Here is a 121,896-nt window from a genome sequence, read left to right as displayed (position 1 = left end):
GATTTGCAGAGGTGGGCATCACACAAGGGTCCACACACTGTGGCCCAGTCACTGGGCCCCAAGCTGGAGAGAACTCTGCTCCTCTAGAGGACAAACATCTGATGAGGCCCAAACAAAATATACGACCAGAGAAGATTTAAGCCATGCACCACCAGCCAGGGTGGAATTGCACTGTGGATAATCTCACATTGTGCAGCATCTGAGCTTCTAAACTATGCTATTTTTAACACATAAAGTACATGCCAAGAGGAGCCACGAGGAAAGAAACCAGCTGAGACAGAAAAGTGGAAATGTAGAAAAGTGTAGCAAAGTAGAATTCAAGATCAAAGTCAATGAGGCACTTCTGCAAAACCTAAAGTGACCCACGACCTGAACTACTACTATTTTAATAAAATTGCTTCTAAGTGGCATCTATTCCATTCCAGGTAGGGGCTTACATATGTTGGAATACAGAGCCTCTGCTGCCAAATCTTCCTCTCCTGTGACAAATGCAGAATTACACATCTAAGTGTTAGCAACTAGGTCAACTAAAAATAAAACACCTAACACATGACTAGGTTACAGTTACACCTACAGGATATGCATGGCTCAGAGTTCCCAGCAGTTTGTGGCTGCTCTTCTAAAGGGACAATGCTTTCTCCATCCATGGTCCTCAACCTCCAACACTGTGATTAAAATACACCCCTCCCCCCTCCCCCCCCAAAAAAAAAACAAAACAAAACTAGGGACAGGCACTACAGGAGAGGGCCTTTCTGCCTCGAAGCACCACACGTGCCCATTTATGGAGGGCTCTCTTGCTTGATAAGGCATTGGCTATGATTAGCTCATGTGGTCTCTACTGAGCCAAGGCTCTCGAAGAAGGAAAAAAAGACATGGCAAAGGCAGATGATCATTGTTCTTGTTCAATTTTATTGGCATTGCGTTCATCTCTTTACAGAAGAACTCAGCCCACACCCTAGAATGTAGACCTTTGGAAAAAGGAGAAGTGCTCCGTTAAGCAAGCTACAATGCGGGGGCAGATCCTAGGAAGGGAGCAGAACTGCCAGGGTTCCAACCAAAGAAACAGGTTAATTAATAATGGGCAATATTGGGGAGATGGGTGGGGAAAAGAGGAAAAAGCTCCGCTAACCTAAGGATACCACAACCCTGAAAGGAGCGCCTTCTAGAACAAAGGTAAAATCACTAGGACAGATCTGTTAGGGTTTTCCTTTTACTCTCACAGTAGGATGCTGATCTAACAGGGGAGTTTTGAAGTGTGGAGCAGTGGGGAAAAAAAGAAAGAAAATGAGAATTTTAATTTTTGAAATAACGGCAATTTATCCATTGCACATACCACTGTATTATGCAAATCAACCTTTTGGAAAATTTAAACACAGAAGGGAACTAGACAGTTTTCCCCCTGGAGAGATGAAAAGCTTTTTGGCTCTTAAGTCTTTGATAAAAGGCGTACGTAATTCTTGTGTCTACTGTACAGAATACTGCCGCTAGCTGGGTTTCCCAATTCTGAGTAACACTCTGCAATCCAAACAGGGTTCAACCCTCCATCTTACATGCCTGCATTACAGGACTTAAACACATAATCCAAGAATTTCTTACACTAATTTATACATTTTAATTGGTTGCATATATTAACATGTACTATAAGATTCTTTTCTAAGAAGCATTACATAATAAATGGATACTGTAAAAAGATCTGATTAGTTAAAAGTAACAAGCATTAACAGATAGATACATACAAAACTCAGCCTGATCAGACTGGGTGTGAGCCTGTAATGGGGCATGGGGCACCAGCCTTCCCAAGGGGTAGCCTTCAAGGAGGGAGGGGAAAGGGCGGGGGTAAAAAGACCACAAGACTGTTAAAAAAAATCAGATAATTAGACACAGATTAACTGTAAACAGTTCTCTCTCTCTCCAGTGAACAAAAAGAATAAGCTTCCAATGCCAACTCCATATCAGAATGACTTCCACCGCTGGCTTGTCCTGCTGCCATTACTCGCGGGCTCATGTAGGTGGGCAGGCAGACCCCAAGGAGCCATCACAGGCAAGGGCTGGAGTTTGATTATGTCAGATTTGTGTGTGTGTGTGTGTGTGTGTGTGTGTGTGTGAGAGATATGTGGGGTGTAACTGTGTTTGATGTGGTTTTCTTTTGGCAGCTGGATGTGAGAGATCAATGTATGTTTTGTTTGGAAGAGGAGAGGGGAATTGTGTTGAAGGCCTACGTGTGTTCTTGGTTTGTGAAGGACTCTGTGCTCAACTCTCACTGCCCCCTCAGCAACTGCAGCTTTCTGCCGAGGCCTTGGCCCGGTCATTCTTGTCCAGTTTGATAGGTTCAGGAAATTCGTTGTACAGCTCCACCTCCGTTTCCTGGACAAGGAGACAGAGAAAGGTTGGTTACTCACGAAATAGAACATTTCAGCCCTCATTACGGGCCCTTTCTGCTCAGGAGGGGCTCACTTCGGCTTGAGCAGAGTGGGCAGGGAGCTGTGGAGCAGAGCCTGCCCACACAGTTAAGGGAGCGCTCTGGCAGAAGGTGCCACGCTCAGGAGAGTAGCAAGAGAAAAACAGATTTTGTGACAACTCCAGGTCAATGTGAAGAGAGGAGTCTTGCCAGGAGAAGCAGCAGTCTGCACTGAGCAATCAGGACAGAAGTTCATGGATGTTCTTGATCAGATCATGATCTGGGAGCTCTGGGACCACATCCAGTTCAGATGCTTTCTGTATGTTCCCTATAGTTGCCAATGGTTAACAATGGTCTGGATTTCTAGCTTTTCTCAAACATCTGGCAACCCTCAGCCAGTGTGTGCACGAGGTGAAGTGGCTGGAGCTGAGTGTGAGCTGCCCTCTCAGCCTGGAACACACTCCTTCTACCTCCCCATCTTCCATCCATTTTCGGGACCAATGGCCTCTGGTCTCTTTTTTCTTCCAAAGGTTTAGCAGAGTTTTGTCTCCCAAATGCTGCAGGCCTAGAAAGGCAGCTGTGAATGAATTTTATCACCATCTGTGACAATCAGAGCAGATGGACTATGGTCATTTTAGTGGGACTTTGCCAAAGTAACGTTTCCAATGAGGAGCAGCATTCTACTTTTGCATGCAGGAAAACAGTGTCGCTTAAACACTGAGCACTTGTGTGCCAGTGACTGTTCTAGAATTTGGAGATAAAGCAGGAACTGTTTCTATTCATTAAAAGTTATCTAGGAAAAAAATCATTCTATTCACAATAACTATAAAAGTATAAAACATCTAGGAATACATACTTAAAAAAATAACAGCTTTGGCTGAGCATGGTGGCTCACGCCTGTAATCCCAGCACTTTGGGAGGCCGAGGCAGGTGGATCACCTGAGGTCAGGAGTTCAAGATCAGTCTGGCCAACATGGTGAAACCCCGTCTCTACCAAAAATACAGAAATTAGCCAGGCATGGTGACACAAGCACCTATAATCCCAGCTACTCAGGAGGCTGAGGCAGGAGAATTGCTTGAACCCGGGAGGTCAAGGTTGCAGTGAGCCAAGATGATGCCATTGCACTCCTAATAGCTTTACTGGGTTTTAACTCACATGCCATAAAGTGTACAATTCAATGGTTTTTAGTATATTCAGAAAGTTGGGCAGCCATCAACATTAAGTTTAAAATACTCTCATAACTCCCCCCAAAAAACCCTATGCCCATTAGTAGTTCCTTCCCACTCCCATTCTACACCATCCTGGACCCAGCAACCACTCATCTACTTTCTGTCTCAATAGACTTGCCTATTATTCTAGACACTTAATTTTTTTTTTTTTTTTTTTTTTTTTGAGACAGAGTCTCGCTCTCTCACCCAGGCTGGAGTACAGTGGCGCGATCTCGGCTCACTGCAAGCTCCGCCTCCCGGGTTCACGCCATTCTCCTGCCTCAGCCTCTCCAAGTAGCTGGGACTACAGGCGCCCGCCACCACGCTCGGCTAATTTTTTGTATTTTTAGTAGAGACAGGGTTTCACCGTGGTCTCAATCTCCTGACCTCATGATCCGCCCGCCTCGGCCTCCCAAAGTGCTGGGATTACAAGCGTGAGCCACCGCGACCGGCCTGGACACTTAATTTTTAAACATTATTTATTTATTTTAATTTTCCCCATTTCTTCTAGTGGACTGTGATTTCTTTTTTTTTTTTTTTTTTTTTTGAGGCAGAGTCTTGCTCTGTCGCCCAGGCTGGAGTGCAATGGCATGATCACAGCTCACTGCAGCCTCTAACTCCTGGGCTCACACAATCCTCCAGTCTCAGCCTCCCAAGTAGCTGGAACTATAAGCTCGTGCCACCACACCTAGCTAATTTTTAATTTTTAGTAGAGATGAGGCCTTGCTATGTTGCCCAAGATGGTCTTAAACTCCTGGTTTCAAGTGATCCTCCGGCCTCAGCCTCCCAAAGTGCTGTGATTTCAGGCATAAGCCACTGCATCCGGGCCAGACATTTCACTGAAATGGAATTGTACAACATACAGTCTTTTTGCAACTGGCTTCCTTCACTTAGCACCCATATGACAGCATGTGTCACTACTTCATTCCTTCTTATAGCTGAATAATATTAGAATGCATGGATAAGCTGCCCTTTGTTTATTCACTTATCAGTTGATGGACATTTGAGTTGTTCTTACTTTTGGCTGTTAAAATAGCGACATTTTATATTCCCACCAGTACCTAGGAATATGTTTACTGTGAAAGGCAAAGGATGCTGTTATAAATGAATTATAGCCTGGGTGTGCCTCTAGTCCTACCTACTTAGGAGGCTATGGTGGGAAGATCACTGGAGCCCAGAAGTTGGAGGCTACAGTGAGTGATGATTGCACCACTGCATATCAGCCTGACAGAGCAAGACCCTGTCTCTAAAAAAAAAAAAAAAAAGAATCAATCAATCTTACTGAAGGAACAGAAACAAGACCTAAAATAGTATCATGGGTGGAATTTTTTTTTTTTTTGAGATGGAGTTTCACTCTTGTTGCCCAGGCTGGAGTCCAATGGTGCAATCTCGGCTCACTGCAACCTCCACCTTCCAGGTTCAAGCAATTCTCCTGCCTCAGCATCCTAAGTAGCTGGGATTACAGGTGCCCACCACCATGCCCAGCTAATTTTTTGTATTTTTAGTAGAGATGGGGTTTCACAATGTTGGCCAGGCTGGTCTTGAACTCCTGACCTCAGGTGATCCACCCACCTCAGCCTCCCAAAGTGCTGGGATTACAGGCATGAGCCACTGCACCTGGCTGGGCAGAATGTTTTGTGTTCCCCCAAAATTCCTGTGTTGAAGCACTAACCCTTCAGATGGCTGTATTTGGAGTAAGGAAGGAATGAAGGTTAAATGAGGTTGCAGGGTGGGGCCCTGATCTGAGAGAATTCGTGTCCTTATAAGAAGAGGTGACACCAGAGACACCTTGCTCATGTGTCCTCTCTCTGTGCACATAGCGGAAAGGGCATGGGAGGACACATTGAGAAGGTAGCAGTCTGTGAGCCCAGAAGAGCGCCCTCACCAGAAACATGTGCCAGCACCTTGCTCATGGACTTCCAGCCTCCAGAACTGTGAGAAAACAAAATGTCTGTTGTTGGACCCTCCCAAGCCATGGGGTTTTGTTAACGCAGCCTGAGCAGACTAATGCAACAGCCACAACAAAACTGCAATCAATGAGAAAAAAAGTTGGCTTGAAGAAAAAAATTCCAGTCAAAATCCCAACAGAGTTTTATTTGGGGTGTGGAAGGTAAGAGAGGAAAATGGTGGAACTGAAACAAAATTATTAAAACAGAATGTGGCAGGCCGGGCACGGTGGCTCACGCCTGTAACCCCAGCACTTTGGGAGGCTGAGGCGGGCGGATCACAATGTGAGTTCCAGACCAGCCTGGCCAATATGGTGAAACCCTATCTCTACTAAAAAATACCAAAATTAGCTGGGCATGGTGGCGGATGCCTGTAATCCCAACTACTCGGGAGGCTGAGGCAGGAGAACTGCTTGAACCTGAGATGCGGAGGCTGCAGTGAGCCGAGATCACGCCATTGCATTCCAGCCCCGGGAAGAGAGCAAGACTCCGTCTCAAAAAAAAAAAAAAAAGAATGTGGCAAGAGGAAACTTGCCTCATCAAGCAGTCAAATCAACACAGTCCAGATAAGGGAACATGGCACGGACATCACCAGAACAGACTGGAGAGACCAGAAACAGATCCCAGCACATATGAGCATTTAGAAAAGGCCACGGTCTATTCAGGGAGAGAAACGGCTTGTGTAACATAGCCGAATGATTTTAAACAACTGGCTGAGCTCTCGAGAGAAAAGGCGAGTCTCTCTTTCCTGCCATAAGCCACAACAAATTCCAGCTGAATTACAGAAAAATCTGATGTAGACACAGGAAACATAGAAACTTAAAATGACATAACCAAATAAAAAATTACTTTTTTCCTATGTTCAAAGGACTTAAAAAGACCACAGAGTTGGAAAAGTCACTTGAGATGCAAGTAGAGTTAACTTCAATTCACCAACAGCTCATGAGAACTGAGAGAGGCCCAACCATGTGCTGTGTGCCAGCTGTGTGCAGCAGAGAAAATCCAAATGGCTAAGCCCCAGGGAGGGGGACTCAGAGGGACCAGTAGTCACGATGGTGGCAATTTATACACCCAAAGATTGGCAATGTCAGCAGAGTGACAGGTGACACCTATTGCTTGCTGGCAAGGAGGTAGAAGAAAGCAAGCCCACACTGCTGAAATGTTATTCCCCTTGGGGAAAGCAACCTGGCACCCTAACTTATAATAAAATAGACCCTCCGATGTAACAATCTAACTTCTTAGGGGCTAGCTCTAAAAATAAAAGCATAAAGACAACAGGGACAGTAGTGATGGAAGAGAAAAACTCAAGACAGTGATGCCAGGCAACAGGGAACAGGTGGGAAACACTTTCCTACACATATTTGGATTTCCATTCCTTTATATGAACATTAAGAAAAACACAACAGTTTATTATTTGGGGGTGAGGGTGGCCAAGTCTACATCTTGGTCTGTTCCTTACCACTTGAGGGCTCTCCTGGCATTCTGGGTGGAACAATTTCCTCATTGAGTAGATCCGTCCCTTTCATTCTGGAACACTTAGTGCAGACCCCACCCATGCCAGAATTTCCCTGGTCCTTGGAGCAACCATTCTAAACAACTCTTCGTCCTGCTGAAAGCCATTACCTTCATTCAGCCAGCTTCCTGGAGTCAGCAGAATCTGCCTTGCCCTTCACAGCCACCATGTGCTTCAAGTGTTCTATGCATCCCCGCAAACCTGCCACACCTCTGACCACCCCCAGACACTGTCTGATGAGGCCTTGTGACCTGCCTTAATCACCACTGCCCCAACAGACTTTCAACTCGCATGAGTGGTTGTATCTAATCACAGAAACAGTAAATAAGAAATTCTAGGTATTGTATTCCTTGAATAGTTTTCCTACATCTTCTTGTGTTGTTTACTTAACTGTTCCTAAGGAAAAAAGTTACCTGTCAGTATGTGAGAGCTAAAAGAGTCTCATTTAATCTTCACAATCACCCTGCAAAAGCAGGTATTCCCATTTTTCAGGCGAGGGAGTAGAAGTTCGGGTATAATTTTTATTTTTTTATTATTTTTTAGACACAGTCACCCAGGCTGGAGTACAGTGGCACGATCTTGGCTCACTGCAACCTCTGCTGCCTGGGTTCAAGCAATTCTCCTGCCTCGGCCTCCCAAGTAGCTGGGATTACTGGCGACCGCCACCAGGCCTGGCTAATTTTTTTGTATTTTTTAGTGGAGGGGGGGTTTCACCATGTTGGCCAGGCTGGTCTCGAACTCCTGACCTCAAGTGATCAGCCCGCCTTGGCCTCCCAAAGTGCTAAGATTACAGGCATGAGCCACAGTGCCCAGCCATAATTTTTTTTTTTAAGCCCAAACTAGATATAATGCTTGGTAGGCAGCAGAGCTGGGATTCATATTCAAGTTTATTTCCTCCTTAAATAGAAGCAGCAATCTATTCGGGGTCTCCCAGTGACCTGATCTCCTAATTGCAGCAAAGAAAATAAGAACAAGCCTAGTAAAAGAAGGGCAGCCTCAGACTTCACAGCCTCTGCATCTTTTAGATTATTGCCCCCAAAGTGGGATTTCTGGAAGCGTAAGCAGAACGTGTCATAACCTTCCCAGATGAACACATAGGGTATTCTGGCTATATAGACAAGAGTGGGTTAGGGAAGAAGATTAAGGGCAGGAGGCCAGGCAGGGACTGGGTCAGTGGTCAGGCATCACCAGAGTGGGCTGGTCAGCTGTGGGAGACTCACCTGCTTAAGTGCATTCCGTGCAATTGTCTGGAACGCCTGCTCCACGTTGATGGCCTCCTTGGCACTGGTCTCAAAGTAGGGAATGTTGTTTTTGCTGTAGCACCAGGCCTGTGCCCGCTTTGTGGCCACCTGAAAGAAGAAGCAGGGTGCACACAGGCTCATGACAGAAGCAGCCAGCACTGACTCCATCCTCCCCAGGAAGTGTCATGGCCCCTCATCTACAGGTGGTACAGGTGAGGACACAGACATGGGGAAAGAGGGTGTTGGAGGAGACCTGCAGACCCGTCCAAACTCGCCCTGCTGGCTATGTTCAGGATAGCTAGGATTCAGCTAGAGAGCTCAAAGCCTGTCTTTGTCTACAGCTCATACCTTCTGACCCTCAGTTATACTTAAAAGCCATTTGTGAATGGAGTAAGAAGCCAGTCTGGGAAGAAATGAAGTGTTTACTGGGACCTCAGAGATTCCAGGACAGGAAATGGCCAGCAGCTTGGTCTTAAGGTTTATAGTCCCTTCACCATTACTGCTAGTGTGATTCACCCATGCCACTCACACATTCTCATTCCTTCCCCAACCCCAGCCCATTTTTAGCCAAGAGATAAGGACTAAGTCACTTAAGAAGAAAAGATCCATGGTCAGAAATAAACCTAGTTGTAATTAATCAAAGAGTCTATGTTTCCAACAGAAATGATATTTGAAACTATAGTACAGCAATTTCACTCAAAGCCCAAAGCAATATTCTGCACACATGGAGATCCAGGCATGGCCAGGAGGTACTGGGAGGGCACTACTGAGACTGACAAAACCGAATTACCTCCTTGAAAGTGCAGAAAGGGAACTGAAGCTGAGAGAGCCAAGACAGTGGCCCAAAGTCACAGCCAGCTGGGGGCAGGATGGGGACTTAACCCAGGTCACCTGGGTCCCGGTCCTTAAAGGCAGTTGGCCTGAAGGGCTGGCATATGGTAATGAAGACTCCCACCAGCACCTCCTAGAGCCATATGAGCTTAGCAGAGAACCCTCCAAATTCACAAGGCCCCTGGGGAGCAGATGTCTGTGACGATATCTATCATCGTTGGTACTTACTTGTCTGTTTTCGAGGTCAATCTTGTTTCCCAACACAACAAAGGGGAAGTTTTCAGGATCTCGGGGACTGGCCTGGATGAGAAACTCATCTCTCCAGCTATCTAGGGTTTTGAATGTGTTGGGGGCAGTCACATCAAATACCAGAACGCAGCAGTCTGCACCTCTGTAGAAGGCCACACCGAGAGACTGGAACCGTTCCTGTCCTGCTGTGTCCCATATCTGTGAGAGACAAAACATTTATTCCTTGGGAGAATGCTAGGCAGAGCATTCCTGTGCTCTGTGTATTACTATACTAATATCACTGTTTAAATTACTACGAACTCACAATATGTTCCCTGGAAATTTGTCATGCCTATTTGATTCCATCTAAGATACTAATCAATTTCCAGATTCTTTCTGAACAGTATAGAGAACTTTAAAAAACAAGAAACACAGCAGTCACTAATCTTTCCCTACACATTAGATTACACAGTTCTGATCTTTGTTTCCTCATATTACTTTGGAAGTTACATACTCATGATTCCAAAAATAGATACAAGTTTACTATTGACGTGTTCTTCCTTCAGACCTATCTACATGAAATCACTTGCTGCCTGGAGTTATCCTTTAGAACTTCTGCCACTGGCCCTTAAAGATGTACTCTTTCATTCAGGAGGGTTATTTCAGCAGAGACAGAACACTGTGCTGCCCCCGTCTCTTACCCAACATACCCCACTGCCTGCTGGGCTCTGCTGCTACTGCCAAGAGTCACCTGGCAGCCTCAGTGCTGTGCTTGTCAGGTTTTCCTCAGTCTATTTTTAAGTCTTTTTTTTTTTTTTTAATTTCATTATGACTTACACAGAATTCTTTTTATCCTTCCCAGAATTTGGGCTTCTCGAGTCAGTGGATTGGTGCCACACCAATTCTCGAAAATTCTCAGCAAATATCATCTTTGATCTATTATTCTCTCTTTACACCTTCTGAGACTGATTAAAAGTAGGTCCAACCTTCTCACTTTCACTTATCTCTTTCATATTTCCTGCCATTTTTCTTTCATTCTTCCAGCCCTTTTCTGGTGTGGCCAATCTGCTATACTTTAGCAGCATTCTCTGAATTTCCAAATTTCATTGATTGTGCTTCATTTTCTCCCCCCATCAGTGTTAACTGTTTCATTTCTTCCCTGCAGATAAAAGATTATCTTTAACCAAAGCCCCTTTAGTGAGGTATGGCTGACATACAAAGGCTGCACACATCTTATGATCTAATGCATACAACTCAATGAGGTTGGAGAGAAAACCATCACTATAATGTAGGCCACAAACCTACTCATCAAAAGGTTTCCTCCCATCCTCTTATGATTACTTTTTGTGATAAGAACACTTAAAATAAGATCCTCTTAGTAAATTCTTTCAAAAAATTTTCTTTTTTTTTTGAGACGGAGTCTCGCTTTTTCACCTAGGCTGGAGTGCAGTGGCTCAATCTCGGCTCACTGCAAGCTCTGCCTCCCGGGTTCACGCCATTCTCCTGCCTCAGCCTCTCCCAGTAGCTGGGACTACAGGTGCCCGCCACCACACCCGGCTAATTTTTTGTATTTTTAGTAGAGACGGGGTTTCACCGTGGTCTCGATCTCCTGACCTCGTGATCTACCCGCCTCGGCCTCCCAAAGTGCTGGGATTACAAGCGTGAGCCACCGCGCCCAGCTCAAAAAATTTTCTTGTAGAGATGAAATGTTGCTATTTTGCCCAGGCTAGTCTCGAACTCCTCTCTTGGCCTCCCAAAGCACTAGGATTACAGGCATGAGCCACCGCATCCAGCATGCAAATTTTTAAGTGTACAATATAGTATTGTTAACTACAGGCACTATGCTGTACAGATCTCTAGGATTTATTCATCTCATATAACTGAAACTCTGTATCCTCCTTATTTCTTTAAATATAAAAAACACTCTGGAATTACCAGGGAAGTTTCCACTGGTTCTTTCTTGTGGTGCCTTGTTTTATTTTGATTATGTTTTACTGCAAGCTGCTAAAAGCCCTCGAAAAACACATGAGGATTCCTCAAGATCAGGATAATGACGCCTTTGTCCAGAGACAACGCTTTTCATTTACTTCTAGTATCTGAAGCTGGCTGCAAGAGCACAAGGGCCATCATTTTGCTTCAATCTCTTGGGAACTTGTTATGTTTTTCCACACTTTCCTCACCTCACTCAGTGCCCTGTGGATCTCCTGATGCGGTTTATTTCAGGAGTGCAGCGCCCCAAGGCCCCAGCTTAGTAGTACAGACAGGACTGTTATGACAACCCCTAACCCAGCAGGGGCCGAACTCTGGTTTCTGAATTCGCTGGCCTACATGGCTATGTGGTTTACAGCTCAGCTGGAGAAGTTCTATTTTCCCTGAGCAAAAGGCAGTCTGAGCCTTGCTGCGACACATGGAGAATCTTCAGATGGGCCTTTACCCCAGCTCCTTAAAGTAATTCTACTCCCTTCTGCCTTCTGTTGAGAATTCGTCAGTCTGTTGTTCCTTTATAAGTCATGTCTTTTTTTTCTATAGTTGCTCTTAAGATTTTGCTTTTCGGTCTTCTACAATTTTAAGTCTTCTTTTAGAAAATTTGCTCAGCTCTTACAGCTTACTGCTTTTTTCAGCTGCATTTAATCTACAGTTTAACTGTTCATTTAGCTTATTTCAATACTATTTTTTCACTTCTTGAAGTTCTAAGTTTTCCATATCCTCATTTTTTTATAGTATCCCTTTCCATTATGGTTTCTATTTCTTTTTAGAACATCTCTAGTCATTGTGAACATCTCTTGTGGTACATTATTTCCTCATGTGGTTATGAACTCATCTTCTCTCCTGCGGTAGTAAATGTCCCTACAGAGTGGTCTTACCCTTGTTTTTGCCAGGAATGACAGGGATTTATGTTAAATCCTTTGAGACAAAGATTTCTGTACATGTGGAGTGGGACTGAGATTCTCCAACAACTGCAGACACAAGCTTTGCCAATTCCTTGGGCCAAGGTTTTCCAGTTCTACTCTCAAGCTTGACTTGCTTAAACTGTAGTTACATTTTGAAGATCTCTAGGTGTATGTGTGTAGGTGAGGTGAGGATGACAGATTCATACTAGCTCTGTCCTAGAAGTGTGAGTCAATTAAGAGTCCTGATCCTCTAGGAGCATGCCATGGCTCAAGGTCAACACGTGTACAAATTTCTACCTTTAACCTACATCATTCACACATTTCAGCAAGCCCCCACTATTTGCCAGGTACTTCCTAGGACTACAATGGGATTAGAATTGTATTTGCCTCTAGAAGTATATAGGAAAGAACAACTGCCATAGAGATAGAAGTTTCAAAAGATTTGAGCTAAAAGTTGGAGACTTCAGGTGGGAATACAAGCCCTGTTAGAAGTAGAGACATATCCACCAACACAAGTGTGTAAGAGCAGCACATGATTCGGAAGGACTGGAAGGAGACAAAAAAAAATTGAGTAACAGCTATTTCCACCATCTTTTCTTGCCTCCATAATGCACGAACGTCTTGGCTGATGCTCTCAAGGGCAAATACCAGGTTCCTATTAGGCTGTGCTCCCAAGTCATCGTCTGGTTCTAAGTGTGAAGATGAAACATGATCACACTGAAAATTTGAAATCATTGGTCATCACAGAGCTGGGAAAATTACTGTGAACCTCACAGGCAGGTTAAAACTGCCCCTGGAATGACTGGCCCCAGATTTGATGTGCGACTCAAAGATCTAGAAAAATGACAGAATAATCTACTCCTATCCCAATAGTTTGGTTTCAAAGTGAGGTTGTACTGACAATATCAGCTGGCATCACGGACCACGAAGAAAGAGATGAAAATACAGGAGGGAAAATCCTGGTATTCTTTTTTTTTAAATTTAGAGACAGGGTCTCACTCCGTCACCCAAGCTGGAGTATAATGGAGCAGTCACAGCTCACTGCGGGCTCGAACTCCTGGGCTCAAGGTATCCATCCTTCAGGGGTTTCTTTTCTAGGGATGTAATACATATATACAAACAAAATGACTCAATGGGGGAAAAAAGGGAATAATAGTTTATAGCCAGAATGTGAAGGCTTTTCAACAAGTCATATGAAAGAATCTGTATCTTATCCTAACTGTTGAAAGGGAAACCCTTGAAAGATTAATAAGCTGATACATAAAAAAAAAGATTGGCTCAACAGACACACAACTCTTGAAGTTACGTATGAAACAGGAAGTCAAAAAAATAAAGAAAGTTTATGTCTCGCTACTGAGGTGAGACACAGATGTTTACCTAAAGCACTGGGCAAGGATGTCAAGAGAGGCAGAAGACAGAGAGCTGCAGGTTGCCAAATTTAGCAAACAACAAAACCAAAAACAACAACAAAAAACAAGAAAGGATAAATCTGAGTTTTTTGAAGAAATTTTAGTGTGTCTTAGCAGGTCGTATCTGAGATACACTAGAAGTATACTAAAAAAGTATTCACTATTGATCTGAAATTCAAATTTAACTGAGTATCAGCCAATTATCTACAAATAGGATAATAAGATTTGAAGAACAGGGAAGGAAAATGTCTACGCATGAGGAAAGATTCAGACTAAATGAACTATCAAGGCCTGGTTAGCACAGCCAAGACATGTGCTTACCTGCATTGTGACTAGTCTGTCATCCACCATCACCTCCTTGGTCAGAAAGTCAGCTCCTATTGTGGCTTTGTACTGATTGCTGAATTTCTTATTCACATACTGGTTCATGAGTGATGTCTTCCCGACTCTGAAATTGGAGAAAAACCGTAAGTATAAGTCAAATAGGAGGGTCCTGAAACTGACACGTATTACTTGAAGCATTTAAAAGAATCTGCCTGATCTGAAGGACAAGAAACTGTCCTCACAGCAAAGGGCAATGCCAGTAGCCTTCCAAGCATTACACTTCTGAAGTTTTGTGCTTTCTCTCTGGGTAAAAATACAGGGTACAGATGTGGGGCAGATGTAGAAAAGCTGCTTACATGTTTTGGCACAGCCAGGTCAAATGGTAGAGCCTAGTATTATTTTTTCCATTCTAGAAGGATGCCAGCAAATATACTCCTTTCTAAAAGAAGCTTCACTATTAAGACTGCTCTGCTATTCCAACAGTATCCCTGATATCTTAGATGTTTCTCCATTTAGTGGTTGCTATTTAGCTTGATGAAGTAACACCAGGAGGAAAACCTTGGCTTTGAGCAGACATACACCACTCAGACAATTTGCTGCTTTAAAGTTTAAAATCTGAAGCAGAAAAAGCACCAATATATCACCAAAACAAATCTACCTCAAAGAATGCTCCTCCAAATATGTTTTCCAGTAAGAAAACTCAGCAAGAGACAACGTGTGATTTTTGTGTGATGAGGTTAAGGTAACCTAAAGATAATACAAAAACCTTCCCCCATAGCCAGTGATATCACCTTTCTTGGCCACAAAGGAACATGTTCATATTTGTGTTAAAGAACCTGGAGGTACCTAGACAGCCTAAGGCAGTGTTTTCCAACCCAGACCATCTGACCCAGAATCTACAAGAGGAGAGGTGGCAAAACCTGCAATCGAACAAGGGCTTGGTGAGACTTTTTGCACAAGTTTGGGGAAGGCAGGCCTAAAAGCACTATCTTTCCATCCCGATGGGGATGGAGTTGCGGGGTAGGAGAGACAGCACAAATCTAGGCCCTAGCCCATTGGTCTGGGACTGGGCAAATGCTAGTGAATAAAAGGTTCTTCAAAGGCTGGGCATGGTGGCTCAAGCCTGTAATCCCAGCACTTTGGGAGGTCGAGACGAATGGATTGCTTGAGCCCAGGAGTTTGAGACCAGCCTGGGCAACATGGTGAAACCCTGTCTCTACAAAAAATACAAAAATTTAACCAGGAGTGGTAGCACATACTTGTGGTCCCAGCTACTCTGGAGACTGAGGTGGGAGGATGGCTTAAGCCCAGGAGGTTGAGGCTGCAGTGAGCTGTGATTGCACCATTCACTCCAGTCTGGGCAACAGAGCAAGACCCTGTCTCTCACACACATACAAAAAAAGGTTCTTCAGGTGATTCAAATAAGCCAATCAAGACAGAAAAACCTCTGGCTTTTCAAAGGAAGGGCAGGGGACTTTGGAATAAAGAAGCATACCTGCATTTGCTATTGTTGTTATTTTAAAAAATACATAAGCTTCCAATGAGTCAAAGCTTTCATGGGTCCCTTCAGATGCCAAGTCTGAAAAGCCTACCACAGAATCTTTTTATTTTAAGAGTTGGGGTCTTGCTCTGTCACGCAGGCTTCAGTGCAACGGCATGATCATAGCTTGCTACAGTCTCAAACTCCTGGGCTCAAGCCATCCTCTCGCCTCTGCCTCCCCAGCAGCTGGAACTACAGGTACGGCACCTGGCTAAATTTTTTTGTAGAGACAGGTCTCAAACTCCTGGGCTCAAGCAATCCTCCCCTCAGCCTCCAAAGCACTGGGATTACGGGCATAAGCCACCTCACCCAACCTACCACAGAATCTTAAGAGCCATTAGAGTTAGCTACATGGTTAGTGGCACATCTAGAATCAGAACCCAGTTCTGCCGTCCCAGGCTCTTTTGCAGATAGATCTGAAGCAGGCACAGCAGTAGGAGGATACTGTATGGTGCACTTAGAATGCACATCTGCTAGGCCAGATGCCAATGGCAATACATCTACGTAAGGAAGACTCTCCAGGCTGGCCGGCCTGGAGAAAAGGGATTCCATGAAAATGCCTATGCTTAGTTGAGTTCAAATACCCACCCGTTCCCCATAAAAATCATGCTAAAAACCAGAGAACAAAAGGTTATATAACAAGGGATCATCTAAATTTCTGCCACCGAAGGAAACATGTAAAGCCCTAAGCCTCACTATGAAAGCAGGAAGTGGCAGCACGGACAGTGTGGGCTCTGCAGCAGAGAGGCTTAGCTCTGAGCCAATCTGTTAGCTCAAATTCATGAGAAACTTACCCAGAATCTCCCAGGATGATAACCTTCAGCAACACTTTCTTCCTAGAGGTCATCCTTCAAACTAAAGGGGGAAAAGGAGAAATCACTGTGAGTGTGATGGAAACACCAAGGCAAAACACCTCCCTTGCACAAATGTCTGAGCAGCCCCAACAGTGCAGGGCCCTGAACCTTCCTGCTAGTTATCTTCTTTCCACCCAGGGGGCCCTGACAAAGAACAGTATCACTCACCAGAACTCTGGACCCAATAGCTAGGCAGAACAGCACAGCAGGGCCATCCTGCCCCTGCAAGCTGTTGGAGAGAATGTATTCTCTCGCTTGGGTGGTGGATCAATTGAATGGATTGGCAATTTGAACTAATGCTCCAACTTACTCAACAGCTTGGTCCTTGCTTCATTCAGGTTGCTGCTTCAGTATCACTTTCTCAAAGACGTGACCGCTTTATCTAAAGCAGCATAACCCCTCATTTGCTCTCTAGCCCGTTACTCTGCTTGCTTTTTCTTCAGAGCACTTACCCCTAATTGACATTTTTATGTACTGTATTAATCTGTTCTGTCCCTTTTCTAATAATCTCCATGAAGACAGTTTTACTCCCCACTGTATGCTCAACGCCAAGTAGAAATTTATTAAATGTCGGGTACCGTCTGAATACTTGACTCTGCAGCTCTAGGGACTACTCTTTTCCAGAAGATCTTTCAGGCAGCCTTGTCTACTCATGACCAGAAGATGTGAAAAATGCCTGATCTCTGCTCAACTGTCTTCCAGGACTTGCCACAGCATGGTCTATCTACTCATCAAGACAGGGCTCCTGCCGTAATTGCCTCTCATTTGCCAGGGTATGACTCAGTGACTTCCAGAAAATGAATGGGACTCAGAAGAACTACTTGTTAGTTTCTTCTTTAACCACCTATCTTTTGAAGGCAAGGCTGACAGCAGTGCCTACAGTGGGAGTGACTTAAGCAGCAAATATGAACCCAGGCCACAGGGATTTCTATTCTGGTTTTGCCGCTTATTAATTCAGCTATATGACCTTGAGCCAGTCATTTAATTTCTCTGTTGGAATAGGGAATATAGCGATGATGGCTCTTATGTCTTAAGAATGCTGTGAAGACTGAATGAATAAAATGCTCAGGACAGTGACTAGAATACAGTAGATGATTAGTAAATGATTAGCTACCATCCTAAGGTATGCCAAATACAGAGATGAGTAACAGAACAGAGTCCAGAAGACAGTGAGAGAAGCAGCAGGTTATAGCTCCTAGGCAAGGTAATCCAGCTATCCCCCTCTTTCCAGATGCTTGGCTGTCAATTGTTCTCTTTCTCAACAGATGGTATTACACCCAAGACCACTAACTAAAAGGAAATACCAGACCTGACTACTGTCCTACAGGGCAGGATTTGCTAACAAGGCCTACGCTCTTGAAAGTGACCATCTTCGATGGCTTCAGAGTCTGTTTCTGGCTACAAGAACAGTATGGGAATAGGAGCCAGACCAGAGGATGATTTGCTAGGCACACACCCCAGGTCCCATGACCTATGCAGAGGGTCAAGCTGTTTCTCTGCCAAAAGCCTCATGCCCATGGCTGGACTGTGAAGACGGTGTATCCCAGCCCACCAGCATTCATCTAGGAAGTTCTTGACTAGTGCTAGTTAGGGGCAGTATAAGAGGACTTAGAGTTCTGTCTTCCATCATAATCAGCACTGAGAGGTATACCCCAAACTATCCATTATATGTGGAGCCCCACTATTCCCCTACCTTTCTCCCCAGGGACCACTTTGACTGGTCAAAGTTTAAATGTCACACTCTAAGGTCTGGTATCACATTTCAAGATAGAGATCAGATGATGATAGTGGGGGCAAGTTTCAAATCGAAAGAAGGGGAGGCCGAGGTGGGCAAATCATGAGGTCAGGAGTTTGAGACCAGCCTGGCCAACATGGTGAAACCCCGTCTCTACTAAAAATAGAAAAGGCTGGGCGTGGTGGCTCATGCCTGTAATAACAGCACTTTGGGAGGCCCGGGCGGGTGGATCACAAGGTCAGGAGTTCAAGACCAGCCTGACTAACATGATGAAACCCTGTCTCTACTACAAATACAAAAATTGCTGGGCACAGTGGCTCATGCCTATAATCCCAGCACTTTGGGAGGCCGAGGTGGGTGGATCATGAGATCAGGAGATCGAGACCAGCCTGGCTAACACGGTGAAATCCCGTCTCTACTAAAAATATGAAAAATTAGCTGGGCGTGGTGGCACACACCTGTAGTCCCAGCTACTCAGGAGGCTGAGGCAGGAGAATGGCTTGAACCCAGGAGGCGGAGGTTGCAGTGAGCCGAGATTGTGCCACTGCACTCCAGCCTAGGTGACAGAACGAGACTCCGTCTCAAAAAAACAAAAAACAAAACAAAATTAGCCAGGCATGGTGGCACGCGCCTGTAATCCCAGCTACTCAGGAGGCTGAGGAAGGAGAATCGTTTGAACCCGGGAGGCGGAGGTTGCAGTGAGCTGAGATCACGCCACTGCACTCCAGCCTGGGTGACAGTGTGAGGCACTGTCTCAATAAATAAGTAAATATTAGCTCAGAGGGTGCCTGTAATTCCAGCTACTTGGGAGACTGGGGCAGGAGAATCGCTTGAACCCACAGGAGGCAGAGGTTGCAGTGAGTGGTGGGGAAGGGAAAAAAAGGCTGGGTGTGGTGGCTCACACCTGTAATGCCACCACTTTGAGAGGCTGAGGCAGGTGGATCACTTGAGGTCAGCAGTTTAAGACCACCCTGGCCAACATAGTGAAACTCCGTCTCTACTAAATACACAAAAAAATAGCCAGGTGTGGTGGTGCGCACCTGTAGTCCCAGCTACTCGGGAGGCTGAGGCAGGAGAATCAGTTAAATCCAGGAGGCAGAGGTTGCAGTGAGCCGAGATCACGCCACTGCACTCCAGCCTGGGCGACAGAGCAAGACTCTTTTTCAAAAAGGGAAAAAAAGAAAAGAGATAAAAAGATGATAAAAGGATCTGCAAAGATATTTGGAGAATATTTATGAAAGTGACTGATTTTGAGAATGGGAAGAGGGATTTGCATAACTTGCTTTATTAATAGGTTTCACTGGTGTACCAATGTTGTTTAATAATATTAAAAAGAAAAAAAACAGGAAATATACTTCAACCTCCACACTCCCACATGACAGAATTCATGTTTGTTTCTTTCCCTTTGAGTCTCTCCACACGTGTCACAAAGCAGTGACTGTGAGGCCACCTTACGTCTTAATGTCTAATATTCCTCTGAGTGAATTAAGCATTTAAATAGCCATTCCTGCTCTTTATTTAATATAACAAAAATTTGGAAAAAATGCTGTAATCTATGGGATTACTTCCTTGAGATACAGCAACACCTGTGTGAGGGTTGAGGGGTGGGTACATCTTTCTAGATTCTGACTCATAAGACTATCACAGGCCACATTTGGCACAAGTCCACTGAGAAAGACTGGGACAGACAAAGCTGGCAGGCAGGGCAGTGGCAGGTCATCAGCAGCAGAAGTTCTTGCAAGAGTCCATACAGAAGATGGCTCAGGCACAGGGAGACTGTGCCGACTCAATACCTTGACTTAGAATGCTCAATCTTGGGTGTGCAAGTATCTCTTTCAACAGCTCCTTAGGCTCCCCATAAGGACATGCCCAGCAGAGTCACTGTGTTCCATGAAACAAAAGCCTGGGTGGCCCATCAGGTATCCATGGCTCTTTCCCATCCAAATGTAATTTACCAACCAGGGGACATTTTACCATAAGGACCATGCCCAGAAACAAATGTTATGTTCTGCCTTAACTAGCTCCCAGGGAAACAGAGCTAGAAGGTTAAACAAAGGTCAAATTCTCATGCAAGGAAAGGATTTTGTCAACTGTAACTCTCAGATTCTGTTTAGGGATGGGATTACTGAGCCCAAAGCAAAGTTTTGGCCAGGCACGGTGGCTCACGCCTATAATCCCAGCACTTTGGGAGGCCGAGGAGGGTGAATCACCTGAGGCCAGGAGTTCGAGACCAGCCTGGCCAACATGGTAAAACCTGTCTCTACAAAAAATACAAAAAATTAGCTGGTCGTGGTGGTGGGCAACTAATCCCAACTACCAGAAAGGCTGAAGCAGGAGAATCGCTTGAACTCAGGAGGCGGAGGTTTCAGTGAGCTGAGATCACACCACTGCACTCCAGCCTGGGCAACAAGAGCAAAATTGTCTTAAAAAAAAAAAAAAAAGTTTTCATGATTTTTGCTAATTCACTTTCCTGAAAGATTTTTCCAATTTATACAACAATCACTATTACAGTGGTTAGCAGGGGTATAGGACTTAAATGAGAAAAATAATTTTACAGAGAAAAAAAGAATCTGAATAGACTGTTTGTTTTTTGTTTTGAGGTGGGGAAGGGAGGCTGGGGAGAATTTAATTAAACAATTCCGTTTTTATTCATAAAAATAAATAAATACACAAGAAATGTCCCTTCCCCTAAAACATTAATGACAAGAGACTTGCCTTTACAGTCTTGAAAAGCATGTTATAAAAATACATTATTAACAGTGGGGTGCTGGAATAGGACTAAACCGATCAAGGAAAGAGACACCAGAAATGAACAATTTTGACAAATATGGCATTATAAAATTCAGTGGCAAAAAGATGAACAATTCACTAAATGGTAAGAGCCAGAAAAATTTTGGTGAGAATTAAGATCTCTACATCTCCTCTTCCAAGAGATTCCCAAAGGAGTAAAGATTTAAATGTAAAAATGGTTACACATGAAGCAGAAAGGAATACACACAAATATTAGCAAGTTGTTCCATGTGGTGGGATTACAGATGTTTTTGTTTCCTTATACTTAACTGTGACTCTTAGAGGAGCACATTACCTTTACACTCAAACAGCCACCTCCACTTTGGACAAAAATGTTCATCTGTTGATTTTTTAAAATCAATTTCCAATGACAAAAATCTGCATTCATCATGTAAGACAAATTATACTTAAGTGCAGATCTTCATCTTCACTCAGAGCTTGCTAAGCATGTCAGAGTTGCTGCAAATGGTACTAAACAGCCGATCCTAAGAATTCCACATCTTCTTTCACCAGGACATTGATGGCTTTAAACTGGCAAAAGTTAAAAGGTGTATTTTTGTACTTAATGTTCTCCCAGATCAAGAATGGGACACTTGTTTCTAGAAAAGAGCCAGGGGCCAGGCGCGGTTGCTCATGCCTGTAATCCCAGCATTTTGGGGGGCTGAGGTAGGTGGATCACGAGGTCAAGAGACTGAGAAATCCATCCTGACCAACATGGCTAAACCCCATCTATACTAAAAATACAAAAATTAAGCTGCGCGTGGTGGCATGTGCTTGTAATCTCAGCTACTTGGGAGGCTGAGGCAGGAGAATTGCTTGAACCTGGGAGGTGGAGGCTACAGTGAGCCGAGATCGCACCACTGCGCTCTAGCCTGGGCAACAAGAGTGAAACTCCATCTCAAAAAAAAATTAAGAAATACCCAGCCTGGACAACACAGGGAGACCCTGTCTCTACTACAAATAAAAATTTAAAAAACTAGCCAGGTTGGCCGGGCGCGGTGGCTCACGCTTGTAATCCCAGCACTTTGGGAGGCCGAGGCGGGCGGATCACGAGGTCAGGAGATCGAGACCACGGTGAAACCCCTTCTCTACTAAAAAAATACAAAAAAAATTAGCCGGGCGTGGTGGCGGGCGCCTGTAGTCCCAGCTACTCGGAGAGACTGAGGCAGGAGAATGGCGTGAACTCAGGAGGCGGAGCTTGCAGTGAGCCGAGATCGCGCCACTGCACTCCAGCCTGGGTGACAGAGCAAGACTCCGTCTCAAAAAAAAAAAAAAAAAAAAAAAAAGAATACTATTTCTATAACTTCCCATTTAATATTTTCAGACCACGACTGACTGCAGATAAAGAGGATTACTATATCTGCAAAGCCATCAAAACAACAGTGTAAAATGCAGGAGATGAAACTGAACCAGGTGTTTATCACATCCATGGTCAGACAGCAACTAAGTGGCAGAGCTGGAATTACCAGGAGTGTCAGCCCAGGTCCTACCATGCCATTTTGCAGTACCAGCTCTCACCCAAAGGAGGATTCTGGCTCGTGAGGGCTGGGACTTTTAACAAGTCTTTTATGGCAATTCAGGCACACACACCAAGTTTGGAAACCACTGATGTGAAGAGTCTACAACTACTGTTCTGATTTACATGTTGTGCCCCATCTAAAACCATAATGACAGCACTAGGTATTTGAACAAATGCTAAAGTTTCAACAAAGCCATGACAGTTAAACCAATGAATGTTCTACAGTTTGCTAACATTTTTAGTTGCTTGGTGTTTCCAAGTTGCCTGCCTGCAACAGCTGGGTCCTAATCACAGTTGGCTTTTCTGCTCCCCTGCACTGTTCCCACCCTAATTATGGTATCAAATTAAAGAAAACTCAGGAAAGTACGAAAGAATGAAGACAAAAAGCTACTGACAATTCCATCTCCCAGAAGCAATCACTATTAGTATTAGAGTATATGTCTTTCTAGTTTTCCTTCAAATGGTTGAGGTTATATACCATGTGTAACTTTGCATCTTGCTTTTTCTATATTAAATATCTTCCCATGTTATTAACATTAAGGTTGCATGATATTCAGCACATGGATAATCTCAAAATTTCCCTTGCTTCTAAGTATGCATTGTTTTCAATTATGATGAGATGAACCTACATACACACTCTGTCAGCATAATCTGATCAGACTCACAAATGTTTTAATCACTCAGCATTTCTTGGATTAGTAGAATACATTTCATCCATGTCCCTCTCAGTCTGCTGATGGTCTTTGCCTACCCTGCCTACTAGAATGTGACTTATTGCACATATGATCTAAATATAGCACTGGGAAGGAAGTATCATAGCGATACGGAGTTCGGAAGTAGCAGGCTTCTGAGTAGATTCCAAAGTAACATTCCACACTTTCACCAGCACGGAACATGGGTAAATGTCTCTCTCTCTATCTCATTTTCTTCCAAGACTTCATGCTCTGTATATGACCATGAGAGAAGACCCAGCAGTCATCCTGCCCTCAAAACTGATAGACTTCAAGGCTCAGAGTGAAGTAGGCAAACGGTATTTGCTCATAAAGTTTTGGAGAAGGTCATGAGGAGAGACTAGAAAGGCATCTAAAGTCACATAATACTACTGCACTGGGCATCAAGCAGAACAGCAGTATCTGTTGTAGGCAGACTCTTCTCAACTTCCCAAACTGAGGAATCTAATTAGCGCCTGAATAGTGAAGACCCCCTGAAACAGCAAGACATCACTACCACTTACTGAATGCGCTTTGTGCCGGGCACTGTACTACAGACTTTCCTGGGGCAATTTGTTTACTCCTGCAATAAACCAAGCCTATAGGGATACAATAATTCCCATTTAACAGATGAAGAAAAAGAAGCTCATCAGCAGTCACTTGGTTTCTAAAAATACTCATTCTGGGGAGGGGGCAGGAATAGAAAGACCAGTAGTCTGACAAGGAAGAAGGAAGGGGATGAGTGGATGGCTCTGGCCAAGCCATTTCTGTGAAATAATGAAGTCATTTGGGGGCACTCGGGAAGTAGGCTGTCAGTCTGTTGTTCCATTTAGAATTACCACCTCTAGGAGGAAGCTCAGTAGGAAAAGACAGAAGCCTTCAAAAAGAAACATTAAGGATCTAGGGGGGCAGGATAAACACTTTCATTACAATGAAAATATCTAGTGAGAGAAGCACATCAAGGAGCTGACCAAATATCTTAAAGAATTTTTTTTTTTTTTTTTGAGACAGTCTTGCTCTGTCGCCCAGGCTGGAGTACAGTGGCGCGATCTCTGTTCACTGCAACTTCCCCCTCCAGGGTTCAAGCAACTCTGCCTCAGCCTCCCAAAAAGCTAGGACTACAGGTGCCAGCCACCACGCCTTTTTGTATTTTTAGTAGAGATGGGGTTTCACCATTTTGGCCAGGCTGGTCTCAAACTCCTGAATTCAAGTGATCTGCCTGGCTCAGCCTCCCAAAGTGCTGGGATTACAGGCATAAGCCACTGTGCCCAGCCTAAAAAATTCTTTTAATCTTTTTATTTTCAAGAGACAGGTTTCACTATGTTGTCCAGGTTGGAGTGCAGTGGCTTTTTACAGGTGCAATCCCACTACTGATCAGCGTAGGAGAGGTGTTTGATCTGCTCTATTCGCAACCTGGGCCGGTTCACCCTCCTTGGGCAACCTGGTGATCTCCTGCTTCTGAGGGGTCCCTCTACTGATGCCGAAGTTAATGCAGACACCCAATTGGCATAATGCCCTAAAACCCAGAACTCCTGTGGCTCAAGTGATCCTCCTGCCTCAGCCTCCTGAGTGGCTGGGACTATAGGTATGCACCACTGTGCCCAGATGCCAAAATTTAATTCTGTTCTCTCTTCTACAGAGTTAAGAAGCTCTACTCCAATATTTGGTAATCCCAGCTACAAGGGAGGCTGAGGCAGGAGACTCACTAGAACCTGGGAGGTAGAAATTTCAGTGAGCTGGGATTGCATCACTGCACTCCAGCCAGGGCGACAGAGCGAGACTGTCTCAAAAAAAAAAAAAAAAAAAATCATGCCATGAATAGAACTCTTAAGCCCCAGGACTACTAATCATTGTGTTATTAATTTTACTATATTAATCAAACATATACCAAGGGCAAAAGTAGATACGAGACTATAAGGAGAAATCATACGAAATGCGAAAAGTAAAATACTACTGTGATCAAGACGTGTTAAGTTTACTTTAAGGGTAATTACCTTAGTTGGGAGAATTACGGAAGGATTCCTCTGGGAAGAACTGAACCTGGATGTGAAGGGGGAAAAGGGAGCAAACAGTTTTCCTTAAAGAACAGCACATGCAAGGCCTTACTTGGAGGGGGATATGAAAATGAGGTGCCTGGACCTGATCATGCAGGACACAAAGGGCCGTACTAAGGTCCCAAAACCACAAAGTAATGAGAAGCCTGACTTGTGGAGATTTCTAAGCAGCAGTGTTCATCCTGCAGAGCCAGCGCCCTGCCTGCCTGCAGTGGGGAGGGGAGGAGATCCTGAGGTGGACAGTGAGGATGCTGCGCCACCTTCAGGCAAGAGAGGACTGCACTAGACCAGTGTGAAAGCAGAAGGGAATGGGGACAAAGTAAAGGTGGATGGCATCTAGTGATGGATTGGATTGGGATGGGTATGGGAAATGAGGGAAAACGTCAAGGAAGTCACCTGTGTTTACGTCTCATGGGACCAAGAGGATTTCTTAGATCAGGGAAGTCTGGAAAACAGTGAGATGTTTCTTGGGGAGGAATTGTGTTTGATTTTAGACATGCTAAGTTTGAGGTGACTCTCAACCAAGTCTATTTTTAAAGATACAGTGGTATTTAGTTATATTTAAGCTTCACTGTTAACTGAGGGAATACTAGTTTGTGCTAGGATTTTATGGCTGAAGTCTATCTAGATGCCTGTGCTAAATTGGGAATGTTGTGTGCATTCACCAGACACGGAAAGCAGAAGAGAAGAGATGGCTGGACCCGCCATCTAGAGGTCTGCTGTCTGGTGGCCCAGATGACATAATCATGGCAAAGTACAGCAAAGGAGAGAGCACTACAAGCAGAAATAATGTTTTCTTTCTTTTTTTTTTTGAGACGGAGTCTTTCTCTGTCCCCCAGGCTGGAGTGCAGTGGCGCGATCTCGGCTCACTGCAAGCTCCGCCTCCCGGGTTCACGCCATTCTCCTGCCTCAGCCTCCCGAGTAGCTGGGACTACAGGCGCCCGCCAACACGCTCGGCTAATTTTTTTTTTGTATTTTTAGTAGAGACGGGGTTTCACCGTGTTAGCCAGGATGGTCTCGATCTCCTGACCTTGTGATCCGCCCGCCTCGGCCTCCCAAAGTGCTGGGATTACAGGCTTGAGCCACCGCGCCCGGCCCTAGAAATAATGTTTTCAAAGGCAAAACTAAACAGCTGAACGTGCAATGCCTAAAAAGAAGTGTTCAGCATGTTAAAAATAACTGGTCAAAACATTTTACTGGTTATCAATCCCTTAACAAGCTTCAGAGAAGTTCCCAGAAAGCATGCTGGAAAATGTTAAATGACTGGAATGAGAAAGAGCAAGATTGATGGGTCAGGTACAGAGAGCAGCTAAGCATCAGGGGGGTGGTGCAGTAAGTTATCTTGGCAGGCCAATGAGACAGTTGGGATGCAGGAACAAGGCCTGAAGGCATAGATCCACCAAGGCTAGAGGCCTGAGTGGGCACATAAAAGCAGCCAGGTGAGGGAGATATCTAGTCTACCCTTACAGTCCTTCTCCAGAATACACCTCGTTCCCAGCCACCACATGGCTTGTCTCAAGTGGGCTTGCCATTCTTCCCACAGGGTCCCACCTCACCCCCTAATGTAATGCCCTTTCTGCCCAGGAGCCTGCTCATCTGGAGGGGGCAGGTGAGGTCTAGGCAGTGTTGAGAGCCTGTCTTCCTGGACACCACTCCCTCAAATCCAAGAGCACCTGGGGCCCGGACGCCTTTTTAAAAAGCATACTTGAATCGTGACTACCTGGGTCTCTGCCTCTCATCCAAGTGGGGGTAGGGCAGGAGGAGGATAGGGCAGGTGGGAGGTGTGTGTTTGTGGGGGGCAGGGGGGGTGGGGGATAAATTCTCCTTGAAGGTATTCTCTCCTTCATCCCCAAATTCCTAATCCCAGTAGTGCCTGTGGTGCAAGGGCTTGGTAAACAATAGTGCAGGGACAGTGGACATGCCCAGAGGCCAAGGAAGAAATGATGGAGAATGCCAGTCTGTCTTTGTTTAGATATACATTTTCGGGTCACTGCCTCTGTGAGAGTGCTTTCTTTTAGGCTCCCCTGAGGGCTGCAGCTTCTTAGCACAAGACACTCTCTTACTCAAATGAAGACTTTGAGCCTCTTGCCCATTATGACACCTCATATGTACCACTAAGCAAGAAAAGGTGGGCTGACAATTCTGGCCAAGGAGAATTCTCTAAAGCAGCAACAACAGTGTTACCTGGACTCTTATACTTAAAACGTATAGACAGTACTTCCTCATGCTTGGTGACCTGTGATCCTTTGGTAATAAACAGTTGAAGAGAGTAAACAAAATCTAGAGAGATTATACGAGACATAAAGAATGCCTGGGCACTTCCTCCACCCCACCCCCACTTCCAGGTTTCAATAAATTCTGCTGACAGCCCTGCATCCTACTAGAGCCTACTATGGACAACAGAGGCATGCTGATGTGTGTCACAAGGAGGGGTGGCTAAGTATCAGAAGGTACAGTCACTTTTGCTGGTCACAGCAGGCCTTTGTGCCATGAACACAGTGCTGTCCCTTAGAGCCAGCCCATGGAGCTTATGTGGCACTATCAAAGGTGACCTTGCACGCTGCTTGTGAGGCTGGGAAAAGAGCACAGGGAGGAAGACAGCAAGCATCTCCACCCATGTGGGCAACAGCCTGGATGGATCATGAGGGAGAATGGTTCTGGCATGTGCAGTGTTTGTCCATTCAGCTAGAGCTCAAATGGCATTTTCTTCCTGAGAATTCAAGATTTACACAACTTGTCTAAGGCTCCATAGCTAGTCATGTGCAAGGTAGCAGGCCAGGTTCTATTTTGTCCCATTCAAAGATGCTTAAGGAACTTGAGATCACAGTCCCCATTGTAGGTAACCAGAAGGAAATGCTCCCAAATTCTCAGGAAGACTGCTAATTATACTGAACACTGGGGAAAGAAAGATGGTTAGAAATTGCCAAAACAAGACAATGGAAAGCCAACCTTCCGGTTTTAGGATCACAACCACGGGTTTTGTTTTTGAGATGGAGTCTCGCTCTGTCACCCAGGCTGGAGTGCAGTGGCGCGATCTTGGCTCACTGCAACCTCTGCCTCCCAAGTTCAAGGGATTCTCCTGTCTCAGCCACCTGAAGAGCTGGGATTACAGGCACGTGCCACCGCACCCAACTGATTTTTGTATTTTTGGTAGAGATCGGGTTTCACCATGTTGCCCAGGTTGGTCTCGAACTCCTGGCCTCAGGTAATTCAGTGCCTCGGCCTCCCAAAGTGCTGGGATTACAGTGAGCCACCGTGCCCGGCCACAACCATGGGTTTCAATCCCGCCTCAGATACATTCAGCTGTGTGAACTGTTTTTTGAGACAAGGTCTCTCCCTCCTTCCCAGACTGGAGTGCAGTAGAGTATGATCACTGCAGCCTCGACTGCCGGGGCTCAAGAGATCCTCCCACCCTTGGCCTCTTGAACAGCTGGGACTATAGGCACACGCCACCGTGCCCAGCTTTTCTTCTTTGAAAAAAATTATTGGTAGAGATGAGGTCTCTCTACATTGCCCAGGCTGGTCTCAAACTCCTGGGTTCACGCACTCTTTCCCACCTTGGCCTCCCAAAGTGCTGGGATTACAGGGATGAGCTACCCCATGTGGCAGCTGTGTGAACTTAAATGCCCCTCTGCTTCCATGTGAAAAATGAGAATCCTCAACAAATGAGATAATGAACAGATAGCTCCTAGCATTCCATTTGACACATGAAATATGGGTGGCTTTGTTATGAGGGCTTTTCTAACTTAAATGAAAAATATGCACTTAATCAACAAGTATTATTCTATCTTCCAAATCTCACTACTGTAATCTCTCACACTAACTTCATGATTTTTGCTATATCCATGTCAGTGCAGACACGTGTCTAATGTCCTTGTTATATTTCTAATACAAATTATGCATTCAGCTATATACTACCTAAAACTGCAGTGTGATCTGCATTGGTGTACTGTTAACAAACATGGCAGTGGAGACTCATATTTAGCATAAGACCCTTGTCATTTGAGGAAGATATGGAGACCTTTGTGAAGTCCTAATTGGCCAATTCCAATTTTTACAAAGGGCAAAAATGCCCTTTGTTAGAAGAAAAACAAAGCAGCACTGAAACACGGGCACTGGGTCACTAAGTGGCTCACTCCCATATACTAATTTGAATTCTTGCCTCCACTTTTATTGTTTTGCAGTGACCACTTAGGCCATGGCCCCGAAGAACATGGGTTACCACTCATGATCCTATCCACTTCATGCTAAAATATCCTATGCTCTAACAGCCTCTTTCTGGGCCCCACTTAAATCTGATCATGTGTTGCTATTTTTAATTCAGAAGCAGTAGTCACTGACCATGAACTAGGGGGTAAACACACCAAATCCAGTTCAAACACTTGCTGAGTGCCATGAAGTGTCCATTACTGAGCTAGGTGCTGGGGATGACCTACAGACAAAACTGCAAACACTTTCTTACTTCAAATAGGGGCCATCTCAGTTCTCTATAAGCTGGTAAGTACAAGATTGTGTCCCGTAGCTTTGTAAGTGTTAAACTGGAAACCTCAGTGGCTATATTCAACTAGCTACTTCACAACTCCTTCCTGGACAAGGGCATCTAATTCAGAATTCACAATTCTGAAACCACCTCCACAGAGTTGACAAAAATGGCCTGCTGGTTCTGGATAGAAATACAGTTACAACAAAGCATTAATTAGACTGCACTTTGGCCCCTTTCTTTGTTGCTACAAGTCTGACCTTTTGCATCCCCATTGTTCCTAGAGATAGGATTTCTAACATCAGGGTCATAAGATTGTGTAAAAATTGATTTGTGTCTGCACTGTTCCTATAGACAGCACCTCTGACATTAGAATCATAAGGCTTTTATTAAAGGATCGCTTAAAATGTATATCAGACCCCAATTCCAGCAACCAGTTTGAAGACCCCCATAGAGGAACATGATCAGCATTGAGAATACAGCTTCTCTCCCTGTCCCATGACTTCACTCTGCACTCTTTGACCAATCAACAATCTCCACACTTCAGCCCACTTAAAACCCTTAGAAACCCCAGCCCCAAACTCCCTAGGGAAATGGATGTGCAGTTCTCTCCTATCTCCTCATGTGGTAGCCCTTTCTCAGCTGGGCACGGTGGCACACCTGTAATCCCAACAATTTGGGAGACCAGGAGTTTTGAGACCAGCCTGGGCAACATAGCAAGACCCCCGTCTTTACAAAAAATAAAAAATTAGCCAAGCGTGGTATCGTGCCTAGTCCCAGCTACTCAGGAGGCTGAGGCAGGAGAATCTCCTGAGCCTAGGAGTTCAAGGCTGCAGTGAACTATGATCTTGCCACTGTACTCCAGTCTGGGTAACAGAGCAAGATCCTGTCTCCAACACCCCCCGCAACCCCAACACACACACAACTCTTTCTCTGCTACAACCCAGTGTCTCAGCATTGCTGCATACATCAGGTAATGGACCTCTTATGGTTACAATTCTATGAGGCCAGCTGTAGAACAAAACCAAAGCACCTGAAACTCAGCCACAATGAATCTCTCCTTTATTATTTTTTTTTTTTGAGACAGTCTTACTCTGTTACCCAGGCTGGAGTGCAGTGGCGTGATCTCGGCTCACTGCAACCTCTGCCTCCTGGGCTCAAGCGATTCTTCAGCCTCCTGAGTAGCTGGGATTACAGATGCCCACCACCACGCCCGGCAAATTTTTGTATTTTTAGTAGAGACGGGGTTTCACCATGTTGGCCAGGCTGGTCTCGAACTCCCGACCTCAGGTAATCTGCCCGCCTCAGCCTCCCAAAGTGCTGGGATTATAGGCATAAGCCACCGTGCCCAGCCCCACAATGAATCTTTAAGTCATTTTATTTCAGCTCCATATTAGTTGATATACTTGGTCCACAACACTGAAACATCACCTGGTTTCTGCCCAAACACTTTCAATAATGATTAACTTACTCCTATGTAGTGTTCCATCTTCAAACTATTCTAGCTGAAAAATCATGCAGTGAACTAGATTCTGTCTCTGCGTAGTTCTTCTCCCTGCCTTGTTCTGTGAGGCAGCAAAGTACCAATCTAATCCTTTTCCCATGCGATATCCCTCATTATTTGGAGACACCCAGTCTCTCGATCACCAAAACTGCACATCTCTGGTTCTCTCAACTCTTCTGCGAGCAACATGGCTTCTAGACGCCTTAACTTCTTGGTTGCCTACCTCTGGCTGGATTAGGCTCCTTTTATTTCTTTAAATGTCTGTATCTTTGTACACGTACTATGCATTACTAAAACAGGTTGATGCTTTAAGAATGTCACATATGAAGAAAAACAGGATGACTGAGCATTTTATAAACTTCCAAAACTCCAAAAACTTCCTCAGTTCTGAATAATACTCATCATAAGTATGATTAGCCTTTAGTGATTTTAACTGCCCAAGAAATATAACAACAGTTGGTTAGGCTTCACTATGATGCCAATCCCTGATTAGTCTAGACCACACATTCCTAACAGAGGTGATAACTAACATGGATCTGCAGTCCTCTAGGAGCCACAATGTATGCACAGTATATCCATGGTATTAAAATTTCATTGAAGCAGGGGAGACATTAGGAAAAAAAGGTCTAAAAAGGCTTGGGGGTAAAAGAGAGCTACAATAATGAAAAAAAATTGAGAAAACTAGTTTAAACCTGAACTGTCCAATATAACAATTACTAGCCACCGGTGGCTATTTAAAGGAAATTGCATGGTATCAAATACAGTCACTCAGCCATAGCTACTAGATTGGACAGTTCTACTATATGGTGTTGGTCTAAACAATTCTGAGGCATTTTACTAGGATTAATATATACTCTTCAAACATCTCAAGACTCAATTTATAGCCCTTACTCGTTTCACTACTTGATATCTACACCATCTTCTTTCCCTCCTGACACACAATAAAAATACTGGCTCTTTGGCCAGGCGCAGTGGTTCATGCCTGTAATCCCAGCACTCTGGGAGACTGAGGCGGGCAGATCACTTGAGGTCAGGAGTTCAAGACCAGCTGGCCAGCATGGTGAAACCCTGTCTCTACTAAAAATACAAAAATTAGCCAGGTGCACAACTGTAATCCCAGCTACTTGGGAGGATGCAGTGGGAGAATCGCTTGAACCCGGGAGGCAGAGGTTGCAATGAGCCAAGATCGCGCCACTGCACAGGAGACAGAGTGAGACTCCATCTCAAAAACTAAACAGAAATTGATCACACTGATTGACTGGAGCAGCTTTTATAGAGTCTTTGGCTGAGCAGGGTAAAGTTTTAAAACTTCAATGCAAATGTTTACAATTCTGTGTAACACCAAGTTTTCTCTGATTACGTGTGAAAATCTGCTAGTGATAGTTTAGTTTCATCAGATTGGAGACAGTCCTCTTGAGGAGTTCTAAGGAGTTTTGTAAGGCAGTCACGTGTTTTATTGTCAAGTATTATAAGAACCATAGAGGCTGGGTGCAGTGGCTCTTGCCTGTAATCCCAATACATTGAGAGGACTGCTTGAACCCAGGAGTTTAAGAACAGCCTGGGCCACATAGGGAGACGCCATCTCTACAGAAAACAAAACAAAACAAAGAAAACCTTAGCCAAGTGTGGTGGCATGTACCTGTAGTCCCAGCTACTCGGGAGGCTGAAGTGGGAAGATCACTTGAGCCCAGGACGTCAAGGCTGTAGTGAGCAGTGATCATACCACTGTACTCCAGAGGCTGGGTGACAGAGTGAGACCCTGTCTCAAAGAAAAAAAGAATCATACTGAGAAACAACAGAGTGCAGAGATAATCTACGAAATGGGAGAATATATTTGCAAAACATATATCTGATAAGGGCTTAATACCCTAAACATATAAGGAACTCAAGCAACTCAACTGCAAGAAAACAAATAATCTAATTTTTAAAATGGGCGAAGGACCTAAAAAGACATTTCTCAGAAGAAAATAGACAAATGGCTAATAGGGGTGTGTGTGTGTGTGTGTGTGTGTGTAGCTCAACTAATCATCAGGGAAATGCAAACTAAAACCACACTGAGATACCACCTCACACCCGTTAGAATGGCTACTATCAAAAAGACAACGATTGGTGTTAGGATGTGGAGCAATGGAACCCTTGCACACTGTTGGTGGGAATGTTAAATCAGTACAGCCATTATGGAAAACGGTATAGAGGCTGCTGAAAGTATTAAAAATAGAACTCCCATTTGATCCAATGATATAGCCAAAGGACATGGAATCAGTATGTGGAAGAGATCTGCACTCACATGTTCACTGCAGTATTATTCACAGTAACTGAAATATGGAATCAACTTAAGTATCCATCCATGGACGAATGGATCAAGAAAACGTAGTTGGTCAGGCACAGTGGCACACACCTGTAATCCTGCAACTTTGGGAGGCCAAGACGGAAGGATTGCTTGAGCCCAAGAGTTCGAGACCAGCCTAAGCAACATGGTGAAACCCCATCTCTAAAAAAATTAATACAGTAGCTGGGTGTGGTATTGTGCACCTGTGGTCCCAACTACTTGGGAGGATGAGGCAGCTGGGCCCTAACGGATCGGGATCACTTGAGCCTGGGAGACCCAGGCTGTAGTGAGCTGTGTTCGCACCACTGTACTCTTGCCTGGGCAACACAGTGAGACCCTGCCTGTAAAAAAAGAAAAAAAAAGAAAAAAAAAACGTGGCATATATGCACAATGGAATACTGGCCAGCCTTTTAAAAGAAAGAAATTATGTCATTTGCCACGATGAGGATGAACCTGGAGAACATTACATTAAGTGAAATAAGCCTGGCACAGGAAAGACAAAAAAGAGCATAACCTCACTTATCTGTGGAATCTAAAGAAAACAAACTCATAGAAACAGAGAGTAAAATGGTAGTTACCAGAACCTGAGGGTAGGGTGACTGGGGAGACAATGGCCAAAGGACACAAAATTTCAGTTAAACAAAAGAAACAGGAGATCTGTTGAACATCATGGTGACTATGATTAATAACAGTGTACTGTATACTTGAAAATTGCTGAGACTAGATTTTAAACATTCACACCACAAAAAAAAGTATGTGAGGTAACGCAAATGTTAAATAGCTTGATACAGCCATTCTACAATGTGTGTATATATATTTCAAAACATCATATTGTACACCACAAACATATACCATTTTTATTCATCAATTAAAAATTTTTACTTGTCAAGTTAAAAAAAAAAAGAATTCTAGTTAACAGGCATTTCACGGGGCTAGATTTATATTCCTCAACAATTTCCTTATGAACACTTCCAACAACATCCCAAAGTAAAATACATTCAGTCAGGTAAAGGATAATCTGTCTCCACACTTGGAATTTTTTAATGCTTCAAAACAAGTGTAGTAAATAATAAAAAGCATAACATTATGCCTGCTCAGGACAAATGGCAAAACTTAAACTTAACCTCTACCACCATCCATGGGATACAAGCCCCAGAGAATCAGGAAGCCCAGAGAATGTGGCACGGCACTGCTACTAAGAAAGGAGAGAAGGGGAAGAGGCGAGGGATGTTACACCAGGTGAAAGGCAAATGTGTCCTTTTCTCTGCTAGTGGAAGAAGGGTGGAGACTAACGGAAGACAGACTGAAATAGAGTTGACCAAGACAATGGGGCTCAACAGAAGGCAAGGTGAATGGTCTCACTAAAAGCCAGGTGGCCTACCAGTTCCCATCTGAACACAAGTTGTGGCCAAAGACCTACAAATGTCCAGGTTGCATTTCTACCTCTCCTCCCCAGTATTACTGCTATTCTCCAATCAAAGGACCCCAACCAGGGCTCTCCATGCTCAGTGGCCCACTCCTCATACATTTAAGAAAAGGACATTAAGAAGGGATGTTGGCCGGGCACAGTGGCTCACGCCTGTAATCTCAACACTTTGGGAGGCCAAGGTGGGTGGATCATCTGAGGTTGGGAGTTTGAGACCAACCTGGCCAATAATGGTGAAACCCCGTCTCTACTAAAAATACAAAAATTAGCCAGGTGTAGTGGCTCACACCTGTAATCCCAGCCATACGGGAGGCTGAGGCACAAGAATCACTTGAACCCAAGGCTGGGCACGGTGGCTCAAGCCTGTAATCCCAGCACTTTGGGAGGCCGAGGCGGGCAGATCACGAGGTCAGGAGATCCAGACCATCCTGGCTAACACGGTGAAACCCTGTCTCTACTAAAAATACAAAAAATTAGCCGGGCGTGGTGGCGGGCGCCTGTGGTCCCAGCTACTTGGGAGGCTGAGGCAGGAAAATGGCGTGAACCCAGGAGCGGAGCTTGCAGTGAGCCGAGACCGCGCCACTGCACTCCAGTCTGGGCAACAGAGCGAGACTCTGTCTCAAAATAAATAAATAAAAGAATCACTTGAACCCAGGAGGCAGAGGTTGCAGTGAGCCGAGATTGTGCCATTGCGCTCCAGCCTGGGCAACAGAGCGAGACTGTTTCCGGAAAAAAAAAAAAAAAAAGATTCAAGAGCCTTTCAGTTCAAAAGATGATCCAACTGACTGGAAGACTGGTTGAAAGGTGAACTATTTTGCTACCCTCTCCCAACCACTCTCCACCCAACACCACAAAGAGTTAATATCAAAGGAATCAAAAATTCTGGCCACATAGCATTTATCTCTTGCTGACATTAGAAACGGGGAAAGGGGAAGTCACTCCTAGGGGAGTCAGACTGCCAACTCTTACCTAACAGCATAAGTTTCTGCAGGCTTTTAAACCCTTAATTGAGTCTTCCAAATCAGATACTAGGGACACAAGACAACCACCACAAGTCCAATGATTTGCGAAAGGGCACAAGTCCATTTTGTGGCTACCATCCTCAGAACAGATATCCAAAGTAGAACATGCTTCTAAGTGCATCAGGCTTAAAATAAGTGTCATATCACCCAAGTACACTAACAGATTAGGCTTAACATGTAACTATTAGGACATGTTAGGAATTTAATTCACAACCCCCTATCCCCATCAAAAACATGTTTAAGCAAGAGTTTTAAACATGTGTTATGGAAGAAAAAAAAACAGAGACAATAGTAGTATAAACTCTCACATTCTGTAAACAAATTTTAAATAAAAAAGACCACGGGATGTTTCCAATGGGAAAGTGCAATATTTAGATTTATACTCTAAGCTTTGGAACACATCCTTCTGGGTTATATGATTCTAGCCTTTCATTACCCTTCAGCAACTCTTAAGTTGTGCAGAACTGATGGAAATGCAAATCACTCTTGTCTATGGATATGTAAATGAACTGTCTTGATAATCTTTCCCTGTGGAAAAGCCAGTTGTGTTCATTTCGACATTACTGACATTACTACATGTATGTCTGCTCTTTGTTGTCCCCCTCTCCCTGAACTGGTTGTAACTGGTTGTCTTATGAGTTAAAATTTTTAACATGTGTTCATTTTATACTTAAAATGAGTCATGATCTTACCCTTTTTGAAAACTATCTTCTAACAATATCTCCACCTGAGTTTTGAGGGTGTTTGGATCATCTTCAGAAGCAAAATATGTTTAGGAGAGAATTTAAGGAGTGACAAGAGTCCTCATAGTCTACAAAATGGTTACACAAAGGTTGGTCAGAATGCAGTGGCTTCCAGGGGTGAAGCCAAGGCATTTAGATCTGCTCCTTATTCATATACAAGAACAACTCTGGTGTAACAGACCAAAGAGACTCTCAGACGCTCTGGTTCAAATCAGGGCTCTGAAACTTTAAAAGTAATTGCAAAAACCGCAATTACTTTTGCACCAACTTAATATTAGCTGTACAAGTAAAAGTTCAGTTATCTGGCCTCCTTCAGCCTTCTACTAAATCCCTAAATCTGTAAAAGGTGGATGGTTTAATTTTCTTGTGCTCCTGTGAAGATATGAGTACAAAGATGGTAAGATGCCAGAGACCAACGCCTGGTACATTACCAATAAGTGGTATCTTATTACCATTAAGCATAATATCTCACCACCTCTTGAATTTCTGGAACCAATGCTGGTTACTGACAAAATGGTGTAAGCCCCTTATTAACCTGCTACAACATTCTCCAGCTCACAGTGTTATAGAATTCTTTGTTCTTTAGCCAGAGCAACTACAGAACCTATTTTAGTCTCCACTCTTGAAGATGAGCCCCCCAAACTGAGGAAATTTTCTACCAATTATAGAACTTAAAATTGTAGGCTGGGTGCAGTGGCCCACACCTGTAATCCCAGCACTTTGGGAGGCCGAGGTGGCCGGATCACTTGAGGTCAGAAGTTTGAGACCCACGTGGCCAACATGTTGAAAACCCCATCTCTACCAGCTAAATACATAAATTAGCTAGGCATGGTGGTGCACGCCTGTAGTGCCAGCTACTCAGGAGGCTGAGGTGGGAAAATCGCTTGAACCCGGGAAGTGGGGGTTACAGTGAGCTGAGACTGCACCACTGCACTCCAGCCTGGGTGACAGAGTAAGACCCTGACTCAAAAAAAAAAAAAGTCACATTCCCTTTCTTAACATTTAAATATTAGGGGAAATAGCGGCAGAGCTTTCAGGTTACCCTAACAAGCAGTCAGTTCCCAAATGCTTATGGAAAAGAGAAGTATAACGATTTGCTTTATGTCAAAAAAAAAAAAAATCATTTACACTTGGATTTTTTCAGGAAGAGAAAGATGGGAGATTTGCCTTCTTAATTACAATTTATTAAGTTTTTGGATTTTTTTCTTTATACCCCCTTCATTTGATAGCAGAAAGAACGAAACTATAAATCACAGAGACAATGCAGGAGATGGGGACTGCACACTGGATTACAGAGCTGGCTCATGAGGGGCATTCACACATAAACTGACAGATGACTGAGCAACTGATGATCTACTTTTGTAACTGGCTTTCTTCCCCTCCCCAGTGACTCTCCAGTGTATCCGGTGAGACAGGTTATAAACTTAAATGCCTTCTGGATACCTGAGATCCCAGCTTAGTTTAAAATCCAGTCCCATTTCAAAAGACTGTCAGATCTTGGGTTAGGCAAGGATTTCTTAGATATGTTAAACAAAAATGACAGGAGGCCACTGATTTGGAATGAGCTCCTGCACTAGGCCTCAAGAGACTAGATCAAACAAAACAGAGTCACTCGAGCTAAAGTTCCACGTCACCAAACGAAAAGTAAGTTGTGGGCTGGGTGTGGTGGCTCACGCCAGTGCTGTAATCCCAGCACTTTGGGAGGCCAAGGTGGGCAGATCACAAGGTCAGAAGTTTGAAACCAGCCTGGCCAATGTGGTGAAAACCCATCTCTACTAAAAATACAAAAATTAGCTGGGCGTGGTGGCAGGCGCCCGTAGTCCCAGCTACTCAGGAGGCTGAGGCAGGACAACAGCTTGAACCCAGAAGGCAAAGGTTGCAGTAAGCCGAGATCACGCCACTGCACTCCAGCCTGGGCGACAGAGCGAGACTCCGTCTCAAAAAAAAAAAAGAAAAAAGGAAAAAAGAAAAGTAAGTTGTTTATCTGATCTTCTAAAAAATCAAGAGAGACAGAATACCCAAACAAGCCAGTTTTAGCAGGCATGATAAGGAACTACCCTCTGCTTTAATCCTTACAAAAAAGTAACCTGATATTAACCAATCAGTTATCTTTCAATTACTGTTTCATTGCTCCCACCTTGCAAAGCCCATTCTTCTACTACTGCCCATTGGGAGTTTTCATCCTATTTTGTAGAATGGAGGCTGCCCTCATTCACGAATTGCAAATAAAAGCCAACTAAGATCTTTAAATGTGTTGTAATTTTGTCTTTTAACAGATATCACATCAAAAGCACAATCCCTAGAAGGATTGACAAATTGGACTTCATCAATAGTAAGAGCTTCTGCTCTTCCAAAAACACTATTAATAGAATGGAAAGACACAGACTGAGAGAAAATATTTGGAAATCACATATCTGACAAAAAGACTTGTAATCAGAATATACAAAGAACTCTCAAACACAGTAAGAAAAAAACCAACCCAATAAAATAAGTGGGCAAAAGATCTAACAGATACTTCACCAAAGAATAAGTAGGTGAAAAGATGTCTGTTCAACATTGCTATTCTTTAGGAAAATACAAATTAAAAACATAATGAGACACCATCACATACCTATTAGAAAGGCTAAAAATTTTTTAAATGACCATGCTGTGTTGGCAAGGATATGGAGCAGATGGAACTCCTGTACACTGCTGGTGAGAATGTGAAATGGAAAAACCATTTTAAAAATTAGATATATATTTTGGGGTGATGAAAATGTTCTGGGCCGGGTGTGGTGCCTCATGCCTGTAATCCCAGCACTCTGGGAAGCTGAGACAGGCAAATCACTTGAGCCCAGAAGTTTGAAGAAATCCTGGGCAACATGGCAAGACCCTGTCTCTACAAAAAAATACAAAAATCAGCTGGGTGTGGTGGTGTACACCTGTAGTCCCAGCTCCATGAGAGTGAGACCCTGTTTCCTTAAAAACAAACAAAACAAAAAAACAAAAAAAAAAAAAAAGAAAGAAAAAAGGAAAGGAAAGGAAAAGAGAAAAGAAAAGGTTCTGTAATTAGATGGTGACAGTTGTATAACCTTGTGAATATTTGAACTGCACACTTTAGGCTGGGCACAGTGTCTCACACCTGTAATCCCAGTACTTTGGGAAGCTAAGGCGGAAAGGCTGAAGCTGGGAGTTTGAGAGCAGCCTAGACAACAAAGTGAGACATTGTCTCTACAAAAAAAAGAAAAAAAAAAATTAGCCAGGTGTGGTGGCGTGTGCCCTTAGTTCCAGCTACTCGTGGGGCTGAGGTGGAAGGATCACCTGAGCCTGGGAGGATGAAGGTGCAGTGAGCTGTGATCACACTATTACACTCTAGCCTGGGCAACAGAATGAGACCCTGTCTCCAAAAACAAAACAAAACAAAACATGCACACTTTATATAGGCAAATTTTATGATGCATTAAGTATTTCAACTTTTTAAAAAAAGTTAAAACACGCCTACCATATGCCCCAACCATTCCCCTCCGAAACAGCTACCTACCCAAGGGAAATGAAAACACAGATCTAGACAGACTTGTGCACCAGTGTTCACAGCAGCTTTTGTTGTAATAGCCAGAAACGTGAATCAACCCAAATGTCCATCAACAGAAAAGCTAATCAAACTGTAATATAGCTATACAATGAAATACCACTGAGCTACAAAAAGGAATGAACTATAGATACATACAGCACAAATAAAATAATAATGTCCAATGAGGCCAGATACTCCCCCCCAAATACACAGTATACTTAAAGTATATATACAGATCCCATATACACAAAATACCAGAAAATGCAAACTAGAAAGCTGATCAGTGGTTACCTGGAGAGGGGTAAGGAAGGGCAGCAGGCAGGAGGGTGAATTACAAAGAAATACTGGGATACTTCAGGGTAATGGATTTGTTCATTCTCTTGACTATGGTGATGGTTTCACACAATACAAACCATCTGTGAATGGTATGTATTCATAGATACATACATATGTCAAAACTCAAAGTGTATAGTTTCAACATGTATGGCAATTATATTCCAATGAAGCTGTTCTTTAAAAAAAAAAAAAAAAAAGGTATAGTCAGAGGCCAGGAGGCTGCAGATATCTGAGGGGATGACATGGAAGAAGCAGCCAATGCATTGCCTCAGTTCTCACTGCATTCACAATTGCTGAATCTGGATTCCAGCTTCAGCTTTTCTTAATTCTCTGCTGCAAATGTCTGCCTTGTGTTGTGTTAGCACCTAAAGTCACATTAGACAGAAACTTTCCACTCACCCCATCTGTCCTTCCCAAGAGGAATATTTTCTCTTGTTCTCATACCCAAAACCACTTCCTATGTCCCTTTACCCCAACCATCACATCTGGTTTAGCCCCAGCCAATACAAATCTTTCCCTAACCTCTTTACATTTCCACAATCCTAGTTGCATCATTACTTCTTGACTCTTGATTTATTTCCTTACCCCAGGCTCCCTTCACTCTACTCCAGCTTGCTTTGCTACACACAGGAGCAGCTACTGAAAGCCAAAGCTCCTTGGGCTAATTCCTCAGGCACTCCAAGAACTTGGCTCCACATCCCTTCCGAGGGTCCCACAGCCCAGGTCTATGTGTTTGCCTGCTACAACTGACTTCCTCTTCTATCTTAAACCTGCCTTGCCACACTTTCCCGACCCCCAGATCCTAGAAGGGGCATCCCTCTTGTATTCTGTGACTCACACCCAGCAACTCCTCAGGAGACTAGTTGCAAACACCTGACTGAAGGGACAATTCAGAGCAGAGGCTGAGCCCCTCGGATTTTAAGTCAAATCTGAATGCCAACGTGCAGCAGGGTGAGGCAGCATCAGGCACTAGGCATGAAGGCTGCAGCAAGAGATGGTATCAGGGCAAATCAGTCCCCAGTGATGGTCAAAAGAAAGGAGAATCCACTTCATACCAACTAGGACCACTAGAATAAAAAAAAAAAACCAGACGAGTTTTGACGAGCATGTGGAGAAATTAGAACTCTTCTACACCACTGGAGGGAATGTAAAGTGGTGCAGCCATTTTGGAAAACAGTCTGGCAGTTCCTCAAAGAGTTAAACATATGACCCAGGCCAAGCACGATGGCTCATGCCTGTAATCCCAGCACTTTAGGAGGCTGAGGTGGGTGGATTGCTTGAGTCCAGGAGTTCAAAACCAGCCTGGGTAACATGGTGAAACCCCATCTCTATAAAGAAAAAAAACAAACACACACTCGACCATTCCTATGGGATCTGCTCTGACATCTCTACAATCTTGAGTACATTTAGCATATATATATAGAGAGAGAGAGCCTTTAGACCCAACTTCCACTTCACAAGAAAGAGTGGGGATAGAGAAATACATTAAACATCAAAAGATGCACCCAGACAAACCTAGAATGTGGAACACTCTGTTAGGACAACTGGCTTGATCTTTCCAAAACTAAAGATAATGACAGAAAAAGGGAAGGAGGGACCACATTCTAGATTAAAGGACTCGAGAGCATTTACAGGTGAAGTATCATGAGGTCTAATTTACTTTGTAGTAACTCAACTGAAAGAACAGATAAAGCAAATACAGAAAATGCTAACTGTTGAAAGTAGGTAGGACAGTGTATCTCTTTTTTTTTTTTTTTTGAGACGGAGTCTCTGTCGCCCAGGCTGGAGTGCAGTGGCGCAATCTCGGCTCACTGCAAGCTCCGCCTCCCGGGTTCACGCCATTCTCCTGCCTCAGCCTCTCCGAGTAGCTGGGACTACAGGCATCCGCCACCACGCCCGGCTAATTTTTTTGTATTTTTAGTAGAGACGGGGTTTCACCGTGGTCTCGATCTCCTGACCTCGTGATCCGCCCGCCTCGGCCTCCCAAAGTGCTGGGATTACAAGCGTGAGCCACCGCGCCCGGCAGACAGTGTATCTCTTACACTGAGTCTCTTTGCTTTGTATATGTTTGATATTTTTTCATAATAAACTGTGACAGCTATTTCACATTAGAGGAGGAGTGGCTATCTGAACAGGACAGTTGGGGCAGAAGCTCTCATTGGATCCTAATCTAGCTAAACAGATTCTGCTTCTAATCTCCACCCTCAGGCTCTCCCACTGGAGTGGGGTCCAGGTAACTTCAACGATGAGAAATGCCGCAAACCAAACCTTCCAGAGTACTTCAGGTTTGTTTGACCAGTAACTCTCACCCCATCTCACTCCCCACTCCCAGAAGGCACTCAATACTCATTGAGATTTAAGTAATCCTTCAGGTCTTCATATAATCACTTCCATTTTGGGGGTCATGGTGGGAAGTAGGGGGGTGATAAGACTTGAGGAGGTTAAGCAAAACTGTGACGGGGAGGAATTTTATTATAAAGAATAAATAACAGTTTGCTTGGTTAACTGTGTTGGGAGAAGAGAGCTTAAAAGGGAATGGAACATTTAGTAAATATTCCTTCCAATTCCTTGGGAAGTTAGCAGGAACCCTTAAAGTTTCCACTTTTATTTTCCCTTGTCCCTCCTCCTTAGCCTTTTTCATCTATAATCTTCACACAGGAAAGTCTATCTGTAGCCTAGAACAAACTGACCCACAGTTCAACACTGCCAGCAGAATTTCCCCTCCGGGTTTTCAAATTTATTAGCATAAAGTTATAGAAAGTATTCCTATATAAATTACTGTGGTAAAATATTATAACAATTACCATTTTCACCATTTTTAAGTGTATATTTCAGTGGCATTAAGTACCATGAAGTTTATTTTTATTTTACAATAGATTTAAAATCCCACTTTAAGATAACTGGCAAAACATGCAAACATGGCGCCAAGTCCAGGGAGAGGAAATGTAAAGGCTCCACACCTTCTGCACAGTTAAGTGCACCACAGACATCTTGATGGGGCTGGTGCCACAGTTTGGCAGGCATAAATATAAATGAAAACATTAAATAATCGGTTGCTTTTCAATAATGCCTAAAGTAGTCTTATTCACATCCCTACCTCAATATGTTAATCAAGTTGTATACAATCACACTCTGTCCCTGTAATTTAACTAAAATTCCAATTTTCAAAACAGGATTTATAGGCTGACAGCTGCTGCTCTACAGGAGAGGTGCCTTTTTCCAGAGGGCAAATCTGTGGCAGAGAACTCAATCCTGAAGATCTAAATAAAGGACCGTTAACTCAGAGGTCATGCCAATCTGGACACAGACCTTGGTACATAAGGCCTGTTCAGAGGCTGGTGATCTAAACACAGATTCATTTCCCAAGCACCTGCACCGGCCCAACTGCTAGAGATGCAAAGATGACCAAGATAGTCTCCCTACCTCAAGCCTGGTTTAAGGAGACCCTGGATAAGCAGACAGGAAAATGGCAATATATGTGTGATGTCATAGGAATAGTCAAGACTTCTTCCTCTGAGTGGGATGGGGGGTATAGAGGACTTTGACTATGGTTTGCCATATTTTAAGTTTTAAAACAATGACTATGTATGACTTCGTAATCAAAAGAAACTCTCAACACAAAATAAGGGGCTGGAGGTGATCAGGAATCTAACCCATTATATGAGGGCTTCAGGAACGCTTCCCAAAAAGGATACCTAGATGTTGAATCCTCAACCGGGTACAGAGATTATCTTCGAAGAATAAAGGCCAGAATTTTAACATGGGGAGGAGGCAACAGACTAAGAAACCCCAAGAACAGCTGTGCTTGCTTTTTATACACTTAAGCCAAGGATTTGGGGGCTGGAAAAATCTGACCTCTTGGTACTCTTGTTTCTACTTAGCTTTAGAAACAAATTCGTGCATCTGTACAATTTCCATCCTTATCTGTAAGAAAGGCTTCCTCTCCACCTCTTAGGGTTGTAGGAGGATTCCACAGGCAAATGGGAGATGAAGCTTTTTAAGGGATAAAACACTTTATATAGGTCCATACCTTAACTGAAGTCGCTATGGGACCGGCAGTTGAAATGACATGATTTTGCCTAGGTCCCCCTACAAAGATGACTCCACCAGAAAAGATTTCAAGGTCTACACTAGTTCTGTATGTTTATAACTCAGTTTAAGCTAGAAGCTGAGTGTTTTTCTGTAGCACTTGCTAGCCAAAAACCTATCCACCTTATACTTCCAGGCTTTGCCTTTGTTATGGTTGCTAGATGAATTTCCTTGCTTCAACACAAAGGCTTGGCAATCAACAGACGGTTAGGTGACAGCATTGACCTTATTGCTCATCCCAGTATATCTAAGGGGTACTCACAAACCAGCTATTAGCACTCTACATTGTAGGAAGCGTTTCTGAAACAGATATGGGAAGGATCAATGTAAGAATCCTCCAAGATAAAACCTATCTCTGGGAAAAAGTGACTGTATTATTGGTGGAGTATTTGGGCTCTCCAGAGATAAACTGAACCAACAGATTACACATAAAGAGAGTTATTACAAGGAATTGGCTCACAGGATTATGTAGGCTGAGAAGTCCCATGACCCACAGTCGGGAGGTCTGAGAATCGGGAGAGCTGACAGAGTTAAGCTCTAGTCAGAGCCTGGAGACCAGAGGGCAAAGAACAACTGTGTCCCATCTCAGGCACGGTCAGGCGGAGAAAGAACACTTTCCTGCTCAGCCTCCTTCTCTATTCAGCCTCCCGTGGATGAGGCTCACCCACGCTGGGGAGGGTGGTCACCTTCACTCAGTCTACCAAATCTCATCCAGAAACATCCTCACAGGCACACCCAGAATAATGTTTAGCGAAATATCTGGGCACCTGAGGACCAGTCAAATTGACTCATAAGTCGTCATCAAGGCTGGGCACGGTGGTTCACGCCTGTAATCCCAGCACTTTGGGAGGCCGAGGCAGGCAGATCACCTGAGGTCTGGAGTTAGAGACCAGCCTGACCAACATGGAGAAACCCCGTCTCTACTAAAAATACAAAATTAGCCGGGTGTGGTGGTGCATGCCTGTAATTCCAGCTACTCGGGAGGCTGAGACAGGAGAAATTGCTTGAACCTGGGAGGCGGAGGTTGCGGAAGCCAAGATTGTGCCACTGCACTCTAGCCTGGGTAACAAGAGCGAAACTCCATCTCAGAAAAAAAAAAAAAAGTCACCATCATCACGGGCAGATATGAAAACCTAACAGAGCTTACTTGATGTTCAGGTACCATGGGGTGTTGTAATGCCCAAGCGAAAGCTGAGATCTTCAGGCTGAGGAGGAAGTGTTAAAGAACAGAATGTCAAAGGTTTCACAACACTTTGCTTCTATTTCAAAAGCTACACTCCTGCAAAGGAGGTGTAAAGGGACTAAAACTTAAAACCCATTCTCAAACTGGGCCCACAAGATCTTGGCAGAATAGACGTCCACCTGCCTCACAAGATCACCCAGTGCGCAGCCTCCCTCAGAAAACTTTTAGGTAGTCATGGCTAGAAACTGACCAGAGATGGCAATGCACAGCAACTGGGATAATCGGGGAAAGGAGCTAACATAAACCTTCCTTACCTACCACATTAAGCTCCTGTGGCTTTTCCACCACTAACACCGAATTCCTGCCACATTATGAGGAGCTAATACACAGTTTACTTAATTTTATTCCTCTTAGGTTAACACATTTGCCTCAGAATGTAAATTCTCAGTTTCCCTGTAGCTACTCAACAATCTCAATGTAACTATGAAACCATATTTCATGTCGAGACCTATCAGCTTATGGCACATTTGGATTTCTTTGGAAAAAGAATTTGAACAGAAGATACTCATATTAATTTACTCATTTGTAAAACACAGGGGCTGTAGGTTGAAGATCACTGAACTTAAAAAGAAGCTGTAGTTTGTTTACTACTCAACCAAAGCCTGAGTAGCATTAGAACCGTAAGTCCCCTTAAAACTCTGAGCCAGGGATTTTGTTTCTTTGTGGCAACAGAAACATTTCAAATGAACTCATATGTTAAATCTTAGGCCGGGCGCGGTGGCTCACGCTTGTAATCCCAGCACTTTGGGAGGCCGAGGCGGGCGGATCACGAGGTCAGGAGATCGAGACCACGGTGAAACCCCGTCTCTACTAAAAATACAAAAAATTAGCCAGGCGTGGTGGCGGGCGCCTGTAGTCCCAGCTACTCGGAGAGGCTGAGGCAGGAGAATGGCGTGAACCCGGGAGGCGGAGCTTGCAGTGAGCTGAGATCGTGCCACTGCACTCCAGCCTGGGCGACAGAGCGAGACTCTGTCTCAAAAAAAAAAAAAAAAAAAAAAAAAAAAAAAAAAAAATCTTAAGCAAAAAACAGATAAAACACAGCTATTCGTGGGATGGCCAAGAGCAATCCAATGCTACCAAAGGATCATGTTCAGGGAACGCTCAAGAGTTCTATCCACAACCAGAACATCATTGATTTACTCCAAACCCTTTTATCTGATGAGAAAACTAATGCTCAGAGACAGAAGCATGCTTGCCCAAGAGCAAAAATCCCTAAAGATTTTTCGTTGTTGTTTTAAAGTCATTCATTCTTGATGAATGTCACTACAAACAAGCAGAATTAAAAAATCAAACGCAGGAGGCCGGGTGCGGTGGCTCACACCTGTAATTCCCAGCACTTTGGGAGGCCGAGGTGGGCGGATCACGAGGTCAGGAGACCGAGACCATCCTGGCTAACACGGTGAAACCCCGTCTCTACTAAAAATACAAAAAAAAAAAAAAAAAATTAGCCGGGCGTGGTGGCGGGTGCCTGTAGTCCCACCTACTAGGGAGGCTGAGGCAGGAGAATGGCGGGAACCCGGGAGGCGGAGCTTGCAGTGAGCCGAGATAGCACCACGGCACTTCAGCCTAGGCGACAGAGCGAGACTCTGTCTCAAAAAAAAAAAAAAAAAAAAAAAAAAAAACAAACAAACACTGGGGTGGTGGCTCACACCTGTAACCCCAGGGATTTGACAGGCTAGGGCAGGAAGATTATTTGAGGCCGGGAATTCAAATCCAGCCTGAGCAATATAGTGAGACTCTGCCTCTACAAAAAAATTTAAAAATTAGCCAGGTGTGGTGGCTCACACCTGTAATCCCAGTGATTTGCGAAGCCAAGGACAGAAGACTGCTTGAGCCCAGAACTTTGAAGTTAGAGTGAGCTACAATCGCACCACTGTACTCCAGCCTGGGTGACAGAGCAAGACTCTGACTCTAAAAATATAAAAAATAAAATAAGCTGGGCGCAGTGGCTCACAAGTGTAATTCCAGCACTTTCGGAGGCTGAGGCAGGAAGACTGCTTAAGCCCAGGAGTTGGAGACCAGCCTGGGCAATGCAGCAAGACCTTGTCTCTATTTTCTTAAAAATATTGTTTTTAGGCCAGGCATAGTGGCTCATGCCTGTAATCCCAGCACTCTGGGAGGCTGAGGCAGGTGGATCACTTGAGGTCAGGAGTTCAAGACCAGCCTGGCCAGCATGGTAAAACCCCATCTCTACTAAAAATACAAAAATTACCTGGGCGTGGTGGTGGGCACCTGTAGTCCCAGTTACTCAGGAGAATGAGGCAGGAGAAATCACTTGTAACCCAGGAGGCAGAGGTTGCAGTGAGCTGAGATTATGCCACCATACTCTAGCCTGGGCAACACAGCAAAAGTTGGTCTCCAAAAAAAAAAAAAAAAATTATTTTTTAAATAAATAAAAATATTTTATTTTAAAAATAAAATATAAAACATTCATCTCGTGTCTCTGCCTCTCCTGTACTTCTAGCTTTGCTTTCAAATTGCTAAGCACACCTGGCCTCAATATCACACTTGTTCCCTCTCCTGCACCATCAGTGGCTCAAATGCCATCATTCCCCGACCATCCTATGTAAAATGGCACGCTTTCACTTCACCCTGTGTTACTGTTCTGCATAGCACTTATCTGATATTCATGTTCTATCAAGTATGGCTGGGGGAGAAGAAAATGGAGAATAACTGCTTAATTTGTATAGTCTCTGGTTGGCATGAGGAAAGGCTCTGGAAATAGGTGGTGGTGATGGATGTATAAGAGTGGGATTGGGCCAGGTGTGGTGGCTCACACCTGCAATCCCAGCACTTTGGGAGGTGGAGGTGAGCGGATCACCTGAGGCCAGGGATTCAAGCCCAACCTGGGCAATATGGCAAAACCCCATCTCTACTAAAAAATACAAAAACGAGCCGGGCGTGGTGGTGCACACCTGTAGTCCCAGCTACCTGGGAAGCTGAAGCAGGAGAATCACTTGAACCCAGGAGGTGGAGGTTGCAGTGAGCTGAGATCATGCCACTGCATTCCAGCGTGGGTGACAGACCGCAACTCCATCTCAAAAAAAAAAAAAAAAAAAAGATAGCGAATACTAAGGTGAAAAACCCCAACGGTCCAAATACAAACCTCGGCCATTACCACACTGTTTTCATTGGTGTAGCTTTGCAGTACATTTTGAAATCAGGAAGTGTGAGACCTCCAACTTGGTTGTGTGTTTTCAAGATTATTTTGGCTACTGGGGATCCCATGATTTTCCGTATCCATGTTAGGATGGATTTTTCTATTTTCTGCAAAACCATCATTGAGATTTTAATAAGAACTGCACTGAATTTCTTTGGGGAGTATTGTGATTCTAACAATAGTAAGTTTTTAAATCCATGAACATGAGTTACCTTTCCATTTATTAAAGTCTTCAATTTCTTTTTGCAATGTTTTGTAGCTTTCTATACACGTCTTTCTCCTACCTAATTTACTATTTTATTCTTTTCCATGATATTGTAAATATAACTGCTTTCTTAATTTCCTTTTGAGATTGTTCGTTGTTAATGTTATAGAAACAGAACTTTTGTTGATTCTGCATCCTGCAACTTTGCTGAATGAGTTTATCAGATCCAAAAAGGTTTTATGTGTGAGAAATTTTTACAGTTCCCTACATATAAAATCGTATCTCTTTCAGGGTTGAGGAGATGGCATCGTCCAAAGCGGAAAGAGTACAGTCCCAGGAACTGAGCAAAGAAAGGTGGTTATGAATTTGAGATTCTCATCTCCGGCCTAGTCAATCTAGGTAAGGGATTGCCAATTTTGTTAGTCTTTTCCAAGAACTAACTTTTGGATTTGCTGAATTTTTCTATTTTATTTATCTCTACTGTATTAGTTCCTTCTTTCTGCTAGCTTTGAGTTTGTTGTTTTCTACTTTGTTAAGGTGTAAAAAGTTAGATTGGTGATTTGAGGTCTTCCTTCTTTTTTATAATGAAGGCATTTATAGCTATAAATTTCCTCCTTTAATACTACTTTTGTGGCATATCATAGGTTTTGCAATGTTTTATTTTCTTTCTGTTAAATTGTTTCTAATCCTTTTTTTTCTTTTCTAATTGCCCTTGTGATTTCTCCTTTGACCACTGGTTCCTGAAGAGGGTGTTATTTAATTTACACAGTTTTCCTTCTGTTACTGATTTCTCACTTCATCCCATTTTGTCAAAGAAAATACTTGGTATAATGTTTTTAAAAATCTATTGAATCTTAATTTCTGGCCTAATGTATGGTCTATCCTAAAGAAGGTCCTGAGTCCACTTAAGAAGAAGATTCATTCTGTTGTTGTTGAGTAGAATGTCCCGTGTATGTCTGTGAGATCTACTTAGTTTCTTATATTGTTCAAGTACTATATTCTATTTCCCTATTTATCTTCTGCCTGGTTCTTCTATCCATTAAAGTCCCCAATTACTACTGTAGAACTATTTCTCCCTTCCATTGTCAGTCATGCTTCACATATTTGAGTGGTCTGTTATTAGGTGTTTAAATGTGTGTCTTTTTGCCGTATTAAACCTTTTATTAATATATAATGTCCTGCTTTGTCTCGTAAACTTTTTTGATTTAAAGTATATTTTGTCTGATATTAGTGTAGCAATCCCGATCTCTTTTGGTTACTATATGAAGAGAGTATCTTTTTCCATCCTTTCACATTAAATTTTTTTGTCTTTGATCTAAAGTGAGTCTCTCACGGCAACAAGCTGGATGTTTTTCTATCCATTCTGCCAATCTGTCTTTCGACTGCAGGGTTTAAGCTATTTACATTTAAACACTGATAAGGCAGAACTTCTGTCATTTTGCTGTTTGTTTTCTATATATGCCTCACAGTTGTTTTGTCCCCTATTTCCTGCATTATTATCTTCCTTTGTGTTTAGTTGATCTTTGTAGAAAAACATTTTAATCCCCCTTTTATTTCCTTTTGTGTATATCCTACAGTTATTTTCTTTTTGGTTACCATGGGAGTGATATTTAACACCCTAAAGTTATACTACTCTGATGTGAATATATACCAAGTTAACTTCAATAACATATAAAAATTGCTCCTATACAGCTCCAACCCCATCACCTTTCAGCCATTAATGCCACAAAATTACATCTCTATGTGTTGTGTGTCCAAAACAGACTAATAACTTCTTGATACATAAGTCTCTTAAATCATGTAGAAAACAGAAACACTACTAGCTTTTATAATTTTTCATGTATTTACCTTTATCAGACATGATAATATCTTTGTACAGATTTGATTTCCTGTCTAATGTCCTTTTATTTCAACCTTTATGACTTCCTTCATGAAGGAAGATCTAGTGGTAACAAACTCCTTAAGCTTTTGATCATCTGGTGCTGTAGTTTTAGTGTTTGTGTTCCTCCAAAATTCATTTTGAAACTTAATCCCCAATACAACAGGATTAAGAGGTGTGGCTCACACCTGTAACCACAGCACTTTTGAGAGGCCCAGGCAGAAGGATCACTTGAGCCTAGAAATTTGACACCAGCCTGGGCAACACAGTGATACTCCATCTCTACCAAAAATAAAAAATAAAGAGGTGGGGCTTTCAAGAGATGATTAGGCCACACTAGCTCCACCCTTATGGATAGGATTAATGACTTTATATAAAGACCCAAGGGAGCAAGTTCATTCCTTCTGCCAAGTGAGGACACAGAAACAAGAGACCATCTTGAAAGCAGAAAGCGAGCACTTACCAAACACCGTATCTGCTGGAGCCTTGATTTTGGACTTCCCAACCTTCAGAACTGTGGGAAACAAATTTCTGTTCTTCATAAATTATCCAGTCTTAAGGTATTTCGTTATAGCAGCACAAAAAGACTAAGACATCTGAGAATGTTTTAATTCCGCCCCCATTTTTTAAAATATTTGTTATTGAGGTTAAACACACACACACAAAACTTACTATCTTTATCATTTTTAAGTATACAGTTCAGGGTAATAAATATATTTACATTCTTTTTCCCCCCTTCATCCTCTATCTGCTTCCCCACCAATATATGCTCTATCTTCATAAAATCTACTTTTCTAGCTCTGACATATGAGTGAGAACATGCAATATTTGTTTTTCTGTGCTTGGCTAATTTCACTTAACATAATGGCCTCCAGTTTCATCCATATTGCTGCATATGACAATATTTCAGTTTTGCTGGATATAGAATTCATAACTGACAGTTTTCTTCCATCAATAACTGAATACATCCACCCACTAACTTGTGTTCTTAAAGGTTCTGATGAGAAATCCAATGATGATCTTCTGGGGAAATGATGATAATGGATATCCTCCTCTCCATTCTACAGATGTTAATAATGTACCCAATTGTGTCTTATGCAACAGAACATTTCCTTAGGGTAACATGACGTCAGTTAATTTGTAGCATCATTTTGAGACCAAACATTCAGAGTTTAATTCAGAAAAAGGTACTGAATATTTTGAGTGTACACATTATGACATGTTTAAAAGCCAAAAGGTATTACAGATTTTGAACCTGGAAATAAAAAAGGCTGTTGTAGCATACTTCAGGTTTCAAAAAAAAAATAAATATCAACCTCTATAACTCATCTAAAGAATAAGCACTTTTTTTTTTTTAAAAGAGGAAAAGCTTCTTGAGACCAAAAGTGAGAAAACCACTATGGATTATTCCCAGCTATGACTGGCCCATTTCTTGCTCTGGATATTATAAGGAGCCATTGTTCTGGAATTACAAACACCTAAATAAGCACTTGGCTGGACCTAGGTTTTTGGTCTGCACAGCGCAGTAAGCTGATTTTTGGTGACCTGACAGAGACCATAATTATATTGTTTCCTCATGTGTGTGTTTTTTTCTATTTTATTTATCTTTTTTCTCTACTTTGTCCTCATTTTTCTTTTTGCCATTTTTTATTTCCTTTTTCTTATTATTCTTTTTTCTTTTTATTTTCTCATCCTCCTTTACTCTCTTGTCTCACTTTTTAAATTCTTATATCTTCTTCTCATTTTTCTTCCATTTCCTTTGTTGTTTTTCTCATTTTTTCGTTTTTTATTTAGTTAATGTTGTTGGTTAGTATTACTAGTATTGTTGGTTATCACTGTTAGTGTGGTCAGTATACAGCTGGTATTGTAAGTATTATGTTCATTAGTTAGTTAGCATAGTTTGTAGCACCAGTATTATTGGTTAGCGTTCTTAGTTAGGATTTGTAGTTAGTGTAGCTAGGAGGTCACTGTATTAGTCTGTTTTCATGCTGATGATAAAGACATACCCAAGACTGGGCAATTTACAAAAGAAAGAGGTTTAACTGGACTTACAATTCCACATGGCTGGAGAAGCCTCACAATCATGGCAGAGGACAAGGAGGAACAAGTCACATGTTATGTATGGTGGCAGGCAAAGAGAGGAATGCTTGTGCAGGGAAGCTCCCCTTTTTGTAACCATCAGATCTCATAAGACTTATTCCCTAACTCGAGAACAGCATGGAAAAGACCTGCACCCATGATTCAATTACCTCCCACTGGGTCCTTCTCATAACCCATGGGAATTCAAGATGAGATATGGATGGGGACATAGACAAATCATATCATTCTGCCCCTGGCCACTCCCAAATCTAATGTCCTCACATTTCAAAACCAATCTTGCCTTCCCAACAGTCCCCCAAAGTCTTAACTCATTTCAGCATTAACACAAAGGTCCACAGTCCAATGTCTCATCTGAGACAAGGCAAGTCCCTTCTGTTTATGAGCCTGTAAAACCAAAAGCAAGTTAGTTACTTCCCAGCTACAATGGAGGTAAAGGCATTGGGTAAATACAGCTGTTCCGAATGGTAGAAATTGGTCAAAACAAAGAGGCTACAGGCCCCATGCTAGTCCAAAATCCAGCAGGGCATTTAAATCTTAAATCTCCAAAATGATCTCCTTTGACTCCATGTCTCACATCCACGTCACACTGAAGCAAGAGGTGGGTTCCCATGGTCTTGGGCAGCTCCACCCCTGTGGCTTTGCAGGGTACAGCCTCCCTTCTGGCTGCTTTCACAGGCTGGTGTTGAGTGTCTGCAGCTTTTCCAGGTGGATGGTGCAAACTGTTGGTGCATCTACTATTCTGGGGTCTGAAGGATGGTGGCCCTCTTCTCACAGCTCCACCAGGTAGTCTCCCTGTGGAGAGCTCTGTGTGGGGGCTCTGTCCCCACATTTCCCTTCCACACTGCCCTAGCAGAGGTTCTCCATGAGAGCCCCGCCCCTGCAGTAAACTTCTGCCTGGACATCCAGGCATTTCCATGCATCCTCTGAAATCTAGGCAGAGGTTCCCAAACCTCAATTCTTGACGTCTGTGCACTCGCAGACTCAACACCATGTGGAAGCTGCCACAGCTTGGGGCTTGCACCCGCTGAAGCCGCAGCCTGAGCTCTACATTGGCTCATTTCAGCCATGGTTGGAGCGGCTGAGATGCAGAGCACCAAGTCCCTAGGTTGCACAAAGCACAGGGACCCTAGGCCTGGCCCATGAAACCATCTTCTCCTAGGCCTCCAGGCCTGTGATGGGAAAGGCTGCCATGAAGACCTCTGACATGCCCTGGAGACATTTTCCCCATTGTCTTGGGGGTTAACATTCAGCTCCTCGTACTTTCTGCAAGGGTTTGAATTTCTCCTCAGAAAATAAGTTTTTACTTTCTATTTCATTGTCAGGCTGCAAATTTTCTTAAGTTTTATGCTCTGCTTCCCTTATAAAACTGAATGCCTTTAATAGTACCCAAATCACCTCTTGAATACTTTGCTGCTTAGAAATTTTGGCTGGCCAGGCACGGTGGCTCACACCTGTAACCCCAGCACTTTGGGAAGCTGAGGCAGGTGAATCATCTGAAGTCAGGAGTTCGAGACCAGCCTGGCCAACATGGTGAAACCCCGTCTCTACTAAAAACACAAAAATTAGCTGGGCGTGGTGGCGGGTGCCTGTAATCCCAGCTACTCAGGAGGCTGAAGCAGGAGGATCACTTGAACCCAGGAGGCAGAGGTTGCAGTGAGCTGACATCACGTCATTGCACTCCAGTCTGGGCAACAACAGTGAGACTCTGTCTCAAAAAAAGAAAAAGAAATTTCTTCCTCCGGATACCCTAAATCATCTCTCTCAAGTTAAAAGTTCTACAGATTTCCAGGTCAGGGGCAAAATGCCACCAGTCTTTTTGCTAAAACATAACAAGAGCCACCTTTGCTTTAGTTCCCAACAAGTTCTTCATCTCCATCTGAGACCACTTCAGCCTGGTTGTCCATATCGCTATGAGGCTTTTGGTCAAAGCCATTCAACAAGTCTCTAGGAAGTTCCATATTTTCCCACATTTTCGTGTCCTCTTCTGAACCCTCCAAACCCTTCTAATCTCTGCCTGTTACCCAGTTCCAAAGTGGCTTCCACATTTTCGGTTATCTTTTCAGCAGCACCCCACTCTACTGGTACCCATTTACTGTATTAGTCCGTTTTCATGCTGCTGATAAAGACATACCCATGACTGGGCAATTTACAAAACAAAGAGGTTTAATTGGACTTACAGTTTCACATGGCTGGGGACGCCTCACAATCACTGCAGAAGGCAAGGAGGAGCAAGTCACATCTCACATGGATGGCGGCGGGCAAAGAGAGGAGCACTTGTGCAGGGAAACTCTCAATAGCCATCAGAGCTCATGAAATTTATCCACTATCATGAGAACAGCACAGGAAAGACCTGCCCCCATGATTCAATTACCTCCCAACGGGTCCCTCCCACAACAAATGGGAATTCAAGATGAGATCTGGGTGGGGACACAGCCAAACCGTATCAGTCACCATCTAGCAGGGTCTCACCTTGTCTGGTGAGGAGACACTTATTTACAATTACAGGGTCTTCAAGATCATCGGCCAGGGTAGCTTCGCTAAGGTGAAGCTGGCCTGGCATATTCTGACTGAGACCCAGGTAGCCATGAAGGTCATCCACAAAGCTCAGCAGAGCTCCTCCAGGCTCCAGAGACTATACCAAAGTGTGTATATGTGTGTATATATATATATATATATATATATATATTCAGTATAATGAAGGTCCTGAATCACTCCAATACCAGCAAATTCTCTCAAGCAACCAACACAACAGAAACATTATATTTAGTCCTGGAATGTGCCAGCAGAGCAGAGCTATTTGACTACATCCTAGAGTATGGCCACAGAAGGGAGAAAGAGACCTGAGGCCAGTTCCTGCAAACAGTATCTACTGTGCAGTATTGCCACCAGAAGAAACTGTCCACAGGGACCTGAAGCCAGAGAACTTCCTTCTGGATACCAATTACAACATAAAAACAGCAGACTCTGGCTTTGGCAGCAGGTTCACTGTTGGCCGGAATCTGGGCACATTTTGTGGGAGTCCCCTTATGCTGCCTCAGAACTCTTCCAGGGACAAAATTATGACCGCCCTTCTCCCTACCCCAGTGGATTTGTGGAGCCTGGGAGGCCTTCTCTACACCATGGTGACAAGGGTCTTGCCATTTGTCAGACAGACCTTTGTGGTACTGCAAGATGAGATACGTTACGGGAATTACAAAATCCCATTCTTCATTTCCTCAGAACTAGAAAGCCTCACGAACAAATTGCTTACCCTCAACACCAGGAAGAGGAACACAATAGGTTAGATTATGGGGCATCCATGAGTCAATAACGACCAGGGGATACTAAGGCCACACCAGGAGCCACTCCCTGATTACCAAGTCCATGGAAAGACACAGTTCACGGTGTCCATGGGGTTCAAGACAGACCACATCCAGAAGTCCTTGTTACGTTGGGAAAACATATATGACTACACCATGGCCACATACCTAGTCCTGTGTATAGGAAACTGGAGGAAGGCTCCATCACGAGAGTGCAGCCCCTGCCTTCTGGGGGTCCCACCAATTCTTCCCCATTCCCCAAAGTATAGTCCACCTTCCCTGTCTACTCAAAGAGGAGGAGTCTAAGCTAGGCTGCCTTTCCCACCTTTACCTTGGTTACTTCTAAAAAGTCAGCTGGCTGAGAAGACAAAGTGTTAGGGCAGAAGATCACCGGAAAAGCCACTATGCCTGCCAGTCCCTTACTCGACCTGAAAATGAGACCAATATTAACACAACCCCCTCCACTCAATGTACCAGCAGCAGTGGAGGAAACCCAGAAGGAGTCACCTGTCCCCAACGATAATCTTAGGAACCAAATCCCTCCATGCTGAGCGACCAGATGATGTGTTCTGAGCCTCATACCTATGGCAAGTGCCAGGGCCAGCAGGGGGCCACTAGAACGTTTGTCAACTTCATCTTAAGAATGCTTTGCTGGCTGGGCACAGTGGCTCATGCCTGTAATCCCAGCACTTTGGGAGGCAGAGGTGGGTGGATCATTTGAGGTCAGGAGTTCAAAACCAGCCTGGCCAACAAGGTGAAACCTCGTCTCTACTAAAAATACAAAAATTAGCTGGGCGTGGTGGCACGTGCCTGCAATCCCAACTACTTGGGAGGCTGAGACAGGAGAATTGCTTGAGCCCAGGAGGCGGAGGTTGCAGTGAGCCAAGATCGCACCACTGCACTCTAGCCTGGGAGACAGAGCGAGACTCGTCTCACAAAACAAAACAAAACAAAACAGAATCCTTTGCTTCCTGCAGGCCCAAAGACCCACCACACAGCTAGAAATAAAGTGGCACCAATGGACAGTTGAGGCCAAGAAATAAACCAAGTATCTGGGGTGGCTGAGATTCATTTTCTTTTCATTTCTTTATTTCATTTCATTATTTCATGGAGTTTTGCTCTTCTTGCCCAGGCTGGAGTGCAATGGCGTGATCTCAGCTCACTGCAACCTCCGCCTCCCAGGTTCAAGCAATTCTCTTGCCTCAGCCTCCCAAGTAGCTGGGATTACAGGCATGCACCACCATGCCCAGCTAATTTTGTATTTTTAGTAGAGACGGGGTTTCTCCATGTTGGTCAGGCTGGTCTTGAACTCCCGACCTCAGGTGATCTGCCCGCCTCGGCCTCCCAAAGTGCTGGGATTACAGGCGTGAGTCACCGCGCCCAGCCCATTATTTTTTAAGAGACAGGGTCTTGCTCTGTCACCCAGGCTGGAGTACAGTGGCAGGATCATAGCTCACTGTAATCTCAAACTTCTGAGCTCAAGCGATCCTCTCGCCTGATCCTCCCAAGTAGCTAGGGCTACAGATATACAACAACAAGCCTTTTTTTTTTGTAGAGATAGAGTATTGCTATGTTGCTCAGGCTGATTAAACTCCTGGACTCAAGTGATCTTTGCCCTTCGGCCTCCCAAAGTGCTGGAATTACAGGCATGTGAACCACTGCACCCAGCCTATTATGTTTCAGTTAATATGATTTTTAATTACCAAATCATAATTTTATACATTTATGGGTACCATGTGATGTTTAGATATATGTATACAATATGGAATGATTAAGTCAAGCTAACTAACATATATCTATCACCTCAGAAAAACAATTACCACGTGATATCACCAATGTGTTCAATCTTAAAAAGTTGAATCCCAACCCGGTCAATACAGTGAGACTGCATCTCTACAAAAAATAAAAGTAACCAGGTGTGACAGTGTAGGCCTATTGTCCCAGCTCATCGAGAGGCTGAGGCAGAAGGATCACTTGAACCCAGGAGTCCAAGGCTGCAGTGAGCTATGATTGAGCCACTGCGCTCTCGCCTGGGTAACAAAGCAAGACCCTGTCTCTAAAAATTAAAGAAAAATGTAAAAGCTAAAAACAAACAGTTGAACCCACAGATGTAGAGAGTAGACTGATGGTAAGGCCGGGCGCGGTGGCTCACGCTCGTAATCCCAGCACTTTGGGAGGCCGAGGCGGGCGGATCACGAGGTCAGGAGATCGAGACCACGGTGAAACCCCGTCTCTACTAAAAAAAAAAAATACAAAAAATTAGCCGGGCGCGGTGGCGGGTGCCTGTAGTCCCAGCTACTCGGAGAGGCTGAGGCGGGAGAATGGCGTGAACCCGGGAGGCGGAGCCTGCAGTGAGCCGAGATTGCGCCACTGCACTCCAGCCTGGGCGACAGAGCAAGACTCCGTCTCAAAAAAAAAAAAAAAAAAAAAAAAAAAAAAAAAAAGAGAGTAGACTGATGGTGAACAGAGGCTGGGGTGGTGGGAGAGAGAAATAATGGAGAGTTGTTTATCAAAGGGTACAATGTTTCGGATAGGAGGAATAACTTTCTAATCTACTGCACAGCAGGGTGACTACAGTCAGTAATATATATTTGGACATTTCAGAATATCTGAGTCTATTTCAAATGTCTCCTTGCATTTAGAATAGAAAGCAACAAGATCGCGAGCTCCATGGATCCTGACAATACGGCATGGCAGGTCAGCCAGGCATGGACTTAAATAGGTGCCAGGGGGCGCTGGTCAAGAAGCCCACGTTGCTGTGCGACCAGCACACCCAGCTCAGAGGACTCAACCAGCAGAGGATGGATGTGTGCAAACTGCCAACGAAGTCTCTGCATGGGATTCAAGTCAAGAGGACAACTGGCACCCTTGTGGCCTTCAAAAGTATCCTATTCAAAGTAAGGGGTGAGCCCCTCCATCCCACCGGGGGCAATGTCAGAGCCTGGACTGTGTTTCCTGGAACATTTCTCCCCTTCCCTGCTCTTCTGTGTCCTTTCTTAATAAAATGGTTCTCACCCGGGCCTGGTGGCTCAGGCTGGTAATCCCAGCACTTTGGGAGGCTGAGGCAGGTGGATCACTTGAGGTCAGGAGTTCGAGACCAGCCTGGCCAACATGGCGAAAGCCCGTCTCTACTAAAAATACAAAAATTAGTTGGGCATGGTGGCGCGCGCACCTGTAATCCCAGCTACTTGGGAGGCTGAGGTGGGAGAACGGCTTGAACCAGGGAGGCAGAGGTTGCAGTGAGCTGAGATCATGCCACTGCACTCCAGCCTGGGCAACAGAGCAAAACTCTGTCTCAAAAAAAAAAAAAAAAAAAAAAAAAAAAAAAAAAAAAAGATGGTTCTTAACAAATTACCATTTCTTCCAAATTTTACAGTACAGCTCAAACTCCAGAAAGACGGGTCGCAACTAATTTTGCTGTTTTGCACCCTCCCTGCACAGAACTGGGGCAGTGCATACCCTAGTTTAGGCAACAGGTAGACACGTAGTACTTGAAGTCAACCAGAAAAATTTAATGAAAAAGTGACTTCAGAGAAGTATCAAGGAAACCCCAACAGCAAAAAATTATTACAAGTGGCTCTGAGCCAAATGCAAGGCAGAAACACACACATTGTATGTGACCTCACACTGACATTACCTGGTTAGCTTTTCACAAGGACCAATGGCAACTTTAAATCCTGTGGGCCTATGTTAATTGGGCCAAAAGGTCCACAACAGGATGAGGAAATCTTGGGAACCAGGCTGTGTTGGGAGCTATACAAGTGGCATGGGTGTGGTCCCCAAAGCAGCTTAGCAGATCACTTGGCTGAGCTGCTGAGGTTCCCAACTGGATAATGAAGGAGTGTGGCCTTTCCACTGTGATGTTTTCTTTTTATTACAGTGGAATGTAGTCAATAATAATGCATATTTCAAATAATAATGTATCATATTTCAAAATAGCTAAGAGAATAAATTTCAAATGTCTTCCAAATGGATCAGTCCCTCTAAGAGGCCTGACCCAGGTATGGGCCCTTTTGTCTGCTCAAATCTATTGGTGAACCCTTCTAATAAAGTTTTCATCTCAGTTGTTGTACTTTTATGCTCCAGAATTTCTGTATAGTTCCTTTTTATAATTTCTATCTTTTTGAGACTGGGTCTCACTCTGTCACCCAGTGGAGTGCAGTGATGTGACCATAACTCAATGCAGCCTCCATGCCCAGGGCTCAAGTGATCCTCCCACTCTAGCCTCCCGAGTAGCTGGACTACAGGCATGTGCCATCAAACCCGGCCAATTTTTTTTTTTTTTTAAAGAGAAAGAATTTGGCCGGGTGCGATGGCTCACACCGCACTTTGGGAGGCCAAAGCAGGTGGATCATCTGAGGTCAGGAATTCAATACCAGCCTGGCCAACACGGTGAAACCCCGTCTCTACTAAAAATACACAAGTTAGCTGGGTGTGGTGGTGGGCGCTTATAAACCCAGCTACTGGGGAGGCTGAGGAGGAGAATCACTTGAACCCAGGAGGTGGAGGTTGCAGTGAGCTGAAATCGTGCCACTACACTCCAGCCTGGGAGACAGAGCAAGACTGTCTCAGGAAAAAAAAAAAAAAAAAAAAAAAAAGAGAGAGAAAGAATTTTGTCATGTTGAATAGGCTGATCTTGAACGTCTAGGCTCAAGCAATCCTCCCATCTTGGCCTCCCAAAGTGCTGGCATTACAGGCGTGAGCCACTGCACCCAGCCTCTTTCTTGATTTTGTTCAGAGACTGTATTTCTGCTCTCCTTTAGTTCTTCGTCTGTGGTTCCTTTAGTCCACTGAGCATATTGCTGACAGTTGCTTTAATGTCTTTGGCTAGCAATTCCAATGTCTGGGTTTCCTCAGGGATGGTGTCTGTCAATTTTTTTTTCCTGTGAATGGGCCACACTTCCGTGTTTCCTTGTTATGTTTTATAATTTTCTGTTGAGACTGTTTTGTTCAATTCAGACTGCTAACATTCCTGCAAAATCCCTGAAAATAAAGACTGGCCCAATGGTCCACTCTTAATCGTGAAAATTAATTAACCCCCTCTTTATCTGTTAAAATTAATAAGGCAGAAAAGAAACATGTGTGGCAAAAGAAACATTTTTAATGTATGCAAAACCTGGGACATTCCTATGGAACTGGGAATAACATTCCACCAGGAATGATAAATCTAATTTGCCAAAGTTAGACAACAGTTAACATAAAAATCCATCTAAATTGCAGATTATGAAGTGACTGTATGTTCAAATACTGCAAAAAAAAAAAAAAAAAAACAACAGAGAAGGCAAAACACGAAATGCTTAGAGCCTTCATGAGCCTAATTAAAAATCTAATACTTGCAGCCCGACATGGTGACTCACGCCTGTAATTCCAGTACTTTGGGAGGCCGAGGCAGGCAGATCACCTGAGGTCAGGAGTTCAAGACCAGCCTGGCCAACATGGCAAAACCCTATCTCTACTAAAAATACAAAAATTAGAAGGCAGGGAGCAGGGCTGAGGCATGAGAATCGCTTGAACCTGGGAGGTACAGGCTGCACTGAGCTGAGATTGCATCGCTGCACTCCAGCCTGGGTGACGGAGTGAGACTGTCTCCAAAAACAAACAAACAAAAAATCTAATGCTTGCTTTCCAAGGTCTTCTTTTAATCCATTACATAAGCCAATAGGTATACAAAGATTAAGAGATATGTACTAATGGCCAATGCTATACCAAACCCAGGGCTCCTTGGGGGCCAGGAACCAGATTTTTTACCATTTGTATAGATACTGTCTTGCACAGGGCCTGGGACATGGTAAATACTCAAAAACCTCCTGAGTAAACATTCATTTACACAGTATTTCTCCCAGATACATTGGGAGGGGAAAAAATTAGCTCCTTCACTCTGCTGAGGCACCTTAGGAAAGGCTCCCTCTAAATTTCTTTTTTTCCTTCTTTTTTGAGACAGAGTTGCTCTGTTGCCCAGGCTGAAGTGCAGTGGCGCCATCTCAGCTCGCTGCAACCTCCCCTTCCTGGGTTCAAGCGATTCTCCTGCCTAAGCCTCCTGAGTAGCTGGGACTACAGACATAAGCCACCACATCTGGCTAATTTTTGTATTTTTAATAGAGACATGGTTTCGCCATGTTGGCCAGGCTGGTCTCAAACTCAGGTGATCCACCTGCCTTGGCCTCCCAAAGTGCTAGGATTACAGGCGTGAGCCACCGCGCCCAGGCTCCCTCTAAATTTCTTGATGAGTGAGTCTGCTAGACACAAGATGACTAAGGGACAAAGGCTAGAAAGAGCACCAATTTAATCAGAAGTAAACATGTATTTGAGCCCAACTTCAGCAGAGTTCTAAGAAAGATGGAAAACTGCCTAGCTTATCACAATAAATCATGAAGTAGGCCAGGCACACTGGCTCATGCCTGTAATCCCAATACTTTGGGAGGCCGAGGTGGAAGGATCACTTGGTCCCAGGAGTTTCAGGCCAGCTTGGACAACACAGCGAGACCCCATGTCTACAAAAAAAATTAGTCAGGCATGGTGGTACACACCGGTGGTCCCAGTGAGAGGTGACAACGTGCTGGCAGCCCTTGCTCACTCTCAGCACCTTCTCGGCCTCGGTCTGCTCTGGCCATGCTTGAGGAGCCCTTCAGCCCACCGCTATACTGTGGGAGCCCCTCTCTGGGCTGGCCGAGGCTGGAGCTGGCTCTCTCTGCTTGCGGCGAGGTGTGGAGGGAGAGGCGTGGGTGGGAACTGGGGCCAGCGCGAATTCCGGGTGGGCGTGGTATCAGAGGGCCCCACACTCAGAGCAGCCAGCTGGCACTGCCGGCCCTGGGCAGTGAGGGGCTTAGCACCCAGGGCCCCAGGCAGTGAGGGGCTTAGCACCTGGGGCCCCGGGCAGTGAGGGGCTTAGCACCTGGGCCAGCAGCTGTGGAGGGGGTGCCGGGTCCCCCAGCACTGCCGGCCCACCCATGCCAGTGCTCGAATTCTTGCCAGGCCTCAGCCTCCTCGCCGTGGGGCAGGGCTCCGGAACTGCAGCCTGCCATGCCCGAGCCCCCCTGCGGTGGGCTCCCATGAGGCCCGAGCCTCCCCAATGGTCGCCGCCCCCTGCTCCGCGGCGCCTGGTCCCATCGACAGCCCAAGGGCTGAGGAGTGCAGGTGTGCAGCACGGGACTGGTGTGCAGCTCCACCCGCGGCCCTGGCACAGGATCCACTAGGCAAAGCCAGCTGGGCTCCTGAGTCGAGCAGGGACTTGAAGAACTTTCATGTCTAGCTAGAGGATTGTAAATGCACCAATCAGCACTCTGTGTCTAGCTAATCTAGTGGGGACTTGGAGAACCTTTATGTCTAACTAAAGGATTGTAAATACACCAATCAGCACTCTGTATCTAGCTCAAGGTTTGTAAACGCACCAATCAGCACCCTGTGTCTAGCTCAAAGTTTCTAAATGCACCAATCAGTGCTCTGTGTCTAGCTAATCTAGTGGGGACTTCGAAAACTTTTACGTCTAGCTAGAGGATTGTAAATACACCAATCAGCACTCTGTCTCTAGCTCAGGGATTATAAACACACCAATCAGCACCCTGTCAAAACAGACCAATCAGCTCTCTGTAAAATGGGCCAATCAGCAGGATGTGGCTGGGGTCAGATAAGGGCATAAAAGCATGCTGCCTGAGCCAGCATGGGCAACCCACTCGGGTCCCTTCCACACTGTGGAAGCTTTGTTCTTTCGCTCTTTGCAATAAATCTTGCTGCTGCTCACTCTTTGGGTCTGCACTGCCTTTATGAGCTGTAACACTCACTGCGAAGGTCTGCAGCTTCACTCCTGAGGCCAGCGAGATCACAAACCCACTGGGAGGAATAAACAACTCTGGACAGGAGGAACGAACAACTCCAGACATGCCGCCTTAAGAGCTGTAACTCACCGCGAAGGTCTGCAGCTTCACTCCTGAAGCCAGTGAGACCACGAACCTACCAGAAGGAACTCCGAACACGTCCGAACATCAGAAGGAACAAACTCCGGACACACTATCTTTAAGAACTGTAACACTCACCGCTAGGGTCCGCGGCTTCATTCTTGAAGTCATTGAGACCAAGAACCCACCAATTCCAGACACACTAGCTACTCAGAAGGCTGAGGTGGGAGATCACCTGAGCCTGGGAGGCCAAGGCTGCAATGAGTCGATGAGTCGTGATTGCACTACTGTACTCCAGCCTGGGTGACAGAGCAATGCCCTGTCTCCAAGGAAAAAGAAAATGTGTGTGTGTGTGTGTATGTATGTGTGTGTGTGTGTGTGTGTATGTATCTGTGTATATATATATATATATAAAACAGAACAGATGCAAGTAAGACAGTAGTACTGTCCCACAAAGAACGAAACAGAAGGGTTAAAAAAAAAAAAAGACACAGCCAGGCATGGTGGCTCACGCCTGTAATCCGAGCACTTTGGGAAGTGGAGGTGGGAGGATTGCTTGAGAGTAGGAGTTCAAGACCAGCCTAGGCAACATAGTGAGACACCATCTCTATTTCATAAAACTATTTAAAATAAAAAAAAAAAGACATGGAAGTAGGAAAGATACTGTGTGATAAAAAAATTTCTAGTCAATGAGAAAAGGCAATACAATAAAATACTGGGAAAACCATGCATTTGGGAAAAGATTCTGACATATTATACCTGGCTAAGTACTAGAATTACTAGAAGAAAATATTGTTATTATTGTCCCGGGGGTGGGAAAGGCCTAAGCATAATATGAAACACAGAAAATGAATTGACAGATGTGACTACAGAAAAGTTTCTATGTTACAAAAACATGCCATCAGCCAAACAAGACCAAGTGATACAAGCCAGGAACAAAGTTTGCAACATGAAAAGGATCAAAATTCTTGCCATATAAAGTTTATAAACTGGGAGAAAGGTGAGGTACAAGAACCTCACATGGGCTTTAGAGAACAAAAGCCAATTCACAAAAGACTATAAATGTACAAAAGCAGAAAGTGAAAGTTAAAAAAATTTAAGTATATATAAAAAAATGTAGTTAACATTTTTTCAAAAGTTTAATCTATCAAAGAAACACGAGCTTTTTTTTTTTTTTTTTGAGACATCTCCCTCTGTCACCTAGGCTGGAGTACAGTGGAATTATCATGGCTTCCTGTAGCCTCAACCTCCTGGGATCAAGATCCTCCCCTGAACCTCCCAAGTAGGTGTGACTACAAGTATGTGCCACCACACCCAGCTATTTTTTTTTTTTTTTTAACTTTTCTTAAGACAGGGTCTTACCATGTTGCCTAGGCTGGTCTTGAACTCCTGGGCTCAAGAGATCCTCCCACCTTGGCCTCCTAAAATGCTGGCATTAGAGGCGTGAGTGACTCACCAGGCCTGGCCAAAACACAAGCCCTCAACAATGAGACATCATTTAAATTTTTCCCATTCATTAAACTGGCAAAGATTAAGAAAACTGACAATTGACAACTATATAAATGAAATTCTCAAACTACAAAATGTAAAGTATACAACCTTCCTGAAGGCTATATGGCAATGAAAACCAAATTTTAAGTATGTATACTCACTACATCTTAAGGAAATTATTAGATAAGTAGGAAAATATAAATATTAAATACTTTTCTTTCTCTGTTGCCAGGCTGCAGTGCAGTGGCACGATCTCAGCTCACTGCAATCTCCGCCTCCCAGGTTCAAGCGATTCTCCTGCCTCAGCCTCCGGAGTAGCTGGGATTACAAGCGCATGCCACCACACCCAGCTAATTTTTGTATTTGTTTTAGTAGAGATGGGATTTCACCACGTTGGCCAGGATGGTCTTGATCTCCTGACCTCGTGATCCATCCATCTCGGCCTCCCAAAGTGCTGGGATTGATTGCAGGTGGGAGCCACTGTGCCCAGCCCTTTTTTTTGTTTTTGTTTTTTTTGAGATGGAGTTTCGCTCTTGTTGCCCAGGCTGGAGTGCACTGGCACAATCTCAGCTCACTGCAACCTCCGCCTCCCAGGTTCAAGCAATTCTCCTGCCTCAGCCTCCCAAGTAGCTGGGATTTACAGGCGTGTGCCACCACGCCCGGCTAATTTTGTATTTTTAGTAGAGACAGGGTTTTACCATGTTGGTCACGCTGGTCTTCAATTGACCTCAAGTGATCCACTCGCCTTGGCCTCCCAAAGTGCTGGGATTACAGGCGTGAGCCACTGTGCCCGAACCTTTTAAATACTTTTCTTAAAGAGCTGGAAATAACTGAAATGTTCATTTAGAGGATTGTTAAATTATGATCAATATTATACAGTCATTAAAAATTGTTATGTACTTACAAGAAAAGCTGACTATATGGTTAAATTTTTAAAAAGCTAATTGCAGAAGAGTATTTTATAATCTCACTTAAATTTTATAAAAAATAAACATTTTGAATTATAGTCACCAAATTATCCAGAATGATAGAAAAAAACTGTTCACTTTAAGACTTTTTTTTTTTTTTTGAGACGAAGTCTGCTCTGTTGCCAAGGCTGGAGTGCAGTGGCGCGATCTTGGGTCACTGCAACCTCTGCCTCTCAGGTTCAAGCGATTCTCCTGCCTTACCCTCCTGGGCAGCTGGGATTACAGGAGCACACCACCACGCCCAGCTACTTCTTGTATTTTTGGTGGAGACGGGGTTTCACCATGTTTGTCAGGCTGGTCTCGAACTCCTGACCTCAGGTGATCCGCCCGCCTCAGCCTTCCAAACTGCTGAGATCATAGGCGTGAGCCACCACTCCCGGCCCACTTTAAGACTTTTATACTGCTTCTGTAATTTAGAAACGAATACACGTTCTAAAAAAAAATCTAACTGCCTACCAGTGCCTCTTGCCTCTCAGAAATGAATGGGCAAAGCTCCATATACTCAATGGCTAACAGGGTCCTTAAAGTTTCTGATGGTGTCATCTAACCATTTAGGATGTTGCAAAAGCCACAGCAGTATGTCCAAGAGTCAGAGAATGTCAAAATACGAAAGGATCTTAAGGATTACCCATTACCCTCGTTTTTCAGAAATGGAGACTAAAGCTTAGTAACAGACTTGACAGCCATACTATGGCCTTGCTTAAGAAAGCTTCTACAATCCTACAGCTTCTGACACACTGATTTCAAACAATGTGAAGAATTTACAGGCATTTTTTTTTCCAACCAGGTATGACAACAGATGTATTGCACATGTATCTATCAAAGGCCATTTGAGAAACATCCATTTGGTTCTTTCTTTCAAATGGTTAACATTTGGGGAAAAACAGGTAAATCAGTCTAGGACTTACCCTTCAGGCCCCCTCCTAAGGTAGGAAAGATACATATTCAAAATCCACAACTATAAGATAATCTGTGGCAAGCCCCAGGGATTTAGTAAAAAGAGAACAGTATGGATGGAAGTGGTCAAGAAAAGCTTTAAAAGTGGACTGGTACCTGAGTCAGGCAGGATGCCAACAGAGTACTGGAGCTAGAAAACAGAGATGAAGGGGAATTGGCAGGAATCAAGATAAAGGAAGTAGCGAACAAAGTGTGGTAAGGAAAAGGTGAGTAAAGCAACTCAGAGGAACATGTGTCTTTATCAAAAAAACAAAGCCAGGAAGGCAAGCTGGAGACCATTTGTGGAGAGCCTCAAACAAGAATAATGGAAAAACAGGGTTCTTGATGAGTAGTGGCTCACATCTGTAATCCTAGCACCTTGGGAAGCCAGGGTGGGCAAACTACTTGAGCCCAGGAGTTTGGGACCAACCTGGGCAATATGGGCAAGACCCTGTCTCTATCAAAAAAACAAAATTACCTGGGCATAGTGGCACAAAACTGTGAGCCCAGCTACTCAGGAGGCTGAGGTAGGAGGATGAGTTGAGCTCAAGAGGTCGAGGCTGCAGTGAGCTGTGTTCAGGCCACTATACTCCAGCCTGGACAACAGTGAGACCTTGTCTCAAAACATTAAAATATAAAATAAAAACAAGAACAAATCCTTAAAAAAAAGGGGGGGGGTTCTAAAGACAGGGGAGACCTGGGCATGGTGGTTCATTCCTGTAATCCTAGCACTTTGGGAGGCCAAAATAAGGAGGATCACTTGAGGCCTGGAGTTTGAGACGAGCCTGGGCAACATGGTGAAACTCCATCTCTTTTTTTTTTTTTTTTTTTTTTTTTTTGAGACGGAGTCTCGCTCTGTCGCCCAGGCTGGAGTGCAGTGGCGCGATCTAGGCTCACTGCAAGCTCCGCCTCCCGGGTTCACGCCATTCTCCTGCCTCAGCCTCTCCGAGTAGCTGGGACTACAGGCGCCCGCCACCATGCCCGGCTAATTTTTTTGTATTTTTAGTAGAGACGGGGTTTCACCGTGGTCTCGATCTCCTGACCTCGTGATCCACCCGCCTCGGCCTCCCAAAGTGCTGGGATTACAAGCGTGAGCCACCACGCCCGGCCGAAACTCCATCTCTTAAAAAAAAAAATAAAAAAATAAAAAAAATGCAAAAAATTAGCCAGATGTGGTGGCATGTGCCTGCAGTCCCAGCTACTGGGGAGGTTGAGATGAAAGGATCACCTAAGCCTGGTGAGGGCATGGCTGCAGTGAGCCATGATGGCGCCACTGCACTGTAGCCTGGGTGACAGAGTGAGACTCTGTCTCCAAAAAAAAAAGAGAGAGAAAGATAGGTGGCTCACACATGTAATCCCAGCACTTTGGGAGGCTGAGGCAAGCGGATTGCTTGAGCTCAGGAGTTCCAGACCAGCTTGGGCAACATGGTGAAATCCCATCTCTATCAAAAATATAAAAAATTAGCTGGGGCACGGTGATGCACACCTGTAGTCCCAGCTACTTGGGAGGCTGAGGTGGAAGGATCACTTGAGCCTGGGAGGCAGAGGCTGCAGTGAGCTGGGGTTGCATCGTCACTGTACTCCAGCCTGGGTGACAGAGCATGACTCCATCACAAAAAAAAAAAAAAAAAAAAGGCCGGGCGTGGTGGCTCACACCTGTAATCACAGCACTTTGGGAGGCTGAGGCAGGCAGATCACAAGGTCAGGAGATCGAGACCATCCTGGCTAACATGGTGAAACCCCGTCTCTACTAAATATACAGAAAATTAGCCAGATGCATGGTGGCGGGTGCCTGTAGTCCCAGCTACTCGGGAAGCTGAGGCAGGAGAATGGTGTGAACCCAGAAGGCGGAGCTTGCAGTGTGCCGAGATCGTGCCACTGCACTCCAGCCTGGGTGACAGAGGGAGACTTCATCTCAAAAAACAAAAAAACAAAAAAATGTGATTAGTGAGTAAAGATGGGCAACACAGTATCTATAACTAAGCTCTTTTTAGCATTTAAATTACCAGCTGGTTTGTAGAACGAGAGCCTGCAAATGAGAGTTATTTCCCCCAATAGCTATTACATATTATAAGCCAAGTATGATACTAGTGCTATTTCCCAAATATTTCCAACTCTGTGCTTTCCAAGTCCACACATGTAGGATCACACTTGATTCCTTGTGTGGTGTGACTCATTTTGGCCAATGAACCATAAGCAGAAGTGACATGAAATAATGTGTCATTCCTGTGCTGGAATTTAACTGTAGGAACATGAGCCTCCAACAGTTCTTTTTCCCTTTACCAAGACAGCCAGCAATACTCCTATCACGGCTGCTCCTTTTGGAATAAGAATGATGCAGAGCCTCTAGAAAACCCATGCTCTTTTTGACCATTTTGAGGTTATTGGTTACTACAGCATAACCTAGCTTATTCTGTCTGATAGTGCTTGAAGATTCACCACCTGAAAATTTAAATTTCAAAAGAAACAGACAAGTCTGAAATCTCTCTTTTAAAAACATTTAAATAAAACTGAATGATAAAATTTACAAAGGCTGCTCTTCCACAGAAGATGCTATTATTCTTTTGCCATTATTAAAGAATTATCTGTCCACTTGGAATACTGGATGCTAGTCCCAGTCTCACTAACACACAGTGGCTCCAAGATACTGAGCATGACCTTTTAGTCCATTTCCTCATCTGAAAAAAAAAAAAATGACAAATCAAATGCTGCTTAAATTGTGAAGCTTAAACAAGGTAACAACCTCTATGAAATGTAAAGACATTGTTTATGTACTTTGCTCTGGGTGTTGCATTCCTGCTGTGAGGGAAAAAGCAAAGGCAACTTACACAAAGAAGAGTCTCTTGGAAGGCAATTCTTGTGAAGAGGACTTCACTCCTGGATCAACAGATTATTCAATACGATGCACCACTGTTATCAAGCTTTCTAAACCCAGGTACTAAGCCAAAAGTTTAGTCTCTAACGAGAGACCAGGATGATTCCTGCCTTTTTTTCTTTTTGGTAAAGCAAACTGGAAAGCAGATAGCTAGTAAAACAGTTACATAAGAACTATTTTCGATAGCTGGAAGCTTTTGATATCAACCCTAGATTATCTCAGGCGTTTAACCAGTAAAACAGACTGCCCATAAATTGCTAAGAGGAGCCCACAATGGGCTAGCTAAAAAGGAAAACCAAACTAACTGCTCTCTTCCTCTATCCCACCTCCCCCAACCAGCTCCCATGTTTAACTTTTCATTAAAGCCACTTCTGAAGAAGCAACTCTCTGAAAGTTTAAGCACAACACTTGTAGTATTTCAGTCCTAGCCCACTAAGCTCTTAATGTATGGTTTCTTTAGACAAATTACAACATCAAAGCCATTCCTCACCCATAACTGGGGTACTATCTGACTTAATTGTGAGGTTCAAGTGACAGGATTATGCCGTGTCTATTCCAGCATTACAGAGTGAAGTGCCATTGGTTGAACTTAAATCCTCCAACAAGGGATTGCAATGCCTGCCCTTCCCACCAGGATCTGGTTTCCATACATACAATCATTCCCAAATAAGAGCTACTGCAATCCCTACATCCATTCATTGACTTATGCCATTCCTTTCGACTATAATGGTTTCCCAACTCTCACCTGCCTACCAATTTATTTAAAAATCCACTCAACATGTCCCTCACCACCCCAGGCATTGAACAACTAACTCTAATAAACTAAATGACTCTCATCTGCCCTGTATTTACAATTATTCCTGAATAATTCCCCACAGGGGCCAACAGTGTTTTCTTATAGTAGAGAAGAAAAATCTGTTAAATGAACACAGAACACATAGTTCATCATTCAGGAAACCCACACATATTAACCACTGACCCAGAAGCATAACTTACATGCTATAAACGAACTGGAAAAAATTTAAACAAAAGTTTAGTAATATTTCAAGATCCATTCTAGAATAGTGATTCATCCCTGTCCTCAAGTGGCTTAGAGTTGAAAGACAGGCAAAGTCATGTAATATTATTTCAATCAAACTAAGGTCTATAATGGATACACAGAGCTGAAGACCACGCAGCCAAAAAGCTGGTGGTCAAAGGCCCACTAATATCTGAAGGGTTGGTCAGAATATGCAAAACAGACCTATTTCTAGCATATGTACGATAGAATGTGATATTTTAAGGGCTCAAGTGTCTGACCAAAAAAGAGAGTTGGAACGAAAGCACCATCTACTATGGCTAGATTTACACCCCACAGATTACTCTTTCATAGGCCAATCCCACCACCAGGAATGGAGTCCAGACTATAAAAGTAAGCTATGGGCAACTATGGAAGACTAACTGCTCATTCACTGGACTACTGGACTGAAGCGGTGCTTTCCTTTTTTTTTTTTTTTTTTGAGGCAGGGTCTCATTCTGTCGCCCAGGCTAGAGTGCAGTGGTGAGAGCTCAGCTCCACCTCCCAGGTTCAAGCGATTCTCATTCAACATCCACCTCCCAGGTTCAAGCGATTGTCACGTCTCAGCCTCCCAAGTAGCTGGGATTACAAGTGCCTGCCACCACACCTGGCCAACTTTTTTGTATTTTTAGTAGACATGGGGTTTCGCCATGTTGGCCAGGCTGGTCTTGAACTCCTGGCCTCAGGTGATCTGCCCACCTCGGCCTCCCAAAGTGCTGGGATTACAGGCGTGAGCCACTGTGCCTGGCCGAACCTCTGCTTTTAACCCCAATGCATTTAAGTAGCATTTACAAGAGGTAATCTCAAACATTTTACTCCAGGATAACCTTCCCCAGCCCCCTGAGGTTCCCCTACACTGGTGAGTAAACAAGCTGTACCATGGTGCCATAAAGAAATGGGTTTCTACCAGAGGGAACTAAAATTAAAGAGAAAAAGTTACAAGTGCTAGCAAGGATGTGGAATATTTGGACTTATATACTGCTGGTGGAAGAGTACGATGGTACAACTTTTGAAAACTGGCCATATCTACTAGAGCAGAATAGATACTCTTATGAAGTGAACTGTGTCCACCTAAAATTTTAAAGTTGAAATCCTAATCCCCAATACATCAGAATGTGACTTATTTGCAGACAGGGCCTTTAAAGAGGTAATTGAGGTTAAGTGAGGTCATAAGGGTGGGCCTCAATCCAGTACACTGGTGTCCTAAAAGAAAAGGAGAATAGGACACAGACAATACAGAGGAAAGATCATGTGAAGATACAGGGAAGAGAAGACAGTCATTTACAAACCAAGGAGAGGCTTGAAAAGAAATTAATCCTGCCAACAGCTTGACCTCAGATTTCTAACCTTCAGAATTGAGAAAATAAATTTCCGTTTAAGCCACTCTGTGATACTTGTTACGGCAGCCCTAGCAAATGAATACAGACACATACCCTAAAACTCAGTCTTTTTACTTAAATACATTATGATATATCACATAATACTACTGAGCAATGGAAACTCCAGTTACAACTGTACACAACAACACAAAGTCTCACAAACAACACTGAGTCAAAGAAACCAGATACGGAAGAATACACAGTGTATGATTCCATTTACACAAAATCCAAATCAGGCAAAATTACTCTACAGTTCTAGAAATCAGAAGACTCACTACCCAAGCATCAGGGCATCGACGATAATGACTTAAAGGAGACTAAGAGGGCCTCTGGGTTTATAAAAATTCTCTAAGCCGTCCACTTATTTGTGCACTTTTCTGTATATATGTATGTTTACTAAAATACAGAAATGATAAATTACTTGGAAATACAGGCAACAATGTACTTACCCAGTGTTACCATGGCAAATAAACCTTGCTCTGGAGCTGGACGCATCAGGTTCCTCACTCGTTACCATCAAACATTTGAAAAATACAGCCATTCCCATGATCCCCAGCTTCTCATCATTCAGTGTCTACTAGGAGAAGTATCACAGGTCACATGACCCAAGAGTATCCCGTCTCCTCCACAGTTAAATTCTCACATCATTTTTGGGGAGAGTTCAATTTCTTTTTTCTTGAGACAGGGTCTTGCTCTGCCACCCAGGCTGGAGTGCAGTGGCACGAACACAAACCACTGCAGCCTTAAACTCCTGGAATCAAGTGATCCTCCCGTCTCAGCCTCCCACGCATCTGGAACCACAGGTGTACCACCACACCCACCTAATTTTTTCTTTTCTTTGTAGAGGTGGAGTCTCACTTTGTTGCTCAAGGTGGTCTTGAACTCCTGGGCTCAAGCAATCCTCCTGCCTTACCCTCCCAAAGTGCTGGGATTACTCCTCCCAAAGTACTGGCCAAGAGTTCAATTTCATTAAAGGAAGGTATTAAAGTATACATTCAAAGCAAGAAAATAACCAGTTAACACTTTGGTCTTCCTGGGGGTAGTGAATCACAAATTGTCCTTTATATTTCTGAATTTTCCTAGCTTTTTTTTTTAACTGAATAGTTTAATAATCATCAAAAAAGACGTAACATTTTAAATAAAAGGTAGTGGGCCAGGCGTGGTGGCTCACGCCTGTAATCCCAGAACTTTGGGAGGCCAAGGTGGGCGGATCACGGGGTCAAGGGATTGAGACCATCCTGGCCAACATAGTGAAACCCCATCTATACTAAAAATACAAAAATTAGCTGGGCATGGTGATGCGCACCTGTAGTCCCAGCTACTCAGGAGGCGGAGGCAGGAGAATTGCTTGAACCCGGGAGGCAGAGGTTGCAGTGAGCTGAGATCACGCCACTGCACTCCAGCCTGGCGACAGAGCTTGACTCCGTCTCAGAGAGAAAAAAAAAAAAAAAAAAAAAAGGTAGTGAAAGAAAGAGACACTTTTTTTTTTGAGATGGAATCTCGCTCTGTCGCCAGGCTGGAGTGCAGCAGCACGATCTCGGCTCACTGCAAGCTCCGCCTCCCCAGTTCAAGCGATTCTACTACCTCAGCCTCCTGAGTAGCTGGGACTACATACAGCTCATGGCACCATGCCCAGCTAATTTTTATATTTTTAGTATAGACGGGGTTTCACCATGTTAGCCAGGATGGTCTCTATCTCTTGACCCCATGATCCACCCGCCTTGGCCTCCCAAAGTGCTGGGATTACAGGCGTAAGCCATCGCCCCCGGCTGAAAGATACACTTTTACGAGGGGCGAAATGTCGTGGTCTTTAGGGCGCTAGTGTATAATGGAAAGGCAGGATGGTACATCAGAAAGAGAACTGAGCTGAGTTAGCAGACCTAGACTAACATTCCAGCTGAGCCACCTGAGCATACAGCCTCAGCTATCTCAGGCAGATACACATAACAGTTGTGAGCACCAAATGAAATCATAGGTAAACTACAAACACCACAGAAATATTAAGAAGCATTTAAAGGCAAATGTGTAGGAAGGTTTCTACAAAATGTTATCACTCTTTTAACAACCATCAACATGGTGCAGGTCAGATGATTTAAGAGTGGGTTTTAGACGACCCACAGTTATCTCAGGGATCCCCATACCTGTAAGTGCACGGGAGAACTGTTGGTAGGCTGACTGAATACCACATATAAGGGACACTATTTTTCATAAAGTCTATGCTTGGTTATTTAAGGTTAATTCATAGCAGCTTTGTAATTATGCACTCTCAAATAACTCAAACTACAAAGCTTATTAAATGGAAACCAACTTTTTATCACACTTACATACCAATATTGGAAATCAATGATGTAACTATTTACTAAGTAATTTTTAAAGGACTCCTGATCTGAGATGGTTAATGCCCAGCAGTACGAAGCAAAGCTGGAAAGGAAAGGCTGAGGGAGAAGAGAAAACCTTTTCTTTATCTAGCAGCAGCCACACAAGAAGGACCAACTAAGACACAAGCAAGGCTGGAGAATTCCTAAACTGCCCTGGTCCCAGGCTCCCCTTAATAGGCTCCCTCGGATTTGCTTGGTCCCAACTGCAGACAGTCCCAGGAGACCAGAAGTGGACAACAGAATCAGGCAAACTTAAATTTCTCAGCAGTGATGCCATCACCAAAACAGAGACTCCAGGCCCCATGAGTTAAGTACTGCATCTTCAAGCAAATGAACAAGGCCAATACTGTAGGTCAGCATTGGAACCAACTTCCAAGCTTTCTTCTTCCCCCAAGGAGATATTTTTCAAGTAGCTATTCTTAAATATGTTTTTGTAATCACAGCCTGGGATACTAAAATTGAAACTGGTAACAGACACTGCTAAAAAACCTGTTTTGATTTCACTCGCCACATCACTTTTACCTCTGATTCACAAATCGCAGTGACCACAACCACCATTAAGGAATGTTTTTAAAAAATAAGCTTTAGGCCGGGCACGGTGGCTCATGCCTGTAATTCTAGCACTTTGGGAGGCCAAGACAGGCGGATCCCGAGGTCAGGAGATCGAGACCAATCCGGCTAACACGGTGAAACCCCGTCTCTACTAAAAACACAAAAAAATTAGCCAGGTGTGGTGGTGGGTGCCTGTAGTCCCAGCTTCTCGGGAGGCTGAGGCAGGAGAATGGCATGAATCTGGAAGGTGGAGCTTGCATTGAGCAGAGATGGCACCACTGCACTCCAGCCTGGGCTACAGAGCAAGACTCCATCTAAAAAAAAAAAAGTTTTAAAACACAAACGCAAACTATTTTTCTGCCTTTAATGCCATATGGAGTGTGGGGAAAAACAGAATAGAGGGAAGGTGTAAGAGCAAATAACTGAAAAGATCAGCACATTGCAAAATGTTTCTGCAGCAAACTGCAGACAGAGAAGCACAGAGAACTATTAGATATTAACAGATAAGCATGTGGTAACACAAAGGAATGGATGCCTGAGAATACAATGGCAGCCTTCCTTATATGAGAGGTAACAGTCAACAGCAAGCCAATAGCCAAAAAATAAGGGGGGAGGTGGGGAGTTCATTTCTCGAGTTTCAGTTGCCTTCAGAAGAAGACATTTAGTACCAAGAGGAACCTCTGTTTAGCCTTATTCAGGAGGACTTCTAATCCTTACCTCCCCAGGAAAAGCCTGCCTACAGCTCCAAGTCCAACATCTGGTCAAATCTATCTCAGCTGCATTTGTTGAATTAAATGAACGGGGAGTTAAATACTTTATCATAGGAAAAACTAAAATATTTGTATCAAATGCCAGAGAGGAATGTGCATAAGACAACTGTCATATTTGTGTGGTCTGTGTTTGCTACATCTTTGTATACAAAGGCTAATGCCAAAGAGCAAAAACGTTATTAGTGAAGATCCCTTTGAAGACGTACTTTTTTTTTTTTTTTTGAGACGGAGTCTCGCTCTGTTGCCCAGGCTGGAGTGCAGTGGCCCAATCTTGAATCACTGCAAGCTCTGCCTCCCGGGTTCACGCCATTCTCCTGCCTCAGCCTCCCGAGTAGCTGGGACTACAGGGGCCTACCACCGTGCCCGGCTAATTTTTTGTATTTTTAGTAGAGACGGGGTTTCACCGTGTTAGCCAGGATGGTCTCGATCTCCTGACCTCGTGATCCACCTACCTCGGCCTCCCAAAGTGCTGGGATTACAGGCCTGAGCCACTGCGCCCAGCTGAAGACATATTAAAAGCTAATCAAATAACCAAAATTTTTTGGCTTCACTTGGCAGTGGGGTCAGAAAACTGATTCAAAGCCACACTTTACTATAAAGAGTTGTTCTCTGATTACAGGGTTTGCGAGCTTAGACACAGTTGGCACCAAAAAAAAAAAATGAAAAAAAAAATTGCCCCAAGTGGTTGCTAACTACCTAGAAGGATATACTAATAAAACTATTTTTAGAGTATCTTCTACATTCCACCCTCTGTTTACTCATGCAGTTCTACCACAAATGTAAAATCCAAATCTTCTCTTAAAGAAGGGAATCTAGAAAGTTGTGGGAGATAGGGTAACACAGCTTTTCTATGTAGAATGGTACTGAAACTATGGCTGGTACAGTATCAGTGCTACATTAAACTTTCTTACGAGCTGAAGAAAAAAATCCAGCATGCCAAATATACCTTTGCTCAAAGACACTGCTGTGCAAGGTAATTACAGTAGTGACATGGGCTACCTCTTGAGTGAACAAAAAAATGCCACCAGAGTCGGCCGGGCACAGTGGCTCATGCCTGTAAACCCAGCACTTTTTGGAGGCCGAGGCAGGCAGATCACCTGAGGTAGGGAGTTCGAGACCAGCCTGACCAACATGGAGAAACCCTGTCTCTACTAAAAATACAAAATTAGCTGGGCATGGTGGCGCATGCCTGTAATCCCAGCCACTCAGGAGGCTGAGGCAGGAGAATGGCTTGAATCCGGGAGGCAGAGGTTGCAGTGAGCCGAAATTGCGCTATTGCACTCCAGCCTGGGCAACAAGAGTGAAACTCCGTCTCAAAAAATAAATAAAATAAAATAAATGCCACTAGAGCAAAAGGAGAAACAAGTTGAGTGTTGAAGGTTACTCTTTAAAAGATGTGATTAATTAGAAACTGTAATATTATCTTCTACACTCTCTGAAGAGCAAACCATACAAATGCTGTTGTTAAAATTAACAAAGCCTTAAAGTTAGCCAGAACACCATCCTTTGGGTTACTACTGATTCACCAGCAGAGATGAGAAATAACTCTTTCCAAAAATCCTCAAGTTCTACCACCAAATTATTCCACAACAGAATTTCTGGCCAAGATCATTCACCTTTTAAAAATTCCTTGAGGACAGGAACCATGCCTATCTCCAAGTCAATATCCCACAATGCCTGATACATTGCTGATACTCAATGGATACTCAAAATACTTCATGAATGAATAAAAAGGTGCCTATCATTACTATAAACTCAAACATTATATAAAGCTACAGTACTTATTACCCACTTAAATATTTTAGGCTAGGTAGCAAAGTTAAAAAAAAAAAAAAGACAAATTTGAATACAACAGGATTGTGAACGCTAAGCTTTAACTTAGCCAGTACCTTCTTCAGAAGTACTCCTAACTCACCTTTCAGTTCTTAAACTCAAATCTGAACAAACCTTCCCAAGTTTGAAGAGAGAAACACACTAAGAGGAGACTTTATTAATCCATGGATGAGAAATCATGTGCTTCATCAGCTGCTTAAGTCACAAGAAAGAGACAAGAGCCTGTTCTTTAGGAAACCAAAGATGCAGTATTTTGAATAGGGAAGAACCAACTGGCTGGACAGCCATCAACTAAGGTTGTAAGAAAGGTTCACTAGGCAGGTTTACCAGGCCTACTTGCAAAATTTTTCAAACCTCAGTTAAGTACCCTGCCAGTATTCAAGAGCTCCTAATTCGATGATACTACACCACAATACGTGTGATAAGTCGCAAACGGCATTTCTTAGGGCTTTAAGGGAGAACTGATGCTACCAGAAAGACTTTCAAATGACATCAATAGAAAGAAAGGAGGTGGTGGGAGGCAGTGAGGTACAGATACCAGGTGGCGAAGGATAAACCACAAGCTTCAGGGGTATGTGAAAGCAGTATAACCTAGAAATTGAATACAGTGCTCTGGAGTCTGACTGCCTGGGCTTGCATCTCTGCTTCGTAACTTATTAGCTGTGCGACCTTGGCCAAATGGCTTAGCCTCTCTGTTCAACTTTCCACTGTGTTAAGTGGGAACAACAGTGGTACTTCAGAGGGTTGTTCAAAGAACTAAACATAATGATCTGTTAAAAGGTCTTGCCACGCTGCCTAGCATACAATAAACGCTCAAATATTTGTTATCAGTATTCTCAATATTCCCCTTATTACCCATTAGGTATCAAGCCTAAAATGAATGCAGAAAAAGGCCCCCAACACGGTCGGAATGGAAACACAACTCTACATCCAACTACTATCTTTCCTCGATTAAGCTGAAAAACTTCTCTCAGGATTTACCGTAACATGCCTAGGACAAAAAGCTCCCTGTCTCCCAGCGCCAGAGACGCCTCAATGTACACAAGCGTCGAGGCGAGCCCAGCGCACGTGACCTGACTCACTGCCTTGACTCAGTTGCCGTCAGGGAACCTCTCCCACTAACAGGGTCAGGCTGTTCAACTGAAGAGCCGGATGGGAACGCGGCTCGGCCCCCAGCGCCCGTGACCCATGCCCGCCGGGTGGGCACGGCGGCGGGCGGCGTGGGCTCTGACACCCTCCTGCTCGCCGCGCTAAGAACTCCACCGGCTAGCGCGTCCTGCCGCGGCGCAGGGCCGTCCAAGTCAAGGAACCCCCTCGGGTCTCTGAGATTGACACCAACAGTAAACAGAGCGTCCGAGACGGGTGGCCGGGGCCGGCAACCCGGCCAGAGGTCACGCCCGACGACCTCCGACCTCTCCAAACCGGGTGGGGTCCTGGCCTGCTCCGCGAGCCTGAGCGATGCCGAGTGTGCCCGCGAGGCCAGGGCTGGGCCTGGAGCCTGCCCAGGAGGACAGGGGAGGACTCGAGGCCCTGACGACCGAGGGGCTGAGGAGGGGGATGGGGCCAGGCCGCCGGCCGGCCTGGGCCGGCTGCTTACCGCGGCCGCTGCGCTGGGGGCTCCGGGCCGGGCGCGTCGCGAGGGCTCCCGCCGAGGAGGAAACTAAACGGAGGACAGAAGCGAGGAGGTCCAAGTTCTGGTTCCAGGGAACTCTCCTGAGCTCTCCCAGCCGCCAACTCTGCCACCGCCGCCGCCTCAGGCTTTATGGCCAAGACTCCAGGCCCGCTCCCACTTCCGCCACCGCCGCCGCCCCGAGCGGAAGTACCTGTCACGAGACACTCGACGCCAGAGTGCGGGGGAGGAGCCCGGCCTCAAGCTTGCGTCACGTTCCGGCTGCTTCGGGACTGAGCCTGGATCACGTGCTACAAACATGTCTGCCCCCAAATGGTTGTCCCCATCTTTGAGGCTCGTACAAGGAGCAGGACGGCGCCATGTTGGACCCACAGACAGATTTCCCTCAGCCATCCTTCCTTACTCCAGAATAAATAATGCCACCGAAGAGGGAACAAGGGGTAAACTATCCATTCCAGTTGTGTCCTTCTTCGGAAGGCATCATTTATCCTTACTTTAACTACTTAAACAAAAATTATTATCACCATTTTACAAATAAGGAACTGAGACTCAGTGTATCAGGTCACTTTGTCTAGCTCAACACAGAAACTGGTGGAGCGGGGTTTTGAACCAAGATCTGTCTGATGCCAATGTGTGTTATCGTTCTAGTAGATTGCAAATGACTACAGCAATTGTGTGGCTCGGTGATAGAGACAGGAGAAATAGACACTTTGTCTGGCAGAGGAGACAGCCCAAGAAAATGGAAAATGAGCTAAAGCCTCTCTGAACTTAGTATTAGAGAAGACGTGATAAAGATGGACCTGGTAGAACTCTTCTTGCAAGCACAGAGAGCCTCCCAAGCACCCGCCCCATCTGAGCACATCAGGATCCACTCAGAACTTTTGTCTCCATCTTCAACAATGCCCTCTCATAGTCTTTTCTTATTTTGGTTCATGCAAACTCCATTCTTTCAATTGTTCCATCCAAAAACCTTGCAATTGTTACAGTAGGTAAGTAGGCAGACCTGAGCAGGGCAGGAGAGGGGCCACTCCCCCACCAGCAATGTGAGGCAACCATGATGTGGTGGTCAGGTTAAGCTGTCTCTCTAAAATAATAATTGGTTGCAGCCAGACCAGAGAAAGGCAGTCTCCCAATAGATAAAAACACCTAAAACTGGTGATCAGCAGTTTCCCGATAAGATCCCAAGAGTTGAGGGGTCTGGGGAAAAAAAACAAAAAAGTCTCAAAAGCTAGGCAAGCAGTCTCAACCCTGAGATGGTACAATGTCTGGGGTTTCCTCTACTTTTTCAACCAAAATTGGCTCTTTCCCCAAAACCCTCACCACCTATTCTCCTGTTTTCTCTATGTGTCTTCTGAAATGGCCTTGCACACTGCAGAACCATCCGCCTCTGGGGTAAGTCTACTCTTTCTCTGCTTTCACTTTGCATGTGCCCAGGAGTTCAAGACCAGCTTGGGCAACATAACAAGACTGTCTCTTCCAAAAGATAAACAAAAAAGGAAAGAGAAGGCACACATCTGCATCAGACCTCTGCAGTTGTACTTCTCTCTACCTGGAAAGCTCTTCCTCCAGGTATCTGCTTGGCCACTCCCTCACTTTCCTCTGGTCTTGACTTTAAAGTAACCTTTTCAGTGAAATAGCCTTCCCTATTTAAAACTGAAGTCCTTCTCTTTGTCACCACAATACAAACACAAAAATTGACATCTCCCTACTGCTTTTCTCCTCTTTTTTTTCTTTTTTCTTTTTTTTTTTTTTTTTTTTTTTTTTGAGACAAGGTCTTGCTCTGTTGCCCATACTGGAGTGCAGTGGCATAATCAGGGCTTACTGCAGCTTCAAACTTCTGGGCTCAAGTGATCCTCCTGTCTCAGCCTCCTGAGTAGCTGAGACCACAGGCATGCACCACTATGGCTGGCTAACTTTTTTTTTTTTTTTTTTTGTAAAGAGAAGTTTTCACTGTGTTACCCAGGCGGTCTTGAATTCCTGGTGTCAAGTAATCCTCCCGACTCAGCCTCCCAAAATTTTTCCTCTTATACTGCTCACTTATTTGCATATTGTCTGTCTTCCCCACTAGAATGGCAGCTCCATAAGGCAGCTATTTTTGTCTGTCTCATTCACTGCGATATCCCTGATTCTTGAAACAGTGTTGGGGTACAGTAGGTGCTCAATGTGTACAATTTACAGAGTATTCAGGGGAATGAAAACTGAAAATAGTTTCAAAGGCCAAGAGTTATGATAATTCCACCCCATTCTGCAGCCAATCAAAATGCTAGGTTTGAAGATAAAGTAGCAACTGAGAATGCAGTAGTCCTCATCCCCAGGTTTGGCAGGGCTGACTGCAGGATTTGAGCATCTGAGTCCTAGAACCAATCCACCACAAATAGCAAGGGACAATTACACCAGAAAAGGCAGAGCACAAAAATAAAATGGGACATGTGGGCCCCAGCCTTCTAAGAAGCCTTCCGAGAAGGCTATTCAGATGCAAACATGGACTATTTCCTATGGGAAAGAAAGGACAACTTAGAAGAAACCCATGAGCCAAGAGGATGGAGCCAGGAGCTGCAGATAATCATTCCCAAGGAGCAGGAGGGGACTCGAATCAAGGAACTGGCATCACGTGCCTCGCTGGATTTCAGAATTACTATGACCCAGTGGCAGCTGTCGCTCCTGTTTTTTCCCCCTTTGAACAAAAGTGTCTACTATGCTTATCTTCTGCTTGCCAACTCTGTATGCTGGGTCCGTGGACAGCAGATAACGTCTCTAGCTCACAGGCCTTCAGAGGAACAGTGCTCAGAGTTGTTCTTAAGGAATTATATCTGAGGAACCTCATCCACATCTGCACCTGATTTACATGGCAAGATCCATTATGAGCCAGTGATGTATTGGGATTGAGACTTTTAGGGTTCTTGGGGGAGTTAAGTAGAGCAGGCCCTCCAGCAACATCATTTCAATTATAACATTGATGAGAAAAAATTGATTCCTGGATGGGGCCCCTGTCTGTGTAGCTTGCACTCTCTCCCCATGTCTGAGTTTTCCTTGGTTCCTCTGGTTTCCTCCCACATCCCAAAGATGTGCCCTTTAGGTGAATTGGCTTGTCTGAATTGTCCCAGTCTGTGTGTGTGTGTGCACGCATGCACATGCGCACACGAGTGCACAATGGGATGGCATCCTGTACAGGATTGGTTCCTGTCCTGTGCTGCCAGGATAGACTCTGGCCACCTGTGACCCTGAGATGGAATAATTGGATAAATAATTATCTTGCTCATTTTCATTAATCTGTCTTAAATATATATATAGTTCACATTTACTTTAATATTTAATATTAGAAGTGTTTTGGTCTTTACCAGCCTGACCAACATGGTGAAACCCCGTCTCTACTAAAAATACAAAAATTAGCTGGGTGCTGTGGCACGTGCCTGTAATCCCAGCCCGAATCCGTGGGACATCTTGGCTTTAGCACAAGCTACTCTCTTGGGAGCTAATCCATTCCTGTGAGAACTCATCCGGCCTCACCAGAGCCAGAACTCACTCACTCACTCACTACCTAGAATGGCACCAAACTATTCACGAGGGAACCCCTCACAACTCAAATACCCCCAACTAGGCCCCATCTCCCAAATCTCCACACTGGGGAATCACACTTCTTTCTTTCTTTTTTTTTTTTTTTTTTCGAGACAGAGTTTTGCTCTGTTGCCTAGGCTGGAGTGCAGAGGCGCTATCAGCTCATTGCAGCCTCCACCCCCTGGGTTCAAGCAATTCTCGTGCCTCAGCCACCCGAGCAGCTGGAAGTACAGGCGTGCACCACCATGCCCAAATGATTTTTGTATTTTTAGTAGAGATGGGTTTCACCACGTTGGCCAGGCCCATATCGAACTTCTGGCCTCAAGTGATCTGCCCCCCTCAGCCTCCCAAAGTGCTGGGATTACAGGCGTGAGAGCCACCACTCTCAGCCTGCCTGGATCACATTTCTTTTTTTTTTTCTTGAGACGGAGTCTCGCTCTGTTGCCCAGGCTGGAGTGCAGTGGTGCAATCTTGGCTCACTGCAACCTCCATCTATGAGGTTCAAGTGATTATTGTGCCTCAGCCTCCCGAGTGACTGGGATTACAGGCACCTGCCACTATGCCCAGCTAATTTTTGAATTTTTAGTAGAGACGGGATTTCGCCGTGTTGGACAGGCTGGGCTCAAACTCCTGAGTTCAAGTAATCTGCCCTCCTCAGCCTCGTAAAGTGCTGGGATTACAGGTGTGAGCCATTGCACCTGGCCTGGGATCACATTTCAACCTAAGATTTTGGGGGCACAAACACATCATATCCAAAGCACAGCAGGTAGGTTGGAGGAGATTAGGAGTGAGAAGTTCAGTTTTGGAAATGCTGAGACAGAGGACTTCTGTGAAACATCCAAGTGGAGATGGGTAGGAGGCAGTTAGACATTTTGGGCTGAGGCAGAGATGGGAGTTGGTTTTCTGGGTCCTTCAGGGTAGCCTTGGCTGAAAATAGAATATTAAGAGTCGATGGAAATGAAAGTAATGGGTGTTAACGGGATTGCCCATGGAGAAAGTGGAGAAGTACATCCTTCTTTCAACAAACGATCTACTGAGAATCTCCTATATGCTAGGCTTTGTTAGGTTCTAAGGACACAAGGAAAACAAGGCCCTTGATGTCAAGACCCTTACTACATAGTGTGGTACACAATGTACAAACATGTACACACACACACACACACATCCCTGCACAATTTTCATTCAAATTTCTATCAATAGAGAACTGGTAAAAAAGGTATGGTACATCTCGACAATGGAATACTATGCAACTATAAAAAAGCAATGAGAGAATTATCTATATATTGGTATGGAAGGATCTCCAAGAGATACTGTTACATGATAAAACCAGATGCAGAAGAGTATCGGGGAACCTGCCGCTGATTGTCATGTAGGTTCTTTTCTATTTTCCCTAAGCATTAGCCAGGTTGAGAAATAAAGGGACAGAGTACAAAAGAGAGAAATTTTAAAGCTGGGTGTCCGGGGGAGACACCATATGTTGATAGGGTCCGTGATGCCCCACAAGCCGCAAAACCAGCAAGTTTTTATTAGGGACTTTCAAAAGGGGAGGGAGTGTATGAATAGGGTGTGGGTCACAGATATCACGTACTTCACAAGGTAATAGAATATCACAAGGCAAATGGAGGCAGAGCGAGATCACAGGACCACAGGACAGGGGTGAAATTAAAATTGCTAATGAAGTTTCAGGCACCATAGTCATTGATAACATCTTATCAGGAGACAGGGTTTGAGAGCAACCGGTCTGACCAAAATTTATCAGGTGGGAATTTCCTCGTCCTAATAAGCCTGGGAGCACTATGGGAGACTGGGGTTTATTTCATCCCTATAGTTTCCACCATAGAAGATGGCCACACCCAAGGGGGCCATTTTAGAGACCCACCCTCAGGGGCACATTCTCTTTCTCAGGGATGTTCCTTGCTGAGAAAAAGAATGCAGTGATATTTCTCCCATTTGCTTTTGAAAGAAGAGAAATATGGCTCTGTTCTGCCTGGCTCACTGGTGGTCAGAGTTTAAGGTTATCTCTCTTATTCCCTGAACATTGCCTTTATCCTGTTCTTTTTTCAAGGAGCCCAGATTTCATATTGTTCAAACACACATGCTCTACAATTTGTGCAGTTAACGCAATTATCACAGGGTCCTGAGGTAACATACATCCTCCTCAGCTTACGAGATGACAGGATTAAGAGATTAAAGTAAAGACAGGCATAGGAAATCACAAGGTTATTGATTGGGGAAGTGATAAGTGTCCATGAAATCTTCACAATTTATGTTTAGAGATTGCAGTAAAGACAGGCATAAGAAATTATAAAAGTATTAATTTGGGGAACTAATAAATGTCCGTCCATGAAATCTTCACAATCCACGTTCTTCTGCCGTGGCTTCAGCTGGTCCGTCTGTTTGGGGTCCCTGACTTCCCACAACAGAAGAATATATATCATATACTTTAAAAGATAAAGAATAAGAACATCCTTCAGCAACTAATAAAAGTGGTTACCTGGTATATCAATTAAAATCAGAGAAGTAGAAGCACTGTGAGTGATTAGAATGAGGAATTAATGGAAGAGGTTAGACCTTATCGATTTGTGGGAGTTGGTAGAAAGTCTACACAGGCCGTTCCTTCTGTGTCTGGTGTTGAGCCCAACATCAGTCACTATGAGAGGTGACAGCGTGCTGGCAGTCCTCACAGCCCTCGCTCACTCTCGGCGCCTCCTCTACCTGGGCTCCCACTTTGGCGGCACTTGAGGAGCCCTTCAGCCCACCGCTGCACTGTGGGAGCCCCTTTCTGGGCTGGCCAAGGCCGGAGCTCACTCCCTCAGCATGCAGGGAGGTGTGGAGGGAGAGGCGCGAGTGGGAACCGGGGCTGTGCGCGGCGCTGGAGTTCCAGGTGGGCATGGGCTTGGCGGGCCCCGCACTCGGAGCAGCCGGCCGGCCCTGCTAGCCCTGGGCAATGAGGGACTTAGCACCCTGGCCAGCAGCTGCGGACGGTGTACTGGGTCCCCCAGCAGTGCCAGCCCACCGGCGCTGCGCTCGATTTCTCGCCAGGCTTTAGCTGCCTTCCTGCGGGGCAGGCCTCGGGACTGCAGCCCACCATGCCTGAGCCTTCCCCCGCCTCCGTGGGCTCCTGTGCAGCCCCAGTCTCCCCGACAAGCGCCGCCCCCTGCTCCACGGCGCCCAGTCCCATTGACCACCCAAGGGCTGAGGAGCGCAAGCGCATGGTGCGGGACTGGCAGACAGCTCCACCTGCAGCCCCAATGCGGGATCCACTGGGTGAAGCCACCTGGGCTCCTGAGTCTGGTGGCGATGTGGAGAACCTTTATGTCTAGCTCAAGGATTGTAAATACACCAATCGGCACTCTGTATCTAGCTCAAGGTTTGTACACACACCAATCAGCACCCTGTGTCTAGTTTGAGGTTTGTGAGTGCACCAATCGACACTCTGTATCGAGCTGCTCTGGCGGGGCCTTGGAGAACCTTTATGTCGATACTCTGTATCTAACTGATCTGATGGGGATGTGGAGAACCTTTATGTCTAGCTCAGGGATTGTAAACGCACCAATCAGGGCCCCGTCAAAACAGACCACTCAGCTCTACCAATCAGCAGGACGTGGGTGGGGCCAGATAAGAGAATAAAAGCAGGCTGCCGAGCCAGCAGTGGCAACCCGCTTGGGTCCCCTTCCACACTGTGGAAGCTTTGTTCTTTCTCTCTTTGCAATAAATCTTGCTACTGCTCACTCTTTGGGTCCACACTGCTTTTATGAGCTGTAACACTCACTGCAAAGTCTGCAGTTTCACTCCTGAAGCCAGCGAGACCATGAGCACACCGGGAGGAATGAACAACTCCAGACGCGCCGCCTTAAGAGCTGTAACACTCACCGCAAGGGTCCGTGGCTTCATTCTTGAAGTCAGTGAGACCAAGAACCCACCAATTCCAGACACAACTACAGGTCAGTTAGACCAGCATTCAGGAATAAAAGCTGGATGTGGATAAGAACAATGACACACTGGGGCCAAGGAGGATAAAAAGAGCCACCCATGAGGACCAACTGGGAGCCATATCTATCTCTCGTCACCTCTAAGTTCAGTGCCATGAATGGGTGAGCAGCAGCAAAACCCAACACCTTTCATCCAGAGCTACACACATACTTGGGTCAGGATTCAGAGAAGCCAAAGGAGGAGATCTGGTGGGGGCTGTAGGAGATACACTTCTGGGTTGGCACCCTTTGCCAAGAAGTCTAGTGACACAATGAATGAGCTGCCCCAGTGCTTGGCATGCTGCATGACCTTCAGAGTATAAAAAATATTGGCCGGGCACAGTGGCTCACGCCTGTAATCCCAGCACTTTGGGAGGCCGAAGCAGGCGGATCACAAGGTCAGGAGATCGAGACCATCCTGGCTAACATGGTGAAACTCTGTCTCTACTAAAAATACAAAAAATTAGCCAGGTGTGGTGGCGGGCGCCTGTAGTCCCAGCTACTTGGGAGGCTGAGACAGGGGAATCACTTGAACACAGGAGGCAGAGGTTGCAGTGAGCCAAGATCACACCACTGCACTCCAGCCTGGGCAACAGAGCAAGACTCCGTCTCAAAAAAACAACAATAACAACAACAAATTGGCCAGGCATGGTGGCTCACGCCTGTAATCCCAGCACTTTGGGAGGCTAAGGCAGGTGGATCACCTGAGGTCAGAAGTTCAAGACCAGCCTGGCCAACATGGCGAAACCCCATCTCTATTAAAAAAATACAAAAAATTGCCAGGCACGGTGGCTCACGCTTGTAATCCCAACACTTTGGGAGGCTGAAGCAGATGGATCACGAAGTCAGGAGATCGAGACCATCCTGGCCAACACGGTGAAACCCCGTCTCTACTAAAAATACAAAAAATTAGCCAGGCGTGGTGGCAGGCGCCTGTAATCCCAGCTACTCAGGAGGCTGAGGCAGGAGAATGGCATGAACCTGGGAGGCAGAGCTTGCAGTGAGCCAAGATCGTGCCACTGCACTCCAGCCTGGGCGACAGAGCAAGACTCTATCTCAAAATAAAAAAAATAAATAAAAATAAAAATACAAAAAATTAGCCAGGTGTGGTGGCGGGCACCTGCAATCCAAGCTACTTGGGAGGCTGAGACAGGAGAATTGCCTGAACCCAGGAGGTGGAGGTTGCAGTGAGCTGAGATTGTGCCATTGCACTCCAGCCTGGGCCACAGAGCAAGACGCTGTCTCAAGATTTAAAAAAAAAAAAAAAAAAAGGTCGGGCGCCGTGGCTCATGCCTGTAATCCCAGCACTTTGAGAGGCCGAGGCAGGCAGATCACAAGGTCAGGAAATCGAGACTATCCTGGTCTAAGTCGGTGAAACCACGTGTCTACTAAAAATACAAAACAATTAGCGGGGCGTGGTGGCAGGCGCCTGTGGTCCCAGCTACTCGGGAGGCTGAGGCAGGAGAATGGCGTGAACCCGAGAGGTGGAGCTTGTAGTGAGCTGAGATTGCGCCACTGCACTCCAGCCTGGGCGACAGAGAGAGACTCCGTCTCAAAAAAAAAAAAAAAAAAGGAAAAAAAAATATATATATATATATATAGCCAGAAAGTCAGAGTAGTCAAGGAGGGCTTTCCTGAGGAGGCAGTGCTGAGGTGGCTCATGAAGGGTAAGAATCTGTTGGGCAAAGGAAGAGGAAGGTTGTTTTTTTTTTTTTTTTTTTTTTTGAGAAGGAGTCTCGCTCTTTCACCCAGGCTGGAGTGCAGTGGCGCGATCTCGGCTCACTGCAGGCTCCGTTCCCCGGGGTTCACGCCATTCTCCTGCCTCAGCCTCCCGCGTAGCTGGGACTACAGGCGCCCGCCACCTCGCCCGGCTAATTTTTTTGTATTTTTTAGTAGAGACGGGGTTTCACCATGTTAGCCAGGATGGTCTCGATCTCCTGACCTCGTGATCCGCCCGCCTCGGCCTCCCAAAGTGCAGGTATTACAGGCGTGAGCCACCGCGCCCGGCCAGGTTGTTGCCAGCAAAGGGAACACCATGTGCAGAGGTTTGGTGAAAAGACAGCATGTCATAAATCGTCCCAGAAAGTGCTGATATATTCATTGCCAAAGGGACAGAGTTAGAGTGAAGGAAGCAGGAACTGCAAAGAAATCCAAGCAGAAAGATCAGGTCATGCCAGGTGGTGAAAGCCTGGACTCGAATGTTTAAGGGGGACTTTTCCTGTTTTCCTGGTATTGACAATGGAGATCCAAAATTGACGACAAATAGTGCTGTGGATCTCACGCTTAAGGATGATTCAAAGACTCTGTTGAGATTGGGGCAAGAACATGCCCCAGGTATGTACAAAGAGGCGGCAGAACCGGCCCTACTACAATCACTCATCCCTCCCCACCCCCAGTATGAGCACAAGTGTGAGAAGAAGTGACAGAGGGAATCCATGCTAGTCACTGCCCATGGGGGAATGCTGGGGTTTTCTTTCCTTCCTCACTATTCCCAAAGTGAGGGGATTCTAGAAAACTTATTCTGAAAGCCTCGGGGGCAGTGCTATCAGCAGGGGAGATGAGCATCTCATTTCCCAGTGGAACCTCCAATGAGGCAGCAGATGGGTCGATCCTGCCCTCTGCCTCCCTGGAGAGGGAAGGAAGAGTGAGGTAGCCAGAGGGCGGTGGGGGGGGGGGGTGCTAGAAGGGATAGGGGGGTGGGCGCAGGGGTTGGGGTGTGGCGGGTCGGGAGGAGATTGCAGGGGAGCTGCCTGCAAAGCCTCAAGCTTCAGGGAAGTGAACAAGGAGGACTTTCCCAGAGTGTAGCACTGGGCTTGAGCCATTGTATCAGTTATCTATTGCTGCAACACAAAACATCTCAAAACTTAGTACCTTAAAACAATAGTCATTTATTATGTTGTAATTTCTGTGGGCTAGGAGTTCCGACAGGGCAAGGTGTGAATGACTTATCTCTACTACATCATGCTTGGGGCCTCAGCTGAAAATCTGAAGGCCTGGGGCCTAGAGCCATCTGAAGCCTTGTCTGGGGCTGGAGGGCCTGCTTCCAAGCTGGTTCGCTGGCGTGGCTGGCAAACTGGTGCTGACAACTGGGCTTCTCTCCACAGGGTTGCTTGAGTGTCCTCAAGGCAGGGCAGCTGATCTCACTCCAAGAGAACAAGCCAAAGGCCCAAGGTAGCACCACAGGGTCTCATATGACCAAGCCTCAGAAGTCATGCACTGTCCGTCTGACAGAATGCTGCTTGTCACCCAGGCCAGCTTTGATTCAGTGTGAGAGGAGACTACAAATGGACATGAACAACAGCGGGTATGCACCACTGGGGCCAACCCAGAGGCCAAAGATCACATGCATCTTGCTGGCTTCTCACCCAAGAGGACTGGCCTGGGAAGGGGGAGCCCTGGAGAGGAGCTGAGGGGGCAAGAAGACATCAAACCCGAGGCAGATCTCTCTCCTTATGGCCCTGAGCTGGGGGAAGGCCCCGCAGTGTTCTGTGGATAACGTGCAGGTGTCCTATGTGAGACTCCTGGGCACACAGAGGGCACTGATGGCCAGTGAGCATAGCCGGAGAAGCAGAAGTGACTCCGTATCATCTATGAAGAAGACCTCTGGCCAGGCATGGTGGCTTAGACCCGTAATCCCAGCATTTTGGGAGGCCAAGGTGGGCAGATGGCTTGAGCCCAGGAGTTTGAGACCAGCCTGGGCAACATGGTGAAACCTCATCTCTACAAGAAGTACAAAAATTAGCTGGATGTGGTGGCATGTGCCTGTGGTCCCAGCTACTCAGTAGACTGAGGCAGGAGGATCACTTGATCCCAGGAGGTTGAGGGTGCAGTGAGCTGTGATCATGCCACTCTACTCCAGCCTGGGTGGCAGTGCAAGACTCTAACAAAATAAAAATAAAAAATTAGCTGACCATGCTGCCATGTGCCTGTGATCCCAGCTACTCAGGAAGCTATGGCGAGAGGATCGCTTGAGCCCAGGAGTTTGAGGCTACAGTGAGCTATGATTGCACCACTGCACTTCAGTCTGGGCAACAGTGAGACCTTGTCTAAAAAAACACAAAAACAAAAACACTCCTTTCCCAACTACTGTCACCTTTGTCATAAATCAGATGACAGTACGTTAATGCGTCTATTTCTAGACTCTGTCCTGTCCTATTGATCTGTTTGCCTGTCCTTATGCCAATACCATAGTGTACTATATTACATAATATGTGTATTATATTTACATAATGGGTCCTACTATCTGGTGGTGTAAGTCCTCCAACTTTTTCTTCCTCTGACAGATTGCCTTGGCAATCTGAGGTCATCCCCAGACCTGACTGGGGAGGGATCCACTTTGAAGCTCAGCAGTTCATCCCCTGCCTGCCGGTTGGTGTCTGGAGACATCAGTTCCTTGCCACATGGACCTCTCCACAGGGCTGCTCATGCTCATGACATAGCAACCGGCTTCCCCAGGGGGAGGATGCAAGTGACAGAGAAGGAGGGACCCAGAGTCTCCATCATGGGAGCCATCATGCCTTTTCACAGCTTAATATCAGAAGTGACATTCTATCATTTCTTCTGTATTCTGTTTGTTAGAAGTGAGGAATCAAATCTGGCCCACACCAGAGGGGAGAGGTTTACACAAGAACGTGACTATCAGGGCCAGGCGAGGTGGCTCACGCCTGTAATCCCAGTACTTTGGGAGGCCGAGGCGGGTGGATCACGAGGTCAGGAGATCGAGACCATCCTGGCTAACACGGTGAAACCCCGTCTCTACTAAAAATACAAAAAAATTAGCCGGACGTGTTGGCGGGCGCCTGTAGTCCCAGCTACTCGGGAGGCTGAGGCAGGAGAATGGGGTGAACACGGGAGGCGGAGCTTGCAGTGAGCCGAGATCGCGCCACTGCACTCTAGCCTGGGGAACAGAGCAAGACTCCGTCTCAAAAAAAAAAAAAAAAAAAAAAAAGAACGTGACTATCAGAAGGTGAGAATCACTAGGGGTCATCTTACAGGCTGCTGACCTACCACATGTACAAAACCGATTGCTTTGTAACCTACTTTTTTTTTTTATTATTAAGATACAATTCAGCCAGGAGCGGTGGCTCACACCTGTAATCCCAGCACTTTGGGAGACCGAGGCGGGCAGATCACCTGAGGTCAGGAGTTCAAGACCAGCCTGGCCAACATGATGAAATCCCATCTCTACTAAAAATATAGAAATTAGCCAGGTGTGGTGGTGGCTCCTGTAATCCCAGCTACTCAGGAGGCTAAGGCAGGAAAATCACTTGAACTAGGGAGGCATAGATTGCAGTGAGCTGAGATCACACCATTGCACTCCAGCCTGGGTGACAGACCAAGACTCTGTCTCAAAAAAAAAGAAGATATAATTCATACTTTAAAGCGTGCAATTCAGTGGTTCTTGCTATATTCATAGGGCTGTGGAAATACCACCACGATGTTATTCCAGAATATTTCCTTTATCCTATAAAGAAACTGTGTCTGGGGCCAGGTGTGGTGGCTCGCGCCCGCAATCCCACCACTTTGGGAGGCCGAGGCAGGCAGATCACTTGGCAGGCAGATCACTTGAGGTCAGCTTGCCCGACATGATGAAACTTGGTGTCTATTAAAAATAGAAAAATCAGCTAGACGCTGTGGCACACGCCTATAATCCCAGCTACTGGGGAGGCTGAGGCATGAGAATTGCTTGAACCCAGGAGGCAGAGGTTACAATGAGCCGAGATCGCACTACGGGACTCCAGCCTGGGCATAGAGTGAGACTCTGTATAAAAACACAACAAAACAACAAAACTGTGCCGCCTTAGCAATCACTGCCCCACTCCCTTCTTCCTCTGCTCCTGGCAATCACTAATCTACTTTTGTTCTGTATGGATTTGCCTATTCTGGACATGGAATATAAATAGAATCATACAATATGTGGCCTTTTGTTTCTAGCGTCTTAGCAGAATGTTTTCAAGGTTCATCCGTGTTGTATGATGTATCTGTGTTAAATGATGTATCAATACATCATTCTTTTTAATGGCCAAAAAAAATTATATTGTATGGATATGCCACATTTTATCTATCCATATATCAGTAGATGGACATTTGAACTGTTTCTCCTTTTTGACTGTCATAAATCATGCTGCTAGGAACATCCATGTACAGGTATTTAGTGAATATATGTTTTCAGTTCTCTTGGGTTTAAACCTGAATGCTCATATGGAAACTCCATGTTTAACTTTCTGAGGAACTGCCAAATTATTTTCCAAAGCTACTGCACCATTTTACATTCCCACTAGCAATGTATAACAATTCTGATTTATCTGGCCGGGCGCAGTGGCTCACACCTGTAATCCCAGCACTTTGGGAGTCCGAGGTGGGTGGATCACCTGAGGTCAGGAGTTCGAGACCAGCCTAGCCAGTATGGAGAAACCTCGTCTCTACTAAAAATACAAAAATTAGCCAGACATGATGGTGCACGCGCCAGTAACCCCAGCTACTCAGGAGGCTGAGGCAGGAGACTCACTTGAACCTGAGAGGTGGCAGTTGCAGTGAGCCAAGATCATGCCATTGCACTCCAGCCTGGGCAACAGAGAGAGACTCCATCTCAAAAAAATAAATAAATAAATAAATAAGAAAAGAATTCTGATTTTTCAGCATTCTAGCCAACACTTGTTATTGTCTGTCCATTTTTTAACTGTAGTCATCCTAGTGGGTGTGAAGTAGTACCTGACTGTAGTTTTGATCTGTGTTTCCCTAATGACTAATGAAGTAGAATAATGTGCTTATTGGCCTTTTGTATACCTTCTTATGAGAGATACCTATTCAAATCCTTTGTCCATTTTTTAAAATTTATTTTATTTATTTATTTTTTGAGACCAGGTCTTCCTCTATCACCCAGGCTTGGGTACAGTAGTGCAATCATAGCTCACTGCAGCCTCAAACTCCTGGGCTCAAGTGATCCTCCCACCTCATTCTCCTTAAGTGGTGGGATTATAGGTGTGAGTCACCTTGTGGGCCAGTCTATTTCTAAATTGGGTTGTTTATCTTTCAATTGTTGAATTGTAAGTGTTCTTTGTATATTCTGGTTAACAGACTTCTATCAAATAAAGAATTTGCACTGGGCGTGGTGGCTCACACCTGTAATCCTAGCACTTTGGGAGGCTGAGGTGGGTGGATCACAAGGTCAGGAGATCGAGACCATCCTGGCCAACATGGTGAAACAGCTGGGTGTGGTAACCCGTGGCTGTAATCCCAGCTACTTGAGAGGCTGAGCAGGAGAATCGCTTGAAGCCGGGAGGCGGAGGTTGCAGTGAGCTGAGATCGCACGACTGCACTCCAGCCTGGCAACAGAGAGAGACTCTGTCTAAAAAAAAAAAAAAAAAAAAAGAATTTGCAAATATTTTCTTCCATACTATGGATTGTCTTTTCACTATTTATTTATTTATTTATTTATTTTTGAGACAGAGTCTCACTCTGTTGCTAGGCTGGACTGCAGTGGCACAATCTCGGCTCACTGCAACCTCCACCTCCTGGGTTCAAGCGGTTCTCCTGCTTCAGCCTCCTGAGTACTTAGGGCTACAGGCATGCGCCACCACGTCTAGCCAATTTTTGTATTTTTCGTAGAGATGGGGTTTCACCATGTTGGCCAGGATGGTCTCGATCTCTTGACCTCATGTTCTGCCCGCCTTGGCTTCCCAAAGTTCTGGGATTACAGGTGTGAGCCACCGCGCCCGGCCACTTCTAATTTTTTTGAGACAAGGTCTCCCTCTGTTGCCCAGGCTGGAGCGCAGTGATGGGATCATGGCTCACTGCAGCCTCCTCCTCCTGGGCTCAAGTGATCCCCCCACCTCAGTGCCCTCCCCTCCGCCCCCAACCCCTGCCCGAATAAGTGGGACCACAGGCATGCGCCACCACATCCACCTAATTTTCGTATTTTTTGTAGAGAAGGGGTTTCACCATGTTGCCCAGGCTAGTCTTGAACTCCTGAGTTCAAGCGATTTGCCCACCTTGGCCTCCGAAAGTGCAAAGTGCTGGGATTATAGGTGTGAGCCACTGTTCCTGGCCTCTTTTCACTTTCTTGACAGTGTTCTTTTTCATACAAATATGTTACATTTTTATGAAGTCCAATTTATCTGTTTTTTTCCTTGGTTGCTGTGTTTTCAGTGTCATAGCTAAGAAACCATTGGCTAATCCAGGGTCACAAAGATGTATATCTACGTTTTCTTCTATAAGACTTTTATAGTTTTAGCTGTTACGTTTAGGGTATTGGATCCATTTTGAATTATTATTATTTTTTTTCTCTTTGAGACAGAGTCTCAGTCTGTCACCCAAAGTGGAGTGCAGTGGCACCATCTCGGCTCACTGCAACCTTCGCCGTCCAGGTTCAAGCAATTCTCTTGCCTCAGCCTCCTGAGTAGCTGGGATTACAGGCACACACCACCACGCCCAGCTAATTTTTTGTATTTTTAGTAGAGACGGGGTTTCATCATGTTGGTCAGGATGATCTCGAACTCCTGACCTCAAGAGATCTGCCCACCTCAGCCTCCTAAAGTGTTGGGATTAGAGGCGTAAGCCACCACACCCGGCACAACAGTATGTTTTCTAATCTATGAACATGGGTGTCTTTCTATTTATTCAGGTTTTCTTTATTTCTTTTAACAATATTTTGTACTTTTCAGTGTACAAATCATGTACTTTTTGATAAAATTTATTCCTAAGTATTTTATCATTTTTGATCTGTTGTAAATAGAATTTTCTCCATTGCATTTTCAGATAGTTCATTACTACTATACTGATTTTTTTCATTGCTAGTATATTGAAATAGAACTATATTAAAAATATCTCGTATCTTGCAACTTTGCTAAGCTTATTAGCTTTATTTATTTATTTATTTTTTATTTTATTTTATTTTGAGACAGAGTTTTACTCTGCCACCCAGACTGGAGTGCAGTGGCACAATCTCGGCTCGCTGCAACTTCTGCCTCCCGGGTTCAAGTGATTCTTCTGCCTCAGCCTTCCGAGTAATTGGGATTACAGGCCTGCACCACCATGCCTAGCTAATTTTTGTATTTTTAGTAGAGCTGGGGTTTCACCATGTTGGCCAGGCTGGTCTCAAACTCCTGGCCTCAGGTGATCCGCCTACCTCAGCCTCCCAAAGTGCTGGGATTACAGGCCTGAGCCACCACACCCCGCCAAACAGTAGACGACGCCTAATTTTTGTATTTGTCTGTAGAGATAGGGTTTTGCCATGTTGCCCAGGCTGGTCTTGAACTCCTGAGCTCAAGTGATCTGCCCACCTTGGCCTCCCAAAGTGCTGAGGTTACAGGCGTGAGCCACTGCACCTGGCCCAGAAGTTCTCCTCTTATTCCTATTTTAAGTGTCTGTGTTTTTGTTTTATTTTGTTCTTTTTATTTTGTAAGTGTCCATTTTTAGAAAAATTAGGAAAGAGTGTTGGTTTGGATGCTTTTCTGCATGTATTGAGATAATCATGTGTTTTTTCCTCTTTATTCTATTAGTATGGTATATAACCATTAATTTTCATATGTCGAACTAATCTTACTTGGATCAACCTTATTTGATCATGGTATATAACTGTGATATTGTGATATGATAAGAAAAATATATTTGGTCTTCATCCTTGTTCCTGGCACAGAGTTTCTAAATCTTTGGAATTTCCTGAGTAATAGAGGTGAGGGGCATGTCTTCTGTTATTTATTACAAGACTCTTTCAACCATGCCTGGGTTTATGTTAGGCATAACATAATGAGATGACTGGTGGCTGTAAGCCCCTAGATAGCTTCAGGATGGGGGCTGGTTGCCAGAGGAGCCAAGCCTGTGATTCTAAGGTTGGAACTTTCAGCCCTACTCCTTCACCTGCAGGGAGGGGAGAGAGGCTGGAGATTGAGTTAATCACCTATAGCCAATGATTTAATCAATCATGCCTACGCAGTTGAACCTCCGTAAAAACCTTAACTATTGGGTTGGATTCCTGGTTGCCAAATGCGTTCACGTGCCAGGAGGGTAACACATCCTAATTTTGTTGTTGTTGTTTTTGAGATAGAGTCTCGCTCTGTTGCCCAGGATAGAGTGCAGTGGCACGATCTCAGCTCACTGAAACCTCTGCCTCTGGGGTTCAAGCGATTCTCCTGCCTCAGCCTCCCAAGTAGCTGGGACTACAGGTGTGTACCACCATGCCTGGCTAATTTTTGTATTTTTAGTCGACACGGGGTTTCACCTTGTTGGCCAGGCTGGTCTCGAACTCCTGGCCTCAAGTAATCTGCATGCCTTGGCCTCCCAAAGTGCTGGGATTTCGAGTGTGAGCCAACGTGTCTAGCAATACATCCTAATTTTATGGGGACAGAAGCTCCCACGCTTGGGACTCTTCTGGACCTCACTCTGTGTACCTCTTCATCGAACTGTTCATTGACATCATTTATATCCTTTATAATAAACCAGTAAACAGGAGCGTTTCTTAGTTCTGTGAGCAAATTCTTGACCCTCAGAAGGGGATTGTGGGAACCTCTGATTTGCAATCAAGTTGGACAAAAGTGTGGGTAACCTGGGAACCCATTACTTGTGATTGGCATCTGAAGTGGGGGACTGTCTAGTGGGACTAAGCCCTTAATTTGTTGGATCTGTTGTTAACTCCAGGTAGAGTTAGAATTGAATTGAATTGTAGGACACCCAGACGATGGCAGAGAATTGGTTGGTGTGGAATAAAACTTACATATTTGGCGTCAGAAGCGAGTAGAAAAACAGCTTTCTTTTAATAATTCTTCTGGTCAGGCGAGGTGGCTCACGCTTGTAATCCCAGCACTTTGGGAGGCCGAGGTGGGCAGATCACGAGGTCAGGAGGTCGAGACCATCCTGGCTAACACGGTGAAACCCCGTCTCTACTAAAAATACAAAAAATTAGCCGGGCAAGGTGGCGGGCGCCTGTAGTCCCAGCTACGTGGGAGGTCGAGGCAGAAGAATGGCGTGAACCTGGGGGCGGAGCCTGCAGTGAGCCGAGATCGCACCACTGCACTTCAGCCTGGGTGAAAGAGCGAGACTCCTTCTCAAAAAAAAAAAAATAATAATAATTCTTTTTTTGGCCAGATGCGATGTCTCACACCTGTAATCCCAGTACTTTGGGAGGCCCAGGTGTGTGGATCACCTCAGGTCAGGAGTTCAAGATCATCCTGGCCAACATGGTGAAACCCTGTCTCTACTAAAAATATAAAAATTAGCTGGGCATAGTGGTGCACTCCTGTAGTCCCAGCTACTTGGGAGGCTGAGGCAGGCGAATCGCTTGAATCTGGGAAGTGGAGGTTGTGGTGAGCTGAGACTGTGCCACTGCATTTCAGCCTGTGCAACAGAGCAAGACTCTGTCTCAAAAAATATATATATTTTTATAATAATAATTATTATTACTATTTTGAGACGGAGTCTCACTCTGTCATCCAGGCTGGAGTGCAATGGCAGGATCTCAGCTTACTACAACCTCTGCCTCCTGGGTTCAAGAGCGATTCTCCTCCCTCAGCCTCCCGAGTAGCTGGGATTACAGGTGCTTACCACCACACCTGGCTGATTTTGTGTGTGTGTGTGTGTATAGTAGAGACGGGGTTTCACCATGTTGGCCAGGCTGGTCTCGAACTCCTGACTTCAGGTGATCCACCCACCTCAGCCTCCCAAAGTGCTAGGATTACAGGCGTGAGCCACTGTGCCCAGCCAAAAAATTATTTTCTTATATACTGCTGGATCCAGTTTGCTAGTATTCTGTTTGTCAGGATTTTCACTTCTACAATCAGAAAAGATACTGGTTTGTAGTTTTCTTTCAATGTCTTTATCTGGTTTAGATATCAGGGTAATACTGGCTTCTTAGAATGAGTTGGGAAGTTTTCTCATTTTTTGTTGGAAATTGAACATCTTAAACAATATAATGTGGCAACTGTAGGATTTGTTGTCATTACTACTTGCTGTAGTGGTTTTGTTTGTTTAGTGACTTCCTGAACTAATTCTGTAAAGTTTGTATTCTTTGTCATGTGAGACCACTGAAGTCTCTACTTGGTAGATTAGCTTAGTGATGAGCTAATGATGGGACAGAGATGTCTTTAAATGCCTGGAACCATAGATCCCTCGGTCCTTGCAGGGGGGCTCTGCGTGCATGTTAGGACATGCTTTCAAAGTGTAGGCAGGCTGTTTACAACCCCACCTTAGCCTTTTCTTCCTGCTTGGGCAATGCTTCAGATTCAACCAGAGATGAACTTAGGGACTTCTGAATGCTTTCCTGAGCACATGCACATCCCTGGGCATGCACAATGATCTACGATGTGCCTGGCCTTCTTGATGCCCAGGAATCTGACAGAGATTTTTTTTTTTAAGACAGAATGTTGCTCTGTCACCACACTTGGCTCACTGCAACCTCCGCCTCCTGGGTTCAAGTAATTCTCCTGTCTCAGCCTCCTGGGTAGCTGAGATTATAGGCGCAAGCCACCATGCCTGGCTAATTTTTGGTGATTCTTTTTTTTTGAGTTGGAGTCTTGCCGTATCACCTAGGCTGGAGTGCAGTGGTGCAATCTTGGCTCACTGCAACCTCCATCTCCCAGGTTCAAGCGATTCTCCTGCCTCAGCCTCCCAAGTAGCTGGGATTACAAGCACCTGCCACCATGCCAGGCTAATTTTTGTATTTATCTATTTATTTATTTTTTGAGATGGAGTCTTGCTCTGTCACCAGAGTGGAGTGCAGTGGTGTGATCTCAGCTCACTGCAGCCTCCGCTTCCTGGGTTCAAGCGATTCTCCTGCCTCAGCCTCCCGAGTAGCTGGGACTACAGGCATGCACCACCACGCCCAGCAAATTTTTGTATTTTTAGTAGAGACAGGGTTTCACTGGGTTGGCAAGGATGATCTCGTGACCTCGTGATCCGCCCGCCTCGGCCTCCCAAAGTGTTGGGATTACAGGCATGAGCCACCGCACCCGGCCTAATTTTTGTATTTTTAGTAGAGACAAGATTTCACCATGTTGCCAGGCTGGTCTTGAATTCCTGACCTCAGGTGATCTGTCTGCTTCAGCCTACCAAAATGCTGAGATTACAGGCATGAGCCACTGCGTCTGGCTTTGCCACTTTTCAAAGCCCTTATGGACCTTTATTCCCTAACTTTTAAGCTTTTTTAATTTTTTTTTTTTAGTCTATTGCTTGATCCAACTGTTATCCACTACCTCAGGCAGTCACAAAGTTAAAACTCTTGCCTATAATTGCTTAAAAAAAAAAAAAAAATCCCCAGAGAAGACGAGTCTTCACACTGGATGAGCTCCAAGTCAGGCCAAATACAGACAGCCTTGCAATTGATGCCTTCCAGGGAACACCAGACAGGTGAAATAATGACAACCACTTGTGAATGAGTCTTTGAAAAGGTTCCAGCTCCACTCTTCTTCCTGCAGCAGCTGCTGAGCTGCAGCATGGATGCAGGCTGTTATTTTTGAAGGCTACCGTGGGCCTGGAGGACAGAGGATGGATTTATAGCAAGTTAAAATGTCACAGAGTTGGCCAGTTGTGGTGGCTCATGCCTGTAATCCCAGCACTTTGGGAGGCCGAGGTGGATGAATCACTTGAGCTCAGGAATTCAAGACCAGCCTGGCCAGCATGGTAAAACCCTGTCTCTACAAAAAATAAATAAATAAATAAAAAGAAAAAAGTATGTCACAAAGCTTTCTCCTTTTACTGAGATTCACCCACATTCTCGAATAATGTTCTCCAGGTTGTTGCCAGCCTTTTTTTTATTTTGAAGATTAGTCTCACTATGTTGCTCAGCATGGAGTGCAGTGGCTTTTCACAGGTGCGATCCCATTAGTGATCAGCACCGGAGTTTTGACCTGCTCAGTTTCCAGTGTGAACCTGTTCACCCCTCCTTAGGCAGCCCGGCAGTCCTCCACTCCCAAGAGGTCACCATACTGATGCTGAACTTAGTGCGGACACCCGATGAACATAGTGCACCACAGCCCAGAGCTCCAGTAGCTGAGACTACAGACGTGTATCACCCTGCCAGGCTCCAAGACTTTGAATGATTCCCACAGTCTTCAGAATGTGGATTCTGACACTTTTGGCCATTTTTCTGTTTGGTTTTCTGAGAAGACAGTTTTTAGAACCTTTATACTGCTTTACTTTTAATTTTCACCGACCTCACTCACTGCCGCCACTGGCTTTTTTTTTTTTCCCGGTTTGAGACAGGGTCTTGCTTTGTCACCCATGCTGGAGTACAGTGGCGCGAACACAGCTCACTGCAGCCTTGACCTCCCAGGCCCAAGGCAATCCTCCCACCTCAGCCCCCACAGGTAGCTGGGACTACAAGCAGGCGCCACCACGCCTGGCTAATTTTTGTATTTATTTATTTATTTATTTTTGTAGAGACAGGGTTTTGCTATGCTGCCCAGGCTGGTCTTGAACCCCTCAGCTTAGGAGATCCACCTACCCTGGCCTCCCCAAATGCTGGGATTATAGGCATGAACCATCAAGGCCAGCTGCCACTTGCTTTTTAAGCTTGGAAATAAACTCTGAACTTTTTCTCTCTCTCGCTCTGTTTTTTTTTTTTTTTTGAGCGAAGTCTTACTTTGTCGCCCAGGCTGGAGTGCAATGGTGTGATCTCGGCTCACTGGAACCTCCACCTCCCTGATTCAAGCAATTCTTCTGCCTCAGCTTCCTGAGTAACTAGGATTACAGGAGTGCGCCAACATGCCCAGCTAATTTTTGTATTTTTAGTGGAGACAGGGTTTTCACCATGTTGGCCAGGATGGTCTTGAACTCCTGACCTCATGATCCACGCGCCTTGGCCTCCCAAAGTGCTGAGATTACAGGCATGAGCCACCACACCTGGCCCTCTATTTTTTTTTTTTTTTTGAGACGGAGTCTCGCTCTTTCGCCCAGGCGAGAGTGCAGTGGCGCGATCTCGGCTCACTGCAAGCTCTGCCTCCCGGGTTCACACCATTCTCCTGCCTCAGCCTCCCAAGTAACTGGGACTACAGGTGCCCGCCACGATGCCCAGCTATTTTTTTGTATTTTTTTTTAGCAGAGATGGGGTTTCACTGTATTAGCTAGGATGGTCTCGATATCCTGACCTCGTGATCCGCCCGCCTTGGCCTCCCAAAGTGTTGAGATTACAGGCATGAGCCACTGTGCCCGGCCTTTTTTTTTTTTTTGAATGGCATTATAACTAGATGAACTTCTTCAAATATGACTAATTATTCTACAGTATGATATTTTCATGGCTGATTAGGATTCCATCCTGTGAATAAATTATTGCTTATTTAGCAACCACCTCCCAAATGTGCTGCTGAAGCTAGTTTGCACTGACTCTCAAGAGCCGCTTATGTATATCTCTTTCTAACTCTGTTAGTGAAATTCCATCGGTACCTTGAAATCGCCTGGCGAAAATGTTTACATCACAGAAATTGGCAAAAGCTCTAGAACGTTCATCCCCACTCACAACCAACAGGCAGCTATCAAACATTTAACTTGCTTTGTCATGGGGAGGTTCCTGGTAAGAGTTCTGGGGGCAGGCACCACAACAGAGAGCCACATCGAGATCACATTTTATTCATTGAGTATCCCTGAGACTCAGCAGAAGGCCTACCACATATTAGCTGATAAGGACATTTTCTTCTTTTTGTGTATGTGTTTCTTGACATAGTTGGATTCCCAATCTGAGTACCATTTTATAATCCTTCTTGATTTAGTATTACTTCAAAGCTTCTTATACATTGACACATAATTGTCATTATTTTAATGGCTGTAATTTTCCTTTGAATGAATAAGTCATTAGTTCTTTAACCCCTTCCATGTTGACTTACTCTTAGGTTATTTCTAGTGTTTCACAGTGACGGACATCTCTACATAATGAGCTTCCTGAGTCTTGTTGAACCTCCTTTATTATTTTTAGAGATAGGGTTTCACCCTCTCACCCAGGCTGGAGTACAGCGGTGAGATCATAGCTCACTGGATCTTTGAACTCCTGGGATCAGGGGCTCCTCCTGCCTCAAGCTCCCAAGTAGATGGAATTACAGGTATACATGCCACCATGCCCAGTTAAATTTTTTTTTTTTCTTTTTGAGAGGGAGTCTTGCTCTGTCACCCAGGCTGGAATGCAATGGCGTGATCTCGGCTCACTGCAACTTCTGGCTCCCAGTTTCAAGCGATTCTCCTGCCTCAGTCGCCCGAGTAGCTGGGATTACAGACGTGTGCCACCACGCCTGGCTAATTTTTGTGTTTTTAGTAGAGATGGGGTTTTACCATGTTGGCCAGGCTGGTCTCGAACTCCTGACCTCAGGTGATCCACCCACCTTAGCCTCCCAAAGTGCTGGGATTACAGGCGTGAGCCATCGCACCCAGCCTAATTTTTTTTGTTTTGTTGTTTTTTTTTTTTAGATATGGGGTCTCACTATGTTGCCTAGGCTGGTCTCGAACTCCTGGGCTCACACAGTGCTCCTGCCTTGACCTCCCAAAGTGCTAGGATTACAGGCATAAGCCACCACGCCTGGCTGGAGCTCCTTTAAAGCTGGGAACAGGCTGCTTTGCCAAAAGAGCAGTTGAGACAATGTGAAAAATACATATGACCTCCTAACTCATTAATTACTTTATATAGTGAGAGTCTATTTATGACTGAGTCTAGCACCTGCTTTAGGGATCCAAGAAAAACATGGGCCTGGATCTCACGATCACAAAAAAGGTCCCACATTTGGAAGTTTAATGCTTATCATATCACTCCATAGTCCTGAACCAGGATCAATCACAGTATATATTCGGCTCCTGTAAAAGAGAATCAAAATACATGTGCAGGTGGACAGTCACTGGCACCTGTAATCCCAGCTAATTGGAGGCTGAGGCAGAAGGATTGCCTGAGCCCAGGACTTGTTTGGTCTTTTGTTTTTTGTTTGTTTGTTTGTTTTTTTAACAAGATCTCACTCTGTCACCCAGGCTGGAGTGCACTGGCGCAATTGCGGTTCACTGCAGCCTTGACTTCCTGGGCTCAAGCGATCCTCCTGCCTCAGCCTCCTGAGTAGCTGGGACTATGTATGAGCTGCAGCACCTGCATCATCATTTTTGTGTTAAAATCATTAAGTTGGCAAACTTAAACCTTTAGACTGTTCTAGAAACTTTAATACTTTAATACCCTATTTCAATCTCCTTTTTTTGTTTTTTAATAAGAAGCCAGGAGCTAAAAGGAATTGGCTCAGACTTTCCTCAGCTGTGATAGCAAAGAGATGATCTCTGCCCTCTTAGTCAAGTGTGGGAGACACACATGTAAATATATCATTTAAAAAGGTACACACGCCGGGCGCGGTGGCTCACGCTTGTAATCCCAGCACTTTGGGAGGCCAAGGCAGGCGAATCACGAGGTCAGGAGATCGAGACCGCGGTGAAACCCCGTCTCTACTAAAAAAAAATACAAAAAAAAAAAAAAATTAGCCGGGCGTGGTGGCAGGCGCCTGTAGTCCCAGCTACTCGGAGAGGCTGAGGAAGGAGAATGGCGTGAACCCGGGAGGCGGAGCTTGCAGTGAGCCGAGATCGCGCCACTGCACTCCAGCCTGGGTGACAGAGCGAGACTCCGTCTCAAAAAAAAAAAAAAAAAAAAAAAAGGTACACACAAAAAGCTACAGGTGGCCAGAATATGACTTCTTCTCCAGAAGGTAAGAAAAACCTTGTAAGAAGAGGCAATTCGGCCGGGCGCAGTGGCTCACGCCTGTAATCCCAGCACTTTGGGAGGCCGAGGCGGGCGGATCACAAGGTCAGGAGATCGAGACCATCCTGGCTAAACAGGGTGAAACCCCGTCTCTACTAAAAATACAAAAAAATTAGCCGGGCGTGGTGGCGGGCGCCTGTAGTTCCAGCTACTTGGGAGGCTGAGGCAGGAGAATGGTGGGAACCCGGGAGGCGGAGCTTGCAGTGAGCAGAGATCGCGCCATTGCACTCCAGCCTGGGCGACAGAGCGAGACTCCGTCTCAAAAAAAAAAAAAAAAAAAAAAAAAAAGAAGAGGCAATTCATTCATTTGGTGGAAAAAGCAAGAAAGAACATTCTAGACGAAGGGAACGGCTTGGGCTGGGTGTGGTGGCTCACACCTGTAATCCCAGCATTTTGGGAGGCAGAGATGGGAGGATCGAGTGAGGTCAGGAGTTCAAGACCTTGCCAACCTGGCAAAACCCCATCTCTACTAAAAATACAAATATTCGCCAGCCGCAATGGTGCACGCCTATAATCCCAGCTACTCAGGACACTGAGGCAGGAGAATAGCTTGAACTTCGGAAGCAGAGGTTGCAGTAAGTGGAGATTGCGCCACTGCACTCCAGCTTGGGTGACAGAGCAAGACTCTGCCTCAAAAAAAAAAAAAAAAAGGGAACAGCTTGAGCAAAGGCACTGAGTGGTGGTGGAGGTACCCCAGTGTCATAATCTGTTTTGTGCTGCTATAACAAAATACCTGAGATTGAGTAACTTATAAGGAACAGAAATTTCTTTCTTTCTTTTTTTTTTTTTTTTTTTGAGACGGAGTCTGGCTCTGTCGCCCAGGCTGGAGTGCAGTGGCGAGATCTCGGCTCACTGCAAGCTCCACTTCCTGGGTTCCTGCCATTCTCCTGCCTCCGCCTCCCGAGTAGCTGGGACTACAGGCGCCTGCCACCACGCCCAGCTAATTTTTTGTATTTTTAGTAGAGACGGAGTTTCATCGTGTTAGCCAGGATGGTCTGGATCTCCTGACCTTGTGATCCGCCTGCCTCGGCCTCCCAAAGTGCTGGGATTACAGGCGTGAGCCACTGCGCCCGGCCCAGAAATTTATTTCTTAAAGATCTGGAAGCTGAGAAGTCCAAGCTTAAGGCTCCAGCAGATCCAGTTGTCTGCTCTCTGCCTCCGAGGTGGTGCCTTGTTGCAGTGTCCTCTGAAGGGAAGGAATACCGTGGCCTCACATGGAGGAAGGCAGAAGGGCAAGAGAGCTGGAGGCTGCTGCACCAAGCCTCTTTTATAAAGGCCTTAATCTCATCCATGAAGGAGGAGCCCCTATGATCTAATAATCTCCTTAAGCTCCCTCCTCTTACTATCACTTCAGTAGCTATTAAGTTTCAACACTTGAATTATGGATGGGACACGTTGAAACCATAGTACCTGACAATTCACCTGAACACAGAGTACATGTGGGTTGGATGAGTGGCCAGAGACCAGGCTGAAGAGGTAGGCTGGGCCCAAGTGTTGGAGAGCATTTTTTTTGTTTTGTTTTGTTTTTTTTTTTGAGACGGAATTTCACTCTTGTTGTCCAGGCTGGAGTGCAATGGCCCAATCTCGGCTCACGACAACCACTGCCTCCCGGGTTCAAGTGATTCTCCTACCTCAGCCTCCCGAGTGGCTGGGATTATAGGAGCCCACCACCACACCTGGCTAATTTTTTGTATTTTTAGTAGAGAGGGGGGTTTCTCCATGTTGATCAGGCTGGTCTCGAACTCCTGACCACAGGTGATCTGCCTGCCTCAGCCTCCCAAAGTGCTGGGATTACAGGCGTGCGTGAGCCACCACGCCTGGCTGAGGAAGACGTTTTATTTGTTAAATGGTGGTGGGTATGTTAAATTGGTTTTTATCATCTATGTCAACCTTTCAGTGTGACTTCTTAAACTGCAGAGATTAGAGAGCTTAAAAAAAATAATTCACATTTCCCAGACTTTCTTGCAGTTAGAATTCTGGATAAGAGTTAGCTTTACTCCTTAAATGCACTGGTGCATAACATAACAGCTAGGAGATGGGGGCCACTGTTTTGCCACCCAAGTCCTCACTGCTGGCCAGCACACCCAGGGAGACAATAGGTTTCAGCATAGGCCAGTTCTGCTGTTTTGTTCTGGGTGCATTTTTTTTTTTTTTTTTTTTTTTGAGATGGAGTTTTACTCTTGGTGCCCAGGCTGGAGTGTAATGGCGCAATCTCAGCTCATTGCAATCTCTGCCTCCTGAGTTCAAGCAATTCTCCTGCCTCAGCCTCCTGAGTAGCTGAGATTACAGGCATGTGCCACCACGCCCAGCTAATTTTATATTTTTAGTAGAGACAGGGTTTCTCCATGTTGGTCAGGCTAGTCTCGAACTTCCGACCTCGGCTGATTCGCCTGCCCCGGCCTCCCAAAGTGCTGGGATTACAGGTGTGAGCCACCATGCCCGGCCAAGTTCTGGGCACAATCTTGGAGGTCCACCAGAGCCCCTTTCTTTAGGTCCTCCAAGATTTTGTAAGCATCTAATCGCCTGTATTAAATGCCTTTCTGATGAAAATGGCTAGAATGGCATGTCTTCTGTAACTGAGCCCTGATTAATGCAGAAGGTACGTGGTTTGACTGCCCAGCTGCATTCCAGTTAAAACATGGCTCGAATTCAGGCTCTGGCCAACATTTTGGAGAGCCTGTTATGTCCACAAGGCAATGTGGACACCCCCACCAGAAAACTCTTCTGGCCTGGTCTGCTGCAGGTGAAGACTAGACCATTCCTGAGGGCAAGTTAGGGCAAATATAAAAGCCTTCTCTGTAGGGATCTTGCTTCTGTGACACCATTGGTCCTCTCTTCCACACTTAAAGGTGAGGATTGTACAATCCTGTTCATGACCAGGGTCAACTGTCTGCAACAGTATACCAAACAAGTTAAAATACCTGTCATCACTGAGATTTTGAACCTATTTCCCTATAAACAAAGTTGGAGACTGGAGGAGAGGAAGGGTAGTGGTAGAGGATTCAGAAACAAAGAGGAGGAAGTGAATACAGATGAACTTTTTTTTATTTTAGCAATCATATATTTTAAGTAGAGTAGGAAACAATAACCTGTAAAATAAACCCAATATTTCAAGCAGCTTTGCTTCGGACATGCCCATGTTTAAAAAGCAAAGCAGTTAGGGGAAATCTTAGATAAACAATAGTATAATAGAACTGGCATGACGGTATAGCACAGATTTGTGCAGTTATCATTCCAATTTCTGACATTTGGAAAGCCCGCTGCAGGATTACATTAGTCGTCATGACAACCGTAGGCGCTGCTTATTTTGCCTTCACTTTAGAATGGAAACTGTGGGTTAAAGGTTGAAATGACCTTTCAGGATCACGTAACAAGGTTGGGATTTGATCCTGGCCAATGTCTTCTTTACTGCCCTCACACCCCCCGCCCCCCACCTTCTTTGTCTTATATATAGACCCTGGAGCTACCAGGAACAATATCTTTGGAGAAGTGAAAACTCTTCCAGGCCACTTCCTGGTGGCTGTGGTCATTTGCCAGATCCCAGTTCCCCTCTGGTGCGCCTGGTCTGTTGCAGAGAGCACTCAGGAAATCTGCCAGGCCCTCCGCCTGGGTCTCCAACCTGGCTGCTTCCTCAATGGTGCAGGTTGGAGGAAAGCAGCTGCATTCAGGTTCCAGGGCAGAGAGGAGAGATGGGCTGGCTGGGTCTCTGCTGCTTTTCCTTGTGCGGTCTCTCGCCTGCAGTCTGCATTCCAGGAAGACAGTACAGAAAGAGCAGCAGCGATGGTGCAGGGGGATGGGGATGCTGCCTGATGACAGGCCAAGAGTTCTTTCTCAAAAGCCATTGGCCTCAGGACTCAGGCCAATGTTGTATGAAGCAGCAAACGAGAGATGGGTAAGGTCCAAGCCAGCCTTCCCGAGGAGCTAGAGGCCACTGGTGTGCCTGATAAGCCAGAGGTTTCCATACTTTCCCAGGGTGTGGAATGGGGTACTTCAGAGGCCAGCCAGTTGGGGAGAAGGTCCTCTGGGGGTGGCTGCAGCCCACTGCTCTTGCTCCCACCAAAACAACTTCCCTTTTATCTGTTTTAGATACTAAAACCTTTTTGAGAACCATTGCCCTAGCATGTTTTAGGCCCTAGGTTTGAAGAAATGCTCCCCAAGGCCTCATTCAGCCACTGGCTCTGAAGATATCCAGGGCAGAAATGGATGGGCTGGAGGAGAGCAACGGTAAGTATGACAGAGGGATCTGGGAACTAGGTGAGTGAGAGGAGAGTGGATTCCACAAGCAAACTTTTACCAATCCCCCTTCCAAGGTGCCTCCTTTTCATTCCCCTACTTAGTTAAAAAACAACAACAGGCCAGGCATGGCGGCTCACACCTGTAATCCCAGCACTTTGGGAGACCGAGGCGGGTGGATCACGAGGTCAGGAGATCAAGACCATCCTGGGTAACACAGTGAAACCCCGTCTCTACTAAAAATACAAAAAAATTTGCTGGGTGTGGTGGCGGGCGCCTGTAGTCTCAGCTATTTGGGAGGCTGAGGCCGGAGAATGGTGTGAACCCGGGAGGCAGAGCTTGCAGTGAGCCGAGATCGCACCACTGCACTCCAGCCTGGGGGACAGAGTGAGACTCCATCTCAAAACAACAACAACAACAACAACAACAACAACAACAACAAAAACCACCACCACCAACAACAAAAAACACAACAACAAAGCATGTTGGAGGCCAGGCGTGGTGGCTCACGCCTGTAATTCTAGCACTTTGGGAGGCTGAGGCAGGTGGATCAGCTGAGGTCAGGAGTTCGAGATCACTCTGGCCAACACGGTGAAACCCCATCTCTACTATAAATACAAAAATCAGCAGGGCCTGGTGGCATGTGCCTGTAGTCCCAGCTACTTGAGAGGTTGAGGCAGGAGAATTGCTTGAACCTGGGAGGCAGAGGCTGCAGTGAGCCGAGATCACGCCACTGCACTCCAGCCTGGGCAACAGAGTGAGACTCTGTCTCAAAAAAAAACAAACAAAAAACACGTTGGTCTCAAAATATGTGTGTACAATTGTTAATTGTAAAATAATAACTTGGCTGGGCGCGGTGGCTCAAGCCTGTAATCCCAGCACTTTGGGAGGCCGAGACCGGTGGATCACCTGAGGTCAGGAGTTCAAGACCAGCCTGACTAACATGGTAAAACCCTATCTCTGCTAAAAATACAAAAATTAGCTGGGCGTGGTGGCGAGCACCTGTAGTCCCAGCTACTTGGGAGGCTGAGACAGGAGAATCACTTGAATCCAGGAGTGGGAGGTTGCAACGAGCTGAGACCGCGCCACTGCACTCCAGCCTGTGTGACAGAGTGAGACTCCGTCTCAAAAAACCAGCAAAATAAAATAAAATAATAACTTTACAGTGGAAAAATCTGGTAGACTCCACCTTCACCAAATGATCACATTTAACATTCGTAATATTGTGCTAAAGTACAATCGTGAAGCCTGCAGGAATGTCACGTGCTTGTAGTCCCAGCTCCTTGGGAGGCGGAGGCAGGAAGTATGCTTGAGCCCAGGGGTTCGAGGCAGTAGTGTACGATAGCCACTGCACCCCAGCCTGGGTAGCACAGTGAGACCCTGTCTGGGATACTGATTCTCAACACCAAGCTGTAATTCCAGCTACTCGGGAGGCTGAGGCAGTAGAATCATTTGAACCCGGGAGGCAGAGGTTGCAATGAGCCATTGCACTCCAGCCTGGGCAACAAGAGCAAAACTCTGTCCCCAAATAATAATAATAATAACAATAAATAAAATATAAATTAAAAAATCAAGATTAGAAAAGACAAAGGCTGATAAACTCTTCTGGATTAAGAGACTAAAGAGGTGTGACAACAAAATGCAATGCACCTTAATGGATCTTGGATGGACTAGGTGGGGAAAAGCCACAAAGGATGTTGCTGGGACAATTGAACAAACTGAACATGGACTGTGAATTACATAAAAGTATTGTATCTGTTTATTTTATTTTATTATTTTTTTTTGAGACAGAGTCTCACTCTGTCGCCCAGGCTGGAGTGCAGTGGAGTGATCTCGGCTCACTGCAACCTCCGCCTCCCGGGTTCAAGTGATTCTCCTGCCTCAGACTCCGTAGTAGCTGGGATTACAGACGCGCGCCACCACGCCCGGCTAATTCTTGTATTTTTAGTAGAGACGGGGTTTCTAACAGAATGCCTTTGTTCTTAGGAAATAAACCTTGAAGGTAGGGGTTAAGCAAAAAGATGTTTTTAACCTATCCTCAAGTGGTTCCGGGAGAAAGGGAAAGGTAAAGAAAAAACCTGAGGGGTGTGAGCTGCCCGGGGCTGGAGAGGGGAGGGCGCCGGGAGAAGCTTCTGCAGGCACCCTTAGGCGGCTGGAGCAGCCTCCACCCCGCAGCCTGCGGCCAGCCCTCCCCATGCGACGCTGGGTCCCCAGCGGGACGGGAGTGGCAGCTCAGGCTCCGGGCCGCTGTTGTCGGGGAAACGGCTCGGCGCTGTGGTCGCTCCCAGGGGCCAGGCTGGGCCCTGGTGAGGCAGGCGGGTGGTTGTGGAGGGCAGAGGCTGGGAGCCCGACCCCTGAGGAAAAAGAGACAGCTGGCCTGGGTTGGGGGCGGGGGGTGGTGGGTGGGGTGCTGCGCTTAGGTCCTGGGGGAGGAGGGGGCCAGAACCCCGGGTCAGAAGGAGGCGGCCGGAGATCAGGACCGTGGGTTCTGCGGAAGGAGGAAAGCCGCCAGCCTAGCGTTCCGCTCCGCATTTCTTCCCGCCAAGCATCCCGCTCCGCAGGGGGAGGGTCTCAGGCAGGTGGCAGTGGCTGAGCGGGTGGGGAGCCCAGCGGGGCCCGCGTGAGGCACGCAGTTCTAGGTGCCCCGGGAGGCCTGTGGGAGGCCCAGGCGGGAAGGCTGCGGTAGCGGGCGGCTGAGCGGTCCCGAATGGAAGTCGCTCACGCACGAGTGCAAGGGCCAGGGTGGCGGCGTCTGCGTACAGCCTTCTGGGCCGTGGAAAGCCTGTTTGTCACTGAGGCGGGAGCGGGGAAGGGCGTGCTTCCAGCAATTTTTTAAAATGTGATTCGCGGCCGGGCGCGGTGGCTCACGCCTGTAATATCAGCACTTTGGGAGGCCGAGGCAGGCGGATCATGAGGTCAGGAGTTCGAGACCAACCTGGCCAATATGGCGAAACCCCGTCTCTACTGAAGATATAAAATTAGCCGAGCGTGATGGCATGCGCCTGTAGTCCCAGCTACCCGGGAGGCTGAGGCAGAAGAATCGTTTGAACCCTGGAGGCGGAGGTTGCAGTGAGCCAAGATAGCGCCCTCCAGCCTTGGCAACAAAGCAAGACTCTGTCTCAAAAAAAAAAAAAAAAAAAAAGGCCAGGCGCGGTGGCTTATGCCTGTAATCCCAGTACTTTGGGAGGCCGAGGCGGGCTGATCACGGGGTAAAGAGATCGAGACCATCCTGGCCAACATGGTGAAACCCTGTCTCTACTAAAAATACAAAAATTAGCCGGGCATGGTGGCCCACTGCCTGTAGTCCCAGCTACTCCGGCGGCTGAGGCAGGAGAATTTCTTGAACCCCTGAGGCGGAGGTTGCAGTGAGCCGAGATTGGGTCATTGCTGTGAGCCGAGATTGGGCCATTGCCCTCCAGCCTGGCGACAGAGCGAGACTCTGTCTCAGAAAAAAAAAAGCGATTTGCTTCAGAATAAATGAGGACACAGGAAGTCCTATGTTCTCACAGGCAGTGAAGAAACAAGATTGGCCACTAGTTTATATTATAGAAGCTGGTGATGTGTACTTGGAGATTCAGTATTCTATTGTGGTTACTTTTTGTATTTTTTAAAATTTTTATTTTATTTTTTAATTTTATGTAGAGATGGAGTCTCACTTTGTTGCCTGGACTGGTCTGTATCTTTAATTTTTTTTTTTTTTTTAAGACAGAGTCTCACTCTGTTGCCCAGGCTGGAGTGCAATGGCACGATCTCCACTCACTGCAACCTCCGCCTCCTGGGTTCAAGCGATTCTCCTGCCTCAGCCTCCCAAGCATTTGGGACTCCAGGAGCGTGCCACCACGCCCGGCTAATTTTTTGTATTTTTAGTAGAGGCGGGGTTCCACCGAATTAGCCAGGATGGTCTCGATCCCCTGATCTTGTGATCTGCCCACCTGGGCCTCCCAAAGTGCTGGGATTACAGGTGTGAGCCACCTCACCTGGCTAAAATTTTAATTTTTAAAAACATTTTTTAAAATTTCTTTTTTATTTTTTGAGACAGGATATCTCTCTTTTCCCCAGGCTGGAGTGCAGTGGCTTGATCAGGGTTCACTGCAGCTTCACCCTCCTGGGCTCAAGGGATCCCTCCACCTCAGCCCCCCATGTAGCTGGGGCCACAGGCATGCTCGACCATGCCACACTAATTTTTTTTTATTTTGTAGAGATGGGGGCTCCGTATGTTGCCTAAGCTGGAACTGGGCTCAAGCAATCCTCCTGCCTCGGCCTCCCAAAGTGCTGGAATTACAGGTGTGAGCCACTGCACCCAGCCTGTTTTGTGTGTGTGTGTGTTTTTTTTTGAGACGGAATCTTGCTCTGTTACCCAGGCTGGAGTGCAATGGCATGATCCTGACTCACTGCAACCTTTGCCTCCCAGGTTCAAGCAATTCTCCTGCCTCAGCCTCCCGAGTAGCTAGGATTGGAGGCACCCACCATCATGCCTGGCTAATGTTTGTATTTTTGTAGAGACAGGGTTTCACCATGTTGGACAGACTGGTCTTGAACTCCTGACCTCAAGTGATCCACCTGCCTTGGCCTCCCAAAGTGCTGGGATTACAGGCGTGAGCCACTGCACCTGGCCTGTTTTGTGATTTTTTGGTAACAGTCATCCCAATTGGTGTGAAGTGATACCTCACTGTGGAATTTTGGTTTGCATTTCCCTAATGATTAGTGATGTTGAGTATCTTCTTATGAGCTTTTGGCTATTTGTATTTCTTTTTCGAAGAAATATCTATTCAAGTACTTTGCCTGTTCTTTAAAAAAGATCTAAAAATTGTAGTAAAATATACATAACAAAATTTATAATTTTAACTTTTGTGTGTGTGTGGTTTTCTTTTCTTTTTTTCCTTTTTTCTTTCTTTTTTTTTTTTTTTTTTTTTTTGAGATGGAGTTTTGCTCTTGTTGTCCAAGCTGAAGTGCAATGGCGCGATCTCAGCTCACTGCAACCTCTGCCTCCTAGGTTCAAGCAATTCTCCTGCCTCAGCCTCCTGAGTAGCTGGAATTACAGGAGCACGCCACCACGCCTGGCTAATTTTTTGGTTTTTTTTGTTTTTTTTTTTAGTAGAAATGAGGTTTCACCATGTTAGCCAGGCTGCTCTCAAACTCCTGACCTCAGGTGATCCACCCGCTTTGGCCTCCCAAAGTGCTGGGATTACAGGCGTGAGCCACTGTGCCTGGCTTTTTTTTTTTTTAAGAGACAGGGTCTTGCTGTGTTGCCCAGGCTGGTCTTGAACTGGGCTCAAACAGTCTTCCTGCTTCAGCCTCCTGAGTACCTGGAACTAGAGGCATGTGCCACTGCACCTGGCTTAACGATTTTTTTTTTTCTTTTGAGACAGAGGCTCGCTTTGTTACCCAGGCTGGAGTGCATTGGCGTGATCTCAGCTCACTGCCACTCCTGCCTCCTGGGTTCAAGTGATTCTCCTGCCTCAGCTTCCCCGGGTAGGTGGGATTACAGGTGTTTGCCACCACACCCAGCTAATTTTTGTATTTTTAGTAGAGACGAGGTTTCACCATGTTGGCCAGGCTGGTCTCGAACTCCTGACCTCAGGTGATCTGCCTGCTTTGGCCTCCCAAAGTGCTGGGATTACAGATGTGAGCCACTGTGCCCGGCCAACAATGTTTAAGTGTATTGTTTAATGGCACTGTAAGATAATAATAAATATTGGCCTGATGCCGTGGTTCACACCTGTAATCCCAGCACTTTGGGAGGCTGAGGCAGGCAGATCACCTGTGGTTAGGAGTTCAGGACCAGCCTGGCCAACACAGCGAAACCCCATCTCTACTAAAAATACAAAAATTAGCTAGGCGCGATGGCTCACGCCTGTAATTCCAGCACTTTGGGAGGCTGAGGCGGGCAGATCACCTGAGGTTAGGAGTTCAGGACCAGCCTGGCCAACATGGTGAAACCCCATCTCTACTAAAAATACAAAATTAGCCAGGGGTGGTGGCACATGTCCATAATCCCAGCTACTCGGGAGGGTGAGGCAGGAGAAGTGCTTGAAGCCAGGAGGCGGAGGTTGCGGTGAGCCGATCTGTGAAACTGCCCTCCAGCAGGGGCCACAAGAGTGAAACTGCGTCTCAAAAAAAAAAAAACAAAAAGCAAAAAATTACACAGGCGTGGTGGTGGGTGCCCGTAATCCCAGCTACTTGGGAGGCTGAGGCAGGGAGAATTTCTTGAACCCAGGAAGCAGAGGTTGCAGTGTGCTGAGATCTCACCAATGCACTCCAGCCTGGGCGACAGAGAGAGACTGTCTCAAAAAATAAAAAAGGGCCGGCTGGGCGCAGTGGCTCACGCTTGTAATCCCAGCACTGCGGGAGGCCGAGGTGGGCGGATCACGAGGTCAGGAGATCAAGACCATCCTGGCTAACACGGTGAAACCCCATCTCTACTAAAAAATAGAAAAAATTAGCCTGGCTTGGTGGCGGGTGCCCGTAGTCTCAGCTACTCAGGAGGCTGAGGCAGGAAAATGGCGTGAACCTGGGAGGCGGAGCTTGCAGTGAGCGGAGATTGTGCCACTGCACTCCAGCCTGGGCAACACAGCAAGACTCCATCTAAAAAATAAATAAATAAATAAATAAAATAAAAAAGGGCTGGGCGCGGTGGCTCATGCCTGTAGCCCCAGCACTTTGGGAGGCCGAGGCAGGCAGATCACGAGGTCAGGAGTTGGAGACCAGCCTGGCCAACATGGTGTAAACCCATCTCTACTAAAAATACAAAAATTAGCCAGGCATGGTGGCAGGCACCTGTAATCCCAGCAACTCGGGATGCTGAGGCAGGAGAATAGCTTGAACCTGGGAGGCAGAGGTTGTGGTGAGCCGAGACCTCGCTATTGCACTCCAGCTTGGGCGACAGAGCGAGACTCCATCTCCAAAAAAATTAAAAAAAATAAATAATATATATATATATATACACACACACATATATATATACACATACATATATACATATATACACACACGTATATATATATATATATATACACACACGTATATATATATGTGTATATATATATATATATTTTTTTTTTTTTTTTTTTTTTTTTGAGACGGAGTCTTGCTCTGTCACCCAGGCTGGAGTGCAGTGGCCCGATCTCGGCTCACTGCAAGCTCCGCCTCCCGGGTTCACGCCATTCTCCTGCCTCAGCCTCTCCGAGTAGCTGGGACTACAGGCGCCCGCCACCACGCCCGGCTAATTTTTTTTGTATTTTTAGTAGAGACGGGGTTTCACTGTGGTCTCGATCCCCTGACCTCGTGATCCGCCCGCCTCGGCCTCCCAAAGTGCTGGGATTACAAGCGTGAGCCACCGCGCCCGGCCTATATATATGTATATATATATACACATTGGTCTCTGCCCCAGTTGCTGGCACAGAGCCCTTAATACTCATATAATTTTCTAAGCAGTAGGGGTGCTAAGACAATCATTTGTTCTAACATTTGGTCTTTGACCCTGGTTCCTGACACAGAGTTCCTAAATCTGTTGGAATTTCCTGGGTGACAGGAGCGGAACTCTTTTGTTCTAATGAGGTAACTCTTGGCAGATCCCTGATATCCTCAGGATTGGGGCTGGTTGACAAGGGAACCAACGTGTGATTAGAGGGTTGGAACTTTCAGCAGCCCCGACTTTGGGGAGGAGAGAGAAGCTGAAGGCTGAGTTGATCACCAAAGGCCAATGATTTAGTCAGTCGTGTAGGTCATGAAGCCTCCCTAAAAACCCAAAAGGACGGGGTTCAGAAGAGCTTCCCAACAGCTGAGCACAGGCAGATTACTGGAGAGGGGCATGCCTAGATAAGGCATAGAAGCTCTGTGCATCTTCCCCACACCTCTTCCTGGGCATCTCGTCCATCCGGCTGTTCATCTGTTTTTTGTTTGTTTGTTTGCGACAGAGTCTCACTCTGTCGCCCAGGCTGCAGTGCAGTGGCACAATTTTGCCTCACCACAACCCCTACCTCCCAGGTTCAAGCGATTTTCATGCCTCAGCCTCCTGAGTAGCTGGGACTACAGGCACATGCCACCATGCCCAGCTAATTTTTATGTTTTTAGTAGAGATGGGGTTTTGCCATGTTGGCCAGGCTCATGTCCAACTCCTGACCTCAGGTGATCTGCCTGCCTTGCTCAGCCTCCCAAAGTGCTGGGATTACAGTGTTCATCTATATTCTTTGTAATATCCTTTATAAGAAACCAGTACAGGCCGGGCGCGGTGGCTCACGCTTGTAATCCCAGCACTTTGGGAGGCCGAGGCGGGTGGATCACGAGGTCAGGAGATCGAGACCATGGTGAAACCCCGTCTCTACTAAAAAAAATACAAAAAAAAAAATTAGCCGGGCGTGGTGGCGGGCACCTGTAGTCCCAGCTACTCGGAGAGGCTGAGGCAGGAGAATGGCGTGAACCTGGGAGGCGGAGCTTGCAGTGAGCCGAGATTGCACCACTGCACTCCAGCCTGGGCGACAAAGCGAGACTCCGTCTCAAAAAAAAAAAAAAAAAAAGAAACCAGTACACATCAGTAAGTGTTTCCCTGAGTTTTGTGAGCCACACTAGCCAATTAAATGAATCCTGGGAACCCCAATTTATAGCCAATTGGTCAGAAGCACAGACCATGACCTGTGCTTGCAGCATCTGAAGTGGGGGGCAGCCTTGTGGGACTGAGCCCTCAACCTGTGGGATCTGATGCTATCTCCAGGTAGATGGTGTCAGAATTGAACTGGCGAACACCCAGCTGGTGTCTACTGGGGAATCCTCAGAATCGATGTTTAGTGTGTGGGGAAATAACCCCCACATATCTGCTGTTGGCAGTGTTGAGTGACTGGGTAAGAGTAGGAAAAATCACTTAGGTTTGTTCCTCTATCTCACGCACATATTAAGTATGCTCACATTGCTGTGCAACCCTTGCTTATTTTGAAAGTGGGTTTTCTGTTGTTGAGTTTTAGGAGTTCTGCATGCATTCTGGATATTAATCTCTTATCAGATATATGATTCACAAATATTTTCTCCTATTCTGTGGGTTGTGTCAAGAACACAATTTCAACACAATGAGTTTTAAAGATTTGGCTAGATGTCGTATCTCATGCTTGTAATCGCCTTACTTTGGGAGGCCGGGGTTGGGGGATCACCAGAGCCTAGGAGTTTAAGGTTACAGTGAGCTAGGATTGCACTACTGCACTGTAGCCTTGGTGACAGAGCAAGATCCTGTCTGTAAAAAAAATAAAGATCTAATTAGCTTTTATTGGTGATTCATGAACTGAGCAACATCCAGCCTACAAAATAGACAGGAGCTCTACCAGGCATGGCAGAGCAGTAGGTTTTTCTAAGGCAGGCAGCTTGACCAGGAAAAAGGAAACAGCATAGTGGAAAAAGTGGATTGGTTAACATTAGGTTCCTTCGGGTTACTTTCCTTGTATGGCTTAAAGCAGAGGGGACTTCCTTATCAAGCAGCTTAGGTTGACTGGGCCCCTTTTGATTGGTTGCTGTGAATCTATTTTTTTGTAAAACTGACCTATTGGGGATTTGACTGTTGCCTCTCTCCTGATTTCTCAGAAGGTCAGATTTTTTTTTTTTTTTTAGACAAGAGTTTTGCTCTGTTGCCCAGGCTGGAGTCCAGTGGCACGATCTCAGCTCACTGCAACGTTTGCCTCCTGGGTTCATGCAATTCTCCTGCCTCGGCCTCCCAAGTAGCTGGGATTACAGACATGCACCACCACATCCAGCTAATTTTTGTATTTTTAGTACAGATGGGGTTTCACCATGTTGGTCAGGCTGGTCTTGAACTCCTGACCTCAAGTGATCTACCCGCCTCGGCCTCCCAAAGTGCTGGGATTACAGGCGTGAGCCACCACGCCCAGCCCTAAGGTCAGATCGTATAAGCAAACAGCTTAGGTTTCAGTTTGGTGACATGGAACCTTAGCATGAGTGACTCCATTTTGGGTTAGCCTGTGGGGGCCTAGTGTAGGAGGAGCTCAGTACAAATCAATGGTCTCCATTTGGCTGGGCACTGTGGCTCACACCTGTAATTCTAGCACTTTCAGGGGCCGAGGTGGGAGGATCCCTTGAGCTCAGGAGTTTAACATTAGCCTGGGCAGTATGATGAAACCTCTTCTCTACAAAAAAAATTGTAGTCCCAATTACCAGGGAGGATGAAGTGGTAAGATCGCTTGAGCCCAGGAGGTCAAGACTGCAGTAAGTCATGATGGCATCACTGCACGCCAGCCTGGGCAATAGAGTGAGACCGTGTCTCATAAAAAAAAAAAAAAAAAAAAAAAAAAAAAAAAAAAAAAAAAAAAAAAAAAAAAAAAAACCAAATCAATGGCCTCCCATAAATATACCAGAACCTTTTGTTTTTCTTTAATGCTGTTCAGGCTCAGAAAATGATACCCCAAAGTGTGCTGCTTTGGCATGCTGAGTGCTTTGAACTAAAGAAGACTGAAAGGTTCCAGAAGCAAAGTCTCTCTCTGACCTTCTCCTGCCCTCCTATCTCCCATCCCTCTTTCTCCACTGAAGTGAGAATCAGAACCCTTCTTCCCAAGGCAGGTCACAGTAACTAGAATCCCACTCCCCCAGAGCTAGCCACAAAATCTAGAAAAGTTACTCTGTCTAGGCTGGGCACCGTGGCTCATTCTTGTAATCCCAGCACTTTGGGAGGCCGAGATGGGCGGATCACCTGAAGTCAGGAGTTCGACACTGCCCTGGCCAACATGGTGAAACCCTGTCTCTACTAAAATACAGAAAAAAAAAAAAATAGCTGGGCATGGTGGCACACGCCTGTAGTCCCAGCTACGCAGGAGGCTGAGGGAGGGGAGGCTGAGGCAGGAGAATTGCTTGAACCCAGGAGGCAGAGGTTGTAGTGAGCTGAGATTATGCCACTGCACACCAGCCTAGGTGACAGAACAAGACTCTGTCTCAAAAAAAAAAAAAAAAGAAAAAAAAAGCAACGTTACTCTCCTCTTCTCCCTTGAAGACCCTCATTCCAGAAGAGTCCTGCCCATACCTAGGGCAAAGAAATGCTACACTGAGAGACCAAGAAGAATTTGAACCTTACTGGGTTTCTTCCCCTCAGTGTATGACTATTAGATCACACCCTTTTTGTCCAATCACATTTCTATGTGGCTGTCCATTCTTCATTAAACCTAAGCATACAAATAGATAGTTTCCCTCGGTCTTTGGGTCTTCATTTCCAGAAGCTCCTGTATTGTGTAAAATGTTGTAAATAAGTTTGTTATTATTTTCTCTTGTAATTCTCTTTTGTCATAGGCATGTTGCCCATGACCCTTACGATTGGTGAGGAAATACCTTTCCACCCCTCCAATGCACAAAAGTTAATTTCAATGAGGTCTAATTTGTCTTTTTTTTTTTGAGACAGAGTGTCACTCTGTAGCCCAAGCTGGAGGGCAGTGACGCAGTCTTGGCTTACTGCAGCCTCCTCCTCCAGAGCTCAAGCGATTCTCGCCTTGGCCTCCTAAGTAGCTGGGACTACAGGAGCATGCCACCATCCCCAGCTAATTTTTCTGTATTTTTAGTAGAGATGGGGTTTCACCATGTTGCCACGGGTGGTCTCGAACTCCTGAGCCCAGGTGATTCACCCACCTCAGCCTCCCAGAGTGCGTGAGCCACCACACCCGGCCCCAGTTTGTCTATTTTTCTTTTGTTGCCCGTGCCTGTGGTGTCATAGCCACAAAATCATCACCAAATCCAAAATCATGAAGCTTTCCCTCCATGCTTGCTTCTAAGAATTTTATAGTTTTAGCTCTTACTTTTTTTTTTTTTTTTCCCAGGCAGAGTCTTGTTCTGCTGCCCAGGCTGGAGTGCAGTGGTGCAATTTTGGCTCACTGCAACCTCGGCCTCCTGGATTCAAGCAATTCTCCTGACTCAGCCTCCTGAGTAGCTGGGATTATAGGCACACACCACAACACCTGGCTATTTTTTTCAGTAGAGACAGAGTTTCACCAGGTTGACCAGGCTGGTCTCGAACTCCTGACCTCAGGTGATCCACCGGCCTCGGCCTCCCAAAGTGCTGGGATTACAGGCGTGAACCACCACGTCTAGCCAGCTCTTACTTTTATGTCTTTGAGAGTGTATCATGTAGCGAAAACGCCCTGTA

The 121,896-nt window shown here is 45.3% G+C and overlaps 1 protein-coding gene across 5 annotated transcripts; it reads right to left on the bottom strand.

Moving 5' to 3' along the window:
• Positions 1–889: 889 nt before the first annotated feature.
• RAB7A (RAB7A, member RAS oncogene family) lies at positions 890–80,540 on the bottom strand. Of its 5 annotated transcripts, XM_063630249.1 has the most exons (8): positions 56,889–56,980; positions 55,436–55,467; positions 51,622–51,672; positions 16,325–16,385; positions 13,988–14,114; positions 9,367–9,585; positions 8,287–8,415; positions 890–2,364 (listed from the first exon to the last, which is right to left on the bottom strand). In XM_063630249.1, exons 4-8 carry the CDS (start codon positions 16,375–16,377, stop codon positions 2,269–2,271), a joined length of 624 nt encoding a protein of 207 aa, XP_063486319.1. In that variant the 5' UTR covers positions 16,378–16,385; positions 51,622–51,672; positions 55,436–55,467; positions 56,889–56,980; the 3' UTR covers positions 890–2,268. The 5 variants fall into 5 exon arrangements, with proteins under 5 accessions (XP_063486319.1, XP_055115078.1, XP_063486320.1 ...); XM_055259103.2 differs by lacking the exons at positions 55,436–55,467; positions 56,889–56,980 and adding an exon at positions 80,286–80,513; XM_063630250.1 differs by lacking the exon at positions 55,436–55,467 and having other exon boundaries at positions 56,889–56,986.
• Positions 80,541–121,896: the final 41,356 nt, after the last annotated feature.

Source organism: Symphalangus syndactylus, chromosome 21 (assembly GCF_028878055.3).
Source record: "Symphalangus syndactylus isolate Jambi chromosome 21, NHGRI_mSymSyn1-v2.1_pri, whole genome shotgun sequence".
In the NCBI taxonomy this organism is placed as follows: Eukaryota; Metazoa; Chordata; class Mammalia; order Primates; family Hylobatidae; genus Symphalangus; species Symphalangus syndactylus.
Note: the sequence above shows the minus strand (reverse complement) of the source record. Positions and strands in the feature narration are given on the sequence as shown.

Coding starts and splice junctions, on each gene's coding strand:
- RAB7A (XM_063630248.1), bottom strand. CDS start 9,455: ATGAGTTTCTCATCCAGGCCAGTCCCCGAGATCCTGAAAACTTCCCCT. Junction 8,416..9,366: donor TTGACCTCGAAAACAGACAA/GTAAGTACCAAC, acceptor TTCTTCTTTCAG/GTGGCCACAAAGCGGGCACA. Junction 2,365..8,286: donor CACGGAATGCACTTAAGCAG/GTGAGTCTCCCA, acceptor CTCCTTGTCCAG/GAAACGGAGGTGGAGCTGTA.